At 43.0% G+C, this 127,026-nt stretch overlaps 6 protein-coding genes across 12 annotated transcripts; 5 read left to right on the forward strand and 1 right to left on the reverse strand.

Annotated features, from left to right (window-relative positions):
- The first annotated feature begins 3,898 nt into the window (after window positions 1-3,898).
- Window positions 3,899-35,197, forward strand: LOC139294466 (actin-binding LIM protein 1-like). 7 transcript variants are annotated; one of them, XM_070916369.1, is made up of 23 exons: window positions 3,899-4,133; window positions 11,085-11,105; window positions 16,361-16,498; window positions 19,830-20,013; window positions 20,704-20,813; window positions 22,574-22,700; window positions 22,829-22,922; window positions 24,848-24,935; window positions 25,423-25,487; window positions 26,544-26,621; window positions 26,808-26,966; window positions 27,518-27,553; window positions 27,673-27,802; window positions 29,311-29,415; window positions 29,767-29,814; window positions 31,538-31,623; window positions 31,850-31,973; window positions 32,174-32,235; window positions 32,495-32,555; window positions 32,810-32,817; window positions 33,321-33,395; window positions 34,475-34,555; window positions 34,779-35,197. In XM_070916369.1, the coding sequence occupies exons 1-23, from the start codon at window positions 3,899-3,901 to the stop codon at window positions 34,890-34,892; spliced, it is 2,229 nt and encodes a 742-aa protein (XP_070772470.1). In that variant the 3' UTR covers window positions 34,893-35,197. The 7 variants fall into 7 exon arrangements, with proteins under 7 accessions (XP_070772470.1, XP_070772471.1, XP_070772472.1 ...); XM_070916370.1 differs by lacking the exons at window positions 3,899-4,133; window positions 11,085-11,105 and adding exons at window positions 8,313-8,362; window positions 30,649-30,783; XM_070916371.1 differs by lacking the exons at window positions 3,899-4,133; window positions 11,085-11,105; window positions 29,311-29,415 and adding exons at window positions 8,313-8,362; window positions 30,649-30,783 and having other exon boundaries at window positions 26,808-27,005.
- A 2,769-nt stretch (window positions 35,198-37,966) lies between these two features.
- On the forward strand, window positions 37,967-39,613 carry LOC139294467 (probable E3 ubiquitin-protein ligase TRIML1). Its single transcript, XM_070916375.1, has 5 exons — window positions 37,967-38,086; window positions 38,264-38,497; window positions 38,657-38,703; window positions 38,793-38,935; window positions 39,042-39,613. The coding sequence occupies exons 1-5, from the start codon at window positions 37,967-37,969 to the stop codon at window positions 39,611-39,613; spliced, it is 1,116 nt and encodes a 371-aa protein (XP_070772476.1).
- A 1,936-nt stretch (window positions 39,614-41,549) lies between these two features.
- Window positions 41,550-45,168, forward strand: LOC139294375 (hyaluronan-binding protein 2-like). The gene is made up of 13 exons (XM_070916247.1): window positions 41,550-41,609; window positions 41,882-41,993; window positions 42,179-42,274; window positions 42,408-42,518; window positions 42,636-42,752; window positions 42,856-42,966; window positions 43,062-43,233; window positions 43,323-43,420; window positions 43,506-43,911; window positions 44,030-44,172; window positions 44,501-44,635; window positions 44,724-44,869; window positions 45,001-45,168. Exons 1-13 carry the CDS (start codon window positions 41,550-41,552, stop codon window positions 45,166-45,168), a joined length of 1,875 nt encoding a protein of 624 aa, XP_070772348.1.
- A 1,640-nt stretch (window positions 45,169-46,808) lies between these two features.
- Window positions 46,809-49,014, reverse strand: LOC139294614 (E3 ubiquitin/ISG15 ligase TRIM25-like). Its single transcript, XM_070916536.1, has 6 exons — window positions 48,418-49,014; window positions 48,197-48,292; window positions 47,873-48,106; window positions 47,719-47,741; window positions 47,492-47,625; window positions 46,809-47,413 (listed from the first exon to the last, which is right to left on the reverse strand). Exons 1-6 carry the CDS (start codon window positions 49,012-49,014, stop codon window positions 46,809-46,811), a joined length of 1,689 nt encoding a protein of 562 aa, XP_070772637.1.
- Window positions 49,015-50,604: 1,590 nt separating this feature from the next.
- LOC139294161 (delta-1-pyrroline-5-carboxylate synthase-like) lies at window positions 50,605-57,112 on the forward strand. The gene is made up of 17 exons (XM_070915974.1): window positions 50,605-50,632; window positions 51,185-51,302; window positions 51,437-51,585; window positions 51,731-51,880; window positions 51,993-52,097; window positions 52,189-52,341; window positions 52,736-52,826; window positions 53,401-53,525; window positions 53,627-53,771; window positions 53,862-53,935; window positions 54,276-54,375; window positions 54,778-54,998; window positions 55,096-55,233; window positions 55,342-55,537; window positions 55,732-55,853; window positions 56,014-56,296; window positions 56,388-57,112. The coding sequence occupies exons 2-17, from the start codon at window positions 51,206-51,208 to the stop codon at window positions 56,567-56,569; spliced, it is 2,331 nt and encodes a 776-aa protein (XP_070772075.1). The 5' UTR covers window positions 50,605-50,632; window positions 51,185-51,205; the 3' UTR covers window positions 56,570-57,112.
- Window positions 57,113-57,394: 282 nt separating this feature from the next.
- LOC139294254 (arginyl-tRNA--protein transferase 1) lies at window positions 57,395-106,916 on the forward strand. Its single transcript, XM_070916105.1, has 12 exons — window positions 57,395-57,559; window positions 61,358-61,421; window positions 61,581-61,643; window positions 61,796-61,899; window positions 62,168-62,404; window positions 66,052-66,266; window positions 68,473-68,601; window positions 75,776-75,808; window positions 81,094-81,275; window positions 85,313-85,412; window positions 99,849-99,969; window positions 105,990-106,916. The coding sequence occupies exons 1-12, from the start codon at window positions 57,460-57,462 to the stop codon at window positions 106,166-106,168; spliced, it is 1,527 nt and encodes a 508-aa protein (XP_070772206.1). The 5' UTR covers window positions 57,395-57,459; the 3' UTR covers window positions 106,169-106,916.
- The last annotated feature ends 20,110 nt before the right edge of the window (window positions 106,917-127,026 follow it).

Consider the following 127,026-nt stretch of genomic DNA (forward strand, 5'->3'; position numbering starts at 1 on the left):
AGGTGTCAATATATAGTTGCAGGCTCGGCCTATATTGTTGACCTCTGACTGTATCATTCTATATATTCTAACATCCAGAAATCTATAGGCGGGATCTAAAATGTGTCAGCTAATTGAAACATTTTTCTTCCCAGAGAAACAGGAAGTTAAGAAATGACCCCCCCCACCCCCACCCCGGGTTGTCCAGCAAGCATCAGCCATTACTGTCCTCTCAGTCTAGTAGTCTCCCACCCCCCCGCCCCTGTTATCAGCACAAGGCCATCAGCTTTTACCTTGGTAGTGATGCCCTTCCATTAGTCACCCCACCTTATAATACACCCTTGGGGGCAGACTGCTCTATCTGGGCCTTTTCTTTTGTCTAGGATGTCATAACATTTTAAAATAAAACCATTATCCTGGGGATGTTGACAGAGCACATACTGTATGTTATTTCAAGTAGTTCATGCTTTCACGTTCATTCCTACCTGTGAGCTGCTCGGTGAGTCTGCCACTGATGGCCAGTGAGCAGTTCGACCAGAGCAACTGGGGGTTAAGTGCATTGTTCAAGGTCCCCATCGGTAGTGGCATTTGAGGGCGTTTCCTATCAAATTCCTCCATCTACAGCACATTCTCCCTCTCGGTCTGGGAAATCACCTCAAAACCTACCACAGTTATGCCATTTTGCATAATCTCTTCATTTATTTTTATAGCTGGCTGTTCTGCTACCATTGATTCTCCACTGTTTTGGTTGGCTTTTCACTTGTGGGGAATGTATTGTTCATCGTGGTCTATTTAACCCATTTGTCTCAGCTCCACTGTAGAATCTTAAAACAACATGTTGGACGGCAGAGTGCTCACGTGTGTGGGCCCGTGTTGTTCATTCAGTTTTCTACTACTCCTGGGCCGTTGCATAAGATGGCATGTCATATTTTATACATGATTGTATGGACCTCTTTGAAGGCATTGTAGTAAAGTAGTAAAGTGTGCTGAAGTGAGGTTTTCCCCTCCATAATGACATTTCCAACTAAATACCAGCAACATGAATCACAGCTTACAAGGTTTCAGTATTAAAGATTTTAGGTCTGTGATCATAATCAATATGAAGAAAAACATTATTTTGTTAAATCATAACTTATTTCCATGTAATTTGCACACATCAGTGCTACTTCTTATTATACGTTGTAGCATGAATGTAAGTCATAAAGAGTTATGTCAGCCTGTAACTTTACTCTAGGATCCATGCTTCCCTCTTTTGTTCCTGGCTCGACTCTTGTTCTTTTCCAGTAATCAGATCTGAAAGTAATCATTGCATTTGGATGTCTGTTTAGCTTTAAGTGACTACCAGCTAAGAAAGCCCCCTCCCCCCCCGATACCTGGTACATCTCCAGTTCTGCCCTGCTCTGACCTCCCTCTTCGCCCCGCCCTTCATCTTGAGCAGGGTTAGCACGTCCTGCACACCGTACCTGTTACACTGCGGTGTAATCTGGATGATCAATGGTGGATGGGAAAGGAGGCTCGGCTCCACTCTGCAGTAACACAATCTGATGCCTCCCCCTTATCTGACCACTGGAGAGGGCTGCTCATGCTCCAACAGCACGACCCTCTGCATCAGCACTTTTCTCTGTCTGTGTGTGTGTGTGTGTGTGTGTGTGTGTGTGTGTGTGTGTGTGGACTGTATGTGTGAATATGAGGGTTGCTGTGCGCGCGCATGCATGTGTCCTGGCAAAAGCCTGAATAATTGATGAGCAGGGGAAGGAGTAAAAGCGCTGCTGGACGGGACAGTGTGTGTGGGAGTGTGTAGAGATGGGGGAGAGAGATACCGTGTGGCAGGAGCCCGGCTACGATGGGCTCTGCAACTACGCCCAAAAAATCACCTCCTGCTTCGGACTGGATGGTAAGACAGGGGGAAAAACAGATGAAGAGGAGGGGGGTGTGTTTCTTCTAGCGTGGAGCAGGATGCAGAAACGGCAGAGGCTGTGAAAATGTTAGGGATGGATTCTGTGAGCGATGTAGATTTTCCTGTGCGCAGCCACAGCAGCCTTGTTTTCTGAGCATGAATGTGTTGATTTACGAGTGTGTGGGCAGTTGTGTCAGAGCTACCACAGAGTGGATGACAATTGGAGGGCAGTGCCTCACTGCAGCAGAATAGCATGTCCTTAGTTACTCTCAGGTCCATGTGTCTGCATGTGTGGGTGTAAAAGTGCACGTCTTTTTGCTTATACCTCACAATCACACTTCTCTTTTCTCTGGAACGAACGAAGCGGCTTTCTGAATGGGAGAATGAAGGTGTGCTTGGAAGCGGAAACTGAATTAAGTCAAATGAGTTGAATACTGTATTGATGTAAATAGTAGATAACCCTGCCATCCTGTTTCTGTGCACCCTCTCAGACAAAGAGGAAAATCATTAAATTTGAAGTGCAGGCCAAGCCCAACATCTCCAGACTAAAAGGATATTGTGCTTTGTCATTGTCTGCTGTGCTTTTCATCATGCTTATGTACCTCAGTGATTGATTTCATTTGGTGGGAGAAAGTAGATGGCTGTGATTAGCCTTATCTGTTTGATGAATACCAGATATCATGGAAGGTCTTTCTGTGTTTCTGCTTTTAGTTGTTCATCTGTTTTTACTGTATGTATGTGAGAGACAGTCCTGTCTTAGCAGTGCAATTTTTTATGGTTTCATAAAAACATAATGTTCTCCGTTTGGCTTCAAACGTATCAGAGCATCTTGTTTTTGTGGAGTTTGCTCAGATTCTCCCTCTGCACCATCCATCTTTTCACCTCCCACCAGGACACGTCCATGACTCAAGATTCACTTCATGCCAAACTCACATTTCCAAGGAAGGTGAATGCAACGTTGACTCAAGAAAGAGTGCTTGTAAAAATTCAATGGCTAGATGTTGGTTATATGGACTTGGCTTGTCAAGAACTCCTTGCAGAAACAAATTTGTCCCAACATTAGGTGGTCTGAAGATTAAAAACTTAATTAAGAACATGCCTTCTTACTAAGTTACATCTTCCAAAATCCTATACCCGGTGTTTCAACGGATAATGGAGAGCCGCTGCTGGCGTTTCCACATCATCTTTTATTGTGAAGGATTCTGCTGATGATTAACAGTGGGTTTGTGCATTGTTGGCTGCTGGAATGACCTTGCTGGTTGTTGACCTTGTAAAGGACTGGCAGACTCCCAAAGCAATCCGCCCTGAAAGTATGTCTTGGATCACTGTGATGCTGTGCACTGATATGCATCCATTTGGTCGTACTGTACATGAGCCCAATGCAAAGTGAATTCACAGAACAACACACTTTGTGAACATAATCATTTTTGAAAGGTCTGACAGAATCTCAGCTCTTCATTGGACAGACAGTGAATAAGCAGAGCGGTGATTGGGGTGCACATTAGGTATAGATACTCCCACCCTACACTGGACCAACTTGATGTAGAGCTACCTAACCCCACCCAGAAGATAATCATAGGCTCGACGTCAGCCCTAAGCTGCTTAAGTCTCCAGGCTGGTTGAGCTGAAGACACTCATAGTGTAAGCTTCTTTCCCTGTTTCTCACTCTGCTCTACCTGCAGCGGAGCGCTTTGTCATACCTGCTGCCTGCAGTTTAGTGTCTCCACCTCAAGGTGGACGCCAGCACTCTTACATCTGCTGCATCTCTGAAGTGACAGGTGGAGGGACCCTAACAGGAGCAGTTTCCACTGGGGATCTCACTGGATATTGCCATGATTTTATGATGAGCTGCTGTGAAGCTCCGGCTCCTTTGTTTCCGTTTCGTGCCTCTATGAACACCCCGCGTTCTTGATGTCCAAAGGCGACAGGATTTTAGAGGGGGTCTGAACCCCGACACTGGCCGACGTCTACCCGCAGTGTTTCACCCTTCTCTGTGGGACAGTTGAAGGGTAGCAGGGCACCATGCCCACTCTGCCCAATCTCAACAGCCTGGGCAAGCTGTGCAGCTCCAGCCGCAGCCACAATGTCGACCGCGTCCGGGTGAAACGCAAGAGCTCGGTCAAACGTATGTCCATCATTGAGGATGGGCATGTGGCTGAGGTCCTGTACCTCATTCCGAAACAATACATGGAGCAGCTGCCCTACCTCGACCCAAATGACTATTACCTGAGTGAGAGGCTGAACGATGTCGCTACAGGTAGGACAGGAGAAAAGATGCATCTCGATCCATCCACGTGAAACATTACAGCCATCCATCTTTAATGATGATTGCTTAATCAATGAGTTGAATGCAAAAAGGTTTTTGCACGGATTTAATGCAAGTACATGGTTCCATGTTTAGACATTCTTGATTGAAGTTACATTTAATGTTATTATTTATTTCCCTGTCACCTGCTTTGCCCCCCTCAACAGTTGTTTGTTAACCACGAGGGGCTGTAGTTTTAGTCCTGTGTTGCAGTTTGACTGCTCTGCTTTGTCCTTTGTTTGCGAGTAGGTGTCTGAAAGTGATTTGATTAGTTGTTGCTCAGTGATTACTTCATTTTAATTGGAAGGCAGTAAGTGATTACACCTCTCACATCTGACCTGTGCACGAGTTACACAACTGCAACTCCCCAACGCCAAAAAATGTTACTGCAAATGTTGAAAGAGTCGGGAAATTAATCACCGTCCGCTCCATAGTTATATAATGCAAACCCATATGCAAGGGCAGACCTGCTGCATTTTGCCAAGCAACAGTACATGAGGAAGCAACATGGTGGCTTACATCAGGATTACAACATGGGCATGAGGACAAATCGAGATTTCCAGACCTTATGTATTCTCTGACTGCGTGCCAGGCGCAGTAGTAAAAGCATCATTGCTTGGCACTTGTTTGCAAATACCCCAGACAGTAGCAACTCCTTCTGTTTCGGAGTTAAAGTTTGATTTTGACTAATAGCCCAGGTTCAAGGAAGGTTTGTGTCTGCAAACTGGCTCTAAATCTCAGAGATCAAGGCTTACGTTAGCCATTTCATTTCTTCAGTGAGCATCAGTTTGACTGATATGCAAGACTTTCAAACTCACAAAGAAACAATAGTCATCATTTTATTCACCCTTAACCGTTTCTGAAACCTCTCTGGTATTGAACCGTCAACCAGACAGCAAGCTGAAACATTGTGTTCACTGTTTCCACACTGGAGACATTGCTGCATTATTTCACTGGTTGGGGGCGATGTTATCCAGAGGTCACCAAGTGATTGATGACACCTCAAAGAAACATGAAAATAAGTCAGCAACCCAAGATTCCTGTGGATTGTAGATTAACAAATGTGATTTGTATGTTTGTCAACTGTCGAATTACTTAAGAAAAGAGAGAGAAATGTTGAAAGAAGGTAGTGAAAACATATTTCTGTGTATTCGGGGTAGCTACAACACAGGAATGTTAATGTAGCACGGGCGAAATACACTTTGAAGAGGGGAACCTGGTTGCACAGGATTGCTGTTCAAATGCTGTTCACTGTCTTGTCACCCATTTGAAAATAGAAACAAGCTGGTGAAGTGCTTGTCAGTATCCAGAAAGAGATAGGCAGGTCTGTCTATGCTCCATGTCTGTCATGCTGTGTGTCTGTTGGATTTGTACAAATCTGCAAATCGTCACTTAGTGCACGGGGTGTTTAGCTGAGAGTGTTGGCATATGTGTGCTATGTATGCATGTGTGTGCGTATGTGTGTGTAGTTGTCTGGCATCCTACAATCCTAACTTTAATCCCACGGGATAACTGTGCAGTATATCCCCACAAACCACTGTTGTTTACCGTAAATGTGACCTCTCGCACTATAATGTCAGTCTGGGTTCACTACTCAAGGCAACAGTCTTTAACTGTAAATCAAATGGCATTGAAATGATGCACACGCTATAGGATAACAGGGCTTAATCTGCACTAATGTGAGGGCTGTGCGGCGTGTAGCTCCCTGACCAAGTTATTAGTGGACAGTGAGACCATCCACAGGTGAGTCAAATACAGTAGAAACCTTTCATCCATGGATAATAGGCTTTGCTCCTCAGGAATTGCTCTTGGCAAGCCTTATGTAGCATGAATGTCCAGCAGCTCCTACAGAGATTATTAAAAGAGGCAAGATGATAATAGGTCCATTACAGAATTAACAGGACATCTTTGTGTTGCATTTAGCAGTTAGAAACCACACTGTAAACCTCTAGTTTTCTTAAGCAGATGGCTGTTGACCAGCCAACATTTGGAAAATAGGCCTTATTAAAGCCACTCAAATCTTTGGCCATACCAAACTCCTTACATGCTTCTCTCCCTTCATAATAAAAAAGGGTGGAGTGCTGGAGAAATGTCCGCTAAACTATTTTTACCGTTATGCCTCCCTGGCATGTCTCCATTGCCCGATGAGAAGAAAACGCCCCTGTGGAAGCTGACGCTGGGCATCCAGCAGGTGGCACAGTTGACGCTGCAGTGGACGAATGCATTCTGAATGCATAATGTGCTGCCTGCATCAGCAATCACAGAGGTGGTGCTGATGCAAAACTATCCCTCCCCCTCAGCCATAGAGAGGCACAGGGGGGGGGGGGGCTCCAGAGTGGGACAGATGGATCAGTGGCCATCCCCGATTGCTGCTGGTGTGACGTGGGCTGACTTACTTCTGAAATCTTATTTTCTTTAGCTCACACATTGAAGTGTCTGCAAACATTGGATTGGTCCCCTGCTATGTCTCAGCTGGGTCTCAGTGGACTTTATTTGCTGCCCAGGAGGCAATTAAGAAATTTTATTAACACAGTATATTGTGGAGTGCAGTACTGTTTAGTTAGTCAGGGCTGAGTGAAATTATAAATCCATACGTTTTGCATTATGCGGGGAGCCGATGGATGAGGTTTAGCCAGAGCGGTTATAATACTAAAACTGTGTGATATTCCAAGCACCAATAGAAACAAGGCAACAAATTGTGTACAAAAGGGGTTTTCCTCAGTTTTGTTTTGTTAGCAGGGTTGACAAGAAATCTTTCACATGGTGATTTCAGTGTCAGATGATATAAGAGCTGGTGTGTTCACCAGGCTCAGCCAGGAACGTGCTCTCCTGCGCTCCCTGTAATTGGATTCTAGAGGATCCTCTAAAGATATTAATACGAAGCTCATGCTAGAGATCACGGTAAGTCTGACCTCCAACCTCAAATGGCCCCTCTTGCCCTCGCATGAAGTCCTCAGTATGCAGTGTGATTATTAACAACTCAGGCCATCACTCTGGATGAGCCTTGCTTTGCTGCATATGATCAGGTTGACAGTGTTGATTGGATCTGGTTAGATAACCCCTGTTTTCTATCATTCTTAACACTGTAGCACTGTGTACTGTAGATAATATCCTCAAGAAGCGCCTGTCATTCAGGCAGAAGTTTTTGAACAGTGGATAATGTGTTTAATACATCTTTTATTTAATTTTAATTATTCATTTTGGTGCTTGGTGCTATAACCACCTCCAGTTACTGTCACGAAAGAGCAACATTTCCAAAAGAAGTCCGTCTTTTATTCCATCGCCTCTTTTCTGATGATTTTAGGGCTTTTAAGTCAGTTTGTCAAATACACTAATTTTTCTTCAGCTGAACCAGTCCTTCGGCGCAGCAGGCTAATTACTGCCCTGAAAAGAGTAATTGATCTCCGCCTGCTGCCCCGCTGTACTGATACAAAGTCTTTGTTGAGGTGTGTGCTATACAGCACAGTGATGTGGTAAAGGGTTGTTCCCAGCAAAATTCACTTTGTTGAACTTTGTACACCTGGAATAGAGTTTGTCTTCATTTTTATTTTCACATCAAACCACACAGTTTTCAGTGGAAGTCAAACTGATGTGCTGTGAGGACAAGATGTTAGAACAGAAAAAGACAGATGTTTTTCTCTTAACTGTCAGTGTCACCGTTTATCTCTACATGTGTGTCTCTAATAGCATGTGCTGTGTGTGTGTGTGTTTCTGCATTAATGCTGTTGTGTGTGTGCTTAAAGGTCTGGTTTTGGGGATTTGGGGTTTCTGTTCTTGGTCACACAGAAGCAGCAGCGGCAGCCACCTGGTTGCTGCAATGAGGAGGCGGCTGACACAACAGAGGGGCTGAGAGGGAGCAGGAGGGGAAGAGGGAGGAGGAGGAGGAGGAGTGGGCAGAGGAGGAGGAGGAGGAGGAGAGGGATGGGAGGAAAACAGGCAGTCGGGAGGCAAACCCCACGCTGTAGCAGTGTTTTCGGGAGGAGAGCTTAGCAGCGCCTACACCTCTCTCTCTCTCTCCCTCGCTCTCTCTCTCTCTCTGGTGTCTCGGCTCTCTCTCTCTTTTGCTCTTCAGTCTTGACTAAAAAAAGGAACTAGCAGCTCCTCCTGTGTTACTGGTGATCGATACCCGGAGCCTTTTCTGGTGCAGATTTGGATTCCAATGGTCATGGTCAAAGAAAAAGGTATTCCAGCGGTCGTGGTCAGAGTGTGTGTGTGTGTGTTTTTAGGGGATTTGTTGTGCTTGTCGTGCTGGCTGCAGCGAGTGTAGATGTGCAGCATGTCCAGTTGGATTTGCACTGCTGTGTCTGACTGAATTGTTAGTCTCTGAATTGATTATTTTTAGACGTGTGGATATGTGATATAGTCACGGTAATGTGGACATGGTTTTTCTTTATGTGGGTGTGTGTGTTGCTTGCAAAAGGCCTGACTAATGACACAGTCTAAACGTGCAACATATTGACATATTCTCTCTAGCTGAAGACTTGAGCGTGCTACGCCCTTCTCAACACTCTCGAGTAGCTGATGCTTGGGTTGGAGTCGGCTTAATTTGGCAGCGTCAGTCTTTATGTAAATGTATGCTGGAGCAAAGCATCTGGCTTGTCGTAGAGGAGCTTGACGCCAAATGTGAAACGTTCAGGGTGACAATGTGCAGATAGTTCCGGGTTAAAGCGGTCGGTCTTTTCGGTCTGAACAAAAAGCTAACGTGTAGAGAGGAGAAGTGGAGCACTAGTGCAGGGATCCACACTGCGCAGAGCTATGGACCTGCACTCTCTGTCTCTCCCTCTCCCTCTCTCTTGCTCGCTCTGTCTGCAGCCGTTGCCATGGTGACCATCTAAAAGGTACACTCCATTGTTGTCAGCTGTGGCCTCATTCATAGTGTCCTGTTAAAAGAAAAAAGATGATTGTTTCCACCTATAACTGAGGTCGCCCAGCTGCGTGGGATGAATTAGGTGAAGTCAGGGGGCATGTTCCAGAGATATTAACATTCCCGGCAATTTGCAGGGGCGCGTGGTCATGAGGTTGACCATTGTTTGTCTGTATGACTCACAGCAAGCAGCTACATAGGCACAATTTTCTATAATATATTGTCTTGTTTATTCAGAAGAGAAGCAATGCCAACAATCCTCTGCTTTTAGACTTTTTTTAAACACTTAGAAAAAATAAGGACAAATATTTAAGTAATAAGTGTGTAACTATGAATGCTACTAAAAGCAAAGTATTACGTTGCCATTTTCCACAGTATAGTAGTAAGTCATTATAAGGTCACCATTACACTCCCTTAAGTCTCTTAATAGTGTCTAACCAGCTTGATGTATTACTCCCGTGATTCAGTGGATGCTTTATGAGCTAATCTTCCAGCTTGTGTAGACAAACAGAGTTTGTCCTCTGTGTGTGGGCATGTGATATTTTTATGTTTTGTCTGAAAATATTTCTATCACTGAAAAACCCCCAACATGTTCCCAGATTTATTTTGACAGATATGAGTGTGTAGGTTTGTTTATGTATCTGACAGCACACTGGTGGCTGGAGGCGGCGCCCGGCCTCTGGAGCTGTTCTCTTGATGTGGATTCGACCGGCCGCAAAAGAAAAGGGCCTTTGCCATCGAGTTCCCTGCGTGCTGGCAGAACATCCCTAACCTCTGGCTGCCACATGTTCATCTCCCAAAATCCCTCTGAAAGTTTTCGTACACTTAACCGGCTACCTCGCCTGCCGACTCTTGGGATCTTTTGGTGGCAGGAGGCCTGTCCGGGTTTACCGTCCACATTTAGAGGCCTCGTTTTTCATTCCTCTAAACAGAAGCTTTTGCGACTTAAGATTTCATTGCATATCCTCCAGGGATCTCATCATGCAATCTGTCTGAGGCCAGGTGGGCTCTGTACCATCAGGAACGCACAGCTGACCAAATACTGAATTACACTGTATGCTCAGAATGATGAATCATAATAAAAGGATTGCAGTGTTAGCGTTTTGTCTGCTTGCAGGCGGTTGTCCTATTTTCAAAGCCAAGAATACTCCTGAAATAGTTTGTAATTTATTGAAGCCATGTGTACCCAAGGTAGTCTCATCTTCTTCTTTTTTTTTACCTCGACCCACACGTGCTTCTGAGATTTGTGCACATTTGTGCAAGCAGTTGATTAATTGAATTTGCGTAAGACGCTCTGCTGACTCTGTGCAATGAGATGAACGTCATCATCACCTGCATCGTGCAGGGAACCACCAACTCCCAGAACTCCCTGCATTCACAATCAGAACATTTCCTTTTTGACACGAATGTCATGTGCCTCTGTAGCTGCCTCCCGTGATTTCGCAGTGCTGCAGACAACTGCAGTGGTGCCTCATCTTTGAAGCTTGCCAGTGTCTACCCCCTGAAAGAGGAGCTAAACCCTTTCACAGACGTTAATGCAACACTCTCATAGACACTCTCATAGTGTTTGTACAGCTGGCACACAGGACCAGAATATACAGATGAGATAAGTGGTCGGCCGGGGCAGAGACAGTCACAGACCTAAAATATACAGACTAAAACAGCACGGGCGACATGAGAATCACAGACTGTAGCCATATACATTGTGCCAGTCGACAAACATCCTCCCTGTCTGGCATCAATCGGTTTGATTATCAGAGGAAATACGACCCAGGAGTGAGGGGGCAGTAATGGGCCGTCATTCAGAGGCAAAGAGCCAAGGCCTCCATCAGCTCTACAAACACAATGGCTTCTGCAGTTCATGAAGCCACCATTGTCTCCTCTCAGAGAAGTGGCTGGACTGTAGCCCCTCTCTCTGTTCATCAGGTATTATTATTATTATGTACCTACCCAACAACAAACGCTCCGCACTGTAGGGTTCAACCATTCAGAGCAGATCATTATTCCAAACCCACGTCCCTGAGGATTAGTTACTCAAGGTTGGGAGGTTGGGGGGCCTGGTGGAGGCCGATAGGGCCCCCCCCCCTGCAATTTGTGCCCGCGTTTGAAGTGCTTTGTCTGGGACGCTGGTGGTGGGGCGGAGGGGCGGGCAGGCAGTGAACACAGCCATACATATTCATGGCGGGGAGGGTTAAGAGCTTCTTGTTATGTCTGGGTGATAAAGAGCTCCACACGCCCTCCCCCCAAACGCACGCACGCACACACACACACACACACACACACACACACACACACACACAAACACACACACACACACACATTCATCCGATCACGCTTTGGGATTTCATGGTGGGCACATTTTGTGCCCTTTGATATTCATTATAGGTCAGACCCCCTTGGAATATTCCATCCCAAACTGGTTGAATTGGATGGATATCGGAGTAAAAAGTGTGTGTGTGTGTGTGTGTGTGTGTGTGTGTGTGTGTGTGTGTGTGTGTGTGTGTGTGTATTTTGTTGCCTATGAAGCAGACACATCTGGGGCCAAAAGTGGAGATGACTGCTTTTGCTACTCTCTTCATCCGTCTCTCTTTGTAACACACACACACACACACACTCATACACACTGAGGCACATGCAAGCATACTGTACAGACACACACACAAACACACACTCCTTTGGGGCTGCTATCTGTCTGTACTGGAAACTCTTGTGTCTGTGACTCTTACAGTAACAAAGGCGGTGAGCGACTGAATATTTTATTAGCTCTTTTCATCTCTCATCTATTGTTTAATTAAATTCCCCTTTTCCCAGTGCATTTCCAAACCGCTACTATGGCTTTACATTCCTCTGGGTTTCATGGTCGGAAATGAAGGCAACAAAGTCTGAATCTTCCTCAGCAGGTCCCGCGCTCTCTGTCAGTAACCCCACTCTATTGTTATTTACCAGCGAGGCCCAGCGCACGTGTTACGGGAAAATCTGTCCTCAAGGGATTCAAGATGGCCTTCTTCATTTCCCTCCAGAGTATCGTCTGAAGCCTTTATTATTGCCAACGCAGCTAGGCTCTGCTTAAATGGGTGGGGGGTGGAGAGAGCAGCCCCCTTTCCTTTGCGCCTGGCTTTGGGATGCTCTGCTGGTTATTGTTCCCTCAGCACCATCGTTGTGTGTGTGTGTGTGTGTGTGTGTGTGTGTGTGTGTGTGTGTGTATTCATTGTGTGTTTAGGCTCATATCAGTCACTTTATCCCCTGGTGACGAGGCAGGACAGATCACTCTGTCAGCACAGCCAACACATCCAGCCCAGAATGAGGAATGCGAGCAGCAGTCGGAAAAATTGTACTTCTGTATATTTCACAGTAAGTTGCTCAGTGCTGAGGTTGCTTCGTGCACCGCGTTCTTACTTATTCATAGCATTATATAATATACATTCTAGCAAATCAAGCGCCATTTTTCTGTCATCACAAGAACCCCTAAAGACTCACTGATGGATTTATTTCAAATCCATGTTATTGAAGTCATGCTTTTGTAGACATAGAGTCATAAGTGAGGAGACCTGCTAAATATTTGAAAGAGATCTCACTAATGGATTTAATGTCCAAACAAATCCTACAAATGGTTCAGTTTGAATCCTTTCAGCAAATTTAACAGCCCTTTTCATGTTGGCTTCCTTAATTTTTATGAAACACCATGTAGAGTACCCGTCTCAGCTTGATTTTGCCACAGTCTCCCTCTGTGCAGCCTCTGCTGAGGCAAACACTTTACAGTAGAAGAGGCGGGGTTAAGCTGGAAAAACACACAGCGCTCATGGATTCCCATACAGACCTCATTTTTTTAGATCTTCTGTTTGCATGGGATTCAAACATCTGTCTTGGATTTTTGTCAACCTGTTATGACGTTAGCGGTGTTGACTTTTCCATACTGGGCTGTCCCCGCTGACAACACAACGCTCTGAAATGTTAAAAATAGTAAGTCAGCAGGCTCAAAGAGAGACTTTTGGCATCACAACAATGAAATATAAATATACTTTAAAGCTGCTTTAATCAGTATTTTTATATTAATATTGGATAAAATGACTATGTGTGTTGTGAAAGTTTTAGGGTGAGGTGACAAACCACATCATCTCCACCTCTCTCTGCACTTCCCTTCAGCTCTACGGAACTTTTTTGTGTTTTTTAACACATTGCTTTCATTTTACGGCCTGCAAGCATTTTGGCTCAATCTCATTAGCACTGGTTTCAGATGTAGCAGGCAGTGATTTTTGGCAAAAAGAGCTCTAAAAACCCTCTTTGCACTACAAACCCAGCACCAAATGACAGAAAGACAAAGCAGCAACACATAACTAACATGCAAATGTGTTTACTTTTTTTCAGCAGCGAGTAGTGTAAAGGATTACAATTTGAAATCCAGTAATTTCATTACAGTTACTAATCCCAGAAATGTTTTGTTACTTTGACATTTGTGAGTCGATGTTCACTGTTTACCAGGAGTTTGATGGAGATTTGATGTCAGTTTGGTCTCTCTGCGTTCAGACGGATGTGAGTTGTGGGAATGCAGAGTTTCTAAAAGAGGAGAAAAGTTGTCTTTTTCTGATGTTGTGTTGTCTTTCACTATATTAACTCGATAGAGTGATAACATGTCAATGCTATGTTCAAATACTTAAAAATCAATTTATGCGTGTTTAAATGTGCATGAATCAAATTTTAGTTTTGTTTTTTGTGTCAAGAGCATTAAAAAGTTTATTGAAAAGAATGGAGCTATGTTGGAAACAAGTCTCTCTCCTTAGGATATACCTGTTCTTACTTATTTTGTAGTTTTGGCCATTATTCCTATGAGTAATAATGCCATTGCACTCACCAAATAAACTGGATGTTTTTCCTTTGAGTTGCTCCAGGATGAATGGTGTGCATGAGGTTTAAGATGTTACATTGTGTACATGTTTGTAGAGTGCAGTTACCCAGATGGCCTCTGTTTTTCTGTTGAGGTGCGATGTCACACACACACAGAGCTGCTGAGACTCAGCTCACTGTCACAGTAGTCTGGTTCACCCAGAGATGACTCATTGTCCTGCTGAGTGTAATCACATCACAGACACCAGGGAGACAGATCCTCCACCCTCCAACCCCTCGCACCCACATTCTTTCCATCCTGTTATCCCGTCTTCTTCTTTCACTGTTCACAACTCACAACTTCTCTCAGTTCCTTATTAATCCAAATTAGACTGATGCTCTGTGAATTGTATCCACTATGTAAGTGGCATAGGGCAATTTAGACTGCCCCCAGAGGATGAATCAAAGACTGTTGAAGTGTCTGGTCATGAAATAATGTTCTGAAGACTGGGCTCTCTTGCTGATTTGATTTTACCGCAATTAAGCCATCTCTCAATATCTGCTACTGTAGCAGTGGGCTGCAAGGTAGGCAGAGTCATCAATAATCCAGAGTAAAGTCTCTCTTTGGTAGACCATCAATTGGTCATGATATTTCTGTGCCTTTGGTGGTGTCTTATTTTAGCGTTGCAGACTAATGATTCATTGCAGAGCAGAAAGAGCAAAGATCCTTTCATGTGTATTCTCAGTGTGTGTGTGTGTGTGTGTGTGCATGTTTGTGTGTATGTGTATCTTTGTTTGAAAAGGAGAGAGAACTGAGAGGATGAAAGAGAGAGACTGCCTAGCTAGTTAATGCTCCTGAATGTGAAATAATCTGCCGGTTTCAGAATAGCTGATAGACTGTGTGCAGTGCGGCACTGCAGCAATATTTACATCCCGTACAGTAGAGCGGGATTAATGTCTGCCCATGTCAGGGGCGGCCAAACTTTTCACCGAGGAGGGCCACAGGCTGACATATCACAGATCTAAAGATAACACTGGATAGTGCTTGTAGAGATAAAGCAAGTTGATAATGGCGTCTCTGTCTTCTGTATTGTGATGGCTGTCACAATAGGTCACATTAAGAAAGTGATGTCTAAATCTTCACTCAGATTAAGATCTTTGCATCTTAGCTAGTGTAACCAGAGTCATTTAAACTGCACAAGCGTGGTTAGCAATGTTGATCTGTCGGCCCATTACTTTGGTTCAGACTGAAATACCTCCTGGTCCCCGGAGAATGAAGCCCACTGACTTTGGTGATCCTCTTTTCTTCTTTTACCACCAGCAGAAGAAGATTTTCATGTATCCAGTGAAATATCTCAACATCTGTGTGATGCATTGGCACAAAACGTGGTACAGACATTCATGGTTCCCACACGATGGATCCTCATGACTTTTTCTCCAGTACCACCATGAGGACAACGTTCATGGCTTTGTGTGATTTGTTGGATGGATTGGCATTAAAATGTGATACAGATACTCCCCTCAGGATGAATTTTAATCTCTTTGGCGATCACTTTACTTTTCATAGAGTGTAATCATCAGGTCAAACTTTATGGACTAAACTAATGACATTCCTATCAGACTCACTGTACTTTCTGTTCAATGCTAATTTACTAAACTAAGATCTCTAACATAGTAAACATTACACCTGCTAAACATCAGAATGCTAACATTGTCATTGTGAGCATGTTAACATGCTGATGTTAGCCTTCAGCTCAACGCACAGCTGTGCCAAAGTACAGCCTCATAAAGCTGCTAGCGTGGCTGTGACTTCATCTTGTTTAAAGTCGCTCTTCTACTTCACACTCTGACCTCATTCTTATTCTTGTTGTGTCGCGTAGCCTTTAGAGTGTAGCTTTGAAACATATTTGTCACTTACTTTTTGTTTTATTCAATGTCTTTATTAGCATGGGACACAAGTTAATCTCGCGCTGTGTTTTGCGCAAAAAGAAGCCACATATAACATGCACTGCAGAATCATTAGTGGGAACATAAGCTAGGCATAGACAGCAAATGGCCCATGATATTCCTTTTGAGGATGAAAGCACAGTAAACTCAATAATGATCGTATCAATATCCTTTTAGCGTGCCATTTACAGAGCCTGGCTCCCCTCAGCATTTTTGACTCTCCATCCTCCACTGATCAAGACGGACTATATTTAGGTTGCTGCCCTCTAGAGAGCCTATCTGGGCCGTGAACCCCAAGTTGTGCTGTCCTGCTCAACGTTGTTCTTTTTTTACCCTGACAGGCTCTCAGCAGTGGGTCTTTATCTCTGGCGCCTCTTGTGTGATGCTGCTGCAGATTCAGGTTCTTGTGCAGAGCGTGTCCTCAGATGAACACAATTTAAAAAAAAAAAAACACTTACAGAACCTTCTATGGCTACCACATGCATCGACCACGATGACTCATCAACGTTACAGCTCAATTGTAATGTTAATGTCTCCTCTCTTGCAGTGGCTCATGCGCAGGACACACACCACCACTCCACAGAGAAGCCCCTGATTCAGTGCTACAAGTGCGGAGAGCCATGTAAGGGCGAGGTGCTGCGGGTGCAGAACAAGCACTTCCACCTCAAGTGCTTCACCTGTAAAGGTACAGCAACACACCGCTGATTAACGAGAATAATCCTGAAACAACCTTTCAAGAATTTCACTTAACTGACAGTTAACTGCATATTGCTGATTGGCCATTTTATGTAATTAATGAAATAACAGGTGTTGAAAGGGTTTCACTATTATTTACTGCTTGTGATTTGGCCTTACTCCATGTGAGACAACTCTAGTATTGTGATCAAAAAGACCAGTCTTTGGTAAGTTATTTGTTTACAATTCAGATCTGAGACAGCTTAGATTTGTTTCTGAATAGGAGAAGAAGAATGTGGGGGTTGTGTGAAAATTGGCAGATAAGGTGTGAAGTTTTAAAATTCATAGCTAATTTGATACTGTCACAATAGTAGGACATTTGCTTCCTTTCATTCAGTGCATGCTGCTGAATGCTGCCTATGCTGACGACAGTTGTGTTTTGTAAAATACGATTCTCCCCTATGATGTTTACAGGTATAGAGGAGCCATATGTCTGATGGCACTTTAGGTAAAAAGACAAAAGTTTTCCCTGACTTTCCCAAAAAGTATCCCAATCACACAAAAGAGCAGTACAAGTCCCTAAAGGCCACAACGTCCTTTCCATCCTCCTCTAACGAGGGGGATACATGGTGGCGTTCTCAGACCTACATAATTCAATTAAAGTACCATCCCGACTGCTATGACCAGTGACGATGCAAATCCTTCTGCGTTTAACCTTATTACCGATGGACTTCTGGCATGCTGGCATGATTACGATGCTGCCGCCCACGGCCGACCAAGCAGTCTCACTCTTGTAGGCTGAACCTGGCCCCGCTGAAGCCCTCGTAGTTAATCTGTGACTGGAGCGCTGATACAGTGTTAGCTTAGTTCACCAAGGGCCCAGAATAACACAAGCAAACACTGAGATTAGTACCTAATTCTGTCCTTTACAAGTGGATATGCATGCCTTTAGAGAGTCGGTGGTACTATAAGTGTATGTGTGTGTGCGTGCACAAGTAGTCGGTTGTCGAAGATGACAGGACAGTTCTAATGGCCAAAAGACACACTGTTCCAGTCCTTGCTCTAAATGTATATGTGCTGTTGTCAGTCTCCACACTGTAGGAGGACTAATGATAATTATCAGTTGTGGTCATGCCAGGTTGACTGAGCTCATTGGCACTCAACGGTTATTAAGAGGTACTATCCCTTTGCAGACAAATCCAAAACCGCTGCTTTTTGCATGCTTTCATCTCATTCCACGAAAAGCACAAAAGCAAAACCTTCCAGTTTCCCTGAATTCACTTCCATTCCAATTTCGTAAATTGACCCTCTTAAGTTTCCAAAAGGGCATTTTATGTAATGGCATGCATCTGTTGAAAAGCTGAGGTGGTTGGACATCACTGTCAAAGGTCACCAAATCTCCGCTGCTGGTTTTCCCTCGACTCAGTTAGCTTACAAGCTAATCTCATCACCCCTGAGCCCTAATGCAATTAAATCTGATTCTCTCCCTCACTCGCTCCCATTCATCCCCAGGATTTAGCGTGGCTCATTGCATAAGAATGATTAGGTGCGGTCATCTCAAACATCAAAATATTTTCCCTATTAGCCATGGCGTTTCCAAAAGGCTATTAAATTCCCAGGCTCGCTCTGTGGTGCTGGAATGGTTGACTGCGTGGCCCATGTGATCATTATGTGGTTGAAATACTGTACATACAGACACGCCTTATGTCTCAATCGTGATCGTACAAACCATATGTGGAGTTTACACAGTATATGCAGTCACCTGTTCTGTCTGGCAAAAAGTGAGTCTTGATAAATGGGGAAAATGCAGGAAAAATCAAAAAGAAGTAAAGAACTATTACTAATGTTTTCTACTTTTTTGCTAGTGCAATGACTGATGTCCCTTTGATGAAATTTGTGGAGGGAAAAGTGAGGTTTCTGGAATATAAAATAATAATATTATTTGATATGAGAATGTTATAATGTCACATGGAAAAAGAGTGGCCACCACACCCTGAATGATTTCACTTATGGTTCCTAGAAGATGAATCCTAATAACTTGTAACGATCCCCTGGCTTTTCATCGAGTGCCACCATGAGGTTGACATTTGTGTTTTTGAATGAAATGTCTCGACTATTGCCATTGGAGGGATTATCATGAAACTATTTGATGGCTTGTCATGAGATTTAGTACAGACATTCATGTCCCCCTCAGGATGAACTGTAACTTTCTACATAGCACCACAGGACCAAATTTTAATTTGTCCTGTACTTTATGACCAAATACGCAAAAACGTTCCCATCAGCCTCAGCTGTACTTTAGTCCTAATAAGCAAACGTTCATGCATGCCACACGCTAAACTAAGATGGTGAACATTAGACCTGCGAAACATCAGCATGTTAGCTTTGTCATTGTGAGCATATTAGTGTGCTGTCACTGGCATTTAGCTCTAAGCACTGCTGAGCCTTACTCCAGCCTCACAGAGCTCCTAGCGTGACTCTCTGGATTTGAGCATATCACACACAGGTGATGGTCAAAGCACGTCGAGTTAAAAACTGTTTCACGATGGACTGATGGCCAAAAAAAGTAAAAAGCTGCAAATCTTTAGCCACCCTGACTGTCTCCGCTTGATATTGCAGAGATGAAAGCCATTGCAAGCCATCAACCTCTGTTATGGCCAATCTTTCATATGATCAGTAGTAAAACCCAGTAACAGCATCACACCAACATTAAAATATCCCAAACTCTCAATTCTTCCCTGAGAAGTATTTCTCGCTTTGCCAGCCTTTCATGTTTGTGTAGACGACAAGGTTGTATTTGAATGGAAGGAAGCTTGTTGGAGACTGACAGTGTAGTATGGAGTATTTAGAGCCAGTTATCTTCAGAAACAGATCAAGGCCACTTCCTGGGCTACACAATTGTAGAATTGTTGTTTCATTGACCAGTCTACCTCCACACTGACAATGAAAAGACCTTGAATAGTAGTGCTGATTAATCCACACGAGCCCTCAATGCAGAGTTCCTCCAAAAGAGGGAAGGTTCAGGTTTTTTTTCTCCTGGTGACTGTGAACACCGCTGATGAAAGGATTTTACGTTACGCTTCACATTGTAACGCACAGAGCTGTTAAAATCTATTTTTCACAGATTTTTTAGTCAGCATCCATTTCATGTCAGTGAGCCTCTCGGGATTACACAGACTAGCAAGTCTTAACAAAGCCATTGATGCGTGGAGGAGCTGGGCAGCTTGATGGTTGGATGCTTTATGTGTTATATGGGCAGAGCAATAAATGAACTGACTCGCAGAGTGCCAATGTGTGTGTGTGTGTGTGTGTGTGTGTGTGTGTGTGTGTGTCCCGTACAGTGTGCGGCTGTGACCTCGCCCAGGGGGGCTTCTTCATGAAGAATGGAGAGTATCTGTGCACGCTGGACTACCAACGCATGCACGGCACCCGCTGCAATGGCTGTGGGGACTTTGTGGAGGGGGAAGTGGTCACTGCCCTGGGCAAGACCTACCACCCTGCCTGCTTCGTCTGCACTATCTGCAAGTAAGACGCAAAGACTTACATTAGCTGACCACAAAGAAACCAGAAAGTTAACTCTTAACTTGTGAATTGTAGAAATACCATAACTATGTTGCAAAATACACAAGTATTCATCTGTAGCTTTGGAAAACTATTTGGGCACAGATCTGACTAACAGAGAGCAAAACGTAACTTAGGGAGAAAACAGGGACATACCCATTTAAAGAGGTTTGGAAAGTGTATTAGGTCAATAATAATTTAATAGTAAAGTATCTCAGCCTTCCTGATTGAATTTGTGCTCAAAACACATCTTTGGCTGAGTTTGACTTGAATTTGCTCATTGGTTTCCATTATATCTATCGATTCTGTCCATAATCTCCACAAATGCCACTCTATAGAGTTACCTAGATCTCACTTGCATTGTACAGCTCAGTACAGTGATAATGAAATCATGTGAAGTGACGGACAAACAAAGTTCAAGATGGCAGGAATACCAGTACACGGTGTACAGTACCATGCCGTGTGTCACGTCTGCGTCATCTGACAAAAATGGCCTCCTCGGGCGCACAGTGTTGACACACATCCACATCATTACGTCCTGTCATCTGAAGCCACATCAGACAGCCTGCAAGCCACAGCTAATAAACTTACACTTACCATGGGGCCACAGCTCATGTCTTGTTGACCGATTTGTTGATGTCACCCTGCTTCCAGACGACCGTTCCCTGCCGGGGACAGGGTGACCTTTAACGGGAAGGACTGTCTGTGTCAGTACTGTGTCGAGCCCATGTCTCCAGGACCAAAGGACATCCTGGGCTCCAGCAGTAAGTAGCCATTGTCTATTAAACACATGCGCACAGGTTTAATGCACAAGAAGACATTCGCTTTTCTGTGATGCTATTTCGGCTTCCACACAGAATTGGGAGGTTTTGCCGCAGGATTGTGAAAGTGAAAGTGGATTAAAAAGGAAGGAAGGAATTAAAAAAGTTTTAGAATAAAGAGCTTTCAGGTATGATTCATGCATGACATTTAATGTAGCTGTTGTCATTTTAGCTGTGATATTTATGCTGTGAAGAAGTCATCATGCCCACACATTATTAGCATACATTTAATTGAACACCGACCAAAATGTTCAAATCTATGCAAGACTTTAAAACTTTATGTGGAATTGTGAACATTAACCCCTTCGCAAGCAGCAGCCTGTTGGTGGGTCAGCTATTACAGTGTTGTGCAGCCAAACATTGTTCAAACCAATAAAACTTTGAATACTAGTGGAGATCCAAAAGTTTCCAAACCAAAAATGTCAGGCTGCATTTTGGGGAAATGTGTATAAAATGAGGCACAGTCTTGGGTTTGATCATTTCAACCTTAAAGCTACAAAGACATAGTTTAACCTACAGTTTGCCATGTTTACACTTTGGTTTTTGCTCAGATTCAATGAGATATAAAGTTTTAACTTGTGAGGTGTAGTAGGTGCTGGTAGGCCGATTTTGGTAACTTTGAACAGAGCCAGGCTTGCTGTTTCCTTTTCTTTCCAGCAGCTGCTAAGCTAAGCTAAGATAAGCTGAGCTAAGTGACTGCTGGCTGTAACTTCATATTCTGAAAGTGGTATCATTCTTCCAGTCTAACTCTCAGCAAGATAGCGAAGATGCATGTTTCTGAAAGTGAAAAAGTTTAAGTGTGTCAAACAATTTGTAACTAGTACTACTCAACAGTTCCACATAACAGTAAAGTATAGCAGACGATACTTTGTAAGGAGCTCTCTTGCAGCCCAGTTATGCTTGAAGACTGAATGATGTAGGGGTATCATTCAGGGAGTTCCTCCACCCCTCACTCCTTTTCTCGTGAAGCAGCCTCGTGTTCGACCAGCCATGTTCCTTTATGAATAACACCAAGACAGGCCTTGCTAAATAATGCATGGCCATGCATTTCCTTTCCCCTGGAACAGAGAGTGAACAGCCCTCAAACCCCTCCTCTTCCAACTCCTCTCATCCTCCCTCTCTCTCTCTCTCTCTCTCTCTCTCTCTCTCTCTCTCTCTCTCTCTCTCTCTCTCTCTCACCCCCACTGGTGTCTCTGTTGGCGTTTGAAGAGCTTTTAGACAAGGTCACCTATAAATAAGGCATGCTGATTCTCCTCACGTCATCATCGCAACCTCGTTATGCCTTACGTAGTTATCGTCCCCTGTGGTTGCGGTGGGCTCTGCGTTGCTTTCATCCTCCATTCATTAAAGAAGAGATGACAAGATGATTGTTCTTTTAGAAACCAACCTCTTACACTTTTAGAGCCTCAGGATCCTACTTGGATATGGATGGAGCTTTTAGAGCCATGGCAAGAGAGTTGTGGATGATAGAAAGAGGCAGCTGTCAGAACATTGCTGGTTACCCTCTATCACCACCTAGTGTCTTGGGTCATAACTGTCTCACTCTGCATGTTATAATTCAGTTAATATTGTGAGCCTCTTAAAGGCTTCAAGCGAGCGTTAATTCACAATCTACAGTATTTCCTTGCTCCCTATTTTCTTGTCATTTTTGCACTTCACACTTCATGTGTTTCTAAGCCACGCTACTTGCTTGCTTTCCACAGATTGTGCAGGATGTGGTCGGGACATTAAGAACGGACAGGCTCTTCTAGCACTGGACAGACAGTGGCATCTGGGCTGCTTTAAGTGTAAGGCCTGCAGCAAAGTGCTGACCGGGGAGTACATCAGCAAGTAAGCAGCTCATATCCGCTGTAATTACAGGCATTCTTGGGTCAAATTCAGGCCTGCATAAGGTTCACACACAATATGATGTTCCACTGCCAAGTCCCTGCTGTTTAGATTTGCCTCTCTCCTGTCAGGGATGGCGCCCCCTACTGTGAGAAGGACTACCAGATCCATTTTGGAGTTCAGTGTGAGGCGTGTCATCAGTTCATCACAGGGAAGGTGCTAGAGGTAAAACACACACACACACACACACACACACACACACACACAGATCACATTCTTCAACGTCAACATCCCTCTGATTGGCTCCCAAGCACATGCAGATGTCTCTCTGTGTAGCCAGCTGTCTGAAGTGGAAATTATAATATTCTTCTGTAAACAGACAATTAACTGGATTTCTTATGAATCCTGCCGAAGGTAAGTTTGAGGGAAGAAATACTTTCACTTAAATTTAAGTCAATGTTTGCATTATGTGGATTTACATATTGTACATAGAAATAAGTTAACACATTTTGAGAGTTGCTGGGAACATCTGCTTCTCGTACAGACAGAGGATGTTGCATTGCAGTGGAATTGTGAAATGTAGTTTGATAATCTCCGGTGTAATCTCTTCATCACAGAGCCAAATAGACTCTTGACATGACTGTGTTCAACTAAAAGATTAATTCTTAGCAGATTTTTAGGTCTTTTCAACTCTGACTCCAAATACGCATGCTTACACTCACTCATACAAGCTTGCTTTGCCGCAAATTATGTAAATATTACATAAAACACCCAATGTGATCTGACATTTAGGAGGTGATCATTATTCATTAATACTGTATGCCATGCTGCTGTTATGAAACTCTTGTTTGAGCGTTATTAATGTTGTCTGGGCCGAGTTTATATAAAATATCAGCAGCACCTCTGTCCTTGACGCTCACTCTGTTCACTGGTCTCCTGAACAAGTGCTAGCCTGTCTGTTCTGCCGACAGTGATCCAATCAGACGCTGAGTTATGTGTCATTTGATGGTATGAAAATGTCACTGCTAGCCAGCCAGCCAGCCTGGCTTACAGTAATCCAGCACTAGGGCAGGCCTTTATGACAATAGGAAAAGGCCTCAGCATCTCACCCCTGAGCTGCTGCCAATGGATCAGTGGGGCCAAAGCCACAGCAGTCTGTCTGTCTAATCACTGACCCAAGACCCAGGTCAAATACCGTGTAGTCATTGGTCGGCTTGCATATTGTCTGCTCCTCTGGGAGTGCAATGTGAATGGTTTATTAAAGCAGGTGTAATTAATGCAGCTATTAAAAGGGGAAAGAAACGGGGAGAGCGTTTAATGGCACACTACACATATAACATAAGTACCTTTATTATCCCTGAGAGAGATGTTCAGTTTCACGGTGTACGTGAGGAGAGGATTGGGTAGGAGGTGCTATGAAGTGTCATTCTGTTGACTTTTTGATATAGTGAAATGTAAAATGCAAATATTAGTCAGTGGCTCCATATCTCTGAGTGGCCACTTGCCAGCTAAAATGTTACTGAGGGTTGTTATACAGCGGGTAGAATTTCATTTGGGTCAAAGTCACATAGGCGTTATAATGGTGCACTCTGCATGCAAAGTGCCACATCAGTGTAGATGGAAATTCAGGTGCTCGAGCCGTCAGTTCATTTTATTGGATTGCATTGTGCTGGTTATGACAAAGAGGAGCACTCAGATATCTGAAGGCAGGTTGACTGACGGATGTCATGGTGGTCGTATTCAATATGAGCAAAACAATCTTATCATTTTTTTTTCGAAGTCCTGAAAGAGAATATGACTGGAATACGTTAAATGACATTCACACATGAACTGCTGAGAAACAGCTTATTTACAGGAAGCCTGCAGACCAGATTCAGGGGAACATTTTCACCAGCAGCTGCAGTTCCATCAACTGTTGTTGTCTTGAAGGAAGGGAGTGTGCTTACCAGTACCATAGGATCTGATGAAACTATCCCTTGCACTAGCAGGGTTTTGGGTGTTAGAGGAAAGAAATGTAGCTGAAAGCAGGCAGAGCACTGGGTTTATTTCCTGGAAGTCACAGCTCGGTTTCACTCGCTTTACTTCAGGCTTCATTGATCTTCATTTTCCTGTGATGTCAAGTCTGTTTTGTGCGCTCTGTGTTTTTCCAGGCAGGAGATAAGCACTACCACCCCAGCTGTGCGAGATGCAGCAGGTGCAACCAGATGTTCACAGAAGGAGAAGAGATGTATCTGCAAGGTGAGCAGACCTACCTGTCACTGTCACAGGAAAACTTTTGGTTATTTTTTAACAGAAGCTGGAGAATTGGTAGTATGGCCTTTTTATAAACCTTTCTAAACCCATCGGTGTGGGGATTAAATGGCATATTGTACTACTATAACTACAACAAGCCTGTGAATATATACTGTACATGAACATATGTGTCTGATGAAGGTTTATGTTGCATTTTCAATAAACCCAGTGCGGACACTGCACAGGAATTTGAACGTTCTTTTGCATGATATAATGTTTCCTATGTACTGTCTACCAGGTGTGTATTAGACGGCCTTTAATTTGTCACCCATCTGTATATATATCCAGAATATGAACAAACTTTTATTAATAAAAGCAATGTGTCTCAGAGCATTTCAAGCACACTTTTGGAACACATTTGAACACATATGCAAAGAAACCAAATATGTCAATAATGCGTACTTTATTTCCACATGTTCTTCTTCCCCCACAGGATCAACAGTGTGGCATCCTGGCTGCAAGAACACCACCAGAACAGAGGAGAGACACAGGGAGCGGGTAGGAATTTGGGCGTCACTGACTCCATTGTCCACGACTTTGTCTTGACTGAAAGCACCTTTCTGTTCGTGTCTCATGACAATGTTTTACCAGGAAGAGATAGGCATTCAGGATATGTAACAAGGGACTCTGCAGAGGCTGTTAGCGCTCCCTTGCTGAACTGTTCAACCTTAACCTACTGTGGTTTCAATAGTTTGCCTATTGGGGCGGTGTTATGTGTGTGTGTGCGTGTATAAATATCTGTTTATGTGCGTATTTACATGTTGCCTTGATGTATGTGTGAACTGTGAGTTGGGCTGGAGAGGCACAACCCCTGTGTGATGTCCTGTGAACCCCCCTCTCCCTTCCTTCACAGCTATTGCCTCCGTCCCTCTTATTCCTCCAAAAAACAGAAAGGCAGGTACTGTATTCGCTATTGGCTATGAGATGGCATCATCCTGTGTTCCACCATGTACATAGGACACGATGCACTGTATGCTGCCCTCTGCTGGAGACAGCCTGCAGTGCCCTCTCTGTGTGTCATACGGAGCCATTCAGTCTTGTCTTTTAACACCTTAGACTTCGCTCATATCAAAAGGTGCATGAGACAAAGATGCACACACATTTGGAGGAGCAAACACGATGTCATAGAAGACTAATTCGTCTTTTCTAAACCCCATTTACCCATTAGGTGGAAAGCTCATTTAATTACACTACATTCAGACCTGCTGCTGCCATCCAAACTGTTCATTTCCCATAAACAGGCATGAGGTTCTTAAGAACATAAAAATCACAGCGCTAAAGCACTCATTCACTTTGCAAATTTGCAAATGAATGACTTAATCATGAGATGACATGTTAGTATTTCAAAGTGCTTCATGTGATTAACGAAACGTAAATACAGGGTTTGCAGTTCCCTCTCATCGCTCATACAGTGTAAAGGCCAAACGGTGTAATGTTGGAGTGTTTTGGGTAAAAAATCATGGTGATAAACAGATGGCAGGGGGCTGTGGGTCATGGGAGACTGACTGTCTGACAAACATTGTGACTAACAGCCACTTGTGTGTCTTCTCACAGCCTACGAGGTCGTCATCCGAGAGTATTTGTTCCAGACCTGGTTCAAGCATACCTGGCTCACCGGGTCACACGATCTATGTAAGAAATGTTATGGAGTTACATGTCTACATAGATTGTTTTGATGCAGGCAGCTTGTCTCTCTTGTCAGAAATCCCCTTTATTATGAAAGCCCTTACCTTGTTCAGTAATAGACTTCTTTTTACAGTAGTAATCTCCATTTACCCTTGTGTGTGTATGCATGTTTGTCTTTATTTGTCTCCCTAGGCAAAAGTAGACAATGAGATCCTTGATTACAGAGACCTAGCTGCCATTCCCAAAGTCAAAGCCATTTATGACATTGAGCGCCCTGATCTTATTACCTATGAACCTTTGTACACCACCTCCCTGGATGAGAGAGAGGAGAGACAAGAGAGTGTGGGAGAGGTAAACACACAGACCGCATGCATCTTTTCCTGCATGCACGCCACCTTCATGCACATACAATACAGTACTGTGCATTAAGAGAAATGTTCCTCAAATGATCCTCTGTTTTGCTGTGGTTTTCCTCTAGTAGGACTTTTCCTCATGAAAAAAAAAACACAAACTCAAAGGACTATCTACTGATGGTGTGAGATTTTTCATGCTGTAAGAGAAGCTTTTATGCAGTACTGAACTTCTGTGTCCCTTCACAGCTCCACACTGCCAGGAGAGAGCGTTCCCCCCTGCCCGATGACAAGGTAAGATACGCCATCGTGTGCTGATGATGATAAACGATCCTAAAACAGATGTGTGCATCACGTAAAAAAAAGAGAACATGTACGTTGTAGGTACACAGCTTGCAAAAATGTGAAAGATCAGCAGATAGATATTTATGTCTGGCTGTCTGGGCTCTTTTGCCTCTATGGAGCAGTCTAATATTATCTAGATATGCTGTCTAGATTTCAAAGAGATCTTAAAAACAAAGTTATAATTCAGACTTGTTTGATTCTTCCTAGTCCTCAAGAAACATGTCGCCAACTCCTCCCGGTGAGGTGAGTATATAATTTAGTCAAATTCACTTTCCCCCTGTATGCGATATCAATGCCGTATATAATGTATTCTCATGAATACCAGCAGTTTGTGTAATAACCCATTTGTGTGTGTGTGTCAGGGCTCTTACGACAGGAGGGAACGCATTCTCCAAAGGTCCACCAGTCAGGGCTCCATAGGATCACCAGTTTATAATCGCCATGGTTACACCCCCACCTTGTCACGGTCGCCACAGCATTTTCACAGGCCAGGTGAGTGTTTAAAAAGACTGTTTGTGCGTGTGTGGGCACACGTATATTATTACATTGTTTGTTAAAAAAATCAGTGATTTCAGGGTTTTTATGAGGTGGATCGATGAGATCTTTGCTAGATGACAGGTCTTAAAACACTGTGGATGATTTCACTGACCCTCCACCTAAAGGTTCTCACTTCCCTCCTTTTGTTTACCACTTTAAAGGGGAACTTCATTAAAATTGACTTTGGGTTGTTATGGTATTGTGTTTTTTTCCTGTAATAGTTTGACATGATGGACAATCCCTCCTTTTGCAGAATAACAACCTTAAAGTCAATTTTGCGCCTTTAACAGTTTCTCCTGAGTTTGCTATTCTTTCCATTAAAGAGTTTGATTTTAAAGTGTAATGGTCTTCCTTGTTTCTTACTGTTCATCTTTAATACTCGTTACCTCTCACTTTGGGTGTCTTTTATTTCTCCTTTTCGACTTTGATTTGATTCCTGTATATCTTCCTTTTGTTTTGTCCCTCACCTTCTCACCTTCTATCTCCTCCCCAAATCGTCCACCTCTGCTGCCTGGTCCTGGGGTTTTGTCCCCCTGTCCCGCACCCTCCCTCCCTGCAGAGGCTCTGACAGGCATGCAGAAGCTCTGCTCCTCCCTGTGCAGTAACAGTGTGGGCTCCAGAAATAGTGACTCCCGCCCCACCTCCCCTTTCAGACACCACTTCCTCCCCCATAGCCAAGGTAAGGGCCCCACTTCACTCTCCTCCGCAGCCCCCCCTCCCCCACAAGGCAACACATCATCTCCATCGTCACCTGGGATGCCACCTCCCGTCAATGCCCCATCTGCCTTTCTGGATCCATGACCATTTCTCATTAGACTACAACTGCCATCCTGAATGGTCAAACCCATGCAGCCAAGGCACTGGACCTTCACTAACTAGCATGCACTAATTCACCTTTGACTAACACAGCCTCTGCCAAAGAAGCTGACAGGCTCTTTGTGTTTGTGTTTTGCAGCTTTGCATGCACTTGAGAGACACTAGTAATCCAAATCCAATATCTAAAATGACAGTTCCCTCGAATGTTGGATGATGGGTGACACTTTTGCCTAGTCAGAGTCTCCAGACCCTAATAAACTGTAAGGCGGAGATAAAAAGAAAGGTTTTGTAATATAAGTTTGCCGTTGCATGCGGGGAGGTATTAACTTCTTAACTGTGACGTCTTATTGAACCGTGAATTCATATTACACAACAAGCTAACAGACATTATACTTCATGACTCATAACACCCAAGCATTTAATCCCGCTATTTCAAACTCTGCTAGTTTGATCCGCTTCTGTACTTTCATCCTGCACACAATATACTGCTCCATTAACTGCATTTATCCAGACCAAACAGAATGTCTCCCATTCGCTCAAAATGACGTCAACTGGTCCCGTTGGTCCCTGTGTGTTGCACCGTTCAGACTGTGGTTCCCCCTTTAGAATCCCTGCTTATGTTCTGTTCTTGGTTCTTCTCACTGGAGGCACTGACCCGCCGAGTGGCCGGAGCTCCCCCCTCCCGCTCAGGCCCGACAGCCGGCCGGTCACCCCGCCTCTCTCTCAGACCCCTAAACATTTCCACCTCCCAGGTAGGAGCTGGAGCGCACCCTGTCACTGCTCGCCCCTACTTTCTTTCTTTCTTTCTTTCTTTCTTTCTTTCTTTCTTTTTATCTATCTATCTATCTATCTATCTATCTATCTATCTATCTATCTATCTATCTATCTATCTATCTATCTATCATTAAACTCCATTTGGGATCAGCTTTTGCTTTTTCTGCTCTTCTTTCACAACTATACAGATGTATCACAGGAAAAGGGTGAAATTCTATGTAATCCCTGTGTCATTTCTTGGCGTTTACAATGATTTTTAATTTATTTGTATAACAGATGCACTGTATACTCCGTAAATGTATTTTCTGTCTGTATTTGAATGTTTTCAGATCAGGGGAGCAACATCTACAGAAAACCTCCCATCTACAAACAACACGGTACATTTAACTTATAGTGTGGCCTGTTTTACTATAATAATTGATAATAATTATGTTGGGCTCTTTACTGGAAATGCTTTTGTTAGTCAACTGAAACTGTGTATTCATCTAACCATGTAGTCACCCCCAGTGTCAGTGTATCAGCACCGTTTGAAGTCTGTCTCCAACCCTCTCCTGTCTGACCTGTAGCTTGTTTTACAATTTATTCATCTTAACAAGTCACAGTAGTCATGTTATAGTCAGTCAAGTGACAGGCTAGTGTAATGGAACAGTAGCACAAGATGAGAAGAGTGATAAAGTCAGCAAACGGACTGTTTGCTAACATTAGCCACTATAGTGGTCGTACCAGACCAAGTAAGGCTGCAACAGCAAAAACCATGAGCGTACTGAATTGAACAAGGGTGAGTTTTATTGCTTATAAACTCAACTCCATTTGGAAGACAAAGAATGTGTTATTTATTTTTCGAAAAGTTATATAGTCTTGCTTTAAAATGGATCTGAAAGAATATGCCAATGGCCTGAGCACATTTGACTTTTCTGCAATGAAATGATGTTTCTCAGAAAAGGTGCACCAAAATCATCCTTGAAACATCCTTAAAATCACACTCTTACCTCCTCCTCACCACTTATTTCAGAGGATTAGATTGAAGGCTTTATCCAATATTCAGTGACTTGTTAGGAAAGACATTTTTTTTCCCATTGTACACAGCATGAGCCAGGATTAAATGATCCTTGAGCCTGACGATCAGATGGTGCTAAAATGTTTACCTGTGGTTGAGACTTGTGATCCAGACACTGATAGATTAGTTCCCATGGTTACCAACCTAGATACAGCTGCCATAGCACTCCAAATCAAGTCTGCTGATGACATCATCAGATCCGCCACCTTCCCTGCTGCCCATGCTCCCTCTCCAGACGACAGCTCGCGGAGTGAGGGCACCCGTTGGCCCTGCTCTCTCGCTGTGTTAGGTACAGTAGGCTCCTGGTGAGCATGCTTGCACTGCTACCTTCTAGTGGTACAATAGACACCTCACGGCAACCTAAATCTTCTTCTGCCCTAAAAGCTTTACTGCATCCCTGCTTCACTCAGAGCTCACGCTGTTATTCAGGCGTTACAGTATTTGCCTTTAAGTTTTGCTTGCACAAAGCGGAAGCGTTGTTTGGTTTCTGTCGCTGCCACATCATATTCTGCTTCAGGTAGCGTCAGTTTTCATCATTTTACGTTCACTTGCTGCACATGGTGGGTTCACTCGCTATACACAGTAGTGCCACAAATGACTTGGACAGAGATAACTGAGACTGACTTCAAACTGACCTTTGTCTGTCTGTCTTACATTGTGCTGTTCTGTGTATGTAACATCCAGTAAAATCTTGACATGAACGATGAAGAGTAGACATCCATCATGTCAATGTAGCCAAATATTCCAATGAGTCCCTTTGTCTGTCTGTCTCGTCAACTCTGTCTCACATTTGTGTTCTTCCGTCCACCTATTCCTCATTCACTGTGTGCATTCCTCGCTGCTCTACAGCCAAATGAAACATCTTTCTGTCTTTCTCAAAAACTGAACTGTGGATGAAGCATTTCATCTGGTTGTACTCTACAAGTACACGTGAAGCATGGTTGCCTCCTGAAACGTGTGTGTGTGTGTGTGTGTGTGTGTCTTTATGGGTGCGTATACACGCGCTTCATGAAACTTTTTGGGATTATGTACGGCACCCTTAGGTTCAGAAGGGAGGAGACGATCCAGAGAAGAGGAGGAGGAAGAGGCCTTGAAAAGAAAGCAGCTCCAGGAGGAACATCTCAGCAAGGTGAGTGAGATAACCTTGAATCTTCAACTTAACAGTTACTTATACCAACATGAACACACACTGGTTTGTAATACATCCTCCATTAAGCATAAGCCTTTTGTTGACCAAATGCACAAGTGGTGATGTGCCTGAGATGAAAGCCATACATGCATGCTTTGTATCCTTAACGTTGTTTGATCTGGGGTTATACTGTGAATTATTTGAATGTGTGTGTTTGTGTGTGCAGATTCAGTCTGGCTTAGGGAAGCTCATTCTGAAGGAGGAGATGGAAAAAGAGCAAATCAGGGAGCGTCACGCGCGCAGCCTCTCTGCTCAGCGCTACGACCCCAAACAGACCAACTGTGACGCAGGTACAGAGCAGCTTCATCAGCTAATATGCTCTTGAGTTGTCAGCAATGTACTGCAACACAAGGTCTGTGCTGTGTAACACTTGTAGATCTTTGTTTTTCTTTTACTTTAACGTGTCTGGATTATGAAATTGCTTACATTTGTGGTTGTCTCTGCTGATGTTAAATATTCCTTATTTCTTTGAACAATATTTGTGTTTCAGATCCCACTTCTCCAACCAAAACGAACTCTCTGCCTGGCTACGGGAGGAATGGGCTGCATCGGGTGAGAACTCACTCATACTAACTAACTAACTGTTGATTATGTAGCTCAGATGGATGACAATTAGAAAAAAATGAAAAAGTAGATATTACATGTTAACTGTATTATATCTTGGCACCTTATGCCAGAAACCCAAATTATCTACTAATATATCTAATATTGTTTTTACATAGTAATCATAACTAAATCCCATTCTGGTCCTAAACCAGCAACAAAATCTCCATATGTGAAAGCTGATGTACTGTCCTCTGTGCTCCCTCAGCCCCAGTCAACAGATTTCACCCAGTACAACAGCTATGGGGACATGTGCGGAGGAGGCAGAGGTGAGAGCTGCTATCCAAAATGTGGCCACCATGGAAATCTCTTGCCAATTTCACCAGAGCTACTCAGCATCAGTATTCAGAAATGGCTTGCTACGTGTACATAAAATGAACGTGCATTTTTGAAATATTTGCATAATGATTCCCACAATGTGTCATCAGGGACAGCAGTGTTATGTAGATAGTAGCCTGGCAGGGGATTTGACAGCAAAACCATTAACTGTGAGTCTCATTTTCTGTCCCATGTTGTCCTGCAGAGTTTCAGGTATGTCTCTCATCTGCTTTTTCACATGGCATGTTTCCTCACCATGCATCACATATTTGCTTGCTCCTGGGTTGCAAGAGACACCTTGCCCTGAATGCACACCATCCACTCCTGCTACGTGCTTGCATCACTATCGAGATTAACGTCAACTACAGGGCATGCAGTGCAGCGATTTCAAATGCCTAAACACGCACTGCCCAGTAGCTGAACCAGTGTACTGTAAATGCAATGTACAGTCATCGCCTCATGTCTTGTTTTGTGTGTTGTTTACCAATGTTATGACTCAAGCTAAATGTCACATTATATTCACCAAAAAACTACAAAAGACATTCAGATTCAAACGACCGCCGATCTTGAATACTAATCAAGATACTGAACAGTATCCAAGCTACTCACGCCATCCAGTGAAAACTGTGCCCACTGTCATTAGTGGACATGTTCATTGCCATTAACCCTGCAGTCCCCTTCCACTATATTACATTTGTGTATGTTCTATTCTTTAGCACATTAAGGATGGCCGTGCAGCACTTGCAAGGATGGACAGGGGAGTATCTATGCCTAATATGTTGGAACCAAAAGCAAGTATCTTCTTCTTTTTGTACTGATGACAACATTGTAATCTACACTGAAATATGTTACAAAATGTATACATTGTTCACTTATTGAAGTGTCATTTTAACTTGTAAACAAGGATACATTTTGCAACTAATTTAGAGTCTAACCTTGGCAATTCGACCGAGAGAGAGAGAGAGAGAGAGAGAGAGAGAGAGACCACCACAAAAGAGGAGGAGGAAAGCAAATAATAAGCATGTTGTATTTAGCCTCGTAGTGCGGGGACATTGGTGGAAGACATAGGGAACGAAAAGAGATTTTTACTGGAGGTGAAAGACTCACATTAGCCGGATCCCTGATTTAGCATGCTGCTTCAGGAGCTGCCGAGTCACTCTAGCGCTTAGCATGCTGGCTTCTCCATGCTCATCTGCACATAGCTTTGACTTAAAGTGGCTGGATACTGTATGCAGCATACAGTGGAGAATCCAACGCCCAGACTGTCATCCAAACAACTCATATCACTATATACTGCATAGTATATACGAGATTGTACATTACTGTGTGGATATGAGTTGGTCAGAGGCCTCAAAGAACTTCTAGTTGCTTATTATTGAGCATTTCAGCTAAACTAACGACTATCATTTGCCAATTTCTTCTTGTACAGGCGGGATTAGTTATTTAGAAGCACCTCAGTTTTCCAGGACAATCATTCCCATGTGGATTTACTTGGCCTACATTACTGGTGTTGGTTCTTTTTTTAGTTTGCCTTAAATTACTCTAAAAATACAGGCCGTTACATAACTCTGTTTTCATGTTTTTGCCCTTACCTAAGCTGTTGCACGTTTCTACACCCCAAAAAAGAAAGTGTGCACACCATAGCACCCTGCATTTCCCCCAACAAACCTAAAAGACAGCTCTCACTCCCAATCGGCCTCCTGTCACATTCCTGTTCTCCCACCCAGTGTTCCCTCTGTCACAGTCAGAACTACCAAAAGATCCAAATTTTAGAGTTTTGTTGTTTGATAAGAAATGGTTTGCAAGTTTCTGCAGCTCAACTCCAGCTTGTAGTTTTGACCTGTTCACTGACCAGTGTCTCCTTCTGAAGGTGTACCCATATGAAATGCTCATGATAACCAGTAGAGGGAGAGCTAAACTGCCCAGGGATGTGGACAGAACCAGACTGGAGGTATCAGTTTTCCACCTGAGTGTCCGCAATTGATACTGGATTTCTCTACTTTGTGTAAATAACATGTTACACAAATACATTTGTAGCAAGGAATGTGCAGTATCCATTGCTTCTTGTCATTTTTGCAGTGACCCTTTTTATGGCTTTGGTGCTAACCACGAACACCCCCCTCCCCTCCCACCCTCCCCTCCTTTGTTTTCTCCACCTTTGTTCTCAATTCTAGCGCCACTTAGCACCCGAAACGTTCTTTGACATCTTTGGAATGGAGATCCAGGAGTTTGACAGGCTTCCCCTGTGGAAACGCAACGACATGAAAAAGAAGGCCAAACTCTTCTAGCGCTCAGACCAGCATGCACATACTGTACATTCATCCAGATAGCACACAACAACTGTAATCTAGATGTAGGTTTTGGTTTCTTTCCTTTTCTTCTGGGTTTTTGTTTTATCCCGGCATAATCAAGGAAGCCGTGAAATGGACTCTTTTTGCTCGGACGCTTCCGGAGACTGTGAGCTGAATGATTTGTCCAGTTAGACTTGCACAGGAAACAAGGAATGGGAATCTCTTCCATGTTCAAAAATGACAAAGAATGAGAATGAATGATAAATAGGGTCATGTTATTTGGTTTGACTGCGCTTGTTTTACTTCTTGCTTTGCTTCGAGTGGAACTGCTTTCCTTTCTTTCTTGCTTGTTTCTTCCTACTATTTGTTGCTGTTGATTCCTGTGGAACTTTGTAAGTACAGTAGAACCTCATGGCGCCATTACGAAATGTCCATGCTCGTAGCTCGAACATGTGTCAGCTTTCCTTCGCTTGGGCTGAAACAGTTTTAGTCCAAAGTTTGCAAGAATCGGCTCAGTGAGTCTTTGAATTAAAAAAAAAAAAAAAAAAGCCACGGGGAAAGCAGTCAGCTGACCTGTCAACTGTTTTACCGGATCTACATGGAAATGAATCATCCACGCCCCTACACATCGTCAGTCTCCTTCCCCTGCCTACTGTACACGCCAAACATTCATCTGACCCCGACAAAAAGAAAATGTCTCTCTTCTCAGGCTCTCATAAACATGGCCAGACACTTTCCCTTTACATGTATTGGAAATACAAATCTTAATATATTTTAATGCCGTATCCGACATACAGTAATCAACAAATAGATCAAACACCTAATGTAAGAAGCAACTGTATTTGAAAGTACTGTTTTATAAATGAAAACCCACACTGCCATTTGTTGTATTGAAATCTAAGCCAATAAAGCTTTAAATCACCATGAACCACATGATCCTCGGCTATACCAAAGGTACCCACCGCCTCTTTTCTGTTCTCTGGCTTCTTCTTTGCATTTCACCAATAAACACAGATGTTGGAGTCTGTTGACACTGATTAGTTGGGGCCTCCATGAGGAAACAACTTTTATGTGATCTTGGCATTTTACTCTGATCCAAATACTTAGTAGCAGTAGTACAGTACAGTATAGTATAGTATAGTATAGTATAGTACAGTACATAGCTGCATCGTAACATTTTGTGTGGGGGCAAATTGGGAACAGAATTGAAACATGATTGCAGATTGTGCCTTGACAGACAGAAGCTCATCTGCAAGACATGCACTGTTTATATAACTGACCATTTTCCAAAGCATACCACAGGTTTTTAATAAGGTTTTCCTTCATTCCAAGCAGCTATTTGTCTTCATTCATGTTTAAAAAAACACTTTACAAATATTTGAATCTTGCTTGAGAAAGATAGTGCATCACTGTGAACATTAAATAGCCTCCTGTTTTGTTAGTTATCTATGTGTGTGAATGCAGTTGCAAACAATGATTATTTGAACACCTCCTCCAGATTGACTTGGCAGCAGCAGCAACCTGCTTAATGCAAGAAACTACCAATTTCATTACATCACGTCTATAATATCCATGTTTCTCCTATTGTTTATCTTCTGGGTTTTTTGTTTCCAACAACATGGCAACTCAGTGTGTTCACGAAAGCAGTGCTGTAAAGCTGCCAACTCTTATTGATTATCAGACGTCAGTTCACCTCAACATTACTGTAAAGGACCCTGAAGACTTTTCAAGACAATGTTTGATATTGACTTAATTACTCCACAGTGATAATGCATGTCTAATGTCTTTGTCTTCTAACATTTCGGGACCATGTTGGAAGTGTTCTCACTTTAACATGTCACGTTTTTTTCCTGGTGTCTGATAATCCATAAATAAAATCAATCAATCAATCAATCAATCAATCAATCTAAGAGACTACAAAACTACATTTCAATTGAATACATAACTCACTTCAAGTTCAAGTTTAAAGTCTGTCCAATTTTAATTTCCATACTATGCTGAAATGAACAGTGGCTCCCTGGATGGCAGCAGAAACGCAGTTAAAGATCCTCTCCAGACTCATTTTAAGACACATAAAATGCCTGGAATAATAATTTGTGTCTGATATGGTTTTTCCCAAAAAAGCTCCAATTAAAATTGCATTCACTGAAAAGTCCATTTCAGAGTTGCACACTGGACCACAATTGGGGTCCAAACTAGTTGTGATAAGAGAAAAAGAAAATCCTCCCGTAGGTACGCATCTTATTGTGAGATTTAAGGTGAGCACAGAGCCTCAAAACAGCCTTCCAGCGTCAAACTCTGCACACTCATCATTCTGCACAGTGAAGCATCTAAGTGAGGTAACAATAAGCAAAGTGGGGGGAGGGGATTTCAGGGACTTAAACATTGTAGAAAACCATGATGTGCTTTGGAAAATGTCTTTGGTTGTATAAACATGAAGCAACAAACATGCCAGTATGGTCCTTAAAATGTCATGACAACAATATTCTGCTTTTACCATGTTGGCTCTGTAATATGAACGCCGCACAAGACAAAATAGTGTCACTCTTAGGAATCACGTAATGCATCACTACAGTGAATGCTTGTGAGAGCTGCAGTGTGGCCTCATTCACTCACAGGGGCAGTTTTGGTGGGACAAATGTGAATGATTGTGGACACAATGATAATAAATTGTCCTCCTGGAGAAGGCAGCACAGAGAAACACTGACACTTATGGCAGACAGATGCCTGCCTCCGGGTTCACAACACTGCAGTGATGTGGCAATGAGGAGAGATCAATGGGCATCAGTTTCAGCTTGATTAGGCGGCAGCAAAACAGCAAAGCAACAGTCCTGCTCCAGCAAACTGAACCATTTAAAAATACACTCTCATAATAAAGACAATATGGTACGCCATTAAATAAACAGCGAAGAGAAAGACAGACGACATGATGGTTGTTACAGTAAACACACTCCTGGCAGTCAATCTCCGCTTTGTTGCTATCTGCATCAAGTCTCATAATAAACAGCTTCTGCTTCTGCAGCAGCACTTCACCACAAACACCTGACTGGTGCTGAACTGAGCTGTGCTGAATGTGTGTTCAACCCTTTCCACAGGACACATTAGAAAAGCACCAAGAGTGTCTAAAGAAGCAAAGGGAAGCAGTGAAACACAGACTGAAAAAACTGGCAGCACGGCAATCAGAAATCACAGTAAGTTGTGTTCAGGCCAGTCAGTGATTACATTTTGCCACAACATGAAATCTTTCTGTCTTAATTGTGACTGAAAATGAAATATTTCATCAGTTATCCTGCAACAAAAACAATGACACTAATTACACCTGTGATCCGACAGTATAATAAACTGACCAATGCTTCTGCCTGACTCAGAAAAAGTCCTCAGTGATAAAGGAGCGCATCATACGGAAATATCAGGAGATCCAGGCCGTCCTGGACGAGGACCTGAGGATTACCCTGACCCACCTGGAGATGGAGGAGCGGGCTGCCGTCTCTGCCCTAGATGGGCTGATGGAACGGAACTGTTCTCTAATCCAGGAGATAGAGCAGGGCCTGGCCAGACTCACTGTGGCACTGGATCAGACCGACACAGAGCCTGATACAATGGTGATTAAACTTGACAGTGGCAAAGTCCAGTGGACCAAATGTGATTTGAAATTTCATATTTACCTTCTCATTTGTGCATGGGAACTAAGAATGTTATGTGATATAAAACATTTTTTCTTTTAAAGTTGATTTAATCTTGATTTTTCCGCTTTTCTTCAGTCTTTCTTGTCATTCCCCGAGCAGCAAGACATGCAGACCGTGGACAGGTATGGATCAAATCATAATTAATAATAAAAAAAAAGCTTCAGCATGAAGCAGTGGATATGTGTTTCTCACTATGGTCTGCCTCCTCCAGAGTGATGGATCTGCTAAACAGGACAGACCCGAGCAGCGTGAGCCTGGACGAAGTTAAAGCTGACCAGATCCTCAGCCTCACCAACAACATGCTTCTGCTTGTCTCCTCACAGACCCCTATAATCAAGAAACTCTTCAAGAGTTGTCAGTTTACACATTATTTCTAGAGTGATTCTAACCACAACTTGACCTCTTTAACCTGCAGGTTTTATAATATATAATATAATTTGTGTTAAATATGTGCCTCCAGATTCCAGTGAGGTGTGTCTGGATCCAGAGACGGCCCACCCAAAGCTGATCATCTCCCCCCAAGGTGACAGTGCCACCTACACAGACACCTGGCAGCAACTTCCTGACCTCCCTGGTCGCTTTGACACCACCCTCAACGTCATCAGCTTGCAAGGCCTCAGCTTTGGTCGCCATTACTGGGAGATTGATGTGACTGGGAAGACTTACTGGGAGCTGGGTGTCACCTATCCCACCATTCCCCGCAAGGGCACCACTGAGGACTGCTGGCTGGGCCGGGGGGACGAGTCCTGGTGTGTGGAGTTCTTTGATGGGGAGTATACAGCCTGGCATGGAGGGGTGCCCCATCAGCTGCCTTTCACAAAACGCTTCTGTCGGATTGGTGTCTTGTGTAGTTTCCCTGCTGGATTGGTGACGTTTCTGGTGGCAGACAACATGATGCCGCTGTTCTCCTTCTGTACAGGCACCTTCTCAGACTGTCTTCACCTGGCCCTGTGTCCTGGTCATGACCACAATGGCACCAATGCAGAGCCTATTGTAATCTATAATGCTCCATCTCCTACCAGTGACCTCTGAGTAGTAGCTCCACAGAAAAGCTTTTAGTAATTCCTTGCTGAGGCACTACTTTCTAATAATGCACCAGTTTTAAAGGTTTATAGGTTGTAACTAATGGCATTATTAATAATTAAACAACAGCTGCTCTGTGGGGCAGTACGCATAATGGTGCTCTGAGCTAAATGCTAATGTCAGCATGCTAACATGCTCACAGTGATAACGCTAACATGCTGATGTTAAGCAGGTATAATGCTTACCATGTTCACAATCATAATTTATCATGTTAGCATGCTAACTTTTGCTAATTAGCACTAAATACCAAGTACAGCTGAGGCTAAAAATTTTGACCGGATGATGATGTAATGAGGTATCAGTGGAGCACCAAATTTTATTACATTTCATCCTGACGTGGACATGAATGGCTGTACCAAATTTCATGCCAAGCCATCCAATAGATGTTGAGACATTTCATTTAAAACCACAAATGACAGCCTCGTGGTGGCACTACAGTAAAAGTAGGATTCTTCCTTGGGGAATGATGAATGTCTGCACAAAATCTGGTACCAAGCCATTCTGTAGATGTTGAGATATTTCACAGGATGAACGAAAACTTTGACCTGCGGGGGGCTCTAGAGGAAAAGTCAGGGATTCAACAAAGTCAGTGGGATTCATCCTCTGTGCACCATGACTATCTGTACAAAATGTCAAGTCAATCCATCTAATATTTGAGATGTTTCAGTCTGGACCATGAGTCAGTCTGGGTGAACAGACCGACAGACTGCTATGGCTTAAAATCGTCAACTAATGCTTTATAGATCGTGAAATATCTGTCTGGGTGGTGTTTATCCATTATTATTTATGTTGACCATCTATTTTATAAATGCTCATGAGTTTCTCACTTTCTGACGGGAGGGTAAAAAGCTCTTAATAAATGGATTTTGGACCAGATGTTCAGCAAAGGTCCAGGAGTGTTAATGAGTTTGCTGAAAAGACAAAGTAAGTGTCATGCTGGAGGAGGACAAACATCATCTATAAAGCATCACTATATTATTTATTAACCATTAATAGAGCCTTTATAAAGCGTGCCTTATTAGAAAGTGGTACCCTTGCTAATACTGAATTGCTCCTCTTTGAAATAATGTAATGTATTTCCGATGGAATCACAAGGAATCGTGTTAAAGGAGAACACTACACATTTCATTCAGTGCCTGTGTTGTATATGTGTATTGAACTTTCAGATGAATGTACAGAAATATTAGAAGCAGTGTGGCCCATCTGTAAGCTCGTTAAACTGAAAAGGGGACCATGAAGATGCATATTGAGTTTATATATTTCCTCTTTATGGCAAAGTCTTGTTTAAAATAAGGTTTCAGTTTTACTTGGAAGTCATAAAAGTGACTGAAACTACAAGTCATGTTATGGTATACTTGATTGAGCATATAATCATGCTATAAGTATTACATTTTTGTGATTTTGTAAATGTGTAAAAAAATCTAAAAACACATGGTAATGTTATCTGATCTGCACCTTGTGTATGTGGATCCAAAGTCTACCTTCAAACAAACAATTGACTTTGCAAACATGCCCTCTGAGCCTCTGTGCTGCATCTGAGCGCATGCTTATCCTATTTGATCAAAATTCAATTGAATGAATTTCAATGTGAAAAATGTTTGAAGGGTGGCAGAGACAGGGATCTTGATTTTGCACCATTCATTTGTTCATTATAAGTGTTTGGTAACATGAGCAGTGTTCTGCCTATTATTCCTAAAGAGAAGATAACTATCCAAGAGCACCGCAAAAATCAATAAAACTGACTCAACAAGAGGGATGGATGCCAGACACCCCCGGTGAATCAAAGGTTAGTGTACTTAAACAAATGTTTAGAAAAGTGTGAGTGATCTGCCAGACAGCACACTCTCATTTTACTCTCCTGGATGTCTTCTGATCCACTGCCATCATGAACCTAAAGCTTCTGTTCTTTTGCCTCCTTTTAGCGGTGCTCCTCGTACCTGCTGAAGTATGTATCCACTCTGTGTATTATACAACAATTGTGTAGCAACAAGCATATGTATTGGCTCTTATTTACAATGATGTAATGTTTGATAATGCATTCTGCTGTGAATAAAATGCAGTGGAGCTTCTTGTCCATGTTTCTGTTTAGATAGATGAATTTACAACGTTTTTCTGTCATTTTCAACTGTCAGAAATATCAACAAAATTCTACCAAGTAACTGCACATTGTTTTTTATTATTATGACTCTTACGTGGTACTGTGAAATTACTATTCAGCTGAAACATAAAAAGCACAGGAAACATCATGACCATCTTGAGCATGAGCATGGGGGACCTGGGCGTCATAAACACGGCAAAATAAGAGGAAGATTTAAGGACATAATTGATGGTAAGTGCTTCTTTTTATTCCTTTTATACCATAGTATATATAGAACAATATCTGACACTTAGTATCCTGTAAGTCCTCATAGTGCTTCACTGTAAACAACTGTGGATACCTAGCTTTATAGGGTAAGAGAGAGAGGAAGACAACAATGCATTATATCTAATAAGGGTATAATAATATTGTTTTAGACTTCTTCTTTGAGATCATAAACGGAGCTGGTGATGATGAAGACGATGATGACGAAAGTAATTCCGACTGGCTTTTTGAACTTCAAGAGCCAGAAGGTGAGAGACTTATCACTCAGGTATTCTGTCAAGCTATTTCTACCAATCAGTGTAATGTCACGTTTTCCAAAGGCATACTAGGCAACATTACATTGGAAAGCTTACGCCCCCTCTAACTGTCCTCATTTCTCAGGCCGATGCAACCCGAACCCTTGCCAGAACAATGGAGTGTGTGAGGAGAAAGAAAAAAATAATTTCAAGTGCGATTGCCCCAGACCTTACAAAGGAAAGAGATGCCAGAAAGGTTTGAAAAAAATCCCTTTTCTCATGCTGTTGTTGGATTGCACACTATATACTCACTCATATATGAACAATATATAATGAGCAAAAATAAATTAAAATTAGTGTGTTGTCATCTCAGGTCCAAAATTTTGTAAGAGGGGTAAATGTGGGCGTGGTGAATGTGTGCTGACCTCGACTTTCCCGTTCTATGAGTGCAAATGCAAGGAGCCCTTCCAGCCTCCGCTCTGCAGGACTTGTAAGGAGTATTTCTTTGTCCAAACAAGACAGATTACCGCTTGTCCACATATTTCTGCAGTTCCCAAAACCAAGCATTCACTGTTAACTGTTTTTCTCCAAAGTTTCACTGTGTGAGCCTAATCCATGTAGGAATGGAGGAATATGCATCAAAGATGGCACTAATTTTGACTGCCAGTGCCCTCCAGGGTACAGAGGACGTTTCTGCCATGTTGGTAAATACTACGCCCGAAATTATTGTTTCCCTCTCTCAATCCAATATATGCATCATCATAACTCATCTACTGACTGAGTGTGGTATATTTCTTAGGCCCAGATGACTGCTTTGTGGATGACGGAGAGTCGTATCGTGGCAATGTGAGTGAGACAGATGATGGCGATGAATGCCTCTACTGGAACTCTCACTTCATCCTGGAGAAAGGAGCCGATCCCTTCAACTCCTTCGAGGACATAAACGGACTCGGGCCTCACAACTTCTGCAGGTCAGGAGACAATGAATGCAGCAGTGCATTCAAACATCAGAGGACATCTCCAAGAGCACGCGCTCACTCACACATTTTCTATGACACAGAAACCCAGACGGGGAAGAGATGCCCTGGTGTTTCATCAGAAGAGGCCGCAGGCTGCTGTGGGACTACTGTGACGTAACAGAGTGTCCTCAACCGACAGGTTGGCTTTAAAGCTTTAGACAACTTTCTTGTGATCAACAAAAACAGTTGTTACCTCCTTCTTATCTTCCTGTGTGTGTTTTCAGGTGTGGTGCCGACTGAAATTGTCCCTACAGAGCCTGATCCCACTTCTCCCACGACCCAATCTATGAAACCTGAACCTACAGCAACCACCAATCCAACATCTCCAACAACTACCAAACCCGCAACGTCTGAGAAGCCCAGCGAGACTCCACAACCATCTTTTGCACCCACTGATATTCCTCTCATCTCCGGTGCCACCGCTCCACCACCACAGTTCTCCACCTGTGGGATGCCTCAGCCAAAAAAGTCTGTTACCCGAATTTTTGGGGGGCTAAAGGTTGCTCCTGGGGCTGTACCCTGGCAGGTGTCCTTGCAAGAGAGACCAAAGAACTCCAACCAGCCATTCAGACACACCTGTGGAGGAGTTCTCATCGCGAGCTGCTGGGTCCTGACAGCTGGACACTGCATGTAAGCGCAATCATGATGACCACAAATCTGAAGAAACTCAAAATGGCTGATGATCATGGCTGATCATGGCATAGCTCTCACATGTGGACGTAATCACGTGTTGCTTGTGTTTGAACAGTGATCAAAGGAAGGACATGCAGGCGGTTATGGGGACTCTGTCACTTGATACAGAGGGACCCACAGAGCAAACCATACAAGTTGAAGAGGCTATTGTACATGAGGACTACAGGGAGGCTCCTACAGCTGTTTACAACGACATAGGTGATCATGTCTCTCTCTCATTTTATATAAAATAAGCACATATCTAAAATTCTAAAGATCTTACTGACGGCATCTAACCTCTATATCTTGATCCTCTTTAGTTAACTAAGGAGGGGATGTGAGTGTCACCAATTAGGGAGAGAGTCAAAAAGTACCATTTGCAATGATACGATTGATGAAATGTCAACTCTCTGCCCCTCTAAGTAAACTCTAAATGTAGTGAAAAGTAGAAGTAATGAGATTGTGATGTAAAATTACAACAAATTAAGTACTTTATCATTTCCTGTTTGGTTTTATTGTGACTTTTGTCCAAACTGCGTTTCCAAAGCCTTGTTGAGGCTGAGTGGTGCAAATGGAGTTTGTGCCAATGAGACCCAGTTTGTGAAGGTAGCCTGTCTGCCTGATGCCCAACTGCCTGATGGGATGGAGTGTACCATTTCTGGATGGGGTGCCACTGAGGAATGTAAGACCACTTTCACATATTCAGCGGCAAAATAAATATATCGTTTTTATGTTTGGTAAAATCTCATTTTTCCACCTCATCTCTGTAGCTGACTATGGTTCCAACCACCTGCTGGAGGCCAAGGTACTGCTGATCAACCAGGAAAAGTGCTCTGAACCCCAAATTTATGGCAGAGTCCTGGATAATACAATGTTCTGTGCTGGCCACCTGCAGGGAGGGGTGGATTCCTGCCAGGTTAGTAGAGGAAACTTGTGCATGCTATCATTCAAAATATCTGCATGACCAACTTACCTGAGGCGAGTTGTTAAATGAGTTGTGTGCAGCAGTGCATTTGCTATCTGGTCAGCCGTTTGCTCTTGTTTCAGGGTGACTCTGGAGGACCACTGACTTGTAAGCAGAACAATACAAATGCTGTTTATGGTCTGGTGAGTTGGGGAGACCAGTGTGGAAGGAAGAACAAGCCTGGGGTCTACACTCGGGTCACACACTTCCTGGACTGGATCAAGTCAAAGACTCAAGCAGCATCTCCATAATCACCTCTGTTACTCAACATGCAACATGCCAGCAAGTGTAGCCAGGGACTTTGTTATGCATGGAGCAAGTCTTACTCATCATGATTTAGTGTTTGGGTGTTGTGCAGTTGTACCTGGTATTTTACTTTTCAGGTCTACAGCATCATTTTAAATTCCAGTGCTGACTAATACAACCCTCCTAAGAAAAGACAGACGAAGCATTTTCATCAAATTGTGTCTGTACATGTAAATGTCATATTTCCTTGGTTTTCACCTTAAGCTGTACTCTTATTCAGCACAAAGCAATCCAGAACTTCATGTTAAACATGATGCGTGTGGAAAAGGAGAAGACACAATACATTTAAAATGTGACTGCTGAGCCCTTTAAGGGAAAAACTGTCATATTTTCTTATGAATCAAGCACCGTGTGAGTGGTCTCTCAACAGGAATTACATTATAATTGTAGTGGGATGGGAAATGGGGTCAAATGCATCAGTCATAGCACACAGAACAGTAAAATGTATGTTGTATTTACACTGTGCTTTTAAATGATTCCTCTTACTGTTTACAATAAGGAGAATCACAGTGCTGGAATATGCGTACAAACACAAATGGACTTAAAATGTAGATTTTATTTACAATGTATTAGCTGCCTCATCCTGGTTTTCATGAATATGCCTTTTAATAAACAAGTACACAAAATCAAATAGGATTACATTCTCTCACCACTTTTTAAAAGCTGATTACGTCTCACAAGGTTCTGTTGACAAAATGTGCTCCAGCTTTAAAGGCCATGAAAATGTCCTTGGTGACAGATGATTTGTGCCAAGGGACCAACTCAGCAGGTCTAAAGGTTACAGAAAATAGAGGAACAGATATGGATATGGACTGTAACAGAAAGTAGGTATTTATGTCCACAGAGGAAAGCCACACTGTCCAAATCTTGTGCTCTGTGGAAATACAGTGTCACTGTTCTTGTTATTCTGGGTATTTTGTTTGCTGGAGGTCAGAAACTCTGCAGGGCCACTGACATGTGAGAAGGAAGGCGTGCATGTCCTCCACGGTCTGGTGAGCTGAGGGGACAGTTGTGCAAAGACCAAGCCAGTAGTTTACACACGGGTCATTTACTTCCTGTACTACATCAAATCAATCATGAGAGCTGCTGAGCTGCTGACCCAACAGATAGACTTTACCACAGAACCAAAGTGCTGTCTGTGGATGCACTTGATACCACTTGATGAAGTATTTACTGTACATGACAACTGCAGACGCTGAACAGGTTATATAGAAAGATATATAAGACTATAGACTAGACAAAAAAAGTTAAATATCAGCTATATGTTTACTTAACAGCACCCTTTAAAACATCAGCATTAAAGGATCACAGCAATATAATATCAGAACACCATAACACAGAATTTTCAGCCATGCTCTCTCTCCCATTGCTGCTAGTAATGAGAAAAGTATGTTCATCTTCTATCTTAGCTCTAGCTATAACTTCTCCTACATACAGAGGTAGGTCAATTCCTTGATCATAGTTTAGTAGAAACAGGCAGGGAAACTGATGATGGTCATATAATTCGACAGCCACACATATTTTACAGCACGCAAAAGAAAAGAAAAAAACACAGAGTATGATCATGGTCATAAGGTCATTTAATTTAAATGTAATCTTTAGCCCCATTTGTGTTTGCATGCCAATCCCAGGGGTCCTTAATCCAAAATAAGGTAAGAGGCTGCCTGTTCAGTCCATTCACATCAATACATGGGTTTAACATGGGGTAGAGAGGCTGTGTGCACTGGACACAGAAAGAGTGTAGCAGGGTCATAGCATCAGCATTGTAGAATGACAGCTCCCCCCTCTGGACATTGGCCAGTATGCCCAGCTTTCTAACTCTCTTTCCCACTGACAGCTGCTTCTCCTGGGTATCATGGCATGCCAGGTACTGTCCATCTCCATGGTAGATGCACCAGGATGTGTCGTTCACCCCCAGACTGGAGGAGCTCTGGCTTGAACCATCTTTTCTATCAACTGGCCCAGTGGTCACACCTATTAGCCAGTAAGGTTTCTCCTGGACAATGACCTCCCAGTAGTGCTGGCCAGCAGTAAAACTCTCCTCAGCCAGGACACTGTACTGGGAATCATATGGCTGAGGACTCAGAGCTTCACTGACAGGCTGCCTTCTCCAGTACACTTGTTTCCTGTCCTGGGATATTTCCACTTTCGGATGGGCTGTGTTGGAGTCCAGAGCAGGAGAACACAGATCTGCAAATAAAAACCCACATTCAGTACACAGCTACCGAGATAGTGAGGGTTGATTTTAGATTGCAAAACATTACTAACATGACCACATTCGTGGAAAGTGTTGGGACAGAGCCACTGAGAGGTCATCCACCAGGCTCTCTACTGTTCTTAGCTTCTCAGAGTCACACAGATCTCTGTCTACTTCCTGGATTGGTGCTAAATCCAAAGGGTCGCTACAATAAAAAGTGAAAACCATTAGAAGGTGAAAATCATTCCAAAAGAAGGCAGCTAGGATAGGTGAAAAAACAGAGTGACGACATACTCACCAAAGATTCTGTGCTGTGATTTGCTGTTGAAAATAAACAGGTCATGTAAAACTGGATGTATTGCAATCGCAGAAAACATGCAAGCTACATTTGCACAACACGTTCACATGATCACAATAACACACTGTCATTATATCAGTTATCATTAATCTACCTGTAGAAATCGCAGATCATTTGTTTCTTGGAGGAGGGATTTGCTGGAGGCTCTGAGGCGGTCTATCTCTTTGATCTGAGCCTCCATGATGCCCCTCTGGGCCTCCAGCCACTCTGTCATGTGTGTCTCCTCTGCGTCTATAATCTGCATCATCAGACGCTCATCGCCATCCAGCACAGCACGAATCCTGCTGTACTTGTCTGACACTCTCTCTCTGAAATCTGCTGCAGACTTCTAGGAAATAACAAACATGATTTAAATATGTTCAAGAGGGGGATTCTGTGAATGAAAAATTTAAAAAGGGGTATTTCACATTGACTGTACCACTGTTTGTGTATACAGTGACTCCAAGTCCTTGATGGCATGTTCTGCTTCACCTCTCCTCTTCAGCAGTTGGTTCATAGTGGTCTTTAAAATGCTCTAAAGACAGAAACACAGCAGGCCTATAGAAAATAAATACCCTGACATAAAAATGAATAAATAATCACGACATTTACAAGAAAATAAAACACACTAGCAAATCACGAAGCAGTACTAATATTCACCTTGAAGTCTGTGCAGGCTTCATGGAGTTGAAGCGCTTTGTGGTTCTTGTGTATGCCGACCAGGACACACAAACAGCACACAGGGACCCTTTCCTCCATACAGAATAGCTTGAGCTCATCACGGTGCTCCCTGCACTTCAGAGACAGCGGATCCCTCGTCACCTCCACAAGTGTGTGCTCCCTCAGAGCAGACCTCTGCTGGTGCAGCAGGGCGTGAGCCTGGCACAGCGAGGCATCACAGGTCAGACAGGTCCTTATGGCCACCGATGGTGTCTCTATGCAGTGGTCACAGTGGATAGTTGAGGATGATTTGGTTGCCCTGCTTGGTGTTGTTGTCCGTAGCCCTGCTGCTGACGGCCTGTTAGTGGTGAAGTCCTTTACTTTGGTCTGAAGGCTGGTGTTTATCTCCAGAGTGAGGCCAGAGGTGAGGAATATCTGACACTCTGGACAGAAGGAAGGACCCTCATGAGACCCATCTGTTTCCCAGACAGCGTGGATACAAGTGAGACAGAAGTCATGTCCGCAAGGCAGCGTCACAGGATCTGTGAAGAAGTCCTGGCAGACGGGACACTTTAAAGTTTCCTCAACAGTCCCCATAGCTCTGCTTGCACCTGTTCTGGCAGCTCAGTGTGCACTGTGCAGCTGGCCTTCCTGCTCATGAATGTTTCACAGGCCTCTCTTGGCATGCACACGCCACTCATGTGCCTCAGTGTCAGATTACTAAAGATGAGTTGACATCTTCCAGTAGCCGTTTCAAGCCATTGACTCTCACAGAGCACCCACAATTGAATGGCACAGTTCCAACAAACTGGATTAAGTGAATTAAATTACCATTCATTTGTCCTAAACGCAGTACCATTTAAAATTGAATCAAACAAATTCAATTCATTTAAATGTGAAAATGTTTTACTTTGGGAGGAGTAGTTTGCAAAAAATAATCTTGACTCAAGCTTTCAACCGCATCTCAAAGTCTTCATCAGTTAAAGGAGTTCGCCTGGATGTCATGGCATGGCAAGTTAAGTGAACCTTGAGTTGAATGTATTTTGAACAAAATATGCCTACATTCATTTTTATAGGTGTCTGTTTGTTTTTGAGCTCAGTTGTGCTATATTTTCATCATAAAACATATCTATATATCACGTAAAACATTCATTAATAATTGGTATGTCTTTTATGAAAGGCTATCTACAATTATTTGTATTTAGGCATTTACAGTTATTGTTGCAATCAGTTTTTTTTTTTTTTACAAACGTAAATAAAAGCTAAAACTGAATTTCAAATATACGGAGCCTCCTGAGCGAGATGTTTTTAGAGGACTGCTTTTGAGTCACCTCGTATTAAATGTACAATCCCCCTGATAACAGCTAGTGTGTTGGTCCAGTCCAGTTATAATACACTGCCAGTTTAGGGAGTCACTCTGCAGATACAACAGAGATGGTGTGACACTTCTGCATTTATTGCTCATTACTCCTTTCAAAAAGCCGAGCTGTGACAGGAAACAGCCACTGGCTGTGAGCACAGCTGAAGCTGCTCTGCCTGGCTGTGGTGGTTGTACTGTTTTTACTGCCATCAGCCAAGAAAGCTTCTTCAAGCCAAACGGAATTTGAACTCTATCAGATATGACAGATGTGTTAACAATACAAAGTAGTTTACAAACGAATGTGTCACAGTCATAATCATCACAACCAAAGCAGCCACGGCAACAGCCACAATCACAGCGACAGCAGAAGCCAAAGCTATGTCATCCTGTAGCTATAGTCATAATCACAGCTGCTGTACAGCCTGTCTTAAACTTAACGCACAATATTGCGAGGTAACGCAAAATATAACGCGACAGAACGCAAAATATTGCGAGGGAGCGGAAAAGTAGTCTCGCCGTGACCCTTGGGGGACTCCGTACAAGTATGAACTGTACTCTGTTTTACCCTCTATCCCTGTGCCTGTACTTCCCATAGCTACATAAGTGTCCACCCATCAAAGGTACTATTTCTGCGTACGTAAAGACTGGTTTGCTTAGTCCATTTCTTACTACATGAACCTAGCGACATATCCTGCGTACATGTCGTTCGTGCATAGCTGAATTACGGCACTTCCCAACCAACGTGGGCTGTGGATGTGGCAGCAAAGCACCGCCAGACCGGCTGACTACGTGTCTCCTGCAGTGCACTCACAAGTGTAGTGGTAGTTGTGGTTTTCTAGGTTTTCACGTTGGCAGGTAAGGAGTCATTTTACACAAACTTTCTGCCAAGCTTTGTCGAAATGAACCGCTAAGCCAGGCAGAGAGGTAGCTCACAGTAGCTAATGCTAACACCAGCTAGCCCCAGGAACGTTTTGACAGCACTAGGCACGTAGCTACCATCTGTTAGCCTTATTTTCTGTCTTGCAAACTTCCGTGGCTTCACATATGTTAAAGGTGTATTCGTGTGAACAGCACCTAGCTATAGCCCCTGTATATTTCAGCTGGTAAATATTTCTAAACTAATCCAAACAACATCAACTTCACTGGGTCAGTGTGTCAAGTTCAAGTACCAACACAATGCTGATAACCTCATAGCCCATGAGGCAAAGCTTTCCAGTGAGACAAAAATAATGTTCAAATGAATGATGTTCATTGATTTACTTATGATATTTGATCTTCTTTACATCTTAAGCCATGGTGTTGATAGCCAACCATACAGCCTGTCTATTATATCCTAAATCTGCTTATCTCAGATGAGGTTATTGCACTGTTAGAGTAACCTGGCACTGGTTTGTATGTTCATCACAGCTGTCCTCAAGTGTCTGTGCCATGTTTGCCAGGCTGGCCTTTTGCTCTCGCCTGCCATCCAGAATCCGGCAGTCAAATGTCTGTCCAGTCTCCATCCGAACGTTTTCCCAGGCTAAATGTAAGTAACCAGCCAACTTCTTTGGCATACCTGAAGGGGGACACCGTTCTCACCATCTCTTTAGATCTGTATGCTGTAATACTCTTTGGTTCATGCTGATGTGTCATAAAATGTAAATCTGTTATTCTTTGCAGTCTTGCGCCCACGTCCCCATGGGAAGTCTTTTGCCCACCGCAGTGAGCTAAAACAGGCCAAACGCATTGTAGTGAAGCTGGGGAGTGCTGTGGTGACACGGGATGAGTGCGGCCTGGCACTGGGACGATTGGCCTCAATAGTAGAGCAGGTAACGCCACATTAATATTGTTGATACAGACACGAGAGGAACTCTGTTGATGATGACTGTGTATGTGTGAGAATAATATCATGTGGGCTCAAGGAAGATTTAAAAACAAACTGGACTGAGGAGTGATCTTTGTGCGTCTTGTCAGGTGGCCGTGCTGCAGAATCAAGGCCGGGAGATGATGATTGTTACCAGTGGTGCTGTGGCGTTTGGGAAGCAGAGACTGAGACATGAGATCCTGCTGTCTCAGAGCGTTAGACAAGCCCTGCATTCTGGACAGAACCAACTCAAAGAGATGGTAAATAATAATCTTGAAGACTGGGAATTTAGTCCACTCTTTGTGAATAGCTTAAATATTGGATAAACATTTGTTTGAATTGTTAACTTTTGTAAATCCTCCTGTTTTTCAGTCAGTTCCAGTTTTAGAGGCAAGGGCATGTGCAGCTGCTGGACAGAGCGGTCTGATGGCGTTGTATGAAGCCATGTTCACCCAGTACAGCACCTGCACTGCACAAGTATGTACTCAATATTTCTTACAGAATAAAATGCTGACAGCAAATTAGTTAAAAGTCACTTAGTTCTCTACATGTCTGTCCACTTCTGTAGATTCTGGTCACCAATCTGGATTTTCATGATGAGCAGAAGCGTCGCAACCTGAACAGCACTCTCCATGAACTGCTGCGGATGAACATAGTTCCCATCATCAACACCAATGATGCTGTTGTTCCACCCCCTGTTCCCAACAGTGACTTGCAGGGGGTAAATGTGGGTACTGTGTGCAGGGCATGCTGGGAATGCTAAATGTGGTCCAGAATTGTGATGGTGGATTGCTTAAAACATGCAGAAATGAAAGACTTATGTTTCTTTTCACTTTCATTTCCATCCTCACTAACCTATGACTTATTGGCTAAAGGCTGCTTTGAATGTTCTCTTAAAAGTATGGTGGTCTTATTTTCTGCCATTTTATTTTGCACAGACCTGCTTGTGTTATCTCCTTTTGGAAAGAGGTGAACATATGTTGTTTGCTTTGCAACTGAATGGGACTGGGAGGCTTTTGTTGCATGGTAGCAACTGATAAGCTGTCATTCTACAGTATAATGTGAGATACAGGGATTGTCTTTTTGGCTTAATGAAATTTCTGTTTGTATTTCAGGTAATAAGCATCAAAGATAATGACAGCCTGGCTGCACGGCTGGCTGTTGAAATGAAAGCAGACCTCCTTATTGCCCTGTCTGACGTTGAAGGTACAGAAATAACCACTAAATAACTTGATTTTACGTATGAAGTTCAGCTTACTCATCATGAGGAGTACTCGTTAGCCTGTGAAAACAGTTCTGTAACAAACTGGAAGTGTGGGGTTTCAAAGAAGTGGGTATTTGGAATGCAGAGGGGGGCTAATGAAAGACTGTACGTCCTGGGGAATGTAGGATCCTGTGTTCTTGGAGCTTTTCCTATACTAGAGACTAGAAGTCAGGATATCTTAGCATCAGCTGCACTGATTTTGACTATTCTTCCTTTTTAACCTGTCTCTTGTGAGTCCCCCCTTGCTTTATGGAAGTGCGGTGCTAAATTGTGGGAGTACTTTAAATAGTTAATCAGGAATCAAAATCATCATTAATTAATCAACTTATTTCAGCAAGAATACGCTGCATTTATTTTATTCATGAAGATCTTACTTTAGTGAGTTATCTGTTAATAAAAACTTTCTGTGTACTGTCTGGCCTCTCGATCAAGTTTTTCTTGATTAAAAGCTATTTATCAATGTGACTGCTTTGGTTCTGTGAAGGATTAAAAAGAAAAAAAAAATCTGTTCCACAGGCTTGTACGACAGTCCCCCAGGAACAGATGATGCCAAGCTCATTGATATATTCTATCCTGGAGACCAACAGTCCATCACGTACGGCACTAAGTCCAGAGTCGGCATCGGCGGGATGGAAGCCAAGGTCAGCATGACAGACGATATGTTATCTGAAAGTGTAAACAGGACCGAGCTGGTTGAATGATGGAAATGTCGCATTATACTAAGTCATGTTGTCTGAATCAGGTGAAAGCAGCCCTTTGGGCTCTACAGGGTGGGACGTCTGTTGTGATTGCCAACGGCACAAATCCTAAAGTCACAGGCCACGTCATCACAGACATTGTGGAAGGGAAGAAAGTTGGCACCTTCTTCTCTGAAGTGAAACCTGCAGGTACTGGGTACAACCATCTGGAAAGAATATTTGACCCACTTGTAGTGTTTGTGTTTTTATATTTGATGTGTGTATTATTGACACCGCCAGGTCCAACTGTGGAGCAGCAGACAGAGATGGCCCGGCATGCAGGCAGGGCTCTGGCCTCCTTGCACCCTGAACAGGTGAGTTGTTTGCTCCCTCAGTGTGGTCTGGCTAACTGAAGTGGAGAAGTATATGAGGACAATTTTCTCATGGGGTCCAAATTGTACAATAGAATGGCATTTATCCAGCACTGATCATATTTAATTCAACAAGTTTTTATGAAATAATCTTCAGGTTAAGTCCCCTAAATACAGTATATTGACTAATTATGTAATTCCTAAATTAATTTAAATGACAAGATTACAGTAGGGAGAGAGCATGTCTTTGTTAGCACTCTGCAAGGGGTCAACAAACTCATTACGTTTTACATTGTACTGGTAGTTTGTTAATCTTATCGGCGTGTGTGTTTGGTTTTTCCAGAGAGGGGAGATCATCTGCTGTCTTGCTGAGCTGCTTACAGAGAAGAAAGATGAGATTCTCAGTGCCAACAAGAGAGACATGGAGTTAGCAACAGCATCAGGTACAGAGGCACAGAGAAGACACACTGATCACCTTAATCCACAGCTGCATGCATTTGTCTGACTCAAATGCCTCACTCTGCCAGTGGTTATCACTCATCTGTAGCACTTCCACTGAGGGAAACTGACACATGAAGGATGTTTGCATCATCTGTTTGTTAGCTTTGTTGGCATCTATCTTATCTCTGGTGTGCATTAGCCCTGTTGCCAGGAAGAGGCTTATGAATGCATAGTAAGTTGAGCAGGAGTCATTCTGTGCCCTGTGTAGTAGAGTAGAGAGTAGAGACTGCTCTTTAACTGAATGAGCAAAGTTCTCACCCCTGCTTGCTGAAAGCGAGAAGATTTTCTCTACGTGGAGTATTGCATAGTCAGTGTTGTTATTCGTTTATTCTATTTCCTCACAGGTCGTTTCTCCCAGGCTCTGATCAACCGCTTGAGTCTGTCAACCGCTAAGCTGAACAGCCTTGCCATTGGCCTCCGTCAGCTTGCTGTGTCCTCCAGGGATAGCGTGGGTCGGGTGCTAAGGAGGACCAGGGTGGCCAACAACCTAGAGCTGGAACAGATCACTGTCCCCATCGGCGTCCTGCTGGTCATCTTTGAGTCACGTCCTGATTGTCTCCCACAGGTCAGTCAACCCCAACGCTCGGCCTGTAGACTTATTCACCATTAGCTGCTGGTCTGTCTTTGTCTCACATTTTCATGGATTTAATATTGTGTTTCAGGTGTCAGCTCTGGCTATTGCCAGTGGAAATGCTTTGCTACTGAAGGGGGGTAAAGAAGCTTCCAACACCAATAAAATTCTCCATCAGCTCACTCAGGAAGCACTTTCTATTCATGGAGTGGCAGATGCCATTCAACTGGTAAAAACTGAAAACATTATGTTATCTAAACACAGTGTGAATTTTGACATGATTACAATGTGAACTCAGATGTTCTCTGATATGCTAAAAATGTACCTTGACGTGTAGGTGAGCACACGTGAAGAAGTTGAGGATCTGTGCAGACTCGACAAGATGATTGACCTGATCATTCCAAGGGGCTCGTCCCAGCTGGTCCGGGACATCCAAAGGGCAGCTAAGGGTATTCCTGTACTGGGCCACAGCGAGGGCGTCTGTCACGTCTACATAGACAGCGATGCCAGCATAGACAAAGCTATTGATGTTGGTATGTGGTTCCTGTGTGTACACTAGCCATGAAGGTTACATTTGTTCTATGTTTTGCAAGTTTTAGAACTGGAAAAAAAATGTTTTCATATTTTATTTGAGTGCACCTAGCAGTTGTAATTGATTTTATATGTTGCCCAAGAGTTGTGGTTATTAACTTGTTATATACATGTACTAACTTATGTGTCATTCTAGTCAGGGACTCCAAATGTGACTACCCTGCAGCCTGCAACGCCATGGAGACGCTCCTTATTCACAGGGATTTGCTGCGAACTCCTATATTTGACCAGATCATTGATATGCTGAGAACAGAACATGTAAGAAACATGTACAGACACTCCATAATTTTGGGCACAAATATTACACATAGCATTACAGTAATAATATAATAATAATAACCTTCATGGAGAGAGAGTTAGGTTAGTTTTGTTAATATTTGATGTATTATTTAATTATTCTGCCATTGCTTCCTCTCAGGTGAAGATCCATGCAGGCCCCCGGTTTGCATCCTATTTAACTTTCAGCCCATCTGAGGTGAAGTCTCTGAGGACAGAGTATGGGGACCTGGAGTGCTGCATTGAGGTGGTAGACAGCATGCAGGAGGCTGTGGACCACATCCACAAATACGGCAGCTCCCACACTGATGTCATTATTACAGAAAATGAAGAGACTGCTGAACAGTTTCTGCAGCAGGTGGACAGTGCCTGTGTATTCTGGAACTCCAGCTCTCGCTTTGCCGATGGCTACCGCTTTGGCCTAGGTATGTACAGTGTCAGGCATGGTTTTACTTACTTACTATTGCCATCTGAGAAAATATGAGAATATATATAATTTTTTTACTTATTTTGCAGGAGCTGAGGTTGGCATCAGTACAGCACGGATACATGCCAGAGGTCCAGTGGGTTTGGAGGGGCTTCTGACCACCAAATGGGTCCTTCGAGGGGATGGGCACACTGTGGCTGAGTTCTCTGAACAAGGCAGTATGAAATATCTTCATGAAAACATCCCTGTCCCCCAGGGGAGCTTTAGTTAGGTGCCAAACCAAAGAGTCATCAACAGGAGTCAAGATAACTGATGTCTACAGAGTTTATTTAAGGGTTTGTGTCTGCCAGTAGCATTTCAGCTTTTTAGCTGCTGCTTCATCACCTGTGTAAATCCAAAATGTTGGTAAAGGAAACTTGCTTGCAGAACAAAGACCTTTTTTGTGAACCTGTGCATGAACCTGTGAATGAACCTGTGAATGAGTTTTTAGATATATACATATCTCCTCAGAATATGACTGGTTGTTACGTGACTGATGAGAGGGAAAGTTACTCTGGTAAAAACAAAAAATAAACTAATTTCGTTATGTGTATGTGACAGGTACAAACAAAGCATACATCGACAAAGCTCTTTCCTCTGTAAGGTCATTTTTATGGCGGCAGAAAAAATAAATCATTGGTCCATCTGTAATTTTCTAACTTATTTTTCTACGTGCAAACTCTTCCTTGGTCTTTTTGTAATTTACTGTAAGTGTTGTTTGTGCAGGATCTTGGTTAGATTTATTTTGCTGTCCTTGCACAGATCATTTAATAAATGTGCTGTACAGTTCTTTACTCATGATGTTGTGTTTCATTTGTCACAAACGTAATAGTGAAAAATGTGCATCAGAATGTCCCAGTTTGTTTTTTTTAGAGATACATGTGAACAATACAGTGGATGATTTAGTTCTTGAAGATTCATACATTCTACTTGAAACAACATATCTACAAAAACAAAGCTTTCTACATATGAGAGTTGGATGTTAAACACTTTCAAAGCTCCCACTTGTCTTCAACGCAGCACTGGTGACGTTTTGGGTGTGGGCGGGGTTTGACATCCAGCAGTACTTGCCCGGACAGGGACACCGGGCAAACTCAGCTGTCATCTGTCTGGATATTAAAGATGGCAGGAAACAAGTCTTACACTATAGTAGAATATTTCGGCGGGGATGACGGTTACCGCTGTGGTTACTGTAAAAATGAAAAGGGAAACTTTTCTCATGGTAAGTGTCCAATGAAGTAGCGAAAAAACATAGTCAGTCTGTGTCGCTGAACTGGCTTATGCTAGCAACTTAGCTCCGTCTACTTGCTGGAATAGTGACGTTAACCGGTTAGAGGGTTAGCTAATGTTGGTACTGTAAACCTAATGTTAATAAATTTTAGTAAGTTATAATTGCTTATATTGCAAGACCAGTAACGTTACATTCTACTGAGTGCACATATTAGTTACCGTTTATTTAACAATATTTGGATAGTGTTCAGGTTAACTCAGTTTTTAGCCCTTAGCATTTTATAGCCCAACTCTTTCATCGTGGGAAACACAACAAGACTGTCGTAGAAAAAAAATCGTTAAGTTATTTAAGCAAGAGTGGGCTAGTGTTATTGAATTACTATTCAGTTGAGCGATAATGTTGTACACTGTAACATTAGCAGCTTAGCATTAGACTTGTGGACATCTCTAGCATCAAGCTAGCTAACGAACCACATAAGCAGGGCAGGACAAGGGACATTATTTGATGTGGGAACAGATTTCAACACAACAAGGGAACCACTCACGCAGCTGTCTCTCTCTTATTTGGTCTGTCAGCACGGTGACAGTGGAAGTAGAGGCCTATACGTGTCAGGTTAAAAGAGATGCGGAAATGCAGGATGTGCTATCGTGTATTGACATATTTTGGTGTGGAGAGCTCAGATCTGATGGTCAGTAAGAGCTCGTATTCATCTAATTATCATCTGAAGTACTTTCTCATACTTTCTTAGTGTTGGCTGTAATTATTTCAGGTGTAACAATCAATGTGGATTATAATATAAGATGAGTGGAGTGTTACAACAGCATCAACACAAGATTATACGAGAGACAGATTTCACAACATGCTGAAACAGAAGCCAGCGTGTTTACTAGATGTACTGTATGTTGTTATATGTTATCTTTACAAACTGTGCTTTTTTTTAAAAATCCCTTTTTGTAGTTAAAGTGAATGCTGGAGTCTTTGTTCAGTTTAGAGATGAGAAACCACTCCGTCCAGCTGCAATGGAAGTCCTTTCTCTCTGGTCCAGTTGTGAGGTTTGGCCTAGACTCTCTTCCAAGTGAACCCTGAATTGGTTTGTTTGAAGTGATAACATAAAGGAACAAGGACACAAAAACAGCCAGTGGATTGATCATTCTATTTTGTCTGTTTCTGTTAATATTTTCTCCTAATTGTCAAAATGTCATGCCACCACTTCTCACTTTAGCATACCATTTAAAATGCCTAATCATAAATGAAGTGGAAACAACAAAATTGTTTACTTACACATGTGTTTGTCAGGAAGTCTTGTGCAAACTCGTAACTTTGGTTTGTTTGTCATTTGGCAATTGGTGGGAAACTAGTAAAAATCAGTGGAAGACTATATTTGTGAGTCTACAAATCAGAAAGCAGCCTTTCCACCCACTGCCTTCTTTATAACTGTGTACTTAATGTGGAATAAGGGAAGCTTGGTGTATTAGGTTTATTCAGTGGTAGAGTTTCATTAGCTCACAAAAGGCCTGCAGAGCCAGGAACATTACTTCCATGAAACTGTTCACAGGAAGGGTGACGCAGACCACACAGTCACATGCCATGAAGTTTTGTAAATGTTCTCTTGAAAGCGAAAGTGTGTTGAGAGGCTGACATTTAAAGGCAACCCAGGTTAATGTAACTCTGCATTTTTAGAAATTCTGATTTTGATACAGAGCTATAAAAAAAGCTATGTAAGAAGATGGGAAGGTTATTCAGCGGAGGTGAGCAGGGGCGAGGCAGGTTGACTATACTTAGGGTTCAGGCAGCTCCTAATGCAGTCAATGAGCAATTGGGCTCAGAGCCCGCAGACGAGAGCTGTTGTACAAACTAAGATAAGAGTGGTAATCTGGTTATGTGACATCATGTGGGCATGGCAGGTTCTGGGGAGGAAGGAAGACAATCCGTGTAATTCTTGTAAGTGGCTAGTAACCGTGTTAAAAGGTTATAGGATTCTTGTGTGGTTACAGGTTAAATGAAAGTGAACTGGACTTAGAGCTATAGAAATTAACCCATTATTAGGCCACCCAGGTCAAGTTGATTATTTTCAGGCTGCAGCAAAAAAAAAAAACACTTTCCTGATTTTCAAGTAGTTTTTCCTCTATAATTTGTTGTGTTATATTCTTACTGTAATGCTTGTGTTTTCATGAGAAGATGTGTGTAACAGTCTACAGAGTGATTATCAGATATCTGAGCAGTGTTTCTGTTGTATTGCAAACTTTTCCAGGCAGGTGCTCAATAAGATAATGTTTTGTATGGGATTGGTACAGTGATGTTATCAACAGTGTTGTTACATACAAAGCAAATGCAAACCCACACTACAGAGTACAACAGCTGCCCTCCTCTGTGTTCATGCCGCAGTGGAGGCAAATGGCTCAGGTGTGAACGATGGAAAGGCACTCCTGTTGTGCCATGATGACAGCAGCTGTTGCACTCATATGACATGATTTCTTTCTTTCTAGAACTATAATTATAATAATTATAAACTTTGGACTTCCTGCCTAACTAGCTATCAGGCATTTTTGCTAACAGGTATTTGGCTTTTGTATTATTTGTATTATTTAATTGGCCCTGGCCTGTCCTTCCCTACATTTACTTGCTCTAGAAAGTTTTTAGGATGGCGTCACTTGATGTGCAATGTTTTAGATATATCATATGTTATTTATAATCCATTTGGAGCCTACTCAATGCTTTTTAAAATAGAATACTAAAAGTCCATGCTCGACGACTTGACAGCCCTGTAATTGCTGAGGTCATGAGAATTTGGGGACATGAAAATGGGGTCACAGGGCAGAAAGCCATGAGAGATTACTTTCTAAATGTACATATTTGTGGTATTTAAAAATAACTCCCCACGGATCTTAAATTATGGATATATGCTATGTATTTTCTTGGGCTGATTTCACCTTTGTCCATGTCAGTGTTAACACAGAAAAATACTGAAAAAGGTCTCCTTTCATTCTGTAAGTCTGTCATGAGTATGAGTATAACAGTTTAACAGTTTACATTTTTAATGTGGTTTAAACCTTTTAAATCGCCCATATAATAATTATTTATTTCATTACTGACATTTATTCTCAAACAAATTTTAAAGAAAACCTGCAGTCTTGCTGCTGTATCTGCCAGCCGTCAATCTAGCTCCAGTCATTTCCTGCTTTGGTGTTGTGGTGTGACTCTGTTGGATCACACTGTGTTGTCTCTGTGGACTCTGGCTAAACACCATTCTCCTGGGACATACAACAGTATACTCAGTTGTAAACTTAGTGTGTGTTGTGTGAACTGGTACACAGTGAATTCCCTTGCTTGTTTTAGATGTAAACTGATAGTGGTCTCGTCATAGAGACTTAGTTTTTGGTGTGTGTGTGTGTGTGTGTGCGTGTGCAAGCTGTATATATGGTTGCAGAGGAGAAGGTCAGGAGTTGAAACTAGGAGCTCAGATCCCAGTTCTGGGAAGTAGGATCCAAGCTGCCGTGGATACAAATAATACACTTGTATGCTACCAGTGGGGGCTTAAAGCACTGTGGGAATGTACTTTAGGGGACACTGTGACTTAAGCTGAGACAAAAATGTGGACCTCCCACCAAACTCTGTGAGCAGCTTTTTGATAAACCACTCCTTACTTGTTTACATGCCTCATATTTCAGGCAAAAAAAAAATGTTTATCTATAATTGTCTCTTTAATGCTTTCATTGATCTTAATTTTAATTTCTTCCATTTGAAAAGTATAGTATACATTTTTTATGATGTTCCTTTTGTTTTCAACAGGGATGTGGTCACACACCATGACTGTACAGGACTACCAAGACCTCATAGACCGAGGATGGAGAAGGTGAGAAGCTGTCTACCTTCACAAAATCCCTGCTTATTTACATATCCTATTGACCTTTTAGATTTTCTCATTAATTAATAGTTCAAGAAATGTCATTTTGGATATTTCAGATCATTGATAATGTATTTTAGTGGAGTTTATCCATTCTTTCCTTTTCAGAAGCGGGAAATATGTCTATAAGCCCATAATGAACAAGACATGCTGTCCACAGTATACTATCAGGTAATGATATTTTACCCAGAGGAAATTTTCCTGTGATTCATGCTTCAGTTATCTTCACCCATGGTAGTTTGATAGATACCTATTAAGTATGTGTATAACAGCAGAAATACAGATTTGTCTTTCTAACCTTTACTTTCGTGCTCTCTGTTAAGATGTCATGCACTGAAATTCCAGCCTTCCAAATCCCACAAGAAAACCCTGAAGAAGATGAGCAAATTCATTTCCAAAGGGGAATTACCAAAAGGACAGGATGATGGTGAGAGCATATTTATTTCTGTAAAATGTATTGTCTGATCAATTTCTCTGTGTTGGTATATAGTACATTAATGAAAAAAATGGGAAAAAAACAGCAGTTAGCCATCAGTCAGCTGTCAGCAGTCAACGCTACCAGACTATTGGACTGCATATGCAGAGTGCATGAGGGTTGAGACTACAGTTCGAGATGGGCACAAACCCAAAACAGTGTTGGTACTGTGGCTCTACACATTATCTGGTGTAAGCAGTATTGATTTTGTGCCTTGTAGGGGAGCCAATGGACTCTGTGTGTGAAGAAGCAGGTCCACGGGAACCCAGTAAAGTCTGTCACTCAGAGTTGAAGTGTGCTGCTGTCACAGACATTCAGAAGGAAGTAGCAGAGTGTCCCCCTATCACAGAAGTTCAGAATGAGGTGGCGGATGCTGCACCTACCGGTTCAGAAACATCAAGAAAGGATCCAGCGTCTGTCCTGGACGGGAGAACAACAGCTACTGCTCCTAAACCAGGTAAGAAACACGATTCCCTTTCAAATGGCAGGTAATACTCATCAACAACAGACAGAGTAATGAAGTACTAGTTGCTTATTTGTAATGTAATTACAGCTACTTGTTATTATGTAACACATTACCTATTACCATTTTCCTTCATGTATTTTTGCTTATTTAATCAAAAACTTTTTTTCATTAAGACCATGAACCACAAATCTATATCTATAACGATTAGTCAGTCAAAATTAGTTTTAATAATCACTTTGTGCCAACTATTTGCTTCTCAAATGTGGGAATCATATGCTTTTGTACTCAAATTTGATAGCTAACTGAATATATTTGGGTTTTACACCATTGGTCGAGTAAAACAAACTTCCTTGGGCTGTGGGAAATTGTAATGTCTATTTTTCACCATTTTCTTACATTTTATAGATGAAACAATTAATCGATTCATAAAGAAAATCACCAGAAGATTAATTGATCATGAAAATAATCGTTAGTTGCAGTCCTACATGAATCCATTAGCACGGATAGCTCATGCTAAATGTGCGCTTGCTCATGTGGCCTTAGTGTGAAAGTGACGTTACAGCAGCTGCACACATCAGCCAGCTAATGAGAAAGGCTACAAGAACATAATGTCAGACTGAATAATGAAGTGGTGACTAAATTATCATTCAGTTATTAGGGTCAGCATAAGTGTTCGGGAGCAGCATATTATAGCTCTGAGCTCAAGTGTTGCTCTCTACACATGAATTATATTTTTTTCACTTATTGTTTTACAACACTAAGTAACTCTTGGTGTCCACAGATGACGATGCACTACAATCAGTAGTAAGACTGCCACTGTGGTGTTCTACAATAGATAAAGCACCATTGTTTGCCAGAGGGTGTCACTGTTCACCTTGTAATAACTCCACTGTGCAGCAGCTCGGTGAATGAAGCTGGTGTTTCTTCTGTGTTTTCAGAAGTGTGTCTGGTTTTGGCTGTCATGTTCTCCTCCATCCTCTCCAGTACAGGATATCCTCACAGCCAACTCACAGTAATGAATAAATAATACTCATAGTGAAGAGATAATAAACTGTTATTATTATTATTATTATAAACTCCTAGCAGACACAGGAAGCAGCACTTCTAACAACTGTTCATGTTTCAGGCCTCAACCACTTATTTTCCTCTCAGGCATCAAATGAGTCAAAAGGCAAAGACGTACATTGGAGCAGGAAAGCTTGGCGTTGGCACAGGTTGATCCAGATGCAGACATAAACACACAGTCTCAGCGGTGTCCTTCTGCTCTTACACCTGTGTTAGCACCACACTCTTCCTCCTCCGACTGTCAGATATAACAAGCCTTTTCAGGAGGCTAGCAAAGAGGAAGCAAGGAGGATTTACTATATGGGGTCAGTGGTTCTCCACTCCCCCCTTATTCACCTCCAACAGAAAACACCTGGACATATCTTTCCTCTAGTTTTATGACTGGAGCGCTTTATAGCTTTGGGCATGTTCCAGTTCTAGCTTGAGAAAACACGGATCCCCATCTGCCATATAGTGTATGCAAGCCAGAGGTAAACAGATACTGCAGTACATTATGGAATGTTGGGTTTTGCAAAGCTGTGCTTGGGTCTTTTTAGGGAATCACAATAGTGCAAATGTAAGTTGAAACTGTTAACAAAATATTGATTTAAAATGATTTTATTACAAAGTGAAGTAATTTACTAGGGTTAGGGTTTTGGCAAGTTAGGGTTAACAACATTTCCATGAGAGAATAGTGTTCATCAATGTGCCTGTGCAGATAATGGCTATAGTAAAAATGGTAGCATGATGGCTGATGTCCCAAATTTGTTGGTTTGTAAGAAGCAGGAAGCAGTATAGTGTGTTTGAAGCAGGAGAGTTAACAGAAAGTGGTAAAATGACACTGCATACCCCATACATATTTACATGCAGTATGTCACAATCCTAGACAGTTAAGGCTGAATTTGAGAGTCATATGTGTGTTTGGGGAAGCGGGGAGGGAGAGTGTCATAGCTTAAATGAAGTGCTAACAGCTGCAGTAGGAGGATCTGTCTTCCACAGGAACTGATCTGTCAGACTTGCATGCATTGGATGCATAGACTCTCCTCAGGAGTACCTGTATCTGTGTGTGTGAGACAGAGAGAGAGAGAGAGAGAGAGAGAGAAAGTATGTGTGTGTAATTCGAGGAAAGAGAGGCACGTGGACAGAGTGATGGTGGGTGACGGTTGATGTGTTTGTGGCTCTAATTCCTGTTGTCTGTGTGACCAGTTTGCCATGACCTCGTCATGTTTATTCTGACAGAGAAAAAACATTTATATAACAGAGGGCTTGCTTAGAAATGCTTCCCTACTTCAGTGCCTCTGGTCATTTCCCATTAAAGACCAATACAGCAAACAGGGACATTGAGATGATACCAGGACCAGGTCATTTTCCATCTAGTAATTAGTAAGATTCGTGTGATAATGTGAATTGTCAGCAAGAATACAGCAGTAATTGACACAAAACTTAAGTCACAACTGGACTGAAATTTTGTTACATTATATGTATGTTTTTAGTTCACCCTTTACATTAGAAATGACAAGTCATGATTTTCAGATAAATCATGAAATCTGCATAAAGGTCCTGCTGTGGTCCATTTTTATTATTCAAAAAAAATGTAGCTTGAGTCAGCTGAAGCTGAACGCTGCCAGTGAACCTTGGTTGGTGCCAGAGTTTCCCTCTCTCCTTGTCAGGACCAGGCGTCCCTCATCTCTGTGACGTCGACGGAGGGGAAAGTTAGTAAGTGAGCTGATGGTGGCGGCTGGCAATAGGACAAGCAGGAAATGGCTCTCGTTTCCCTATTGCTCCAAACAGGATATGGGCTTGTAAACTGTTGACATGGGATGCCCGGAGAGCTGGAGGGCTTGGCAAGAGCCCAGGAGGTGGTGGTGGAGGAGGAGGAGGAGGAGGAGGAGGAGGAAGGGGACAGGGACAGAGAGAGGGAAACAGGGAGAGATTCAGTTGCTTCAGAGCCCTTTCATGTTAGTCTTGTTGAGAGAGACAACCTTACCGTGAGTAACAACCTTAGGTATGGCGAGGTACTCATTCATGTGCCTACACCAGCTGACCACAGTCTGTTATCTTTGTCATTGTAGACAAAAGCACCCTTGGATTCATTATGTTTTCTGCTTCTTGTCTTCCTTTATAACACGCATTAGCTACCTGACCATAACTAACACAGACCATATTGTTTTATAGCCTCCTAAGCAAAGATGTAATGTAAAGACTGTTGAGGCAGGGAAACAAGAAAATTACTTCCACAGGGCTCTCTGTTGTAACTGGCTTCCTACGCAGGGGGTACACTAAAGTAAACATGGCAGCCCAGTTGCTCAGAGGGGCAGGGAAAAATCCATCAGAAACATGGTCTAATACTTGAGACTCATCAATACCAGCAGCTTGAAGTTACTACCTTTCTTACTGTGTTAAGTGCTATTACGAAGGCAGCATAAAAGCAAAACTTGTTGTCCATATCCAAAAAGGAATAATGGAGTTGTTTCTTATAACTGCCTCTTTTTCTTCCACATATTCTCATCTGTAAATGCTTTTGAAAATGCCATGTCTTTTGCATGAAAATAGATTAAGAATGGTGTTTTCTCTCTCTTTTCTCTGGGGTGCAGGGGTGGGAGCTGATGCTAGCCGGCCGCCATGTCGGAAGGCCAAAGACTTGAGGAAGGAGCGACGTCTTCAGAAAGAGCAGATGAGACGTGACGCAGATGGAGTCTCTTCCATTGTCTCTCCTACCCCACCCACTCCCACCCAGACCAACCAGCCCAAACCCCTGGAAGATTTCATCAATGAGTCACTGCCTGACAACTCTTCACATTGCCTTGAGGTGAGCAGAAATGTGGAGTAGGTACTTTCTTTTTCTCTTTTTATGTGATTTGGAATAAACATTAGCCTATTGTGATGATTCCAGCTGTTATTAAGAAATAGTGTTGAGCTTTCTGTCTCCATAATGTTTGGATTCAGTTAGCCTGAAACCTTGGTTTCATAGAGCCCTCCTCCCCAGCTCCAGTGACTTCACCATGTGTTTATGTGTGCGGAGAGGATAGCTGGCCAGAGCAGAGTGGAAAAACCACCTCTTCCCAGTTCCAATTCAACCAAATGACAGGCACACCACACAAACTTGGTTGCATTACCCGATTTGGATGATAAGCAGTTTAGTGGATCTATCTGGTGCTGATTCTTGAGCTGCAGGCTTAAAGATGTTTTCACCCCAGTACGAGAACATAGATGTTTACACTGGAGCATTTAAATGCAGTCCAGCTCAATTTCACCATAAACACATCTGTTAAAGATGTCACACTACTTGACTGATGAGAATACTTTGCAGGATACATAACACATTTTGAATACATGAATATGAATGAATTTGGTGACTAAGCATCTCTTTGCTTTTGTATTGTCATGGACTCACCTTTGCTTATTGTGAAACTGCTCATTTGACATTTCTCTCTGGCATCTGTGACCTTGGAGGAGCTTATTACTTTTGAAGTAATTGAAATGCATAACAAAGAGATAAGTCACAGTGACAGGGAAGACAAGTTCAGATGTAGCGTATGTACAGTCCGTTAGTCACCTCTGTCCTGGCCTTGAATGCAGCTGTAGTTCCGTTAGCTGCCACCAGGGGTCAGTGTGAGAACGTGATTCAGAGCCCCTCAAGCACCTCAGGAAAGTGTGGAACTGTTCACCCACTATTCCTCTCAAGAGTTTTGTCATATTTTCATAGCCTTTCTTCTAAATCTCCTACTGTTAACACGCAATGGTTCGGCAATCAGTTGTCTCCTCTATTACATTACTTTTCAGTAATATTCAGAGCAACAAACCTTTCAGTTAAAGCATTAAAAAAACATGATTTTTCATTTTAATTAAAGTTAAACAAAAGCCACTGGTATTACGTGGCCTTATTTGAACATTCATAAAGCGGTCAAGTATCAGACTGTTGCTGTTAAATTTCAAGACTGTTATGTGAATTGTTCAAATTTAATTTCCATGCTCTTCATTATCTGCTGCAGTGTTGGTTCACCAAAATCATTTCAGCCTATCAAAATATATCTCTAGATTTAGCACAAAATTAAAAAGAGCGATCTTCAGCACTGTCCTTTTATGTAAGAGGCCCAACGTCTCTGTTTGACTAAAGGATGTAGATGCCAAGTGGTCATAAGTGAGAAGGTCCAACTCAAACAAACCCCAGGTTCAGTTCTTCTCTCCTGTCTGTCCAGGGGATTCATACGGCACAGCCTCTGGCCAACAAAAGCTTCCAAACGATGAGATGGTTCATTAAATGGGGCTGGAGGATGTGGAAGTTCTTTTAGTTTGTGTGACATTAGCAACACTCACAGGCTTCTCGTGATTCTTCCTGTTAAGACTGATTTATAGCTTTTTTTAAAGTTGTAAGAACAATAACACAAATATTAAAGAGCAACAAAAGGAGCAAACATTTTTTATAAAGCTGATCAGTTTACCTTCATCTTAAACTCCTGTTCATTCAGACTTAATAAAAAAGTCTCTGCACGCTAATTTCGGTTTGGTATGATCAGGTTCAAGAATAAAACTTAAGTCATAGACAACATGGTGAAGCACTGGAAATGGGCTCATATACACAATATGCATAGTAAATGGAAAGTAAATAGGCAAATGATTATTTGATCTTTTTTATGAGTACTTAACAAATGCTTGTTACGTTCTTTTGTATCTTGAGTAACACCTGTCGTTTTTGTCTCATGATGGAGATGGACACAACACACCCTCTTTAAATTGTTTCAGCTTCGATTATGTTGAACAACAGCTGCTATTGGTGAAAACAAGGCCATTTAATTTAGAAGAATAAAAAAAACAAAACAGGACATTTGTAAAATGGTTAAACATAGGAGAGTGTGTGTTTGTCTCAGTCTCTCTCTCCCTTCACACTCTTTCCACACTTGTTCTCTCTTTGATTTGTGATAATATCTTCCATCTAAAGGATTTTAATCACCACTTCTGTTATTCTCGGTACACATTTTGATGTTAACCTTTGTCTGCCCGTATTCTTTTTGAAGGTGAGGCTAGTGCGCTCCAATCCCCCTAGCCCGCAGTTCAAAGCCTCTTTCGACGCCTCCTACCAGGTGTACAAACTCTACCAGATGGCCATTCACAAGGACCCTCCTGACAAACCCTCCGAGAGCCAGGTCAGAGGGTGGGGGGCGTAGGTCAACCTGCTCTAGGGGTACCCAGGGAGGAAGGGAGGGAGGGAGGGAGAGGGTCGACAGGTTTGTGTACCCACAGAGGCATCAAAAGGGTTATTATCTTGCTCTTATCTCTTATGAATATGTTATCTTGGTCCTTTTTTTTGTTTTCTATCACATAATGGATCATAAACCTGCTGATGTGATGTGTCATAAGTTTGTACTTATGTAGTACGTAATGTAATGGGTATTATTTGCATTTTGTTGTGACGTTTTTTTCAGAGATTTGACTCATTTCATAAATGTAAATCATAATTCCAAATAAGTCAGGACTGTACTGTAAATCTCTTCAAACTGTATGAGACTGAAAATAGATTGTAATTCATAGATAATTAGCATTTAAAATTTGTACCACCACTCTCTGGAAATAGGAAGACAGGCATTGGGGGGGGGGGAAACAAAATGTCTGTATGAATGAAAAAAGTAAATTAACGTGTTAGTATTACAGAGAGTGTATGTGTATAAGAGCGAGACTCAAAGGGAGAGGAAATGGAGGGGAAAATGTTTCCATACGCCATGGTTGAAAGCAGTGTTTCTCCAGGTGTCTGAGTTGGCCTTCGGTCGGCCTGCCGGGTCGTTAGTCTTGAGTTGTTTCACTTTTGGGGGGCAGTTTGTCAGGTGAACCCTCTCAACCTTCACACATTTACCTCGTCTGTGCCCCTCCATCACCCTACCCTCACGATAGTTCCCTGTGTCTGAACTGGAATCTAATTTTCTCATCACCAAGCAGTGGTAATGAGACTTTAATTTACTTCATGCGTGCAGTCTGTTCAACCTTGTTTACCGTCTTGAGAGGAGTCTGTAGAGTTGGAAGAGTCTGTGTGTGTCTAGCTGAGATGATCCATTCAGACATAATTTTGGATTTCTGCTGCTCTGGACCTCACAGGCCCTGACTCTGTGTTGAATCCTGAATCTTCAATTACCGATCTCCTCCATGCGATCTGTGGTATAAGCTGGGCAGTGCACTAGCCTCATCCTCAAGTTGCTCGTCATCTTATTATTTTAAAAACACACTCTCAGTCTCCTAGAATCCCATTGTTTTCTTGCTTTCTTGTGTCCTTTTTGCGCAACAATCTGATAAAATCACTAAATCAAGTCTCAAACTCAAAACAGACCTGTTGTGTTACCAGCTTGCCTCGAGGACTAGGAGACTGATGTGAACCCTAACATGCCAAAGCACTTGTATAACACTGTTTAAAACCTCTATTGTTCATTCCTCCAAAGCACCCATGCCTCCTCTTGTTCTTTTTTTTTTTCAATTCTTTTTCCTAACTACTCACCGTCCTTGAATTCATTGTCAACCCTTTATAAAACCTTCCTCCACCTTCCCCTCCACACCCTGTGCTTGAAGGTGAGGCTAGTGCCGGTCAGCTTTGAGGACCCTCAATTCACAGCGTCCTATCAGCAGTCGGTGGCGCTGTACGCCCGCTACCAGATGGCCATTCATGGTGATGACCCCAGCGATTGTAGTGAGAGTGAGGTACTGCATGATTATTATTCCGCACCTACTGTAGGGCACTACTGCACATGCTTGTTCCAGCTTCTGCTGCTTTTCTTTTGTATTTTGGACTGTTTGCAATTTACAGACATCACCTTGGATTTTGGTAATTGTAATGGCCATTTTTCACTATTTTCTGGGATTTTGTAGACTAAATTAGCAATCGTGTAATCGTTAAAATAACTGACAGATTAATTGGTAATGAAAATAATCACTGTTTGTTGCCCAATTTGAAAAATCTTTGCACCTGGATCAACAACAGTTCCACGCTCCATCACATGAGGAGTGTACACACTATTAGGAGAATTATAGTTGTAATTATAATGATTAAAATGTTTTTTTCTTTTGTGCTTTGAATGAAGCTGTAACTGTAAACTCTATAAAAGAAAGAAAGTTCACTAGTTTATGCAGTGAATGAGAAGTATTGTCCAGTAATGAATGGGAAACAGAAACCAAGATCCATAAAGTTTTACAATAAATTTATAATATACAGTCAATTACATTATAAAATATATATATATATATATATATATATACACACCTCCTTTTCTCCACTTTATATATAAATAAAAGAGGAATAAAGTGTATTCAGGGTGCAGAACTGCTAGACATTCTCACTAACCTGAGAGGGCCTTTTGTCCCTCAGGGCTGGAAAAACAGCCTCCTCCTCCACCCTCCTGCCAGCAGGCCTCAGTAAATTACTGAATTCTCCTGCTTGTAAAAGTAAGGTAATTAATAAATAATAAAAGCTGTCAGATTGGGCAGACTGTAGCAGATTCTTTCCTAGTGCCATAACACTAGCTCTATTAAAGGGACCGTGTGTTTGTGTGCACACCTTCAGCTCAGGTTTATAACTGTACTGGGATCAGATGGGTTCAAAAACTAGAGGAATAACATCTAAAAAAATCTGCTGTCTGTTGGGTTGCCAGAAAATAAAGTTCTTTTTTTGTTGTTGATTTACTTTCCAGGTTGGATAGTGACTGAATGTAGTGTAGTGTAAAAGCACAGAGTGAATGCAAGTTGGGTTATTTAGTCTTAAAGGCGAGCCCATTCATTGTAATTCACCTTGACATCTCTGCCTTAGGGAGTGGTATAGAGAAATGACTGGACTCTAGATTGTAACAACATTATATATTCATTTTGACGGGGGTTTAATTAAGGTGATAATATGTACAATTCATACATTCACACATTTCCTGTGCTACATGGAGATATTCTACTGGTCAACAATAGTGACATAAGCAGACCATCGCACAAGGCATTCATCCTCCTGGTATCGGCCTCCATAAACTAGCTGTTCTGTTGTATCACATTAATGCCAGAACTGGAGATGCTGTGCTGTCCTCTCCTTGGTTTGCCTCGTCCCACTGCAGTCAATTTATACATAGTCATCTCTAATTTGCAAACAAATTTGACTTCATTATATCCCTCTTAGTTGGACTCACTAATGTGACAACCACTCCTGAGATCACAGTACTAAACACAGCTGATTTTATTTTCTTGCCTGTCAAGCTCCTGGGTAACTCGCCTGTTCTCTTCCCAGAAGCTCAGAGCCCCCCATTGTCCTGTGGCATTCGTAAAGAAATGGGAAACACATTGTTGATGTGGTGATGGCACATTTTGGTGCTGTGCCATTCTATCCCTGCTGCTGCTACCTAGGAAGTTTGGTCATTTAGTATTTGTAGAGGTATTTATTGATCCATTAAAGTATTACCCAGGGACCAAATGTGGAACACCGTCAGCCTGGCTCAGAGCCAGGCGATAGGAGAGATTGTGTGTGCAAGTTGAATTACTCTGCCAAAATTGTACTGCCATTAGACAGTACGATGTCCTAGAGGGGAATGGCTTTGTTTGTTTAAGGATGTATGCCTTTCCTGTCATACCATGACTGGAAGGCAGCCAGACATTATTCCTTCCACATCCAATCATGCTTTCCTAACAGAGTTGAAGCACATACTTAGCAATTATTTCGACACACACACGCATGCACGCTCACATACACACTCTAACTCACACTTACTGGTCTTAACTGTTGTGCTGAGCCGTGACTCTGAGTTCCTGCACATGTGGCATTCATTTTCAGGAAAACAAATCCTGTTAAATCTGTATTTACTCTTCTTGATGGCCAGGACATTAACCAGTACACATGAAAAAAGGGAAAAAAAAGTATATGGAAAAAGCTGAGAAATGGCAATAAAATGTATCAGTAGAAATGGAAGAAATGAATGGCAAAAATAGCTTAAGCTCAGATTAGCTCAAAGCTATTTGCAACATGGTTATGCACAATAATGACAGATTCAATAAAAACCTATAAGCAGCCTTTTTACCATTATAGATCCACTTCATGTTATTACAGTTTTTTCTTTGTTTTTACCCATTGATCTGAGCATTGCAGCAAGATACAGCGATGATATAGCCAGCAAAGGTTTGGTGAAGAGAGAGAGAAACGGTATTTTGTTTGTTTTTATTGTTTTTTTATTATGAGAGAATGATTACAGGCACCTTGTCGCTCAAATAAGGACAGCAATGTGAGCGAGTGAAGAGCACAATGACGAGAGGTCTAAGTAGCAATTAGGCTTAAGCAGATGTGTGTGTTTATATGTACTGTATGTGTGTGAGTGGAGACACAACAGTGTGTGTGTGTGTGTGTGTGTGTGTGTGTGTGTGTGTGTGTGTGTGTGTGTGTGTGTGTGTGTGTGTGTGTGTGTGTGTGTGTGTGTGTGTGACGGCTGCTTGCCCCCCTAATCGTACACAGATGAGTGTTTACTATAGGAAAGGGAGAGTTAGAGAGGAAGTGATGGACTCCATGTGTTGTGGATGAGAACGTTCCAGAAGTTCGGCTCTGTTTACAGGCATATGTGTTGTTGTATTAGAGATAGAGAGAGGAAGCTGAGATTGCATTCACGTGTTTGTCCCCTTGCTGTCGTCATGCCTGAGTGACTGACTCCACACATTAGACTGTCTATCTCCTGCAGAGTGAATGAGTTTGACTGTTTGTTTGTTTGTCTGTGTCATACTGGCGGGGCCATGTGGTCTGTAGTTTGTCAGTGGCTAGAGAGGGGTCAAACCTGCCAGGCTCCAGGAGAGCGGCCTCACCCAGCCAAGGAGGGTGGACACAGCAGTGGAAAGCTGCTGCGCTCCACTGCTCATTCCTCTTGGTATGATTACCCAGCAGCCCCCTGATGAGTGCCTGGTAGAGTTAAGAGGAGGAGGGACTGATGAAGGGATGTGCTTGGAGCTTTCAGAACTCAATGTGATTATCCATGTATGGTTTTGCATGCATTAGCAGGCTCTAATGCGTAAAAGTTCACACACTTGTCTAGTTAAATAATAAAGCATTTTACTACTAGGTCAATTGGAGATTCTCAGTTCCACACATACATACAGCAGCCAGTGTCGTAGCATGGCCTCTATAAATGATGTCATCTAATAAATGCAGCTGTTGTTCTGTTTTTTACAAACTATTTAGGTTTTTTTTGTGAGTTTTAAACAAAAGTTTCATTTGTGCCCTTCAGCAATATCGCATGTTGGGAGGCTTTGCTGTTGGTAATTTGTTGACTAGCAAGGACTAGTTAGGAGTGGAAAATTACACTTTACTGGCATGGTTACACAGGTGGGAAACTTGATAAGCATTTTTTTTGCATGAGCAAAGATCATTGTCTAAACAGATAGAGTCACTACAATTTTCCACATTGGTCATGGAAAGTATACAATTTGTACAAAATACTCTTCTGTTTAACAGGTGAATAGAATTTCAATACATTTAAATAAAGAATATGTATATTTAGTATAATTGCATGCAGTGAGTTGCTCCTGCTAAAAGGTTGACATTCTTACTGGGATAGATGAAGGCTCAGGGACTGTTGCTGTAACTGCACGTCAAGATTTTGCAGGTACAGTTGGCCTAATGGCCTTGAGCAGGAGAACGTAAAGGTTAAATGACATAAGAGCAGTTGTAGGATGAGAACTGTCATTCGTATTTGTTTTGGGTCTGAGTGATTCTGTCCATTCCCTCTTCCCCTGTACTCCTCTCCATCCTGGTGTTGACGTTAAGTGGAGGGTAATGGCAGTGTGTTCCGTCTCGTAGTATTCAGCACAGGGAGCACAGTAAGCAAGGCTTTTATAGCTCTCCACCTCTCAGCAAGAACTGCATGCATTGTTTTTGAGTTCTCTACACTAGCTGTCTTCTTGCTTGGTCCTTTCATAGCTTCATGTATTCTTCTGACTGGAACTTTAACTAATATTTAGTGGATTTAGTCATTCTTTTGACTAGAATCCAACTCAAGTGGGCGAATTTGAAAAGGTAGTGAAAACAGTTTGCTTCAGGCCAAAGGTAAAATAGAAATGACAGACGACAGTGCATCATCCTTTAGCCCCTCTCTGCCAAAACATCCCCCGTGTTGGAGAACACAGCATTAGTGACACACACACACACACACACACACACACACACACACACACACACACACACACACACACACACACCAGGCGTTGGTGTGCTTGTGGGAATTTCCAGTAACTCGTATGCACAAGATAACTTGGATTCATCCCTTTGTTGACAGAGAGTCTGTGAGAGACTAGTCTTTGGTTTATTCTTGCATTCTTCAGGAAGTAATGCAAAGAGTCGGAATAGATTGATATGTTGGTTTGCCAATATACTGCCCTTTCAATATAAGTTGTTAGCCTGTTTAGAATTAAGAACCCCGTATAACCCTAGTTGGAGTCAGGGCTTAAGTCAGGAAAACAAGAAAAAAAGCCACATTGTTAATAGCATTGGTTAATAAGAAGTGTCATTATGTAACTTCCTATCTTATGAGCTGTTTTACATAATTCATATCCCCTCCTCGTTGTTTTAGTCCTGTCTGGACCCTCTTGGCTATGTTTATGATGTTGGTGCAATCCTAGACCCCTGTTCTGCTCACCAGACAGTGGAACCAAAGTCGAACGTATCTGCAAATGAACGACACAGCTGGATTGTAGCATTTCCTTCTGAAACGTGAACTTGAAACTGTGGTGTGGCGCATGAGGGTGAGCTAGACTGAGTAAACCAAAAGCTGTTCATCACTGCTCCACTGTGGCCGCGCTGGTTCTCATTATAGAATGGTTTTGGCCCCAATTGTGGAAGCGTGCTACGTTTTGTCCTCCAGTCCTGCGGGTCGGCTCGTCTGTAAACACACTGCTCTCAACCCTGGCGCTAAAAAAGAAGGAGCACAGGAAATAGTAGAGAGAATGGAAGAAAGATTTAATGTTTCCACAGACATAAAGTCCACCAGTAATTGATATCTGATGTGCATTTTCAAGTGTGTTCAGAGATTATAGACAGGGCTATTTTGAAATCGGCAATGCTGATTATTTAAGCTGTCACTCTGTCCTCCCTGGACTGTGAGCCTCAGTTGATAGGCTAAATGTTTTCATTTGTGTAAATACAGTTTTCCTTTTTATGCCCCTCTGTGAATGAGGGGCCGCATTTGATATGTGACACCTGAGTGAGGAGAAAACAGGGAGGGATAAGCTATATAGGACAGCAATGGAGAAGTGTTTGGTTTTCATTTATGCCTTTTCAAAGGAGTTGGTGACCCAAAGAACTAACTGTTTTTTTTCTCTGTTTCCCCTCCACAGTTCCGGAGATTTCTCTGTGATTCACCACTGGAGGTATGTATTTCCTTTGGCCTGTTGACAGTTTAATAAAACCACTTTTTTAAATGTGTCTACTCATCCATATGTGTTACCTGTAATGATTTGCCCCAACTAAGAGAAGGTCTTCCTGGTGAAATTACTGTCATGGAGATGATGATGACGATAATAATTCGAAAAATGTCCAGCGATTCAGCATTTAGTTCTTCATCAAACACACTCATAAGGGGATCAATGTACACTAGCTCCCCTCATCCAGCACATACCTACCCAACCACCTTTGCTCTCTTTCTTCAAGAGCCATCCAGCTGGATTTGGAGGGGGGGGTTAAGGGATTCAGGAAGGGGGTTTTGTTTCATATTGGAGGGGTTTTAATTTAGCCCTGTCTAAGTGAAAGGGGGAGGAAGATGGGGAAATGTGGTGGCCAGATTGTGTTGGGACTGTTTTGAACACAAGGTCTTCAGACCAGTCCTTTCCTCCGGCCTTGACAGAATGGGACATACCACTGCTCTTCACTTTGTGTGGTGTGGTACAGATTACAGGCTGATTAAGCAGCTTCGTGGGCATCAATCTGGGACCTAACAGATGGCTATTGCTAGTTAGGAGAATTAAGTCATTATTTAAGCACCGTGGAAAGTTTGCTATGTCAGCTTCTGGTGCATTGATTGATACAATCTTGTTGGTAATACATTTAATGATTACATTTTTCGATGGTTATAATATGAAGGATATCGATGGATTGATATGGAATAGGATTCATGGTTAAATAAGGAGTAGTATTCTCTGTGGTCTCTGTGGAGAGATGTAGGTGCAGCCAGGCATCACTGAGCACACAGCCTTCAGAAACACCAGTGGACCTGTTGGGTCAGGACAATTACACCAGCAATTAGACCCAGGATGGGCACTTATAACAGCCGCTTTAATAGGATTGAGGTCCAGGAGCACACACAAACTGACTGACACAGAGACACACAAACACAGTCACTCTGTGTTGCCCCGTGGGCCCCCTCAGGTCCTCACTAATGAACATCATTAGTGTTTATAGGAAACAAGCTTTTATCACCTCGTCAAGGCTGGCGGCCAGGCACACTGAATTACACAGTTCTGCGCACATACACACACGTGTGCACACACATACTGTAGCACACTGCCTCATGTATTTTCCTGCCTTCACTGTCCCCTCCTCTCGGACTGCTTCGCAGGCCGTCTCCATTCGCTTGGCCCCCCCTCGCCCAACTTGATTTTATTTCTTTCTCTGATCCCCCTCCCTGTCTTCTCCTGTCTTCCTCCAAATGCTCTCCGTCTCAGAGTTATTATGCATGGCTCTGTGCGCTACCTCTGCGTGTTGGCCTCCATCTGTCTCCAATCAAAGTGCTATTAAAACACACACACAGACACTCACCACATGGACCTGCATACTGTGTGGTTCATCAGCTCACATGTAAGCCTGCATTTATATAAATGTATGTGAACAGCATACTTACAAATCTAACTGCAGCTAATTAGGATTCAGGTTGTCTGACTTGTTTGTTTGTGCTGTGTTCCATTTCACCAAAATTGCAGAGGATTCGTGCTGAAACTCAGAGGTAATTAACATCAGCTGTCACTGATTCCTCTGTTTTTTAAAAAATGCATTTATGCACACAAACAGGTAAACACATCTGTGCTGTCTGACAAACAGTGGCTCATCAGTACCTGCAAACATGATGAGCAGCAGTCATGCAGGTGTCTCTCGCTGCACTTGACCTTGGTGAGGTCTAAGTGGCATGTGCTGGAGAAACTCTAGGTTTTATGGGCTGGGTGGGGTTCATGCACTCATTCTGTTTCTATTTATTTTTCTTTACAGCCTCCTAATGTGTCTAACCAAGGGGCAAACACAGGGTTGTTGGCCAATTAGTCACGCAGTTTTTTTATGGCTACACCTCTCAAACTTTCTCTCTGTCTGTCCTTCTGTGATTTGGTCTCTCTGTCTCTCTTCCTCTCACTGGGAGGAAGAGAATGAGAATTTTCTTTATGTAAAGAAACAGAGATACACATCAGCAGGGAATGCACCAGCTGACATACCATAGTAGTGAACACACAGACCCCACTGTACATACCTCAGCTGTAAGCCAAAAACAGAAAAGTCTACCAGCTGTATCTACTGTAAAACAACAGAACAGTTATGTAAAAGTAATAAAGTACATTTCCATTTTGTCCTTTACAGTGTGGGAAAAATTTGTATTTTTGTACATACTGATGCGAGCTATACTACACCTGCTTGCTCCGTGTATATTTGCGGTTGTGTGTGGATGCACATTTGTGAGTGCAAGAGGGGGAGAGAGAGAGTTTAAAATGTGTTAGTTCAACATCTGTTGTTGGTCAGTGCCAGCGTCATAACAGCATCTTTGCTACAGTAGGTCTAACAACTCGGGATTGCAGAGTTGAGTTTAAGCAGAAAAAACAAGTGGTAACATGGTGAACACTCATCCTTCACTGATCTGATTTCCAACCATATCAATTAATAGCAACCCAGCAATTAATACACTGAATGTGCTATTTGTCCACCACAATTTACAGTAATAGACATGTCCAGCACAATTGAAATAACACACGCTTTAGTATTACTTCAAAATAATATCCTTATTAACCACATAAAAGGGCTAATTAATACATACATAATAAATAAAATACAAGAAAATAAAGAAAAGTACAAATAAATAGAATAAATAAAAACACATGAAATAAAAATCAATACAGAGGGACAAAAAACAAACAAAAGAAAGAAAGAAATTGTAAATGAAACCATGCTCATCCCACATATATTGTGTAATCCACTGATTGTTGTGAAGAAAGGGAATAAACTCAAAGCTCTGTTCTAATATCTGTCACATCCACTCTCTGAGCATAAGCCAGGCCTTTGTCCATTCTGTTATTGGAAAACAATGTTCCACACAACTGCTTTGATCCGATGCTTTGTGGCATTTCATCACATTGAATGTCCAAATTGGGACTTTTCGAACAATGTGTTACACATAAAACAGCACCAACGCGTCTGCTGTACATCTAACTTTAATGTAGCACTATCCTGTGGGCCACAAATTGGTCTACTGACTTTTCAGCCACATACAATAATGTCCTTTTACAATCATGATCTCATTCAGCAAGATATTTTATTATACTTAGGTACAACTTATACCTGAGCTCTGAGCTGTTAGTCTTTATGTTGTTGCTACAGGACTATAGAGAGACTAGTAGCTTCAATACTGAGTTAGCTAGTACAGCCTTTTCGTTTCTCTCCAATCTCAGACCGTCATTAGAGCCAGATCAGGCTTATATTTGGGTGGGATTTGCTACAATAAGCATCTTAAAATGCCAACAGAAAATGGTTTGACTGTCTTTTTAAGGAGGTTGAAGCATACATGCAGCACACCACCTCCCCACTTTGTCGAGCATGCTGCTCTCATGGCCCTGTTTAGGCCATATGAGAGCGATTTGGGGCTGCAGGGGAGGCTCTGGGGTGGTTTGAAGTGTTCCAGAAAATGTTTAGATTGTTGTCACAGTGGCAAGGACACAACCATTAAGCTGTCGTCTGAGGTGACGCACAGGTCAGTCAGACAACATCAGCCTTGAACACGGTATGAACTTATAAACAAACGCACAAACTCAGACAGCCATTTCTTCTATTGCCCTGGCATTCACATTCATATAATTGTGTTCAAGCATGTATACTGGAAGTGGGGTAAGAAAAATCTCCCTCTATTACACACACCGATCACCTCTCGCTCTTTCCTTTTACTTACCACTTTTAAATGACACAGAGGGGCCTCCGACAAAGCCTCCAGTGTTTCTGGGGAAACTGGTGCCAAGAAATAACAGGCTGCCTGCTTATAAAGACAGACAGTTCCCCCAACCTCACACACACACACACACACACAGCCACATAGAGTGCAGTGCTTGCTCCAGATGTGGTGCCTGTCACCCTTCAACACCCCCAGCTACCCTCCAAATAACTGTTCATTCTTTCTCTTGATTCTTCCCTCCTTTCTGCCATCCCTCCCAGTCAGTCACAGCTAATGTGTACTAAACCCACATCATCTCTGTCTCATATCATATGTCCTCTGATGTGGAACAGCATTTAGACAATTTAATCATTCCTTCACCCAACTACCCCTCACACACACACACACACACACACACACACACACACACACATACAAAGGATAAATGGACTCTGGTATATATTGTATCAGACAGGTGATCAGACCTGAGCTAGAGGGCTATATTATTATTTTTACTACCAGCTCTACTTAAGAAAACCTTACATGGTGCTAAGGAGGAATGTGGCACACAGTCACCCCATAGGTGATGTTCAGCCCTCTGGGGTCACAGAGCTGCAGGGAGCGCGTGTGTGTGTGTGTGTGTGTGTGCGTGTGTGTGTGTGCGCGCCGTGTTTCTGTTTGGTCAGTTTTAATTTGGTCCGAGTGCGGGCCCAGTGGCGCGATGGATTAGCGAGCTAGCTCTCTCAGTGTTGTGATAACTAGCACCGTCTGCGCTACTTAACTGGGTCCAGATGACTGTTGGTGAAGTAGAAGGATCCTGTTACTCGCGCACTGAAGAAACACACACACAAACCAATACCCTGGCTTAATATGACTTTTAACCCTAACCCCAAGCCTCTAGTCTTAAACCTCTGTGAGAAAAGCAGTCAAGTGACTTGATTGAAAAACCCAGCATGGTGATCCCTATGAGAAATGCAATGTGTCAAACACTTAACTGTTTTATTAATGGGGTAGACTCAAACATGCGGGTGCACATCTACACACACATTCTTTCATGGCACATGGAGAGAGCAGACACAGACATATAGGACAAAGCTTGGCAACACTCCACCACCGCCTGGTGAAATGGATTTTGCTCATGCAGGGTCTTTTATTAAAAAGTCCTCTCCTGGATTGTTTCTGTGGCCAGCCCAGCCCCCCCCAACTCCCCTGCTCTTGCTCCACATTTGGGAGCCATTAGCAGGCTGAACGTGAGGCTACTGTACACCCCCCACACATAATGCGTTAGGCCTGGCAGGGAGGCTTTTCCCTGCCAGGCCGTGTTATAATACACCATCATACAGGTGTTTGTGTGTGTGTGTGTGTATAAGACAGAGAAAGTAGATCCGCGCAAGAAAATAAAATCAGTCCTATTAAATACAGCATTCTCATTCCACTGTGATTTATATATTTTACATACAAACTATATTGGACACAGTATTGCTATTGTTTTGACCAGTGACCACCTCCTCTTACTGTCTTTCTCTCTCTGCCTCTCCCCAGGCGGAATATTCTCCAGATGGGCCTGAGGTGGGCTATGGCTCCTTCCACCAGCAGTACTGGCTGGACGGGCGCATCGTCGCAGTGGGGGTGATCGATATCCTGCCTACCTGCGTGTCCTCTGTCTACCTGTACTACAACCCAGACTTTGCCTCACTTTCTCTGGGCTCCTACTCTGCTCTCAGGTTGGTTGCCAGGACTTACACCGGCCACATCAGCCCCTTTTCTATTGTTTCGAAAGCCTTCTTATAATTGTTGTAAACAAATCAGATGATGGTGGAGATGATTGGTAGCCCCAGTGGCATGTCAGGGATGGTGTCAGTGCTCATGTCTCATAAAACCAGGACCTTATTTTTGCAATTTGCAGCAGATTTGCTGTCAGATGTAACCCAGTGGTACACAATGCAAATTATGATGTAGAGGGAGGTTATGGTGTAGCAATATCCAGATTATTTATAGGAGTTATACTGTGTCTCGTGAAATGAATAGGGTAATGATTTGTCAAATGTGACATGTAACTTCTTTCTTGAGAGGAATTGCTATGCCGCTCATTGGTGACCATTCCCTTCTTTGTTCTCTCTTTTATTCTTCCTCCCTCTTCATTCCCTCACATTTGCCCTCCTCTTAACCTGTTCTCTCCCTGACTCTTGATCTTTTTCGGCTCCTCCCAAATTTTTTATCTTTCCTTAGAACTGTATACTTTAAGTGCCATAATACTGTAGGTCGGGGAAAAATACCTCTTTCTTCGCACTTGATTGGTTGAGGCAGGGCTCTGTTTGTGGTTCAGCTGACGACAGTTTTCTCCGCCAAGATGAAATAAGAGAGCGCACACATATGCTACAGGCGCACGTATCTGGCGTTTCCTGTAAAATGTAACCCAATAATGTGAGAAAGGCTTTTTAAAATATTTCTGCACAGATGTGGGAGACTGGGTGATCTCGGCTTCAAAGTTGGTGTGTACAGGTGTTAGTATGTGAGTTGTGAGTGCTCATTCGTGTGTGTATGTATAATGACATACTAAGCCTTCCCAGCAGTTTGGACAGACAGGCTCTGCTCATATAGAGGGAACACCCTGGTCATCATAAGCACACAGTTCCCCATCACGCATTATTTTAAGAGTCTGACTCCAAGAGTAACACAGAGTGCTCGGTGTGTGGAGGAGGCCTTGGAGAAGGGAGCCAGCGGGACTAAAATCCTCCCGCTTGTTTACAGACACCAGAGCCCAGGCCTTTGATCATGTCTGGACACTCCCTAGTCTGCTTGGCCTTGCCGACTCTGTCCAAAACTTACTGTACAGAATGCATGTACACACACACCCCCACAGACCGTGTTTAAAACTTATCCAAACGTTCATTACATTCGATGGTGTTTGATCTTCACAGCAAGCCCAACTGGATAGAAACCTGGGCTGTCCTTTAAAAAAACAGCATTTATAAAATCATGGAGGAATTACGGAAGAAGTATGTAGCAGAACTAACAAAAAGGTCATAGAAAGACAGGAAAAAGTTTTTGAATTAGTACTTGGGTGGGAACCCTGATTTGTTGGACGGATGTGGCCGACCATCATCCGGGAAAGCAGATGTAGAGTTTGTATTATGTTACAGTTGTGGTTAAATATTATGTTGGGTATTACAAAAGTGCAACAACAAGTACAGCACTGTGTGTATTTTGGTCCTCTGTACATCAGTATGTGTGCATACGTGTGATTCAGCAGTAGAAACAGGAGAGGGGGGTGTTGGGAAATTTCTTGCAGGAGTACAGCTCCTTCTGCCACAGGCCCTGAGGACGGGGAGGAGGAGGAGAAGAAAAGAGGCACATAATGAGGTGCCTGAGGCACTGTGTGTATGAAACACAGCTGGTGTCCAACCTCGATCACTTTCTTATGGGGATGTCCGGATTATGTCGTGTTGCCCCTGATCCTGATCTAAGCCCTTAAACATTCAGTATTTGCTGACACGGCATCCAATCCATTATTATCCATTAGCCGTAATATTTTTTTGATATACACGTATATTTTTCTGTACATAATAAAATGGGAGAATGGACATATAGCCTACAGTAAGCCTACATTAAAATATGTTAAACTATTTAGATTCTGGATAGCTAGTTTTTAAAATAAATATAACCTGCAATACAACTTTCTATTAATGTTTTTTTTATATTTTGTGTAGTGTCCCAAAGTGTTTCTTTGTTTGTAAGAAAAATAATGCAGTTTAAGTTCAAATGTGGAGTTCAAACAACATCACTTTAGAGGTGTGTTTTTAAACCCAATGAGGCTTCCTCACACATGGCTACATGAACATGCTGTTCAGTTCACTTGCCTTTAACTCACTCACTTTCCAATTTTTGAGAGATCCCGATGGAGCATTTTTGAAACAAATGAGGGATGAAATGGATCAGGCTTTATATAGACAATACTGATTCATCAAGAAAGGCCTGGATTGGCCCTATACTTAATCCTGCAGACCAGTTGGGACATCCCTAGTTTTTTTTGATACATGTACAGTACATACATATACTGTGTGATTTCAGATTCAGTGCCTCAGTTAAATAAGCTTCTGTGTGCTTCCCATCACTAGTAGTTCACTCTGCATTTTATATCTGGCTAATCAACATTATTCTTGTAGTGTTTGGTAATGAAATGTTTCCGCATGCATGCGAGGCTGCAGTAAGCACCTTGTGGTATGCACTGTTATGGGCCCTTTGTGTCTGGGTGTGTGTGTGTATGCACATCAGTTTGAGGGAAGCTGTGCAAGAGCAGAGGGCTTGATAATTGGCTTGTGCTGGAGTGTCAGATGGCTGAAGAGGGGATAATGGCGAACTCAAGCTGCTGCCATGGGGGTGGAGGTGGGGGTGTGAAGGCCTCAAGTGAAGGGGGGGGCGCAGGGCTTTTTGTGAATGGGGCCCTCGCCTCTCTTGACCCCCCTCCCCCAATTCAGGCCTGCCGGGGCGCTTTTGTGGAGAGGGGATGGGAACCCAGGAACCTGGCAGCAAGCGGGTGACCTTCTAGCACCTCGCTCTAGCTGCCTCTCTTCTCCCTCCCTTTCTCTTTCTTGACCCTCCTCTTTTATATTCTCCTCCTGCTCCCTCTCTCTCCCTGTCTCTCCCACTCCCTGGCTTGGCTGGCTTTGTCCCATGTCTTATTTTTCAGTGCATCTATTTTATTTTAAGGCCTCTTTCTCTCTCTCTTTTAACTATTGTAAGAAAGGGAATTCTCCCCCTTCATTTAAGCGAGTGAAGCACAGAGGGTGGAAGGAAGGGTGAAACAAAAAGGGAGAAGAAAGAGGAGCTGGAATTTAGTTATGGAATAGTGAAGGAAACGGCAGAGGGAAAAGGGGGAAAATAGGCTTTTAGAAAAAGGATGCAATTAAGGAAGAAACTATTGGGGAAAAATAAAGCAGGCAAGACATTTACTGTATTTGAAGAAGCAGTATAAATCTTCCAAGTTCTTAATCTTTATTTTACACGCTCTCCCCCTCTTTTTTTCACCACCTTCTTTTTTGCTCGAGGGCTCAATGCCGATAGAGAGAAGGCAGTTGTTTTTGTGTAATGAAATGAGACCAAGAAAAGCTGCCTTTTTGAGTGTGGGTGTTTACTTCCTCAGCTTAGGCACTGCTCTAGTCAGAGCTGCTAGTACCAATTTTATTTCTTAATGCCCTCATTTATATACTGAAAAACACATTTTAAAATAGTTGGTGTACACTTAGACACACTTAGTGTACTAGTTTTTAGGGTTTGTAATAGCAATTAATATATTCTAAATGACTCTTTACTTTGTCTGACTTATTCTTTTCAGCGAAACCACCTCCAAAATGCTGATCATTTGTTTGGCCGTCCCTTTAGTCTAAAAGTCTAACTGCATGCATACATTTGTAGCTAAAACACAATGCAAACTACTTAGAAGAAACCGACATAAAAAACAAATAAACATACATGATAATAAAAAAACTTCAGTAAATTATGTGCTATATTTAATTGACACTCATGTCATTGTGTAAATTGCAAAGATGATTATGTACCATCTGAAATCTAAAACACTGCACATTGCAGTGCAGCATCACCAACCAGGATCAACTGAAAAAGAGAAAGTGATGCTGGAGTGAGCCATCACTGAAAGCAGCAGTAACACCAAACTGCATGCATATGTGCTGTTTCTGAAAGCATGAAGCCTTTTGTTTCAGTGCATCTCTGTGAAGGTGTGTCTGTGTGTTTCCTGCCACAGGGAGATCACTTTCACCAGGCAACTGCAGAAACAGTCCCCCAAGCTGTCCTACTATTATCTGGGCTTTTACATTCACTCCTGTCCCAAGATGCGGTATAAGGTAAGCAACATCTCACATTGACATGTTCAGCACGTATCTCATGTTTTTCACCTTTTTATATAAACAGCATCTCCATATGAATGGCTCAAATGACTCTGATGTTGTGACAAACAACCAAATGCTAAAAAGATTCAACTGAATTGTATACCTACATGTTTGATACTTTGATCAGTCAACATATGTTTAACATTAACGTCCACATCACTTTAAGCATTTCTATATGGTATTATAATAGGTTTAGTAATTAATTAATTAGGACTGCTGCAACACTAGATGTCTCTAGTATGAGTTAAACATAGTGTATATTCTTGACACCATGCAAATGTTTACTCTGATATAATGCACTGCTGGCCCTTGCCTTTACCTCTGCTGTCTGCTCCTTTAAAGATCCCATATTGTAGAAAGTGGGATCTCCATGTCTTGTGTGATTATAAAGCAGCTCTAGGTGCTGTATAAATACTGTGAAAGTATCAAAACGCTCAGTCCATGGAGAAATGCACACGGGCCGTGTCTTTAAACGAGCCGCCAGGACTTCTGTAAAATTGTGATGTCACAACTATATAGTCACTGCACCCAGCCACGCCCCCAGCAGGTCATCTGCTCCAGCCACAGCACACCCACCAAGTACAGGGACGCTCATCCACCCGCTCAGTCTGTCTGAGTTATTGGCCCGCTCTGCTCAGGACTACTTCTCAAGTTTTTGGAGGTTGTTCAGTTTGTCTAAAACGGCTTGTTTCAGACAGAGGATGAACTGGGGGCGCGAAGGGCCAGTAGAAGATAAATAAGGACTTTTTGGATCTGTGAATCATGCAAAGCTACTCTCGTGGAATCCCAGAATGAAAATATAGAGCTGAATTTAGCATCATATGTGACCTTTAAGTAACCTGATGGCAACACTGCTAAATTTGTGTTCCTCTTCTCTGTATTAAAATCCTGCTTTTACGTTTCTGTTAAACTGTTAATGATAACCAGTTTTAATGGATGTACAGCATTAAGCTCCATGATGTTGTATTTCCATGCTTTGTTTATAATAGTTCACATAAAGTGTGAGTTTTTGCCCTGCTCCCCAAAATGCCTCAATTATGTATGACTAACATTTTGAGCCTGTTTAGCAGGAAACAAATGTTCCTACTCCATCTGTTTGGCGTTTGAATGTTTCACACCGAGCCTCACTTCCACAACATCTCTCTGTACGTGGTCAAGATATCAGTCTTGCCCTGTACTGTTATCATGTGTGGAGGACAGACGGTGAAGCAGTAAAGTTTTACTGTTTTACCGGCACATTAGGATGATGTTGTAGTGTCAGTTTCAAGAAATGTGTTGACCCCCCCCCCCCCACACTATGTACATATCTCTCTCCGTCTATCCCCCTCCTCCCTCAACGGGTCCTGGCCTCTCAGGCCAGTGACCAAAATGGTTTGTTCCTCTGATTACTTTTGCATAATGTAGGTTTTTATCTTCCTGAGAGGCCCAACTGTCCCAACTGCCTGCTTATGAAAGAGTCTGAAGACCTGCCCCCCTCTTTTTCCTCTTCTACTTTTGTTATTATAGGTGTAAAGGCCTCAACAGGGGCCTACCTATGTGCTTTTCGCTCTCATTTCCACATGAATCCTGGCACCTGCTTTAATGTTTAATGTATTGCAGTTTGGAAGTCTATCCAGCTGAGTGACACATATCAAGGTTTAGAATAGTTGATTAAATGGTTCAGCAGTGGGTTAAAGATAGATGCTTTACCTTAAAGATGAATTGTTTGTAACAATCCCAGGGTAGATCAGGGATGCCTGGTCAGAGGTCCTCTGTTGCTATCAAGATAACATGAACATGCAGATGCATTACATACTCAAATACTCATGGAAAAGTTATTAAACAGCTGATTCATATGCAGTAAACCTTGTGTTAGGAGGGAGGAAGGAGAAATAAGTACATTTTGGTGGAGCCACTACTCACAAACATGTTCACATTCACACCAAACACCACTTCAAGATCTATAACTTCAGGAGGGATGGCAAAAGAAAGCAGCCTTTCCAAGTCCATTGGTTTGGCCAAGATTTACCATTCATCCCTTTATTCCCTCATTCATCTACTAATTCCTCTATTTCTCTGTCTTTTCATTCAGATGTTCCCAGAGCTTGTTCTTGTCCATGGGAGACTGATGTCTTGTTGGGGATTATGGCCAAGTGCCACATCTTTTTATCCATTTACATCTTGTTTTGCGGTTTGCATTGTGCTTTGCCCATTTTCTCAGTTTGGGACTCTGTGTATGGAATCCATGTGAGTGTGTTTGCTCTGTTTATGTGTCTGTGTGTTGAATCTTGATCATCTTGTCTGAGAGCGCTGTTACCACAGCACCAACCCCCCCCTGCAGTGGTATTTACTCCCCCAACCCCCATATCTGTTCTTGTGTGTTTGCCATTGCAGTGTCTTGTTCACAACCTCCCCACTTCTCCCCATTTTACCCTTGGGGAGGAACACAGAACAAGGGTGAGAAGGTTGCCCAGTTCCCACCTTTGGGCTCTCACACTCCCACAGAAACACACCCGCACTCAAACACACTCTCAACACATGCACAGTGTCTCATTCCATTGTCTGATTTGCATATGAGCCCAAGTAGTTCATTAATGCACCGACATACTGTGGAATTGTTCAAGTCGCTAAGATGGGGAACCCCTAAACTCCACTGTTATTGTGTTGGAGGTTTACTGGTTTCTGGATCTCAGTCCTGCTGCTTGCCTCTTTAAGGACCAAAACACCAGCACTTGAACCCTGCTGGACACCACTCAAACCCCTTAAACACCACTCCCTCTCTTCATTTTACCCACCGACCCCCTCCTTTCCCCTTGCCAGTCCTCAGGGCCTGTCTCTGTACCCATCACTTTCTGAGACCACGTTCACACTAATGTGGATACATTTAAAAATACATTTCTGATCCTCCATTAGGGCCTCCTGTGCACGCTAAGGTGGTGCTTTTCACACTCAAATCTGTGTTTTAATGCTACCAATTACCTCATACAGGTGTTGTATTGTTGTGTTTTTGAGGTTGTGCTGTCAGCAACTGCTAAACTATAAAATAATGATGCCTGCCCCATGTGTGACCAACAATGATCATTGTTCTTGACCAACATTGACTGAGGTAAAAAATGTTGATTTGTATTGTAATTTCAAGTTGGACAGCAAAGTTTTAGAGAACAATCTGAAAACACTGTGTCCGAGGTAAACTTTCAACTCCAGAACTGTGATTCTAATTTATCTATGTTAATGTGATCGACATGGCCTGAATTTCAGTGGAAGCTTAGATTGCCTTACTCAACTAAACATGCTGAGAGGAATACTAAAAACAATCTGAAACCAGTTTCCTCTCTGTGGAATTTCACACGATTGTTCGTATAGTGCTCTCATTCCCTGAGGAGCAATAGAATTGCATTGTTTATGTAACTGACACCAGCAGCGTTATGAAAGGCTTTTTATGGTGACTCTTTATAGTGTTATAGAGTTTTTAAAACTAGTAGTGAAGTAACACTTTCTTAAGCCTCTACCTGAGCTGGTCTTTTGTCTGTCCTGTCCCCTCATATCCTTCTGCTGCATGTGTGTTGAGGATTTGGCTGTAAGGCTACAGTCTAAGAGGGGACAGCCTCTTATCTGTGTTTCCATTTTGGAGTATTCTTGAGGTCTGAGTTGGGAGGAAAGTCCTTTCTGCCAGGTCACATCTCTGCATGCCCAGGGGAACAGCTCCATGTGTGATGGGTTTAAAACTTCTTAGCAGTGCCAAAGCCTGGACATGGTCCTGTAGAGTCTTAAAGTGTCCTAGAAGACTTGGAGTTCAGCCAGGAACAGGGGGCTGCCTGGCCACTGTCAGACCCTCTCCTTTGTTCTCAAAGCTGGGACGGAGCGTCCCACAGAGCCTTGCTGGTTTGGCTGGTGGGTTCAGGGTTAGACGTGACATCCTGCCCCTGGCTCCTGTCCCTGGTTCTTTGGCCCTCCCTGGCCCTCCCGGGCCCTCTGATGTTGAGCTGTAGAGAGCAGAAGGTGAAGCTGTTGGAGGCTAAATGAGACCAAAGGTCTTGGCCCTTCTGCCACTCTTCTTTTTTTCACATTGCCTCTCATGTGTAGCTAAAAGTCATCTGAATGAACCGTTCTCGTGACTTGAAACAGAGTAACTGAGACTTTGTGGCTTAAGCCGGGCTCAGACCACAGGGGTTTTGGTCTGATTTATCCCCAATTCACCCCTGCCATCAATCGGAGTAGAAATCTGGTCTGGGGCCTTGGTCGGTGTCGATGTTTGGTCCAGATTCAGAATCAGAATCAGAAATACTTTAATGATCCCCGGGTGGAAATTGTACAATCTAGTAATGTGATGGGTTTACAGATCCAGTCTAGACTCATCAGGGCCGGCCCGATCATTTCAAACATGTTTGATATTTAGAAGGTAAAATCTGGATGATTGCGTTGATACTTTCTGAGCAGGTAGCCAATGAGAGAAATGAGCCTACAAGAGACAGAAGTGAATGAGAGGACTTACAAGCTAACGTTAGTCCCGGAGCAGCTGATGGTGTTGCCAAGTGACGGTAAACTGTTTGAGGCTAACGTTAGTAAGCATACTACTGTTGACAGATATTAAAACTAAAATCTCACCTCCAGCTCTCGCTGAAGAGTAGACAACCCCTGTTGGCTAAGTCTTCTCAACCATTTTTTCATCCAGACTCATTTAGCCATCTGCTTTTGTTTTTTTTTTCACTGCAAAGCAAAGTCAGTCTCCATTTTGTTTACATCCCCATGAGATCACGTGAGGTGGTGCATTGCTCCCTCTGGCACAATAATCTTAATAACATCCTGTAGTGTGTGATGCATCATTTTTTTTCCAAATCTTGTTGTGTGTGCATGTTTGAGATCAGAGAGAAGAACATCTGTATATATCACCCATATGTGCCTGATGCAACCTGATTTCAAAATGGGTTAGGATTTAAAACTCCTGCAGTCTGAGCCCGGCTTTAGAGAGCTAAATTATCTGGCTTGTTGATATTAGCTTGGAATGTCAAACAGCATATTTGTAGCTTGTGGTCAAATGTGAACAAACAGAGAAAGTGTACATCTAAGTACTGCAGCCTTCAGAGTATACCCAGTGACTAGAGTGCACACACACTTCTTGGGGCTTCCCTAACAAAAAATAAGGTAAGGTAGTAATTAGTAAGTGAGTAATTCTGGCACCATCAAGACATTTTGCAATAGGCCTGTATCTAGAGGCTGCCATAGTTTATACATTGTCTTAGAGTACATGAGGTTGAGTTCAACTGATCTGCATTAGCATGTTTATCTGCCTTACCCTGCATTTCAACTCACACGTTTTTCTCACCATATTTTATTCCCTTGTCCTCCAATAACTCCACCATCCAGCTTCAGCAGCTCACAAAATGTACTCCGAGTTTCATTAGCTTTCATTTGATACATTTCCACGTTTTATTTTGGACAGAACAAGGAGTAAAAGATCCATGCCACATTGTAGTGATTTTCCATTTCTTTGCAGAGGTGTGTGTGTGTGAGCACTTGTCCGTTTCGGTTATTTTTAAGTACTGAATAAGCAGACTTTGATGATAACAAACGAGGCGGTCACCCACTTGGCTTTACCATTCTGCAGTACCTGGTCTCAACAGATCAAGCACTTTTCAAGTGTGGCGCACATGCACACACACACACACACACACACAGACAGAATACCCGGTTGTACCCAGTTGGTGAGGGAGTGAGAGAGTTACATGAAGTAGCTCTTACTCTTGTTATTATTGTTCACATCGAAAGAATGTCTCACTCTGAGCCCAGGAAACCATTAAATTTTCCACAGAGAGGAAGAAAGAAGGAGTGAGCAAAATGAGTGAAAGGAGGAGGAAGAGGACAGACGGAGAGAAAAAAAGGAGTGACAAAATGTGTGCCAAATGAGAAAAGGAGGCAAGATGAAAAGGATTATTCGTTTCCCGGCGGTACTTCACTGACTTTTAAAGAGCCCTTTCGCGGCAGCTGCACCTCCGTTCCCTTTCAACCCAACTCCTCCTCGCCCACAAACAACAAACACTGTCAGAGAGCCGGTCAGTTCTCTAGCAACAGCCAGCAGCTTTCCACATGGCCAAAGCTTTTGAATTCAGTGGACCTGAAATGAATCCATCCAGGTGTCAGCCACTGTGTGGGGGAGTAGTTGGGATCTGACTGGTTTCTGTCACCTGCTGCATGAGCTTAGTTCTCATGACATCAGTTAAGTGCCTCCCAGCTCAGGCATGTACATCTGACCTTTTCTCAGGACGCACAAATACACACCTGCACACAGAGATGTTTTTTAAAGTTGAATTATGATCAATACTAAAGTTCCCTTCATTCCCTTTCTCACTGATTGAATTTCACTTCAATCAAATCATTCCTGAATCGTTCCAGCCCCAAAAAGAGAAAACAATCTTCATCATTGCTGTGCCATCAATAACCAGCAGTGTGTATTAATGTAATGAATCTCTCCCCCAAACAGTCAGTCTCCTCTCCAGGTACGCAGTTGCAGGTTATGACATGCTAAAAGACTCCAAGCCACAGCTATCAGGACTCTGCATGCATGTTATTTTCACTCAAGGGGCCCATTCAGACAGTATGTTATGTGTATGTGTGTGACCTCACATTCTGTGTGTCACTTGTTGTACATCTGGGAAGATTAAGAGTGACAGTGAGTGAGTTTGAGGCATCTAGAGGTGGGTGTTTCCCAGGCCCCCCATCCCTAGCATACCATGGTACAGTACACAGCTTTTTTTGGTCGAGGCATTCCTTTCTTATGCATTTTTGTTTATGTTTTGCTCTTGACATAAACTCTATAACCCTTTGTGTAGATTTTGATTAGTTGTATTGAAAAGGTTTACAGTGAACGGCTGTGTTTGTATGGCACTCTGGGTTTACGCTTCACAGGTCCTACAGGTCCAGGCACAGTACAGCCACCCCTCTTCCCCTCTTTCCATCCCTCGTTTTGTTTCCGTTCTTCTTTCAGCAACTGTTTTACGAAACCAGCCACCATGCTGGTTGGGATGAAAGATTGATAGAGAGGGAAGGGATCAGACTGAACAAACTTTCAACTGATTTCATTCAGAGATAAAAACATGCCGTCACCTTTTGTTCAATTTGTCTAATGTTATCACTGGGCTAGCAGGCAGGAGTGATATGTATTTTTGCAGTGGTGAGGATCCTGTTTCTACAATTGTCATATCTGCATGGTCAGATGCACAAAGCAGGACGGCTCAGATAGAGGTAGTATAAAGTTACAGTGGTGAGCGCAGTGTTCCATGTTGAAACTGATGGCCGTTCTCATGTGTTTCCTGAGTTTTATTTCTGTTGCCTTCTCTTTCTTTTTGCTACGTGTTCTTTTTTTTAAATGAAGCAACACTCAGTTTGTTTTTAGAAGGTATTTTTCTGCTATGCCAGTTGCATTGCCTTCCAACAATCCTCTTGTTAGAAAAGCTGTGCCCATCAAAATAAGTTTTCACCCTCTCTGTGAAATTTATAAGCTAAAGCATAACCCTTTTGCTGCCTTCCAGCTCTCTCCCCTCCCCCTTTCTTAAATTGGAGCCTCTCTGACAGAAACTGTTTTGTTTGATTTAGCTCGACAGGAGACCACCAACAGTGCACTTCTCAGAAGAAACATTTGTTTAAAGTTTTTGATAATTTCTCTTCTCTTTTATGCCTCATCATCTCCTTTTTTTTCCTTGTGTCCTGCCATGGTTGTGTTTTTAACAAATCATTAACAGGCTACAGCACAGTCTGGGGGTAGTCGCTGCTTGGCACCCCCTAGGAGGAGCGCTGACAGGGTGAGGGTCTGAGGGAGCAGAGTTCAAGAGGTCAGGTCAGACGATTCAGTCGTACTGTGTGTGTAAGGACGGAGTTGGGGGAGGAGCGAGGGGAAGGTGTGAAGGTCACAAGGGCGAAAATGAGAGTTTGGAGATGGTGTCATGCTGAGCAGATCCAGAGCCCTCTAGCTGCCAGTCTGTGGTGTTTGCCTTGCCATTAACATCACCACTATTTATTTTCAAACCTGCTGCAGCTGCGCCGCTTTGTCTGCAACGCCTGGTTTCTTTTTGGCGAGGGAGTGCGTTCAGATCTTTGATAAGCACTACTGGACAGAATGAGCTTGCCACATAAATGCTGTTGGACATTTATTCAGAGTGTAGGTGGAGGTCTCCGGGTTTGGTCTTGCAGTTAGAAGTTTGAGGTGGGGTTTTAAGCCCAAGATTAGGGGCTGCGGCTCTGACTGCAAGTCGGTAAGCTGTGGTCTGTGTCAGACAGGCGTAACAGCTCGCCTGCCCATAAAGACCAGAGGAGATAAAGAGATAAAAGTGTCCGGTCTGTGAGCTGATGCCCATAAAAGCGCTGCCATTGGTTCTCAGGGCTCCATCGAAATGCGATCCTGTAAAAATATTTTCTCCTCATTAACCTGTCATCCGTGGAGCCGTGACGCATAGCCAGGCGAGGGAGTGCTGGGACGGAGTGGGGTGGGTGGAGGGGATTGTCTTGGGGCCCAAGGGGGAGACTTACCAGGCTGGATGCTTTATTTGAAGGTCGTCCTGTGGTAATGTGTTGAGTAGGGTGAAAAGGCCTTGGTGGCCCCCGAGTGTTTAAACAGCAGCAGTTGGCGTAAATCTCCCCAAACGCAGACCCCAGACATGTTCAGGCCACTCACACACAGACCTCAACACACACACTCACACACACACACACACACACACACACACACACACACACACACACACACACAAATCTGTATGTACATATTGTCACAGACTGTGGTGAAAGTGTGTCTGTGTGTGAGACACAGCTTGTTTGGATATGTCTTTCACTGGTGCTGTCCCTCTGTCCATGCCTGTTCGGTTTTTGGTGTTATTTGTCTAGCTGCATGTGTGTTTGTGTGAGCTGCACTGTTTACGTGTGTCCATCAGCAGTGAGAGGCCCTCCGGCCATGCCCCCTTGTCTGGGCAGAATGTATGTGTTTCAGCAGTCTTGGGACGATAGAGGGGCTGTATTGTGAGAGCTGTATGTTTGAGAGAGAGTGCGGATGTAGGGATCAGGGCCTGTGTTTATTGGTTTTTGACTAAGATTGGCTGAATCTGACCCTGGGTCAGAGTGCTGGCCCAGGCCGGCCTAGGTTAGGCCTGCTCGGCTCTGGGTCACACTAGGCCTCTTTGTATACCCTCCCGAGTTCAGGCTTGTCCCGGTGACAACTGGCTGAATAATGTACTGGGAAGAGACCACAGATGTGACATGGTGACCGTATTTGTCTGTTTAGGTCAAATGTCCATGTTCTGTTGAGTGCTTGACAAATGTGGAATCCTGACATAATGTCCCATTCACTATTGTGTTCATGTTCAACCTCCTGTATTATAAAACAGGCTCCTTTTTGTATTGCATGTTATTTTTGGATAATATATCTTTTGCCAGAGACAAACAGAGCAAGGTCTAACATTAGTGACCTCATCTACTCTGCGACCAACCTTACATCACACTCTTGGAGCTGCTCTGTCTCATACTGAAGTAGGTGTTCAGTGGACCAGCAGATTACTGTATAACTTAATGCTCTTTTCTTTAGAGATTGGAGCTGTGCTGATACTGTTAGCAAGAATAGACTCATTGAGGCTGCGTTCAGACGTTCTGCACAGTGCTTGACTTGTGCACACGCACATAAAGGGACACCTCAGCTAGCGGTAGGGTGGGTGAAAAATCAACTGGAGATACGAGCAGGAAATCAGCAGCAGATGTGGTGTAAAGTAATGCAGATGGAGGCAGGGAAACCCTCTTACTGGGACACCAAGTCCACCTCCTGTCTTCTGGTCTTTCCTCCATCAGGCCTGAAAGAGGATCACATTGAACCATGACACTGCTGTGCAACTGCGAAAACAATGAGTGACCTCATCCTCCAATAGTCTCCCTCTTATGCAAGATGTGATAGTATCTTAGATCGGCCTCCTATTAGCATATTGGTGCATTTTATAATATTGGGAGTAATAATAAAAGAAAATGTCTTACAAGTAATAGAAAGCAGGGGAAAACACAAAAGGAGCATAGGAACAAAGGGTAACAATAATGATATGTAAGACATCAAGTTTGGTCTATGAATTTAAAAGAAATGACACAATTATGCTGGCCTTAGTTTTCTACATTTTCTATTTTCTCACTTTAGGGATTAATTGCTTGCTCTATGTAATGTCAGAATATAGTGAAAAATGGTCAACACAATTTCCTACAGCCCAAGTTCAACATCTTCAAAATGCTTTTCATTGTCTGGCCAATGGTCCAAAAAGATATTCAATTTACAAGTGTATACAACAGAAAAACAGTAAGCTGAAACCAGAGAAATATTTGGCATTACATGCCTTAATCGATTATCAAAATAGTTGCTGATTCGTTTTCAGATTAATTGATTAAAGTTTTGTTTCAGCTCTACGTGTTATGCCCCAGCCAAAAGCATGGCTGCATTAATTCATGTATTTGTTCCTTTAGCCATGGTTGCTATTGCTGCACACGCTAACTTCCTCAGTATGCTCCACACAAACCCATTTTGTTGTTGCCAGAAGCATGCAACACTTCACTTCCTATGCTCCAGAGGATGCGTTCTGATAAAGACGCATGTTTTTACAGAAGCAAAATTTTAAAAGTTTTAATAAACTATTGAACTGGTAATAAGCTGAGTCAGAATTTGAAATGTGAATTTTTGTTTTTATCTGTCCACCTTTTTGGACGAACTGGAGATGGTGTGCTGATTTTGGCTGACGACCTCTCGGTTGATGAAAGCTGTCTCGACTTCTACGCATACCGAACTCATAGTCAGGCAGGGAGGAAGAAAAGAAGCAGAAGGCAAAAGGAGGTGTAGGTTTTCATGAGGATTCCTTGGCTGCGGTGGAGCGCTCGATTTATGTGTCTGATTAATTGCTTTACATATAAATCATAGGTTTGGGCCTGGGGCATCACTCCCCATCCTGAGGTGTGTGAGAAAACAAGACAGAAATGAGGGGGAAAGGGTGCACAATGAAGGAGAGGAACAAAGTGACAGTTATGTGTTTGAGTCGTTGAGTTGGTAATAAAGTTCACTCTGACAGCAGGGCCCCTGCTATCTGTATGTGTGTGTAAAGTCTGTGTGGCCTGAAAAGAATGAGTGATGCTGTGTCACCGAGGGGCGCAGAGTGATAATAGATCTGCAAAGCATTGTGCAACAGCAAAGTCGAGCCCCGTGGAGATATGTGTTTATTTACTTCTGATGATTGAGGTTGTGTAATTGTTTACACTAGGGCAGCTCGCTGTTCAAATGAGGTTGAGTAATTCCCCCCTTTGTCTTGTTAAAGTTGAGTTCATTGGGAAACCTGCACTGAAGAAGATTGCTTCCCTATAAACAGTGACCTCTGCACATTAATTAACAAACAGAAAAACAATAGTTGTAAATGTCCGAGTGCATTCTTGTAAATGTACAGTTTTCATTTTGTTTATGTAACTACTATTGAATGTAGTTCTTTATTTGTCTTCCGATCTGTCCGTCTCCATCTCACCCTTGGTCTAATTAGCTCGTACCCCTTTTCTGTCTCTTTCCAGTGTCCTCTCTCAGTGCTGGGCCACTCCATCCTGGCACTCAGACTGCTCCTATCACTTCCATCAGTTCGCCTCAGTCCATGTCTCGGTGATGCTAAATACCATCCTTTTACTCATCTGCACCTCATTTTCTCTCGTCCCTTCCCGTCTCCCTCCCATCTCCATCTCATTTCTCACACCCCTGACGGCGGCGGCCAAGTCTATCCACAGAAGTTTGTGCATGTTTCCTTCTTTCTCCACTTGTTTTTTTTTCGTCCTCCATCTCTCTTTCTGTCTCTCTAAACGAGCCTTTCAGAGGTTGTCAGTCATCGGTATCACCTCCATATCCGTCTGAACATGCGAGCACACAGAAAGGAGGGAGGGATGGTGACGGATTGGTTTGTGCGGGAGGCTTTGAGCATTTAGAAAGGGAGGAAGAGAGCCACTGATGGTCTTCGTCTGGAAAGCTTCATTATCTGTTGAGCGACCGGGTAGCCCTTTAAGGCACCTGAGTGAACACATTCAATCACATGGCGTTCTGGTCATTCACACGTAGTCACTATCACTCCCAGTGGCCTCTTTACGCCACTTGCTGAGCTAACAGCCACTCAGGAACAAAGATTTGTAGAAATAGGCCATTTCACTTCCAGCTATTGGAGTGACTGTTCCACTCTGTGCAGCAGTCTTCTCTCTCAAGGATCTAAGTTTCAGGAAACCATTACTGCCTTCTCTGTTGATATAAGTAACTGTTAGATAAAGAGATGGATCTTGTGAGCAAGCTGACGCAAAAGCAGAAAACACTGGGCTGAAGAAGAGCCAAGGAAGCTGCAGGGGTAGCTGTGAATTACAGGGTCTTCAAGCCAACTTGGGGAAGGGAATAAAATAAAAGGGAAGATAAAGAAAGTCAGTGGTGAGCTCAGTCTTCACTTTCAGTCCAATAAAGCAAAGAAGCTGACAGATAGGTTGTGGCAAACCAAGCTTTTCTTTTCCCTCTTCCCTCTTCTTTCCTCTGTCCTCTGTCCAGACCACTAATAGCTGTGTCGTCTCATACTCCTCCGTCCTTCTCTTCATCCTTTTCTCTTTTCAGGGGAAGAATTGAGGAATTGTGCCTGTGCCATGACCAGACTCTGTCTCTCATTTTGGTTACATAGGCCATCGTTCTTTCTGTTGAAACTTTACAGCAAACGACTGGATATATCATTTTGGACGGTAGACACAGAACAAAGGCCTCCAGGAATGAGGAATCAGTCTTCTTTATTTATTTTACAAATACACACTGATACAGAGTACAAGCACACAAAAACTGTTCATTCTATCTCTCTCACTCTCTCCTTAAAGGCTAGCTACTCCATTCACACCTCTGTTTCTCCCTCCCACCTTCCCTCTACACACCCAGGCTGAGTTGAGGTGCAGTGTCAGGATGCAGAGGCCTATAGCTGGAAATATGTGTTTCTACTGCTGAGCAGGTGTGTGTGTGTGTGTGTGTGTGTGTGTGTGTGTGTGTGTGTGTGTGTGTGTGTGTGTGTGTGTGTGTGTGTGTGTGTGTGTGTGTGTGTGTGTGTGTTCTGCATATAGAGGTATGTCCCACTGCGGTGTTGAAGGAGTCTATAGAGGTGAGGCAGAGTGTGAGAGTGTCAGGCTGACTGTGCTGACAGTTGTAGAAGGCTGTAGGTTGTTGGGACATGGAGAGCATCCGATCAATGTGTGTGTCCATCGCAGCTACAGATGTATAGCATTCCACCACCATCCATCTGTTAGCAAAAGCACTTAAAGCATGTTGGGGTCTTTTGCTTCGCTCTGATTCGCTTTTGCCCCTTACAGCCTGTACCTCAGTGTTGGCCTGTACACTTTTTGCATGACTCTATGAAAAATTGAGTGATACATTTGGGCATTTCTCCTTTGTTACCTTATTTCAGGGTAGAGAAAAAGGGTGGCCACAAAGGAGAAAGCCTGGCTATGAATGTATCCCCAGAATTCTTCTGTTTTTCATTTTTCAGAGCTGTAAAGCAGCTTAGTTCATTCTCATGGCATCCTATCGTGCATGTAAAAACAGGCAGCATATTTTCCATATAGGCCCACTGACAGATGGGTCGTGGTCAGAGCGCTTGTGTAGCAACAGTGTTTTCCAGCGATGGTATTTCCTTTTGTCTTGCTTATTATGAGTTCGTAATGACATCTGTGTTTTTTCTATTTGTTGTAAGTTTAAGCATCCAGCACTTTTTGACCTCGGTTGTGTATAAAAAGTGTGTTGATGAAGCGATGGAGTCTTTGTCCTTCAGTTTAATGTCTCAAAAACTATAAATATTATTGTGTGTGTTGAGATGGTGCAGCGGGCCTGTTGCAGGCGCCTGCGTGTTTACAGAGCTATCTCGGCAGTTTTGTGTTTGTTTGGAGCCATGTGATAGAACACAGGTCTCTGATAATGGAGTCTCTTTCTCCTCCTTCTAATCTGTTCATTCAACCCCTCACTCATTTTTTCCCTCTTTGCCCTGCAGCTGTTTTTGTTCAGCTTGGTTTACTTTCCATCCAAAATGTTAGGTCAAATACAGACTTATACCCGTTTCACAAGCACACATTACAATATGCTGGTGTGTTTGCGGACAACATAACACTCCTCACACAGAGAAGCAATCCTCAAACAAAGAACTTTTAACAGAGCAGAGTTTGATCCAGGTGTCAGCCCTGATCCTGACCCTGAGGCCAGTTTACAACTTGTTATCAATCCATCAATAATGTTTGCAGATAAATGAATTAATAACCAATCAATTTTCAAGATTGTTGATATTTTCTGTGGATCGATTAAACAATAATAAATAATAAATTGTGATAGCAAGCGGTGTAACCCTCTCTTTCTGTCCCCTTTTCTTTCCCCAGGGGCAGTACCGGCCTTCAGACCTCCTGTGCCCAGAAACCTTTGCCTGGGTACCAATAGAGCGATGTGTACCCCAGCTGGAGAACTCCCGGTATGCTCGTTTCAACCAGGATCCTGATGCAGGTACAGCTATGCAGCACTCCACTCGACTGTTATCACTAAATATTTAAGGCATTTAATGCCTGAAACTGGAGGAAAAATCATTTTTCTGCATGTATCCCATACAGCTGCATATATTTCCAATAATACTAACATACTGACCTACCGCTGTGAGTTCAGTCTTGGATCCTCAAGTTTTTAGTACACCCTGTTCTGGATGAACCCATGAACCTTGAGTTAACATCTGATCCGGTTTCACTGTGATGGTGAATTGAAAACTGTGGGCTTGCTCCAAGGCAGAGTGCAGTCACTGAACAGGGGTAAACGGAGGGCCGGCAGCTCTGATCACGCAGACTTCTCCCCCCATGATCCTTCAGCATGGTCAGAGCAAAGCCAGCGCTGTCATTATGGAAGGACCATGTTGCCATTAGATGAATAGTGATATCAGCAATAATAAACCACATGCAGAAGGTAGACTGGCAGACGCCCATTGCCTGGACTGGCGGGGTGAAAGATGGGGGCCAGGGAGAGTGCTTAATAGAGTGCAAGTGAGTTTGAAAGTTTTGAAAGTAGAGTTTTGAATGATTTTCTGTATAGGTTCACAGCCGCAGAGACTGATACATTTTCTGTCTTCTTATTTTTTAAAACTTAAAAATAAGGTGTACTGTACGGATACTGTTCTACAGGAATTATTATAGGAGATTGTTAGTATGAGTGCACGTTGTGCATGGGTTTAAACTTCGTACACCACCTGAGTGGTTGAGTGTACAGGGGCCAGCCATCTCCTGTTTACTCTTCCACATTTATCTGCATCACCAAATAGGCACCAAACAGGAAAGAGCCACTGATAGACAGTAAGAGCAGATGTGAGAGGACAAGAATTTGATTATCAAGTAGACTGGGACTGGTAGATGGAGGGTAAGAGGGAGTAATAGAAGAATAGATGGAGGGAGAGAGGGGTGGAGACATGTGATAAAAATGATTTTGTAGAGATGAGAAGAGAAAGGGAGTGAAGCTGGTGGCTGTATGCGGGCACTAGAAGAGAGAGAAGTATAAAATGAGGGATCGATCGGCAGGGAGGTGGAGGAGGAAAGGGCGATGGATGAATGTGGAGAGACAGCTTAAGAGTTTGTTGTAGTGAGGTCATACTTGGACTTGCTGCCATGCAGAGAGTAACACAAATGATTAACTTCAAAGAAAAAACGTTCTCTGGCACGAATGCCCCTGTCCCTTATTCCAGAGGTCAGATTGCGTGATCAGGTAAGGTTTGTGGGCATGAGTGCACCATCTATAAAGACTCTTAACACATGTCTTGAGGAAAAAAGGATTCTACACATTGTTTTGATTTCCTGGCTAGCTTTGGTTGTTGACTCAAGTGGTGGTGAAAGCACCTCACCCAGGAGAAATAAGGGCATTTAAAGGACCATTAGTAGGCTGGTCATTTACATCATTGCCATTAACAGCTTAGCCAGTGGTAGGTCTGACTTTATCTTGTCAATCACACCACTAATCCCTGAGTAGGCACAAATTGTTGAGGACAAAGTGGCGGTCTCAGAGTTTGGCCAGAGTTTGTTTGTGTGTCTGTGGCTCTTGCGGTGCCTCCATTCTTGCATGGACTGTTGATCTTGGATCAGTCTGCACATTATTTCAGGCCTAGCTGTCCAAACGCAGTGTCATTACATTTCAGTGCTAGCTGTCTTGATGGTTAGCTCTCACGTCCGTTGCCAAGCTGTTGGGTGCCAGACTAGTGGTGGTGTGGAGGTTTCTGTCTTCTCCAGAAATACACCCAGTGGTCAGTCCCCAGGTCAGCCTGGGCTGTGTCGCTGTCAGGTTAGCAGCATGGCACACTGTTGTGGCCTGTGGCACAGTCCTAATTGGCAGTTTGTCAATGTGTGGCTTGTTGTTGGCCTAAATAAAGACATGTTGCTGTCTGTTTTGAAGTCCTGGGGAAGTCGTGACTGCATATAATAGTTTGGGAACCTCCTATGTATCCTTTAGGAAGTAACCATCTATTGTAGTCCCATTTATGTAGCTGCTGTACTGTGATTATGGCATTTTGTACTCTGGTCTCATTGCTCACGATCCCACTATTTTGTTTGTCTACTCTTGACTTTGATATGTGTCAGTAAATATTCAATGTTCCAGTGTATCAGCTGACTGTGAACAGCAGTTGGTTCAATGGAAAACCTCCTAATGTCTCCACAACAAATACTATACTTTCACCGAAACTGCCAGCAAAGTCCCAATGAATTCCAACTCACTCTTGTTGTAAGGCCCTGCCTCGAACTCCAGGCCTCACCCAGGGGTGAATGAGAATCGGGGTGCTGGTTGTGAGTTCAGATTGTAAGCGTGACCGTGTTGCAGAGCTGTCCTAATGAGGTGTGTAAAGACGGCTAATCTAAAGTTTACACAACTCTGTCCAAAGCAGGCTCACACTGATTACATGCCTGTTGCTGACACATCGAGGACCCAAGGGCCTCGTTGTGGCCTCTCACAAATGTACATAGTGTATGTACACACACACACACACACATAGACACACACATTTTACACAGAGCATATGTACTATCTCTCACACACTCATAATCAGTATTTGCTTGACAAAGAAAGAAGCAGGGGCATTGCCCGTTCAGCAGGATAAACACTAGCAAAAATGTGTGACAGAAGTATTCACCCCCTGGACCTTAAGTGCGTCCAGCAGGCGCCAACACAGACACACAAAGTTACATATTGCATACACACATTACACTAAGCTGCATTTATGAAAATATCTACAATGTTGAAATCTTTCAAGTCTCACACAAATGCACACATTCATTTCTCATCAAGCTGATTGACTCAGAGATCTACAGTATCTGTGCTTTCAGCCATGCAAAGTGAAGTCAAAACATTAGGTGGGGGAGCACCCACCCATTACCTCCAAGCCCCCCTGCCTTCTCCACTGTATTTCTAGCTTCTACAGTACACACTTTCATATCTTGTCTCACTGTCAGAGCCACTTTGCTCTGCTCTTCACCAGGCTTTCTACTCCTTAATCCTACTTGCACTAATGTTCCCATTCAGAGCGGAGGGGAGACAGATATCACTCCTCTCTCAGTGTCTCGTGTTATAATGCACAAGGTAGTTTTCCCCCCAGATCTGCTGCACATGTACCGCTGTGGATGAACCTTTCCCTGATTTTAAAACAATAATAATGATAATATCCTTTATACTGTGGAGGTCAAAATTCATGGTCAGCTACAGAGATTCAGGGTCTCGCTTTCAGCCGGGCGGATGCGGGCTAACACAGGGGCTTGAACCCAGGTCTTCCTGTCAAAGAGGAGTCTTCTTACTACATCGACATTTTGGCCTTTTTCTTTTCAAACGTAAGCCCTATGGCGGATTTGCGACATTGGGTCATAGGAAGTGGTCATAACCTGATGGCCTGCCTTTGACCAGCGTCTGGTGTTAAGCGAGTGCTTTGAAAGTTCGAGATGGATGGGAAGAGAGAGGGGAGCGTGGCGAGGTGTCAAGGCCCCTAGCCTCACCACTCCTCTTCCCCCCGACCCTTGAACCCCCGACCCCGAGGAGCCGTGACCTCGGAGCGGCGTGTCACTGAACGTCCGGTGGGCCTGACGGGAACAGGGTCTGGAGCTACTCAAAGAGAGGAGGCGGGCATTGGTGGAGGACGGACGGAGTGAGTGAAGTAGAAATGAAAGTTGTTTATGCGAGGAGCGGATGTTTGGATTGGAGTAAGAGAGGAAGATAGGTCCTCTGCTCAGGCTTACTGTTGAGGTTAATAGACCATCTTAAATCTGCATGCTGCTGTTCATTTTGGTCTGTAAAATGTTCACTACTTAATATCTTCACAAGGGGACGGTGGTGCTTTAGACCAACGTCACACATTTGACAAAGTGTAACTTTGCGTATCTGTTGAGTAAGTGGGCTGTCACGCTGATAAAGAACATGAGGAGGCACATACAGTAGTGCTTAGAGAGAAAATGCTGGAGGCAGATTAAGTTATTAAGGAAGCATCAAACGTTAATAAGACGCATTAATTCTTCATGGACCAAAATTATGGCCGTGTGGAAGTTGCATAACGTATTTACAGCTTTTAAAACCCATTCCCCCACATGGTGAGACTTAACATACTGCTGATTTTCTTTATATAAAAAGTTTGTATCAGGCATTCTTCAATTATGTGACTCAGCAGTTTTTAGAGAAGGGGAAAGACACAGTGGTTAGGGCATTACTGAGCAGGGAAATGAAGTTAATAAATAAAATATGAATCCACAGTGTGGTTTGAAAAAGTTGAAATGTGAAAATATCTTTATGGAGACGGGGGAGTGAGCGCTAAAGGAGCCTCTGGGGTTTATGTTTATACCCAGCTCTCTTTTTTCCTCTGGCTTGCTGTTCAGGTAGTGAAGGTTCCATGACATAGTGGTACACGAATAGTTGGGACATTCACTTACGGTATATCTTCCTAAACGCTTGTGACTATTTGAATACTCTCATTGTCGATTCCTTTTCATGGGATCTCAAAATGTTCCTTGGTGCTGCTGTCCTGATTTAGTCATTGTCTATTTCAGTGATACAGAGGCCTGTAACATTTTAACTGATTACAGCAGCAAAGTTGGTTGACTCATATTGCTCGTAACAAGTCTCTGATCACATCCAGCCCACAAAATAGCCAAGATCCAGTCCAGAGTGCCTTTTGAGTACTTTGTAAACTGGGGATCCCTTTTTAACATCTGGCACAAGAGAAAAGACCTTTGTTTGTGGCATTACATCACAGTTATGCATTTTTTCTCTCTATTGTCTTGTTTTCACAGTTTATTAGGTGATCGGGTGGGATTTGGCGGTACTATGGCGAATATTTTAAGAATTAGACAGAAAAATGTGCACTCACATCACTCGTACCACCTGCGTGCTCAGCTGTGAGCCACATGGGTATTGTCGGAGGGGAGGGGGCGGTCGTGGCGAGTGGGAGGCCCTGAGCTCTATTAATACCAAATCTAACTAGCTCCTGTTTGACTGATGTGTCGCCATGGACCTGGCAAGCTAGTCCACTCCGCTCCACAGCCTGGCCTGAAGTTTATTTTCATCTGCTTCCTCTCAGCTAGGCCAAACCAGGACTGCTCCAGACAGGACGGGCTGATTGGATGAAATATTGTGTGTAGAGTGTGTAGGGGATGTGCATTTTCAGAAGGCACAATATGAATTTTACATTTTAGGCATTTTGCAATTGGTGAAACAGCAGGAGACAAGCTAAGGGGCTTAGCCAAGAGCTAAGGAGAGGGATAAAAGCATTTTTAAAAGGGCAATTAGAGTGAGTAGAGCAGTGATTCACTGGGGAGAGGGTGACATGAGATACTTATTGAAGTTTCAGTGAATGACAGCACATCAAGGACTCCTCGATTCTGACTGGAGTGGGAAGATAATTAGTGCTCACGATGGATTTTGAGACCCACTTGCATTCACACATTATGTGCAGTATATTTGGCTATGATTGGCTCAGTTGATACTTACCTGCTGTGCTACCCCTTGTATGTCCTCCTGGCGCCAGCTGTGGGCAGCTTGGCCCAACCTCTCACTCCTGGAGGCAGCGGTTTTAGTGTCAAAGAGAGGGTCATCTGGGTTTTTATATTCTTTTTTCCATCTGACTCTCCAGAGGACCGTTCTTAGCTGCTGAACACGCACACTTTTGAGATTAGCAATGTTTTCACTGGTCTAATGGGAGCTGGCAGTGTATGACACAGGACCTGATGAAATGCTGAGTTTGGCGAGCCAGCAGGGAGCAAGGCCCCCGTTAAACGAGGCCAACTAACTAGCCTGCTCACGCACCACTGTGACTCCAGGTTTAGGGCATAGGGGAATTAGTGCCGCGGGGGGAAAATGCTTTCTGCTCCTCCAACAGCTTCTCGGAATAATGGTGTATCCGTGCCAAGTCACTCAGAGGTTAACTTGTAAGAACGAGGGAAAATAAGGACAATGTTTATTGTGCTTGATGTGTCTGCTCTACACTGGTCCTTATTATGTTCTCATGTGTGCCTGTTTGTATCCAGGAGATGCTCGGGTGCTGAAGGATGTGGGCAGGGCTCTGGTGCTATACAGACGAGCCGTCATGCCCTATGCAGCCTACTCCCGCAAACGCAAAGGCTCCAGCGACGAGACGGAGGTGCAGCAGTACGCCGGCTTGGTTGGCCAGGACTGTGCAGAAAGGATCTTGCTCTACCGCGCCTGAACATGCAGCGTCACACCACTGCACCTTCTTAATATATACGTAAATACACACTTCCCAGCAATGTCTGTTTCTGTACGTCTGTGTGTCCCCTCACTGTCTGTGAAAGTGCTTTCTGCCGCCTCTCCCAGTAGTCTCTCCATGCTTAGCTTTACACAAGCTGGAACAATGCAGTAGCCGCTCACTATTTACTGTATGTATGTTACCATTCACCCATCGGCCTCGTTCATCAGTTATGTCTCATTCACACATATTTTATAAGTTAAATTCATCAATGCAGCATCCATTACTCTCAGTTTAGTTCTTGTACATCCTTTTGTTTGATTTGACTCCCTACAGGGACCAGTCCCTTGAATGTTATTTTGATATCATGTATTCATCACTTTGATATTTTGCACCATCCTCCATCCTGTATGCTTAAGTAATGATGTTGTAAAAGAGCGTCTCGCTACACACAGGTGACAGCTCTCCTCTGAACTGACACGGATGTAGACTTATGTCAGCATCGCCACTTGAAGAGCATGTTCTCCTTTTGAATGTTCAGTGATTTTGAAGGTGGGTTTCAGTTGCTTACATTATATCTCAAAACGTCAAGCAGACTCAAAACTACGCCACAACATTGTAAAGATTTTTTTTTCACTGGGTTCGTGTGAAGCAAAGAACTCACTCTTTTCAATGTTTGTGTCTGTTATATTTATAGCTTTATTTGCTTTTCTTTTAATATTGACTTTGATTTTTTGTTTAAACTAAATAAAGGAGTTGTATATTCCCTGCTCAGACTTTGTGGTTTTCCTTTGCATGCTAATTATGCGACACAACCCTGAATCCTCTGGCAGCAGGCCAATAATCCAGAGTCGTCATGCTGGAACCAACTGTGTACATTTTTACACTTACAGTAGTAAGCTTTTGTCTCCCAGAACACATGCACACCCAGAGATGGGTGCTTGAGTTGGACTTGTTGAATTGGGCCAAGCAACAGGTGTTAGATATATGAGCTGGCAGAACACAAACGCGAATGGCCTCTCGCCCCCAAACAGGGTGTGAACAGCAGTCCAGCTCTCAGCCAGGGCAGGGCTCGGCTCGATATACTTACACAAGCTATGGTGGTCATGGCAGCGGCCCAGGATCTTAATTCTTCTTCTCCGTTAAGTAGTTTCAGTAAATGTTGGTGGTTTTAACACGCTTTGGGTGATTTCAGCTCATTTTGATTGGAAAAAGTATCAGGCAGCAGAGGTCTCAGTGCCGTCAGAGATTCGTTTTTGCAGCCTCCATGTAACTAGCTTAGTTAAGTTATTAGGTTCTAAATGTAATCTAAATGTTATATCTGACGTGCCTTTTTGGGGCTTACAGTACTCTGGATCTAATTTACAAATGTGTGTTTTAACCCTTTGAACCAGCTTGACGCCATTTAGAAAGTGACCCCTTATTCTTTTTGTCTTCTTCTTCAAATGTGAACACAGACACGCTCAGTGTGACTCCCTCTTTCCACGTTCTGTCAGATCTATGTCCATCACCGATAAATCCACTTAAAAATCATATAAAAGACAGCCGTTATAACTTCAAATCTGCCGTGATGGTAATCAAAGTAAGATGCTTGCTAAGTTAGAGATGCATCTTTTATTTATTGCACATGTTTAAACAGATAAGATATTTGCAAGTGAGTTACCGGTATGGTCATGTTGATTAACGTCACAAGGATCATATTATGGCTAGTTAGCTAGCTAATGATCCTAGGTTGTCTATAAGCATGATATAGCTAACTTGTCAGCAAACATGAGTGTTAAATTCCACATCACTAACTTAGCAAGCATTCATAACTCAAACATATTTAATCATGCACAACAAGAGAGTTCTCGCTTACCTGTGGACAGCAGCTGCCGGTGTATACTTGCACAGTATTTGTAATTTGGTGATGACAATATAAAATGAAAATGTTTGACATTAGTGTCTTTGTCAACTGCATGCTCAACATTGAGAATCTAAAATGATGCCATGTCCTATGTAACTTAAGAATCTTTCAGAAATTCATGCTAGGTGTCCACAAGATGCTATTAAGCCAGTGAACAGTGGAGGCCCAATATCAAGCTGAGTGAGTGAGGTCAGCAGCAGAGTCTGAACAAACAACAACAATGGTATTAAATTTGGAGGTGAAACAAAACAATGCCAGTATTTCTGCTATGATCTCAACATCAACAGTGCCCAGTGAAAACCCTAAATCCTCCTGCACACATTAATGTATTTCTGAGGTGGTTAGTCATGTTGTGTGTGTGATATCTCTAATCCAGCGGGGCGAGTATCCTATACTCACCAAGAGACACACAATCGCGCAACTAACTGAGCGAAAAGTGTAACAACAGTGTCAGCTCGACCCTGGACTAGATCTGTATTTGTGCAGCAGCTCTGCTCTGCGGTGCGGCCTGACCCGCCACGCATTCTGCCAGCCTGCCTGTCTGCACCCAAACCTGAGAAAACAGTTGAGAGAGTCAGTCTCTCCAGTTTAAACTCAACCTGGGTTTAAGAGCAGTCTGTGTCCTCAGGAATTAGGACGGATTGACAGGCTAATTCTCCAAGAAGGGAACACTGACGCTGGCTAGTGGCCATGTTGGATTCACTGTTTCTCTCCCACATTAGGCATGCTTCCCCTCAGACTTAATGTGCACTCACACAGACACACACACACACACACACACTCCTGGCACTGTCACGGGTAGTTAGTCTTGGTGGACGCCACACACAAGAACGTGCCAGTGCTGGGGTGGACCTCTTTCTGTCAAAACAAGTGGCCTGGACCAGTCGGCTATTTTATAATGAGTCCATAATGCTGCAAGACACAGCATGGCAGGGTTTGGACATTACGCTGATATATAATTGTGTCACTGCTCATAATTCTTATTAAGTATGAGGTCTGTTCTGACCACGTACTGCTGCTGAAATACCGTTCAGCCAAAGGTCAGGATTCAGAGAATAAAGGGGCCTGGAGAGAGGGCTTTATCTTCATGTCAGACCTGAGTCACAGAGATGGTTTAAATACTCACTATGGTTTATTTTAGGCAATGCTTGTGCCAAATGGGCGGGGTTTGTCACACTGGAAAATAAAGAGACTGCCAAAAACCTGGGAAAAGGGCTGGGAAAGGAGAGTGTGACCCCGTAGTAAGATAACATTTAGAACCAGACACGGACACATTCTCTGAAGAAAACTTAGGTGTGCTTGCTTACACTGCAAATGTTGGTCAAATATTTTTAAATGTTCATCATTTGTATGTGAGTTGCAGTTAAAGTTGAATTTTAAGAGCCATAAGCATGCGAAATCAGTGTAATTAGTGAAAGCATTTGCAAATTATTTCCAATTTTAAGTCCTGCAGGCAGTGGAATTGTGAGTAAGCACTGAAAGTAGTTGAAGAGTCAGCTGAAGAGTAAGAGATGAAAGCAGCTGAAATGTCAATGTGAAAGCTATGAAGCAGTTCAACTGTAATTTAAAGAGGGAAGGATGAAAGAACTTGAAGTGTTAGTTGAGATATAAAAGATGAAAGCAATTGTGCCCGAATGAGATATTGTTATGTAAGCGGTTAAGATGTCAGTTTAAGCTCAAGTAATAATAAATAGGTAATTGTATCTGCTATTCTGCTCCTCCTCCTCCTCTCCACTTGCTGCTATCTGCTGTAGCATCTCCACACATGTATTGTGGCCAGATGAAAATGCCAGGGGACCCACAGAGGTAAGAGGATGTGTCAGCATGAAATAGAATGCGATGGAAAAGCGAGTCTGAAAACGAGGAAAAAGCGACACTCTGCATGATGTTTTCCCTTTTTCCAAACGTCTAATCCAAACTTGCGTGTGGAATCATGTCAGAGAAATATGGAATAATATCCCTCAGCTGTTTACGTAAATGCCTCAAAATGTTACATGCCGCCTTAGTGGGTATTATTTTATTGTAAATAAGAGGGGAAAACGTGTTTAGGAAAAGAACAGTTTTGCAGATTTTATCTTTTCGAAGTATTTGTTTTCCCTCATAAATTCTGCCAGGGGATGGAGTTGAAGCGTATGCGTCATCCACCAGCATCCCCTGATCACATCTACCATCCGTATGAATGAGTAACCCGGGACCCCGTGTAGCATCTGAAGGGGCCATTACATGACGCTGGCTTCCTGTTTGTAAATACGAAACTATCTGTAGGCAGTGAGCTGTTTGATCTCTCTCTTTTTCGGTAGTACATACAAGGTGTATTTCATCGTACCCGGGGGCAGAATGTAAACACTGCCTCTGCCCACAGCATGTAGTATGTGTGTGTGTGTGTGTGTGTTTTTACGTGTGTGTGTGTGTTTACTCCTGCTGGCCCTTGTGTGCGTTGGCTGCTTGTTTGGATTGGCTCCCCATAAGGACAGTGAATTTACAAGTTTGTTTTTTTGATTCTCCCGTGCTCACTGCTCTGTCCACCATTGCATGTATGTGTGTCTTGATGTCTGTTGTTTGTTCCATTGTAATTCGGACGTGTATTATTGGCGCATGTTTGTAATGACACCCACGCCAGGCCCCCCGGACCAGCGGAAGCTCCCAGGCCAGAGGAAGTGCCGGGCTCCTTTGTGAATAAGGCCCCCCCGGATTAAGCGTATCGCACCCTAAATGCAGGCTCTTTCTCCTGGGGATTATCTAAGGGACAGGGGGGCGCCCACTCCCACTGGGGCCCTGTCACCCAAATTCAACACACCATCACCAGACCGCTCCCTAGCCCCCTCGCTAGGATACAGGACATGAGGGGAGGCATTGTGCCCCTAGAGACAATGCTAAAGTGATTAGCCCGAGTTATTAAGGGAGCATAGCAGTGCATTTTGACATGGGGCTTCGAGTTGAGCCAACTCGATGTTGGACATAGTGAAAATATTCACAAGCATCAGGTTGTTGTGTACTTATGTTTAGTCATTCTGCAGTGTACTGATGCAGGCATGTAGTCAAGAGTAAACTATTTAAGCTCAGTTGATTTATTTGCAAAATAGTTGAAATTCATTGCATGTGTGATGCTACTGTCAAAGTGATTTACAGTTCCTGAGGAAATAAAAGGGACTTCAAAGAGAAAAGAAGCATACATGAACTCTTCCTACATTTGATTTATATTGGTGGTTGTTTGCTTTGTATAATCAATGACTGAAGTTTACTCACTTATTTTCTACTACATGGCTGGACAGGAGCCTCAAACAGTAAATCAGCTGTTTTCTGTGCAATCTTAAAATTTCCCTTTTTCCCCTATTGGGAATACCTACCTTTCCACCAGTGTTTGAATAAAAAACATTTGATAATCTTATAAAATACATATGCATTGTTAAAGATTAAACCAGTGTCTCCCAACCCTTCGACTTGTGAACCCCTTGCAAAAAAGCAGTGTCTAGTTGGGGCCCCTTGTCACGTTTCAGGTGTCTGTGAGTTGTTAGCAGTTCTACCAAAGAGACATTTCCCCTCTAACCCTCTCAGATGGTTTCATTTATGTAATTGTTTGAGGCCCAAAGAGGAAAAACTTTCACAAAAAAGCAAAGATTAAGGAAATATTCCAAAAGATGAACATAAATTTGTCACACAACTTCTTTCCAACCTCATTAATCATCTCACGACCCCCTTGGGTTTATCTTGTGACCCTTTGGAGTGGCCCGACCCCTAGGTTGGGAACCTCTGAACTAAAGTTACTGTATGTAAAGTACTCCACCTCAACCAGCTATAACAGTAAAATGCACTACCAGTATTAACAGTTTAATAATGTAATATATAATATATCAGTCACAGGGGCCAATTTTCTACAGAATGAGTACTTTCACTTTTGACTTTAAGTACATTTTGCTGATAATATTTCTGTACTTTTAGTCAGGTAGGATTTTAAATGCAGGAACTTGTAGTAAAGGATGTGAGCACATGAGGTTAAACTATATCCGAAAACACATTTTGTAGAACAAAAGCAGCCATGTAATTCATGTGTTAGTACCCCCCCCCCCACCCCCCACAGGTCTTTACCACATTAATGTCTCTCTTGTCACTAATGTCGCCCTCCTTCCTTTGTCTTTTCTCCTGCTCCTCTGGCACAGGCCTGTGCATCTCTTTCTCTCGGAGTCGGTCATACATATTCCCACTGGCATTAGAATACTAATGTGTCAGAGTGAATAGAGTAAAGCTTTCGGGCAGTGGTGGGAGTCGACCCACCTCTCAATATGTGCGCTGTCTCCTCTGGAGAATCTAAATCTTCTTTCGCTCGCTCTCTCCCTGCTGCTTCTGTAGCCTCAATATGATTTAACTCCACTCCTGTTCCCTCCTGTTTCTATTGGATGTGGGAAATGTATTTTCCAGAAGTTTAGAAAACAGGTAGAGGTGAGAGTCACAACCAACACCAACCCCTCCTAAACTTCTACCCCTCCCTCTCTTGGCCCGTGAAGGCCAGCGTAGCCAATATTTGCAGAGCTCTAAATCTTCGCCTGTTGAATGCTGCTGTTGTTGTGGAGGGGAGTGCTTGGCATCGTCACGGCAACCTGCTGGGTCTGAGGGGGAGCTGGCTCGTGGAGGAGAACAGAAAAATGTCTGTATAATTAAGATTATAAAAACTCTGATATTTATGGCCTACGCTGGCTACACAACTCCAAGAGAGAGACGTTGTAGCAGAAAAACTGGATCCTTTTGACACTCTTTTTCCTCACTGTGTCGTTAATGGTGTTTTTCTTGACGGAGGTGTCGTAGTAGACAGTACACGCTGCAGTTTTTTTCATACATCTCATACAGTATTGCCATGCATTTTCCGTGGAAATTCCATGCAAATTGCTATGAAACTTCTATAATCACTTTCACTGTAAAAGCAACAAGCATGCATGTATTCACTTTGTCTGCACAAGCTGTACCTCCTCCTCAGCATCTCACCTTCCTCCTTTACACCTCGTTTCAGGTTCTAAATGCAGTTGGCTCTCAAATCTAACCAATAAACAATCTTTTCTCCTAATAATATCTTAATGAGCTATTTCTTCCACCAGTAACAATTGATTAGGGTTCAACTAAGTACTCACAGTTTAGGTTCCTTATTGGCTAAATGGCTAAAAGGGTATTGTTACACAATATCATGAGAAATAATACACAGAGTACGTGGATTTATGTACTCACAGCATGGCTGACCTGCACACTAATATTTTCATAAAATGATATTGACGTGAACAGCCTACAAACCTATCAAAATATATAAATCGCCGGCAGATCATTTGCAGAACTGTATGTTGTACCCTCAAAGTGTTACGCAGCTGTACAGCATCACCTCCCCCCCTTTTCTTCCCATCTCCCCCAGTTAGAGAATCCTCCACACATGAGCAGCCATTCCTGATTAGCCACACATTCAAGAAATGTCAGAAATGTTTCATGCGCCTTGTCTCAGCTTCAACTGGTGCAGTCAGATGTCCGTACAGGACTGATAAAGGCTATGGGCCAGGGGGCTAAGGGTTCAGAGGGGAGGCGCTACATGCCATGGGGCCACTATTTGCTTTAGAGGATGAAACCTCAGCCAGCTTCTGCTACCTCGATGTATCCAGGAATCATGTGTGGAAGGAGAAACTGATGTCTTTCTCTGAGAAGTCACATGACAGAACTGAAACCAGTCCATCATTAAGGACCAGACCATCTGAACTCCGGTTGCCCAACAGCCCATGAGACCGTTAAGCCATTTGCAGAAACACTTAACTGAACAAATATTTTTATTTCTGGCAAAAAGTGGGCACAAGCCGTCAAACTGCCTGGCTCGGGACAACAGTGAGAGAGGGTGTGGCTGCTGGTGGAGCTGCCATGTGTGGATGGATGAGGAAAGGGGGACGGATGGGGTGATGGAGCACAATGCATTTCTCAAACGGAGTCTGGAAAAGACTTCATTTTGGAAAAAGGTGTAGCAGCATTTCTCATGAGCTGCATACAGTTTGTTGACCATCTTTATGATGTTATTTGGTGTAAGTGGGGGTGTGTGCGTAGCTGCTACAGGATATAAATACACTGCAATGGGAATATTTACCCCCCTATTGTGAGTGGATTTTATCATTATTTTAAGTTTCTACAAAATAAATACGGTAAATAATTTTGTAAATCTAAATTCACCCTCAGAAACTTGCTGGAGAATGACGCGAAACTATGCAAATCCTTTTAAAATGTCAAGTGCTGTGAGTTCAAGTAACAGCCAATACATCAATATAAACCACAATTGTATTAAATACTTTGGTTGATGTGGTTTTCTTGGACGGCGTACGCAGAGAGAGAACTCATGTCTGGGTTTTGACTTTGCGGTTGCTACATGGCGCCCGTAAATCGAACCAAATAAGGACCATAGCCAGAAATCATGCTCGCTCCAAAAGCCGGAGCCTCTGAGCCATACGGAGATAGAAGGAGAGATTCGCTGATCCCAGAAATCCCCCGTGGCATGCAGCCTGGCCTGCTCTCATCCAGCCACTGTGGCCGCTGGATCGGGGCCCATCGGTGGCTCACGGGGCTGATCAGTCTCACAGAACACAAACTGTTCCACACTGCTGGGGTTGCTGGATGTGCGTGAGCGTGCAGGCTTAAAGTGTTCTCTGCAGGTTTATTGCTGACTTTGCTGACACATGATCAGGGATTCGTAGGCCATTCCTTCATACCAGCACTCATCCAAGTCAGAATACAGCCACATTCAACAGAGATATTTCTTTGACACTGTTCTAACAACTTCGGCGTCCATGCTCAACTCACTGCTAAACAAAGACAGCACGGACCCAAGTCTCTTTCAGCAGTGATTGAAAAGGCATTTGCTCAGGTCAGCATATGAGGCCGCGGCGAAGAAAGTTGTTGGCAGAGGGGTTTTCTCAGAAAATATCCCCTTCGCTGGTTAGCAAGCCACAAATCCCTGCTTTGGCCAGAGGACTTTGCTGAATGTGCAACAAAAAAAGAGCGGGTAGCAGATGAGAAAAAGGGAAGAAAACAGTGGGCTGCCGTGCAAATTAAATGCAGATTCGGTATATATGATTTTTATGTCACAAATGAAAAAAAGGAAAAGATGAAATATGGAGAGAAATAAACATCATCGGGCTGGCTGGGCCTCTTGTTTCATTTGGCGAATTGAGGCTCAGTACCATTACAGCCCGGTCATTACCCAGGAATCCAGAGTAAGGGAAAAGAAAAACAGGCCTTTCCTTCCTCTTTTTCTTCCTCTCTTCATCTCTTTCACTCCATTTCTCTCACCCTCTACATCCTATACTTCTCTTTGCTCCTTTTCTGTTCCTCATCGTCTCCTGTCCTTGTTGTCTTACTCATCTCTCTCTGGTTTGTGATGTCTATCGTCTATTCCCCCCAAAGGTATTTCCAAGGCAGTTCTAATTCACTTACGAGCCCCTAAAAGACCCCAGGATGCTGCATAGAGGGACTGTTTCAGCCTGTTGGGGTTCGAATAAATGCTACTGTTGGTGTGAGCTCTGCCTGAGACAGATTCTCAAGTGCACCACTTTGAGAAAGCACCAGATAATTTTGGGGTTAGTGTTTACGAGGCACTCTGGCAGCCAGTACTGTAATATGAAGAATAATATAACAAAAACCTGATCTGCAGTGCTGCGGGAAAGGAAGTGTTTGGGCTCTGGTCACGTTATTAGTATTATTCTTCATGAAATGGGTTCCTTCTTGGTGGGAATGAGGAGCCTCAGAGTGAGCCCACGTCGGTCTGTGGCCGCTGGGTTTTACTGTTCAGTAAACAGAGCAGGGAAGAAGATGGTCTACGCCACACATGTAGGGAACCCAAGAAACTTCAGCGCTTGAATCAAAAACGTCTGTGCAGGAAGGCTCTCAAAGCCTGGTGCCAGCTTCACCACACAGGATACAGCAGCTCGAGGAGAGGAGGGAGGAGAGGAGCGTCGGGTTGGGAGTATGGGTGAGGTACAAAGTTGAGAAATGGATGAAAGAAAACAGATCTTTTGTGCCGCCTGTACTTCCAAATATGTTTTAAGAAACAGCAGCAGAATGCAAATTGGACAAAAGATTTTGTATTTTACATTTTGTTTTATGCACTCTAATAATGATAATAATAATTGGTGTGATAGGATAGACAGACAGATGGAGTGAGATACACAGAGACAAAGACAGGGACAGTCATGCATGACCTGCTTTATCCCTGGTCACCACACTGGAACCAGGTTGTCGTCTCTGTGGAAATTACCATCACAAACTGGACACTGAAACTCGCTCTCATTCGCAGGGAAAGACATATTCATTATCCTTTTAAGATAACACCCCGTGCGGCTCTTCCAAAATACATTTTTCTTGCTGTGGTTTTTCCACTGCATTAACCTGTGTGTGTGTGAGTGTGTGTGTGTGTGTGTGTGAGTGTGTGTGTGTGTGTGTGCGAGACTGCCCCTTCAGATTATCTCATCTTCTGACAGAAAAGCCTCCTCTCTCCCTCCCGTAAGTTTCCTCTTAATTCTCCTTCGGTTCTCTAAAGCAGCTGGCTTCAGACAGGGTGAGCTGAGTTCCTGGCCTGCTAAGGCGACTTTCCATCACACTGATGTGTGTCTGGAGACAGGACCGGCCTCTGCTGGCTGGGATACCCACCCCCAGCCCTCAATGTAGGGGTGAAATATGGGGTTGCGGTCAAGAACCTACATGGTTTAGGCTGTAAACCTGGACAGATAGAGAACGTTTCTAGTAACTGTATCCTTTTGAGAACAAAAGGTAACATTTCCTCGATCTGGAAATTATAACAAGGTAACCTAACCATAACATAAACAGAAAATATTTCCAGGAAATGTTGGTATTGCACAGTGAGATTATTAATACATCTTGGAACTGTGAGCTGCAACTGTCACAAGGTTCTTCCCTTTACGGTTACAGGAAACACCTTTTATTGTGTGGCTGACAATAGTAAAGATTATTTTATAGTCTTGTAAATAGTTTATTTGTAGAAAACCATGGTCAACCAATATCCACAGTTAATTAAACTTTTTATATGAGAATTCTTTGAATTACCTGGAATTTAGCAACATTTGTACAATATCATCAATGCAGTAATCTCAACTCACAAACCTCCAGTCCCAAAAAGACAAAGGGATTTCTTTGGCTAATGTAAGTGGGCTGGTAGAAGCCTTCCCATTTCCCCCAAAACTTACCAAATGTTCCATTATGAAACATTTTGCATTGATTTATTAGGCCCCTTGCCTGGAATGCCCATGTCTATTAAACCCATCACCCCAAGTTTGTAACACAGTTTTTCTTTTAAACCCCAAACTGGGATAATCCTGATGACATCACTTTGCTTATTTACTATGACTGACCAAAGCTTCTCCAGAGCCACGGAAGGCAATGTACAATTATTTTCCCACGCTGAAGAGTACACCACATAAAGAGTAAATTGACCTTTATGTATACAATTGGTGGAGTTTCCCTTTAAACTACAGCTGTTCTTCTAAGTTCTGTTTTATTTTTTTTAATGCATCTCAGTCGCATGCAAATCTTCAGTCAATTTCAGGGTGACATTGAATGAAGTTGCATAAAAAGTTTTCAGGCATAACGCAGCTCTGTTTTTTTCCCCCTCTACAGTTTGATGAAAACTTTATCTGACTTATAGGTTTTGAGTTAATTGTCCACTTGTAGAAGGTTTAATATGGATGGAGGAAATGATAAGTTATGGTAAGATGATGTCCTTGTTTCAAAATCTCAATAGGAATAGGAAAAGACAGATCTGGGTTTTTAAAATAAATAGATAGCTCAATTACTGAACTGATCTCCAATCGCAAAAACCTTAAACTCCTCCAGAATAATTTGGACAACAGTACACGCTAACTGAGGTGATCTTTAGTCTCTCCCTTGAGTCATTACTGAAAGTGACAACACTTTTTCATCCAACTTGTGTTGGTTAATAAGAACTGAAAAGTATAAAAACACACCCAAGCTGTATACTCAGTAGCCAAATTGCTTCCAAATACTAAATATCCTGTGATGTTGTAGGACACGGGGCTGTGCTGCTAGCCTCCTGCCAGGAGCATCTGTGTCATTGTGCCAGGGGGAGGGTGGCATCAGTGTCAGTCTTTTCACACCGCCCACCATCCCTTGTGGGCAGATTTAGCATGGTGCATTCTTCCTTTTCAAAGAGTCTGGAGGGCCAGAGGAAAAGACAGAAAGAGACCCTGTTCATGACTGGACGAGGTGAAGTCACTGGGCACCGTGCCCACACTCTCTCCTCCCCTCGTCCCCCACTGGGGGACTGACAAGGGCCAAGAGTGTGAGGCCGAAGCCTTTGTGTGTCATATTAAGGAGTGGCAGGCCAGACTGAATTATTTTTTATGTGTGTGGTTTTTTGGGGGAGTGGATGTAGTTGGAGTGGGCGTGAGCATCAGGGTGTGGGGGTGACAGGGCTTGTCAGTCAGAGGGGCTGACAGACAGGCGGGCTGTGGGAACGGGTGACAGAGGCCATCCAGGGCCTTCATGGGCTAACTTGGGGGCCTTTTATGGGTTTATCAAACTGCTGACCCCCCATCACCCCGTGCACAGGAAACGCTCTGGCAGATGAATGGAGAGATCATGTCAATGAGGAGGATGGGGCCCGGGACAAGAAGCAGGGTGAGGCTGAGTCATGTGGAGGGGGGAAGATGAGCAAGGGGGACTTGTGGGTGAACTTGGTGGGTTGGGATGGAGATTCAGAGAGGAGGACAAAGCTCTCCCCTCCCTCATTTTAACCTCTAAAATGTAGAAAAGTATATACTGAATAACTTAGCTTATTCACTTTCTTGCCGAGAGTGGATCAATGAGAGGATCAATATCACTCTCATGTCCGTACGACGAATATGAAGCTAAGCTTGTTACTTCACCTTAGCAAAGGAAACAGGGGGGGGGGGGGGCTAGCCTGGCTCTGAGCGAAGGTGGTAACATCCACCTACAAGCACCTCTAAATCTCACAATTTAACACTTTTAAATAACTTGTTTGTTCAATCCATACAAACACACAAGTGCAAAAATGACACAATGGGGTTTTACAGAGGTTATGTACTGGACTGTTTCTTGGCCATATTGTAACTCACTGAAGGAAGTGAAGGGTCCAGGAAGTTACTATGCCCAGATATACATATGTTCAGTCTGTTACATGAGAGTGGTGCCAAACTATTCTTTCAGACTACGCATGTCGATTAAATTACGCAAATAAATCTGTTACTACGTGTTCAAATGTTCTCCTGAGATCATCAAGTCACCGTCGTGCTGCAGTCAGATACTGAGCTTGAGTTTAACTGCGTGAGTCGATTCCGATCCCCTCAAAACAGCCTTTTGCTGTTCCTCTCCCTCCCCCCGCCAGCTAAGTACAGTATTGGTAAACAGATCATGTAGCATTGCAGCAGTGAAGCAAGCAGTCGCAGACAGATCAGCTCGATGATAGAGAAGGATGGCAAAAGCTAGCGAGAGGGAGGGGGAGAGAATGAGAGCATTTTGAAGAGTTTCACAAAAGTATGCGATAATTGCAGTGTGATTTAAGAGAAATGATGATGTTACATGTCAAGTGTGGGGCCTATATGCTTGTCAGATTAAAACATCTGCAATATCGAGCAAAGATCTTAAGTATCTGCCTTTATGGGTCATCCCTCCAAAGATCTATATACTGTAAATCCACTATTTACATAAAACTCTCTTCTTTTTATCAAATTTCCAAGTAGGAGTTATACAAAACATATCTCACCCTGAGACAGGTATGTGAAAGAATAACAGAAGAAGACCCTATAGAGCTAAACATCAATCTCCCTTTCAAAGCGCACGGAGCTGAACACATTTATATGAAGCTGACCTCTGACCTTTATAACTGAGTTTAAGGGCAGTGAAAGTGAGCTGCCCTGCTTCTCTCCCTCTTTGTGTGAATGTGTGTGTGTCTGGGTTGGTTTGGTCCAAGCTGGGCTGTGTGGATTTAAGGCCAGGGCCCCTGTACTCTGCATCTGTGTGTCTGGGTTCGGGCGTCCTCCTCTATCCAGGCCGGCTTATTTATGACCTGAGCCGAGCCCGGTCCAACAGCCAGAGAGACAGAGAGGAGCGCCGCATAACCCTCGGTGCATTCCTACGCAGTCAAGACCTGACTGACACATTCACATAAAGCACAGACAGACACACTGCAGATAAGGAGATGGAAATATCTCCCCTGATCTCACATCAGAAGCTGTGAGTGCTAGGCTGTAGAGTGAGCCACTTTCCCTCCCTGCTATTTGTTCTCACCCCCCTCTCTCTCCGTTTTGCCCAGTGATCACTGCAGGCATCTGTTTCAGGGTCACGGCTCTCTGTTACAGGCTCAGGATTTACCTTAAACTGAAACTGAATGCCATCTTTTAAATTATTTCTCACGACGCTTCACCTAGATATTTGATTCTGCAACAGAAATATAATTTAAGTGTCTAACCAGGCAAACTGACTGCAAACTGCCTGATGGAAGAGAGGGGTGTTACAGGGGTGAAAAGATCTGTGTTAAATAGCTTGATTAAGAATATTTCAGCAGGTCTGGCTGCAGGGAGAATCAATTCTGTGCGGCGTGGTTCAAACAGCATCAAGCCTAACATTGCTACCATTTTCTGCCCCATTTCAGTCGACCTTTGAGACTTGACATTTGAGCCTTAGTGCTTTATGTTTTGAGAGCAGGTAGACTGTAGATGGTCTGGGGTTGCAAGTTGATAAATCAAAGTCCTGCTTCTTGTCTTACCTACTGAGGCCTCTTTATAGTCAGGTTGGATTAGAGAGTTCAAAAACTGTGGATCCTCACGAAGACCCTCGCTGTTCTTATGCATTATTTATTTCTTCCCTCCCTGCTGTCTAGTCACCTTTCCCCTGTATGTAAAAGCTGGGCCCTATCTTACGCCACTGCTCAGCCATCTCTGTGTCAGTGCACTCTTAAATACCAAAGGGGTTGTGTGTGGTTGGACATAGAGGCAAGACAACCTGAGGCTGTCGCTGCTGACTTTCTGTGGTGGACATGTAAAAGAGGAGAGATGGGTAAGAGAGTGCTTCAGTGCACCTCTCTGTTTTTTTTTTTTTTCAAATTCGCTCTTTTTTGTGGTTAAATGCTGCGGAAAATTGGACGGCCTGGCAAAGCAGAGGTGGATGTTTTCCCCGAAGCAGAGTGCGGATGGAGCACATTCCAGGGGAAAGCTGTGTAAATCCCTCCATTGATTTGGTGCGAAACCCTCCTGACCTCTGGAATACATTAGCAGATTAGCCATGGAGGCCATGTGCACACAGCTCTCTTAGCTCAGCCGCCAGCCTATTCAGACTCCACGCCAGCAGCAGTCTGCCCATGGCCCCCCAAACATAGAGCCCAGGGACAGATGGGCCCACACCCGCTCTTATACTCTCAAAGCCCAATTACAACTCTGCTTGTATGTACTTAAAGTATTCACTTGCAGTTGTATGCATGTTATTTGCTTCATATCTGTCTTGGAGTTCGGCATTATTACTGAATTTCTAAAAAGCTTAAGCTGTCTTTAGTAACTTAAAATACTCCTTAACCTTCACTTTGCTGTGTCAGACTCCTTTTTCTATTGATTTACAAATGCAGTACATCGTACAGTCTGACAAAAACAAATGACTACTTCAATGGTCTGTGATTGATTTCACGAAGATTTACAGAACAATCAGTAAAAACAGAGAGAACACATTGATTCAGACTGTAAGCTTATTGTGATGTTGAAATAAAGTGTATCTTTACACTAAAATACAGTATGATGTCCTATTACACTGTAGCAGCAGCATCTTCTCTGCATGTCTCAACTGCTGCAATGTGCATTATGTGAGTGTATGTTTGGGATGGGAGGTCTGTGGTGTGTTGTGGGGCTTTCTTTGGTAGAGCCTCGTTGCTTGCAACAGAATGGAGTCAATTCTTCTTCTCCATCCAGCTTGAAACACCCGTGATTATGGATTTCTATGTTTGAAGTTGGGACCTATGTATGGTAGGGAACATTATGTTTTAACATAAATTTATAGGCCGCTAAAAGCTGGAAACCTCCAACTAAGGCTGTAAAATACGAAAGGGAGCATTGATGAGCAGAGCAAATAGCTTATCTTAACAGTATCACTAACTTTTACCAGACCCTGAGTGTGAATCTGGTCGCCAGCTTTTCCTTTGTATTGCAACCTTTGGACATGTGCTTTTCATAACATTGTAAGCTCATATAAAAGCTAACAGAGTGTTAATGGATTGAGCAAGTGGCCATTGACCTGGTATTGTGCACATGTGTGTTTGGATGCGTGCGTCTTGTTTGGGGTGAGGGGTGGTGCTCAGGGTCAGGGGAACAGGCATCATGGTCACAGGCTACAAGGCCCACCGGGACCCCTGTGCCCCCCCTCAGAGGGGACACATGGCCCGACTCCCCCCGACAGACCCCCTCACCATAGGCAGACAGTTCACCCACCAGCCCAGCAGCCTGACGCCCAGATGGTGGCTGCTTGCTCGCTGGCCATCTTCTAGCGTCAGGCAGAAGAAATGACATCAACTCATCTGTCATCAGTGTGTTCTCGGTTTGTTTTCACTGAATACTGAGTGATCCACTGGCCTCTGGGAATCAGAAAGACATGACCCTACTCTACTCTACTATATATTCTACTCTACTCTACTGTACTCTACTATATACTACTATTGTGTACTACACTACTCTTCTCTATTCTAATGTATACGACTACTCTTCTGCACTGTTACATGCTATACTTACTCTATTGCATTTACGCTGCTAATTTCTGCTCTACTTTACTCTACTGGACAATACCTACTCTGTTCTACTCAGTTTATACTTTACTGTACTCTACTCGTTTCTTTTTTACTTCCATACCATGCAATCTCTTCAGTTTCAGCAGAACTCCACTGTGTAGCATGCATACAGTTGTGAACACACACACTGCGCACACATACAAGCTGGCACACAGACGCTGGTCTTAAGGAAAGTATGTGTCTGATGTTGCACATAACAATAACAATAACCACAAAGCTAAACGTCCTTTCTGTTCAATATCATTGTGGGCAGTTGACAGTCACTACTGACCACAGGAAGTAAACAAGTTCTCTGTCTAGACGATCTTGGAGCTGTGACGGTCGAATACAGAGGACATCCAGTGAAATACACATGGCACACATGCCACCACCACACAACCGCTGTAAGAGCATATTGAGGAGGAAGTTTACCACTGAATGAGTTATCACTAGTAAACATCGTTTCTGCACATTTATATTTGGTACTTTTACAAGCTTTTTGGTAATTTACAAGACACCCAATCTGAACAAATCATAGACCTCAAATTTAGTCTGAACAACTTAGAACTCTTGGAACAAGTGAAAAAAATCTGTTCAAGAACTAAATGATGTTTCACTTTTAGGACATTTTGTAAAAACATGTCTGAATCATTGGAGTCTTTATTTGTTTAAACAAAATCGTTTTTTAATAAATAATGGAGTCAGTTTGCAGCGATATCTGCCATCATCACTCGCTATACTTGAGAAACTGTACAGATAAGGATTGCATGGCCAGAAACATGCTACACACCTTGTAAATATTTGGTCAGTTCCTCATATTCTGTGGGAACTTCCTTTTAAACGGATCGAAAGGTTAGTTTGGTTGAGAAGTTGCCCTGCTTGTCATGCCGTGCGTGAGTGAATTCCTTCTTTTTCCCTGAAAGAGTTTCCCGCCCTCCAGCTCTCTGCACCCTGGTTAATGTTTACAAAGTGATTGATTTGGCTCTTCTGAGTAATGCTAGATAAACAACAACTGATCAGTACTATTAGCACATCAAGCCTGAGAGGTGGCTGCGCTCTGCTAGAGAACAATTTGGCTCCTCAGTTGGAAAGCAAAACAGAGAGCCCAAAGGTGCCATGTTTTCACGCCATCTTTGATTTATGTCTTGTCTTCGGCTGAACCTTGGGTCATGTCCCCTTTTTTCCCTCTTTCTCTCCTTCTTTTCTCCCAGCCTTCCCCCCGTCCCTCCTATTTCCATTTCATTGCTATTTCTCTACTGATTGATATTCTTCCCTTTGCTCCCATTTCCCTCCATTTCCCTCCCTGGCTTTTTTTGTCTACTTTTAAAGTACTTAAGGTCTCTCTGGGAAAGAAAATGCTCCTCACACTTGAACAAAACCTCGAACATAAGCACTGCATTTGAGGAGGGGTGTTAGATTTAAACCCACACTCCACCTCTGTCTTTTTCTTTTTTGCTTCAGGGTCAGAGGTCACCAGCCTACTGTTCCTCAACCTCAAAACCTCTGACAGGACCATATTGATTGTTGGCCTCATTGCGGCCTCCTGGAATAACAAAAGCTGCATAGCTAAATATTAATTGTGGGTTTTTCATCATCATAATGTGGAAGGAAATATTAGAATGGCTTTTAAACAAATATGACAGATAATGGGCTTATATACATGACAGTAGCTTCCCCTCCCCTTTGGCCATTTCCTTCTAGTCTTTCTACCCTATGCCCTCTTCTCTCTGTCCCCTCCTAAATGTCCCCGTCTGCCCCCTTTCTTCTTACAACTCTCCACCCCCCCCCCCCTCAGTTTTCTGTGAGGGATCATGGGTAGTGTGTAGCATGGCCAGTTGTTTGTTGTCACTGTGAATTACGGTGACATACTAAAGGAGTGACAGCTCGTGCTGGGTAGCACAGGCAAGGGAGAGAGAGAGGCCGGGCCAGGGTTGACATGGGTGTTTGTGTGTGTTTGGAGTGGGGGGGCTTTCTCCTACAACCTCTACCCAAGATTAGCTGTGTAGCCGGGGGAAGAGACAGGGGAGTGGAGTTCAGTGTGAACATCAGGATTCTCAGGGATCAGTTTACAAGGTGTGTCTCCTTGACTTTCACTGTTACAGTAATTACAAGCTGAGGTTTTCCCACACTGCTGCACTGCACTGGTTGTACATTTAATTACAGCAAACACTCTGATTCCACAGGATGATGGATTATCTGTGGCTGCTCCAGGCTGACGAGGCATATCATCTTGTTACAAGAATACATCCATTCTGTTACAGGCTGTTTATATTGACTGTTGTATGTGTAGGCGGCAACTAATTATATTAGAAATCTACAAGATTATTTTGTTAAAAACCCTTAGCATTCGATCCTATTATATGAGATCAAATTTATGTACATGGTTTATGGATAACCATGTGAGACTAAACCCCAAACTAAATGTCTCATGAGACATGCTTTATTTACATTATATTATCTATATAAAGGTTTATGAGTTGTAACTAATGGCTTTATTAATGATTGATAAATTTTTCAATACTGTTTACAGATCAGTAATAAGCCATTAATAAAGACTTTTGTGTCGCCCTAAGTTGTGAAAAATCTATTTGGCTGGTGAATGTCTTCTTCCTACTCAACGTGTGTTTTAAAGCTAGCTCTTTAAAGGTACATTCAATCACTTACTTTCAGAAAAAAACCATCTGCAGTTTAGTTTATTGACAACTTAACGGCCCACTAGATGTATTATTAGAAAGTGGGAACCCAATGACCCTTTATTAATGATGTACTTACCTTTATAAATGCAGAACTGATGGCTCATTAGAAAGTGAGGTAGTCATTAATAAACGGTTCTGTCAAAACTGTAGTCAACCAAGTCTGCAGACAGTTGTAAGCAATAACGTATAACTGAGTAAGTTCATATATGTCACTTTTTGCTTCAGTTAGAAATGATCTTAAGTCTTTTCCAGAGGCCAAGTGGTTAAATGGTCAATTGGTGGGGTCCTCCTGATTAATTAAAAGAGGAAGAATTAAACGGAAATTATGATGAAAGAGGAACTCAAGATAGTTTTTTTTCAAATGGCTTCTTACTAATCTAAAAGGCATTAATAAAAAAGACATTAACCAATTTGGAAACCCCCATAGAAAATGGCACAAACTAACATCTCATCTCAACTCACAGATGTATGTCTTTGCTGCTCTGTAAGCGTACTGTACTGTTCAACACAAACCACATTTACAATCCCATCATTCTTTGCTAAAATGCTGCTCTGTTGGAACAGTTCTGCACATTGGCCTCATCCCATTTTTCCAGAGTGGTTTGATCATGATTGATGGAATATGCACAAACGGGGCACCCAAACAGCTAAGAGCTTTGAAAGGAAGTGTAGCGCTCCGCTTGATTAATTTATTTGTACGGTGCAGTTTTTCAACGAGAATGAGTGAAGTGTACATTAGTCACCACATGTTCAGGCAGACATGTCTGTTTACATGGAGAAAGTTGTAAAGACTTTTCCTGGCAAGTCTCCAAAGTTGGTATAGGCAAAATCTTTTATATAAATGAGTTAGTCAATAGGTCTTTTGTCTTGAGGGGCATTCAGTTCTCCAGAGGAGTCTATCCAGGTGCCTTCATAAGTACTTGGTTATTTTATAGGCCTAGTAGGAGTTTTAAATCTGCCCTGCTTTGCACAGCTCAGGGTTTCTGCCATCGCCATGGGCAAGAGGGCGGGAGAAATAGAAACTGGTAGATGCTGAGAGATGGGTTTTTCAGGGGATGCCATTGCTCAACAGCGTGATTAGGACTTGCAAGTGCAGAACAATGTGGTAGACAACAATGTGAATCTGTCAGTCTGTACTCCGGAGGTGGGCATGCTGCAACCTGAAGCCAGCTTGCTCACAGTCGCTCCTCTGTTACTGAGTACGGGAAACCATGTAAACATTGGGGAAAGCTGTATGCACAGATGCACACAGAGAAAAAATAGTGGAAATCTGGAAGTTTGTGCTTTTTTAAACTTGTATTTTGAGAGTTGTGGTGCTGTCAAATATGCACAAGATTTATTTGTCAGACTGCAGGGTGTAGAGATGTTTAATTACAGCCTATTAAGACCTATACCTCTGTCACTTTCCTTCTTTTCCTATATCTATCTCTCTGGATGTAGTGCAGAAGCTGCT

The sequence above is a fragment of the Enoplosus armatus genome, chromosome 12 (assembly GCF_043641665.1).
Source record: "Enoplosus armatus isolate fEnoArm2 chromosome 12, fEnoArm2.hap1, whole genome shotgun sequence".
NCBI lineage: Eukaryota > Metazoa > Chordata > Actinopteri > Centrarchiformes > Enoplosidae > Enoplosus > Enoplosus armatus.

Bases quoted from the DNA above. Each gene is read 5' to 3' on its own strand.
- LOC139294466 (XM_070916369.1), top strand. From the start codon at position 3,899: ATGCCCACTCTGCCCAATCTCAACAGCCTGGGCAAGCTGTGCAGCTCC. The intron at 20,014-20,703 runs GTAAGACGCAAA...CCCTGCTTCCAG, and splicing joins TTCGTCTGCACTATCTGCAA to ACGACCGTTCCCTGCCGGGG. The intron at 20,814-22,573 runs GTAAGTAGCCAT...TGCTTTCCACAG, and splicing joins GGACATCCTGGGCTCCAGCA to ATTGTGCAGGATGTGGTCGG.
- LOC139294467 (XM_070916375.1), top strand. From the start codon at position 37,967: ATGTGTGTTCAACCCTTTCCACAGGACACATTAGAAAAGCACCAAGAG. The intron at 38,087-38,263 runs GTAAGTTGTGTT...TGCCTGACTCAG, and splicing joins CACGGCAATCAGAAATCACA to AAAAAGTCCTCAGTGATAAA. The intron at 38,498-38,656 runs GTGATTAAACTT...GCTTTTCTTCAG, and splicing joins ACACAGAGCCTGATACAATG to TCTTTCTTGTCATTCCCCGA.
- LOC139294375 (XM_070916247.1), top strand. From the start codon at position 41,550: ATGAACCTAAAGCTTCTGTTCTTTTGCCTCCTTTTAGCGGTGCTCCTC. The intron at 42,519-42,635 runs GTTTGAAAAAAA...TTGTCATCTCAG, and splicing joins AGGAAAGAGATGCCAGAAAG to GTCCAAAATTTTGTAAGAGG. The intron at 43,234-43,322 runs GTCAGGAGACAA...TCTATGACACAG, and splicing joins GGGCCTCACAACTTCTGCAG to AAACCCAGACGGGGAAGAGA.
- LOC139294614 (XM_070916536.1), bottom strand. From the start codon at position 49,014: ATGGGGACTGTTGAGGAAACTTTAAAGTGTCCCGTCTGCCAGGACTTC. The intron at 48,107-48,196 runs GTACAGTCAATG...GTTATTTCCTAG, and splicing joins CACTGTATACACAAACAGTG to AAGTCTGCAGCAGATTTCAG. The intron at 47,626-47,718 runs GTGAGTATGTCG...TTTTTATTGTAG, and splicing joins ATCACAGCACAGAATCTTTG to CGACCCTTTGGATTTAGCAC.
- LOC139294161 (XM_070915974.1), top strand. From the start codon at position 51,206: ATGTTTGCCAGGCTGGCCTTTTGCTCTCGCCTGCCATCCAGAATCCGG. The intron at 51,586-51,730 runs GTAACGCCACAT...GCGTCTTGTCAG, and splicing joins TGGCCTCAATAGTAGAGCAG to GTGGCCGTGCTGCAGAATCA. The intron at 55,538-55,731 runs GTATGTGGTTCC...GTGTCATTCTAG, and splicing joins AGACAAAGCTATTGATGTTG to TCAGGGACTCCAAATGTGAC.
- LOC139294254 (XM_070916105.1), top strand. From the start codon at position 57,460: ATGGCAGGAAACAAGTCTTACACTATAGTAGAATATTTCGGCGGGGAT. The intron at 68,602-75,775 runs GTCAGAGGGTGG...TCCCCTCCACAG, and splicing joins ACAAACCCTCCGAGAGCCAG to TTCCGGAGATTTCTCTGTGA. The intron at 99,970-105,989 runs GTACAGCTATGC...GTTTGTATCCAG, and splicing joins CAACCAGGATCCTGATGCAG to GAGATGCTCGGGTGCTGAAG.